General features: G+C 44.7%; 1 long non-coding RNA gene across 1 annotated transcript; it reads left to right on the top strand.

Moving 5' to 3' along the window:
- The first annotated feature begins 68,921 nt into the window (after positions 1-68,921).
- On the top strand, positions 68,922-137,695 carry LOC144769769 (uncharacterized). The gene is made up of 3 exons (XR_013598751.1): positions 68,922-69,009; positions 73,932-74,011; positions 137,657-137,695. It is a non-coding gene; the product is annotated as an uncharacterized LOC144769769 (long non-coding RNA).
- Positions 137,696-144,179: the final 6,484 nt, after the last annotated feature.

The raw sequence follows: 144,179 nt of genomic DNA, 5'->3' as shown, positions 1-144,179 counted from the left end.
CGACAGAGCTACTTTGTTAGCTAGAGGAGATGAGCTGTTGACTTCCCCTTTAGCTGTCACCTACCCAGCCGGACATTGGGCAGACTCAACATGCTCTACATGGGAACAACTTCGATGCTCATCCAATTTTCCTATCATGGCTGTCCTTCGATACCCACGACACGGAGCCACCATTTTGTTGTTTCTTGTCCTCTCCCTAGGTCCATTGGACGTTATCCTGCCGACCCTTAGACATTGCTCCTTAGCTGGACTGCCTTATCTCTTTCTCCCCCCTGACCCCCTGACCCCATCTCTCCTATCGCCTATCTCATCTCCCCCTCCCTCTAACTACTCCCTTGGATGTCTTATTTCTCCAATTTACTCAGTAGATAAGTAATATGCAATAATTTTTAGCCTAATCGTTGTGTATCAATGGAATCCTGAGTGAATTTACTATTTGCATAGTTACAACCCTAACTACTAGTAGATGTGGTAGTTCTTTGTACTTAATATCACTCTTTAGTGATTCTGAGCTTCTCCATTTGCATTTCTCCCCTGAGTGGCTCTACAACATATACATTTCCTTTTCTGCTATCTGTTTCTCTTCCTTGTGGGACTCTTCAACTCGCTGACTCACTCCCTTAGTTCTCCATAACCCCTGCCTTTCGTGGATCCTGTCTTTTTCTGGATCCTAGCCCCCTGTCCCTTGTTGCCCTTTGACTAAGCACTCCTTCTCCCCTTGTTGGGGAAATATTCATACTCTGGAGTCTCAGTGACCCCTCTCTGTGACCCCTCTGAGAGAGTCCACAGCGTCAAGGGAGCCACGCACAATTGAGGTATGGTATGGCGCCCCTCGCCAAAGCACTCCTTTTCCCCTTGTTGGGGAAGGATCGAGTAGGTAGCCCTTGGAGTGTCAGAGACCCCTCTGGGAGAGTCAACTTCGTAAAGGGGGCCTCACGCAGCAGAGATGTGGGAATGATACCACTTCCCCCCGGGATCACAGCTTACCGGACCTTGGACGCAGCTTTTATTCGTCAACCAGTTTATGCCCCCTTCACCCTCCCCCTCCTCCTTCATGCTCTGTCTCTCACCCTCCTCCACCCCTTTCCTTCTTTCTTTCTTTGTCTAGTTCCTCTGCTCCTATTCCCTCTCCCCTGATTCTCTCCCATTGCCTGCTAAGCTGCCTAGCCCTCTGTCCCTTGTGCCCTTTGACTAAGCACTCCTTCTCCCCTTGTAGGGGAAAGATCCACTATACATACTCTGGAGTCTTAGTGTTCCCTCTGAGAGAGTCCACAGCGCCAAGGGTGCCACTTTCACTTGAGGTATGGTATGGCGCCGCTTGCCAAAGCACTCCCTCTCCTCTTTTTGGGGAAGGATCCAGTAGATAGGCCTTGGAGTCTCAGAGACCCCCCTGAGAGAGTTCACTGGGTAAAGGGAGCCTCTTGCAACTGAGATGGGGGAATGATACAACTTTGCCTGGGATCACAGATTACTGGACTTTGGACGCAGCTATTACTTGTCTAACGGTTTGTGCCCCCATCACCCTCACCCTCCTCTTTCATGCTGAGGAAAATAATTTTTCGATCAACAATCATTTTTAATAGAACTCCATTGGTTTTTGCATTGCCATCTCGTGGCAAACACTTTCACAGAACCCACCTGGTCGTTTTTCCTGATGTACGAGGAAAATTCTATCAGCACAACAAAAATCCATTTTTGCAGGCCTGCATTTCTGCCCAGGAACTGTCACCCGCCCAACCCCCAGTTCTCTTCAGTTCATCAGAAAGCCACATGGCCCTCACCCCGAGTGAATGATTCATTTTTCTTCTCCTGCTCCCAGACTGATAAAACATCCTTGGCACAGTGATCAGGATATCTAGACAATGGTCTGACTGCTGGACTCTAATCAGGGCAAATGAACAAATGACTTGAAAGACCAGGCTTTGATCAGGCAATTGAACAATGACCTTAAAGAAAGAGCCCTGATCAAAGCAGAGTGGACAATGATCTGTGTACCAAGCCCTTGACCAGGTCACCAACTACAAGCATAGAGTGGACAATGCTCTGTGTACCAAGCCTTGACCAGGTCATCAACTACAAGCATCACCTTGATCAAGCTATCAACTACAAACACTGCCCTGATTAGACAATGGACTGACAGCCAAAAGAATGGTATGAGAAATGTATAAAAGGCTTGTAAGCTACAGAGTAAAGTAGCAGCCTCCTGGGTCTTGTCTTTGACTGGCTTTGGACTCTGTTCCACAGCCCGGGCTTTGAAATAAATCTGGGTTCCTCCTGCAGACGCAGGCTCCTGTGTCTCCTTTTACTACGTATGAAGGGTATGGAAGATTTAGGCGGTTCCCCCACCGCCGAGACCCTGTAAGTGGGTTAAAACGGTTCTTCAATGCTATGTCTCTCAGCCTCCCCCTCCTCTTTCCCTCCTTAGTTATCTGTTTACTTCCCCTGCTCCTACCCCCTCTCCCCTAATATCTCCTCTTGGCTGCTTTTTCCCTTACATATATGTACTTATTGTTTGTCTCGACCCAACATGTATCTATGTAGCTATGCTCTAAAACTGTGTAAACTTTGTAACGATTCAACCTTCAACGATGGTCTGATACTCATGTAACGTGCTCTGATACCCCCGGGTCTAGCCAGCGCTATATAAAACCTTTCAAATAAACAAATAAATAAACAGGGTTGACTTACCCATACCTTAGGCAGTCCTGTTGGTCATGGCACAAAGGCAGTGTGCCATGTCAACTTTGACATTTTTCACTGCACCAAGGTATGCAAGCTGCAGTGGCATGCCCTTGTTGAGGGGCACCCAGGGGACCTTCTTCAATCCCTGTGTCCTTGATACCAAGGGTACCATTTACTAGGGACTTACATGGGGACTGATGTTTTGCCAGTCATGGTATTGTTTTAGGGAAGGAGAACTGGCACCAGGGACCTGGTTGGCAGGAGCCCTGTGCACTTACAATCTAAACCACATCATTTTCCAGGCAAAAAGTGGGATGCTAATCATCTCAAAAGAGGCACTTTCTTACAGAGGGCCAGTGGCCTTTTAATAGTTTTTGGATCACAATGGGGCTAGGCAAAGCGCTATCTTTATTAAATCTTTACTGTCAATGCTTGAGTTGAGGAAAAATAAGTCTTGTCCTATTGAATTAGCTCTCCTGGATGCTGCCTGCTTCCTGATACCCACCTGAGTGAAAGTTTTTTTTTTAAACATTGTCTTCCCTGCAAGTCATATGGGTTCTTCACATGAGCACCAGCAACTTTTGAGATGATCAGTACTGGAATTCCGAGGCTACATAGCCTTTCCTGTTACAGTACAACAGGGCATGCTGGGATACATTATTGTACTGTGATATGTGTAGATCAGAGTGAATCTTTAGTCAAACTATGCAGTTTTGTGTTAGAGCTTGTTTACCAAATTAACTAGAATGTGTTCAGTACAGTTGGCCACAGCCATCAAATACCAAAGCTCTTTAGTCTTTATCCAGTTGTTACGAAGGATGACTTAATTAATTAATTTGTTTATTGTATAGTTAATAAAAAGAGTAACAATTTACGTAAAACGACATTCAGCAAACATTAGCTTAAAAACACGTTTTCATAAGATTTCCTTTCATTTCGTGAACTCAGCATAAGACGTATAAAAGCAATTCATAAATCAGTATTTACATATTTCACAGCATTAATAAGAGACGTCCATCTGTCTTTTAACCACAAGTCTGAAGGAACTGAAATGTCATTTTTTTTTTCTTTTCACCTTCATCCCAATTGAGAATATTTCGTTAAGGACTCGCTTGCTTTCAATAGTTTTTCGTGAGCTTGCAAAAACTTTATCAATCTACAATTCATTTGGGGGTCACTTGGATCCAGGCCTCCAATAATGGCAGCTCTACATGAACTTATTCTCCTGTCCAGGAAGACTTTCTTCAGAAAGGTGACACGCTCAGGTTGCAGCTTCTTGCAATGGCATATTAAATGAATTAAGTCTTCCTTTTCGTAACCACAGAGACGGCATTCTTTTAACTCAATATGCCTTCAAAATGGTTTGTCGGCTAAAGTTGGAAATTTGCCAAAACGCAATGCCATTAGTTGTTTTTTAATATAAATAGAGAACGTAGTGTCTAGGTAGGCCACCGGTTTAAGAGTTTGGTAGTTATTAATCACAGTCCAAGAATGGAAGCGATGGGAGAAAACACCATTATCTGTTAACAACGAATGAAGTTTTGCAGCTCTATTTAATGGCTGCTAAAATGATAAAAAAGGCAAATTTTTATTCCAAAGGTTAGAAGAACATGTTGCCTACAATGCACTGGTCAAAAATTTGTTGGCCTGCGATTTTGTTTGCGTTTCCAATTCCAGCCATAAGAATTTATTGAGGTTGTTTTCACTAGAGCTTTGCTTGATTCGATACCACACCTTTATATATGTATAAAGTCTGCCCAGTGATTCGTTCATTAAACCAAATTCTAATCGCATTTGTGCAGGTGAGGCAGAACTGGGAATTTGAAGAACTTTCTTATAAATTTTTGTTATTAAATTGTTAAAAATTTCCAAATCCTTTCCGTGCATGGCGGCGCTGGCATATGATAAGGTAGGCAGTGCTTTGCCTGAGATAATCGTCAGGAGTGGCCTCAGGGATGGCCCTTCCAGCTTCTTTGCCAGTGAGCTAAATGCAAATATTAAGGCCCCCGCTCTCTGTGACATGTAATTTTTCTGATCTTGTAGGGATATCTTGTCATCTATTTAGTATCTCAAGTACTTATAACAGGGTACTTTTTTCAGTTGTTTTCCTTCTAGCCAGATATTGTGTGGCTTGTTTTAGATGAGTTATGTTCCAACTTATTTATAGACAGGAAATCTGAAAGTACAGTTAGGAGCCTCGTCAAACCAACTTTAGTTAGGCTCAATAGCACAATATCATTTGCATAGGCAAGGTGAGAAAGTTTTAACTTGCCTAATTTCGGGGAATGTGAACTGGTACTATCAAGTTTTCCAGAGAGATCTGATATAAATAGATTAAATAGGTGCGGGGCCAGTACGCACCCCTGTTTTAAGCCAATAGTTGTATACACTTTTCTTGATATTCCAGCACCTTCCCCAAGTTTACTTGAGTCCAGGTATCTGTATAGAATAATAACAAACCCCTCAGTATCCTCTCTTTCAACTTTGCCCAGAGCAGATTCCGGTCCACGCTGTCAAAAGCAGCTTTTAAATCAATGAAACACAGATGCAAGTTCTGTTTCTCACGCTTACATTTTTCAGCTGCCATTGTAATTGATAAGATGTTTGTGATAGTTCCAATCCCTTTTCTAAAGCCTGTTTGATTAATTGGGATCAGATTACTTTCCCCAGACCAATTGACCAGATCTTCCAGAAGTAATGAAGCAAAATATTTAGCTTCTACATCCTGTAGGGCAATTAGCCTATAATTAGTAGGATTTGTTCTTTCTCCTCCTTTATAAATGGGGGTTATAATCGATCTTTGCCAGCTGTCAGGTACTTGATTGTTAATCTCTACATCAGCTTAAAGTTTCTCTAAATGTGAGCTCCAGTATTCAGAGGCATGTTTGTAGATCGCTTCTGGAATGCCGTTCGGACCTGGGGCCCCATCACTTTTACCTTTATTGATTGTGTTTGCTATGTCCTCTGCTGTATAGGCAACGTGATTTACTACTGGCATGGATGATTGGGTCAGGTCTGTTGATGGAGATTGACAGCTGCCTTCTTCTACTAATTTTAGTTTATTTGAAAGTTCAGATGTTAGTTGCTTCCGTTGAACGTTTAATGACTTCTGTTTACATTTTTGCAAAAGGAAGTTGACCCATTCCGCTTCCTGAACGTTTGACGTTAGGATATTTCGATGCCTTGTCAATTGATTTATTGTGTTCCAAAATTTATTTGAGTTTGGATGTCTAATGCTGAATATCAGTTTAGTCCAAAAGTTCTCTGTGTTCCCCTTTTTGAATTCCCAAATCTTCTTTTTGTATTGTTTTCTTTGTAGGAGAAATGTCTCCAATAATGATCCTTTTGTGTTATTTGATTGAAACTTCTTTTGTGTTCTTCTTAAGGCCCTTTTTAGATCTTGCACCTCTTTTGGGAAATCAGTAATTGGATAATATCTTTTGTCCTTCACCTTTGTTACTTTCATTTTCATCTTTAGTGTACCTAAGAAGAGAGACCAGGCTTGAATTTTATTCATAGGTTTGTTTCCCAATTCAGCCAAGATATCCTTTATTATTGAGAACCACTCAATTTTGTTTGTATTTGTCAAATAAATACGTTTTAAATTAGTCATATTTATTTGGCCCTCCAGTATATTAGATGATTGGAATCTTTCCACGCAGAAATTAAATTTCTTGTGTTGAAACGCGTGGTCACTCAAGGGGGTGTAGTCTATATAAAAACTGACTAGTAATGGCATTAGCAAAATACTTATAATTGTAAAATCGAGTATTGTTTGTACCCGAGGGCCGTAATACAGTTTTTTGGCGGACGGTCTTCCTCTGTCCTTCTGATAAGCACTCGCATGCCTTGATATTCAAGAACTGTCACTAATTGCTGGCTGAGTCGATCCTTACCAACCTTCACCCCAGCTTGAGATTGCTGTGGAACACACCAATGTGTATTATCTGCTGTCAAGATTTCGTCTTCTTCCGGCGTGAATATCAGGTTAGAATTAAAATCTCCAGTCACTATAATACACCATGAAGGCTCGGCACACAGTAGGGCTGTAATTATTTTGCTTAATAGGGCATTTTTTTCCTTTTTAACTCGGAACTTCGGTTGTGTGTAATAGTTAATCAAAATTATCGTTCTTTTATTGACTGTGTTTTGATCCGAGAATTTAATTAATTGTATACTAGGGTCAGGAGATTTCAGCTGTTCGGTTTGAATTTTTGATGCTGTTGATACGTTGACTGTCAGTCTGCCTATTGCACGACCATAGTGCTTACATTTTTCTGCTGCTACAATATAGTGGATGAAGCCTGCTATTGGTAGATCTTCTTGCGACCATGTTTCTTGCAGGGCAATTACGTCACAATTAGCCCAGTCCTTTAGAGGCAATGCCTCCTCTAACAGTTTCCTCGTCCCAGCTATGTTCCACGATAGCAAATGTATACCTTCTGATTCTGGAGGAGTTCGGAGGCCTATTCCTATAAAAGAAAGTTAGCTATTCCAGGACACTTATATATTTATTTTAAAAGTTTTATATAACGCTAGCTTGACCCGCAGGTATCCAAGCGCTTTACATACACACTGTAAAAACAGAAGGAAATTGCATTACATAGTAGGAAGGCAGTAAGGAAGCAAAGTAGGTATAAAAAATAAAATTAAAATAAAGACAATGCTTTTCAGGTTAACAGCCTCATTCAGTAAAAAAACATAAAGGGGCATTGGATATGAGACATCTTCGTCCATTGGTCGGTTCAAATGTTATTCACATTTTGCTTACAACCACCACAGCATACAACGTGGGGCGATGGGTCAGCCCACTTGCGGCATTGGGTGGCTCTTGTGCACTGCAAGTGACAGCACGTATCCTGTTCACATGTTTATATCTGGCTAAAATGAAATATACTTCAGTGCTGGAGCTAATGTGCCAATACTTTACTGTGCTGATTCTTTTTTTCTTCCTTTCATTCTTTTTCAGTTTTTTTAAAACAAAGTCCTTTAAACATGTTCTCAGGTTACAGTAATTCAAGGATAATAGTACTATTTCTTCATGCCAATAAGAGTGGTAATTTCCAGTAATGCGCACAGGAATTGAAAAAGGTTCCATTACCAGTTCTAAGAACTTGCACCTGGTAGGAAAAACCTGTACCGTTCTATATAAATGCTACCAATGCTTTAGTTTGCCTACGCTCACCTATCGGCTGTGCCAATTCTTGTTCAGCTTTTTTCCCAATTGCCACTCATTCAGGTAAAACGCGAGTTGCAATACATTCAAACCTTACACAAGAAAAATATTTGATGTGTTTTAATAACATACTTCAGAATTGTTAACAATAAAACGCTCACATTACAATGTAAACATCAATGCTTTCTCTGTCACCAGACATTTGAAATATTATTTAAGTTGTGCAATTATAGAACTGGGTTTTGGTAAATTATATTTACTAATCAAAACCCTCTGCAGAGCTGCTCCTCTCCCACTACTAAATGCAGCCTTTTCCATTTATTTAAAGCCAAGGTTGCAGCAGAAAAAGACCTGTCTTGTTCATTCATATTCCATTTCAAATAATTAATTGTATTCTAATTCTCATGTCAGCCTCCAGGTCTCTTTATTCTATGTTTACATCTTCTTAGCTGAGCATTGCTCTAAAACAGTCTATCAGCAATCTTCTTTTATATATGTCTTCTGATTTGCACCTTAAATAGAGTTAATCACTCCCTTTGTCCCCAGTTGTTGTTTTCCTTTATCGTCCTGCTATTGGTCGAGTGATTTGGTTGGCTCCTCATCTAATTCCTCCCTTGCTATTTGCTATATTTAGATTTGTTTGTGTGAGTGACATCGCGCTTCTTTGTCTCATAATGACATGAGGCTCATATATCTTGCGTAGCATCTCTTATTTGCCCTTTTTCATAACCGGTTGTTCAGGAGCTGTCAACAACTTCATGACTGTTATTTGTCCCCCCCCCCCCCCATCTCTGCCACCCCTGTAAGGCTACGCCCTGCAGCGGAATGCTTTAAAATGCACCATTAATGACCGGAAGGAATTCAAAACTTCCAGGAGACTGTTTAATTAGCGCTTTGACCCACTTTCAAAGACTGTTTTACAACAGAATATGAAAATAACTGTTATCTTGACCGATGTATGCATCTTCGCTGACAAAGTCTTAGAAAGGTCTTAGAAACTTCTCACTGCTCTGAATTGCCAACCTTTTTCATCCGGTTTTAGTCAAAATAGTAGTTTAAAGCTGGAGTTTTATTCTTTACATTTTATTCCTTTTCTCATTCGAACTGGTGGCAAGACTTTACTGTTGCACTTTTACAACAAGCCCTCTGTGCACTATATATTTAGCACGTTTAACACAGAGGGTTCAACCTCCACTTTAGAGATATGTGTAACCTATATGTCGAGGCTCAAACTGTCAGGGGCCAATCTGTTAGTTGTCCTTGTGAGGTCAAGTCATTAGGTAGGTTTATTCTGGTTCTGCTTTTGTTTTTGCCAAACACTCTTTTGTGTTCTACAATTGCATTTGTCATTTAAATTACCATAGAGCAGTTCAAAGATACGTAGGCCTTGCGTCATACAGGAAACATAACATAGTACAGTATAATTCATTGTATTACAATACAAAGAACATAATATGAGTACGAGCATAACATCTTACCCAAGTATATTACTGATAAAATATAAGACGTGCATGAACAGCAGCCACATACATGACTAGATAATTGGTACTGATATCGAAGAGCAAGCAATTGGTAGTCATTGGAGTTGCCTAAAGGAATATGCGAGAATTTTTCGTATAGCAATAAGGTATAATATTCTGTGTTTCTTTTACTAGAGCTAATTGAAGTAATTCGAGGGTAAAGTCTGAAATCATGTGCGGGCGTGGTATAAAGTGTAGCAAGGGGTAGCACCCAACCATGTCAAGAAACCAACCAAGCACTTGGTTTAAAATCCTATTGTTATGTGTGGCTCTCGGAGAGAGCCTTCATCATTTATTTCCATTTCTGAGTCTCATAACCCACTGCTATGACATTGTAACAGTAGAAAACATAATTGGTTGCCCACGGTTGTAATGCCATAAATGCCTTGCAGGCCAGGCTGATAGGTTTCCCTGAGAGCACATTAGTGCAGCAGTGCCTGTCTGCTTTGATTGAAAGCAGAAAGTACAACTGCAGGACCGAGAAAGAAGGCAGAGAAGGTGGTGGGGTTGGTCAAGGATAGCAGGTAGGCTTTTTTTGTTACGCTTTGGGGTAGGCTTACATAACAAAGGACATGTTATGTATGGCTCCCTAGTTACTCGGCCACTGCCTAAAACTTAAAAGCAAGGGGCAGATGAATTGGGTGCGGGGGGGGGCATAATTAACATAAAATTATAAATGTGTAAAAAGTGAATTAGGGGTATGTTTTTACACTTGGGGTTTTGAGTGAAGTTAAATAGACAACGAGAACAAAGTGGTGAAAAATGACCCAGTAATTCACTGTTACCCATCTATAATTCTACATAAACATGCAGATAATACAATACCTGCAATTATTTCCAATATAAAGCCTAAAAATGCTTTACAAGTTTTATTAAGAATATGTAACCTATGTAGTATAGTGCAGTTATAATATCTCGCCATTCTGGGTTCGTTTACAAAGTCATCAGCCTTGCGATTTATGATCCTTTTACCTCAAGGATCTCGATGGCACTATTGCACCATAATACGCGGCTGCTGTGTGGGGTTTTCCTACTCATTTAAATTCTTAGAGGCAGGTTATTTTGTGTTTTGAGGCTGGAATAAATAACAATAATACAATATTTAAATTCAATCTTTATAGTCAATAAACATTGAAAAGAAGTCAAGTAATCAGCAATAATAAAATGTTGATTTAAACAATGACTAAAGTCTATTACAAGACTTTCAACTTGAAGAAATCAGTTTATGTTTATAACAAACTCTAATATATACCATTCTTCAGTTGTACAGCATCAGCAAAAAGAGAAAACAAAGGAAAAATGCGTGGCAAAGCATGATGACTCGTGTGTGCATACGGCATGACACAGCCATCTTTTTATTTATTTTAATTTATTGTTCCAAGATGGTGGATATCAATCTTAGAGAGGTAAGTAAAACAAATCTTTTATTTGCGCAATTAATATGCTTTGAGAAAGCAGTGGCAGGGCAACAAATTTAACTGCGGGGTCCTTCAACTTTTAAAAATAAGTAAATATTTTTAGAAGACCACAACTGAAGGGGCAAAGAAGAAATAATGGCTGCAATGGGGCGAGAAGTCTACATGGGCGATGCATTGGTGTGCGTGAGGTTGCATCAGAGAAGCTTTGGGTGTGGGAGACTAATAAAAAATTATAAAGCAAAATCAACAAAATTGAACCATGGTGCTAGAATAAACGGGCTAGCTGGGAAGGAGAAAGAGAAAGCAACACGGAGGATGCTGAGGGAGGATATTTGAGGGCGGAAGCAGCACATGAGGAAGGATGCAAGAAAACTCACTCCCATGAACAGCTAAAAGAAAAAAATGTACTTCCCTGAATACCATCAGTGGCTGCACCAGTTGAGGGGTAAACACATGAAGAGGAAGGAAAGCCAGCCAATAAGAAGCAGGCAAAGGAGACTAGTAAAAAGCCAACCAATGGTAAACAAAGGGCTGTCCCAGAGCCAACTCTAAGTATCAGCAGTGTCCACAAGAGGTTTTCGATCATAGAGAGCTTAAAGATGTTAATGCATGCTGTATGTGACAGCGACATCGCCTCACTGATTAAATGGGAGGTTGAGAAAGGATCATCTTAGGCTGTGGTCCTCATTGATAGGCAGGGAACTGTTCAATATGTGCTCCTCATCTCATTGGTCAGCACGTGTTTGGTCTCAATGTCATTTCTGCCTTGCTATTTGCTCTGAATTGCATGATTCTCCTGCACTGCAAATAGCAGCTCACATTTATCTTGTTCTGGTTCTGGATCTCATGGGTTTGGCCTAAGCAGTCTGTTATCTTTCCCTCTTTGTTCACCAAAACCGGTGCTTCAGGAAAATTAATCATCCAGAAGCATCAGTGCACCCCTCCCCCACCCCATCTGCTGAGCCTAACCCCTGGGGCAAGTGCTTCAGAAAGCTGCGTTGCCATGGAGAAGTAATTTATGGCTGCCCTGGGCTCTATTGAATTAGTCTTTTGGACTGCTTTGTAGTCTGCTTAGAGAAGAATTTAAAGTAACTGTGCTATCTGAACTAACCTAATCAGTTGTAGCTGGAAACTTCGCAGCCAGTCACAAACATTAATCATTAACAAAATCAGACCAGGCTTTAAACCCTTTGCTGTATTTTACCTTCTGGTTTTCATTGCTATGCAGTACACTTCTCATTTAGATAGTTTAGTTTTACACACACTCCTGCATTGTGCGTTAAACGAAGGTAAGAAAACACACAATTTTTCACTCTCACTGAAAGTTAGTAACAAGGAGCCTTGCCTACACCATTGCTTTTATGGCCACTCTTCCTCTGGTTGAGTTAAATTCCCATGTCCTTACAGACGATACTCACATCTTTTTAAGGCTGATAGTCTGAAATTAGCATGTATACATTATTGTACCTTTACAAAAAAGAATTTAACTTCAAATAAATCACTATAATATGACCTCTCCGCAGCACTTTACATTAATCCATGGGATACCCAACAAGGAAGGTCATATTGACAGTACATTCAAACCTGTCACTCTCTAAAAAATCATACAAACTTCTAATCTGAGTCCAGAACGAAACCACATTCCTGCATAGGTATGTGCATAGCAAGCCATGGAGTTGTATTACACAAGATGAACATGATTAAGATTTCTTTTGATTTGTGCCACAGACTACTGCTGGTACTCTTTTTTTTATGTATGCACATGCACTCCTAGAATGTACTGTCTGTAGTCCCTCTCTCTCAAGCCTGCCCGCCCATTCGGTTTTGCAGCACACACATCCCCACCTTCTTCCTTTGTGTTGCTTACCCGCCCCCCAACTCCCTTGCTGTTTTAGGTCTCGCCTGACCCAGCGCATGCGCTGGCATAGCGAGACATTTAGTGAGGGCTCAAAAAATGCTACCATGGCCAGCCTACAGCTACAGTGCATGTGCACGGGCACGCGCTTAGGAGCCGAGGCGCCAAATGGTAAACCACGTCATACTCATTAAGCGCCCAAGATCACTTTCACCCGTGATCACTTTAGCAGCTCCCCTTTGATGTTCTCGTTCAAAGAACATCACACATCAAAGAACATGTTGTTGTGTTAAGGCTTTGCTGCGCCCGGTTGACTTACAATGTGCTTTCTCTTTCCACAAACACGATGTATGTGTTCCTTTATTTTGAGATGCTTTTAGTATTACTCTCACACAGACAACCACAACCACACACAACCACACACACAACCACAACCACACATACAAAACCACACACACAACCACACACACAACCACACGCACAACCACACACACAACCACACACACAACCACACACACACAACCACACACACACACAACCACACACACAACCACACACACAACCACACGCACAACCACACACACACAACCACACACACACAACCACAACTACAAATAGAACCATAACCACACACACAACAACACACAACCACACAACTGCACACACACAGCCACAGACACACACACACACAACAACCACACAACCACACACAACCCCACACAACCACATACACACACAACCACACACACAGCCACAAACACAACCACACACAACCACATCCACAAACACACACACACAATCACATTACCAACCACACACACACACAACCACACAACCACACACACAACCACACACATACAGCAACACACACCTAACCACACAACCACACACACAACCACATACACACAACCACACACACATACAACCACACATTCAACCATACACACAACTACACACAACACCACACACACCACACACACACAACCACATACAACCACACACACACAACCACAACCACACACAACCACACACACAACCACACCCAACCACATACACACACACAGCCACAAGCACACACACAACCACACACACACAATGATACACACAGCCACAAAAACAATACACACAACCACACCACGCCCACACACACAACCACACACACAACCACACACACACAACCACACACAGCCACAACCACACACAACCACACACAACCACACACACAACCACGCGCACAGCCACACACACACAACCACACACACACACAACCACACACACAACCACAACTACACACACAACCACACACACAACCACACACAAACCACACACACACACAACCACACACACAACCACACACACAACCACACAGACAGCCACACACAATCACATACACAACCACATAACCACACACACAACCACACACACACAAACACACGCACACAACCACACACAACCACACACACACACACACAACCATACACACAACCACACACAATCACAACCACACCCACAACTACACCCACAACCACACCCACAACCACACACACAACCACACACACAACCACACACACAACCACACACACACACAACCACACCCACAATCACACACACACACAACCACACACACAACCACAACCACAACCACACACACAACCACACATACAACAACACACAACCACACACAACTACACACACACACAGAACCACACCCACACCCACAACCACACACACACAACCACAAACACACACACAAGTACACACAACCACAATCACACACACAACTACAACCACATGCACAACAACAACCACACACACAACCACAACCACACACAACCACAACCACACATATAACCACACACACAACCACACAACTACACAACCACACACAACCACACCCACAACCACACACACAACCTCACACACACAACCACACACACAACCACACCCACACACACAACCACACCCACAATCACACACACACACAACCACACACACAACCACACACACAACCACAACCACAACCACACACACAACCACACATACAGCAACACACAACCACACACAACCACACACACACACAGAACCACACACACAAATCCACAACCACACACACCCACAACCACACACACACAACCACAAACACAACCACACTCAACCACAATCACACACACAACTACAACCACACGCACAACAACAACCACACACACAACCACAACCACACACAACCACAACCACACATATAACCACACACACAACCACACGCAAAACCACACAACTACACAACCACACACAACCACAAACACAACCACACACACAACCACACACACACAACCACACACATAACCACACACACACAGCCACACACACACAGCCACACACACAACCACACACACAACCACACACACAACTACGCACACAACCACACACAACCACACACACAACCACACACACACACACACAAAACCATACACACAACCACACACAATCACAACCACACCCACAACTACACCCACAACCACACACACAACCACACCCACAGCCACACACACAACCACACACACAACCACACACAACCACACCCACACACACAACCACACCCACAATCACACACACACACAACCACACACACAACCACAACCAAAACCACACACACAACCACACATACAACAACACACAACCACACACAACCACAGAACCACACACACACACCCACAACCACAAACATACACAACCACAAACACACACACAACCACACACAACCACACACAACCTAAATCACACACACAACTACAACCACATGCACAACAACAACCACACACACAACAACAACCCCACACAACCACAACCACACATATAACCACACACACACAACCACACACACACAACCACACAACTACACAACCACATACAACCACACCCACAACCACACACACAACCACACACACAACCACACACACAACCACACCCACACACACAACCACACCCACAGTCACACACACACACAACCACACACACAACCACAACCACACATATAGCAACACACAACCACACACAACCACACACACACACAGAACCACTCACACACCCCCACAACCACACACACACAACCACAAACACACACACAACCACACATAACCACAATCACACACACAACTACACACACACATAACCACAACCAACACACACAACCACACATACAACCACAGCCACACATACAACCACACCCACACGACCACACACACAACCACAAACAACCACATACACACAACCACACACACGACCACACACAACCACAGACACAACCACACACACAAACACACACACAACCACACACAGAACAACACACAGAACCACACAACCACACACACAACCCCACACACACACACACACACACAATCACACACAACCACAACCACACACACAACCACACATACAACCACACACAACCACACACACAACCACACACACACAACCACACACACAACAACACATTCACAAACACAACCACACACAACCACACACACACAACCACACACACACACAACCACACACAACCACACACACAACCACACACAACCACACACACACAACCATACACACAATCACACCCAGCCACACACACAACCACCCACACACACAATCACACACACACAACCACAGCCACACACCCACAACCACACACACCACACCCAACCACACATCCACACACACACCCACAACCACACCTGCACTCACAACCGCACCTACACCCACACACAACCACACACAACCACACACACAACCACACACACAACCACACACACAACCACACATACACACAACCACACTCACACACAACCACACACACAACCACACACACAACCACACACACACACACAAACACACACACAACCACACAGACACAAGCACACACACACAACCACACACAAACACAACCACACACACACACACACACAACCACACACAACCACACCAAGGATTGGCATAGCCAATAGGTCACGCCTTTGGGACCTTATAAGTGTTTAGCCGCGCAACAGTTGATGTAGTTGCACCAAGGATATTCGGCTGCATAAGTAAATACTTAGAAGGTCCCAAAAGTGAGGCTTATTGGCTATGCCAATGCTTGTTTTTAATGTTACAACCCAATAAATGCCTCTAATTAAAAAACGTGCCATTGTTCTTTCAAATGCGAGAGATAAATAGGTTGAACTGGCTAAATGTTTCTATATTTCATTGGTGTCTTTGGTTTTCTTTTATTTAGACTTCTAACGGTGTTGTTGTGCTGCAAAGGAAGCCAGCAGGGAACCACTTTTGCACAAACGTCTCTACAGCCGCCTCCCAGTGATTTTCTGGGACTAGATAATTGGTGTACATATGTTACTAGTATGAAGATGGCGACAAAGATATGTCTATAAAGCTTTTTTCTTGAGAACTGAGAGGTAGATAGTTAAGGACCTGAAAACTATCATCAGCTCCCTTAATGGGGCACTACACAAACACGGGCAAGTTTAAAACAAAGTCAGAATGAGGAACTGGGGCTATTTGTGCCCGAGTCAGTGCATCTAATAGCGAGACAGGGAGTGTGATCAGATATACAATTTCATACATGCCAATTGAACCGATTCAGGCGGGAGACTACCGATTTTTCAAGCCAAAAATGGCTTTATTTTAGCTGTCTACCGCCTGAAATTGCATTTTCTACAATAGAAGTCAATGGGGAATTTTCATTCTCCTGATTTTTTATTTTAAATCTCCCATGTCCCTGTCCTAAAATGTTGGCATGTATGCAATTGGCTTGTGATTTATTCAAACTGCATTATTTCTACATGTTCTATCAATGCTACAGCAGTATATGCATACAATTCTCTAGCACAAAAAGGTTACGTAGCACTGAGACATCTGTAACAAGGCACTACGTGCATGCTATGAAAGATACCTGCTGGTCACTACAGCTTCACAAGTGGGTGCTGCCTCTGTTTATGCAGACGCGCTTATTGGGCAGAAGATTCTGGATAAGTTCAGAGGCCTGTTCTCATAGAAGAGATTTCGCTGTTCAAGCACACTGTCTCTCAAGAATATACCTTTCAGGTTGGCAGCCTCAGTCAATAAAAATAAATGTATGAGATGTGTTGGATGATGAGACATCTTCATCCGTTGGTCGGTTCAACTGTCATTCACATTTTGCTTCCACCCACCATAGCATATAATGTGGGGCGATGGATCAGCACACTTCAGGCATTGGCTGGCTCTTTTGCACTGCGGTGACAGCACTTATCCTGTTCACATGTGTATATCTGCCTAAAATTAAATATACTTAAGTGCCAGAGCTAATGTGCCATCCTTTTATTCTTTTTCAGTTTTTAGTTGTTTAGCCATCCTTGCCCTTTAAACAATATCCTCGGATTACAGTAATTCACAGATAATAGTACTATTTCTTCATGACAATAAAAGTGATATTTTCCTGTTATGTGAACATGCATTAAAAAACGTTCCATTACCAGTTCTTAGTTCAATGCACCTGATAGGAAGAACATGGAATATTCTATTAAAATGATTGCATAAAAATTCTATCTAAATGCTACCATTGCACTAGCTTGCCAACGCTTACATATTGGCTTTGCCAATGCTTGTTACACATTTTTCGAATTGGCACTCCTTTCAGGTAAAACGTAAGCTGCAATGAATTCAAACCTTACACAAGAAAAATATTTGATATATTTTAAAAACATTCTTCATAATTTTTGCCAATAAAACGCTCACATTACAATGTAAATATCAATACATTCTCTGTCACCAGACATTTGAAATATTATTTAAATTGTACTGGGTTTTGGTAAATTATATTTACTAATCAAAAACCTCTTCTCTGTTGGTGCGATGCTGAAGTGTCCATTTCTTCTTAAGTTATCAGGATCCTGATTTCAGGGTCTGGGGAGCCACCTGAATACTAGATATTGGGGCATTCAAAGGGAGTAACAGGTAAGGACCAATAGATTCCTTACCTGGAGTGTCTACACCCATCATTATGCCACCTTCCTCTGGGAGGGGGCATAGCCTTAGCCCTGATTGGATAAGTCCCTTCATCTTCAAGATGGTGGGCACTGAAAAATGTGCCAAACATTGCCTCCAGCACCACAGGGGTGGAGTTGGCAAAGGGGGGAATACCTCCTACCTTATCTTGGTTTCCCCTCTGGTTCTCCCTCCAAACGTGGGGGTTTGAACCAAGGGTGGCCATCTTCTGCTAGCAGCAGAGGCTGGGGTGGCATTACAAAGGCGGCAAGGCCTTTAAAGTTTCGCTCTTGAGCACTGTGGTCATCCTGGGGGAGGAGGTGGGACATCTCTGCCCAGGATGAGCTTTGTTTCTGGCCTCAGAGAGCAGAGGTTCTCATCTCAGGGGTGCAGAAACATGTCAGGTGGTGGCAGGCTGCCTAAAGCCAGTCGGAGACCATACCAGGGTTGATAGGTTTTCTGGGGGCACCTCTGAGGTGCCCTCTGGGTACACATTTTAATAAATCCAACACTGGCATCATTGTGGGTTTATTAAGAGGATTTGTTTGGTACCAAACAATCCTGGTTCAGTGAAGTCATCATGGTGCCGGGGAACTTTATTTGGAGACTTTCCAGCCCATGTGCTCTCTATGGCTTCCTTGGCAGTTACAATATTTAAGAATAGACTTAGATATTGTGGGGGAAATCTGATCGTGTAGCTATGCTCACAGCTTAGATATAGTGCTCCATGCCTTAGGGCTTGTAAGGCATGATAGAGAATTGTATGCGTATGACTGCTCCCATAGTGGAAACTGACCAGACCACGCTCATTTCCCCCTCCCGCCACTCTCATCCGGCTCACCCATCAGGACATGGAACCTGTGAATCTTGCCAATGACGGTAGAGATTTACATTTTTTGGGCCGATGCCCGACAGAGCTACTTTGTTAGCTAGAGGAGATGAGCTGTTGACTTCCCCTTTAGCTGTCACCTACCCAGCCGGACATTGGGCAGACTCAACATGCTCTACATGGGAACAACTTCGATGCTCATCCAATTTTCCTATCATGGCTGTCCGTCGATACCCACGACACGGAGCCACCATTTTGTTGTTTCTTGTCCTCTCCCTAGGTCCATTGGACGTTATCCTGCCGACCCTTAGACATTGCTCCTTAGCTGGACTGCCTTATCTCTTTCTCCCCCCTGACCCCCTGACCCCATCTCTCCTATCGCCTATCTCATCTCCCCCTCCCTCTAACTACTCCCTTGGATGTCTTATTTCTCCAATTTACTCAGTAGATAAGTAATATGCAATCATTTTTAGCCTAATCGTTGTGTATCAATGGAATCCTGAGTGAATTTACTATTTGCATAGTTACAACTCTAACTACTAGTAGATGTGGTAGTTCTTTGTACTTAATATCACTCTTTAGTGATTCTGAGCTTCTCCATTTGCATTTCTCCCCTGAGTGGCTCTACAACATATACATTTCCTTTTCTGCTATCTGTTTCTCTTCCTTGTGGGACTCTTCAACTCGCTGACTCACTCCCTTAGTTCTCCATAACCCCTGCCTTTCGTGGATCCTGTCTTTTTCTGGATCGCTAATTTACCCTGGTATTGAATGTGTTTTCTTTCTGTAATTAATGTGACTATTTTCTTTTGCCGTTTGTTCCCCCTCTGTTGACTTGCCAGCTCCGACCCGCCTCCTAGCCCCCTGTCCCTTGTTGCCCTTTGACTAAGCACTCCTTCTCCCCTTGTTGGGGAAATATTCATACTCTGGAGTCTCAGTGACCCCTCTCTGTGACCCCTCTGAGAGAGTCCACAGCGTCAAGGGAGCCACGCACAATTGAGGTATGGTATGGCGCCCCTCGCCAAAGCACTCCTTTTCCCCTTGTTGGGGAAGGATCGAGTAGGTAGGCCTTGGAGTGTCAGAGACCCCTCTGGGAGAGTCAACTTTGTAAAGGGGGCCTCACGCAGCAGAGATGTGGGAATGATACCACTTCCCCCCGGGATCACAGCTTACCGGACCTTGGACGCGGCTTTTATTCGTCAACCAGTTTATGCCCCCTTCACCCTCCCCCTCCTCCTTCATGCTCTGTCTCTCACCCTCCTCCACCCCTTTCCTTCTTTCTTTCTTTGTCTACTTCCTCTGCTCCTATTCCCTCTCCCCTGATTCTCTCCCATTGCCTGCTAAGCTGCCTAGCCCTCTGTCCCTTGTGCCCTTTGACTAAGCACTCCTTCTCCCCTTGTAGGGGAAAGATCCAATATACATACTCTGGAGTCTTAGTGTTCCCTCTGAGAGAGTCCACAGCGCCAAGGCTGCCACTTTCACTTGAGGTATGGTATGGCGCCGCTTGCCAAAGCACTCCCTCTCCTCTTTTTGGGGAAGGATCCAGTAGATAGGCCTTGGAGTCTCAGAGACCCCCCTGAGAGAGTCCACTGGGTAAAGGGAGCCTCTTGCAACTGAGATGGGAGAATGATACAACTTTGCCTGGGATCACAGATTACTGGACTTTGGACGCAGCTATTACTTGTCTAACGGTTTGTGCCCCCATCACCCTCACCCTCCTCTTTCATGCTGAGGAAAATAATTTTTCGATCAACAATCATTTTTAATAGAACTCCATTGGTTTTTGCATTGCCATCTCGTGGCAAACACTTTCACAGAACCCACCTGGTCGTTTTTCCTGATGTACGAGGAAAATTCTATCAGCACAACAAAAATCCATTTTTGCAGGCCTGCATTTCTGCCCAGGAACTGTCACCCGCCCAACCCCCAGTTCTCTTCAGTTTATCAGAAAGCCACATGGCCCTCACCCCGAGTGAATGATTCATTTTTCTTCTCCTGCTCCCAGACTGATAAAACATCCTTGGCACAGTGATCAGGATATCTAGACAATGGTCTGACTGCTGGACTCTAATCAGGGCAAATGAACAAATGACTTGAAAGACCAGGCTTTGATCAGGCAATTGAACAATGACCTTAAAGAAAGAGCCCTGATCAAAGCAGAGTGGACAATGATCTGTGTACCAAGCCCTTGACCAGGTCACCAACTACAAGCATAGAGTGGACAATGCTCTGTGTACCAAGCCTTGACCAGGTCATCAACTACAAGCATCACCTTGATCAAGCTATCAACTACAAACACTGCCCTGATTAGACAATGGACTGACAGCCAAAAGAATGGTATGAGAAATGTATAAAAGGCTTGTAAGCTACAGAGTAAAGTAGCAGCCTCCTGGGTCTTGTCTTTGACTGGCTTTGGACTCTGTTCCACAGCCCGGGCTTTGAAATAAATCTGGGTTCCTCCTGCAGACGCAGGCTCCTGTGTCTCCTTTTACTACGTATGAAGGGTATGGAAGATTTAGGCGGTTCCCCCACCGCCGAGACCCTGTAAGTGGGTTAAAACGGTTCTTCAATGCTATGTCTCTCAGCCTCCCCCTCCTCTTTCCCTCCTTAGTTATCTGTTTACTTCCCCTGCTCCTACCCCCTCTCCCCTAATATCTCCTCTTGGCTGCTTTTTCCCTTACGTATATGTACTTATTGTTTGTCTCGACCCAACATGTATCTATGTAGCTATGCTCTAAAACTGTGTAAACTTTGTAACAATGTAACCTTCAACGATGGTCTGATACTCATCTTTTTCTGTTACATTGTTGATTCTCATGTAAAGCGCTCTGATACCCCCGGGTCTAGCCAGCGCTATATAAAACCTTTCAAATAAACAAATAAATAAACAGGGTTGACTTACCCATACCATAGGCAGTCCTGTTGGTCATGGCACAAAGGTAGTGTGCCATGTCAACTTTGACATTTTTCACTGCACCAAGGTATGCAAGCTGCAGTGGCATGCCCTTGGTGAGGGGCACCCAGGGGACCTTCTTCAATCCCTGTGTCCTTTATACCAAGGGTACCATTTACTAGGGACTTACATGGGGACTGATGTTTTGCCAGTCATGGTATTGTTTTAGGGAAGGAGAACTGGCACCAGGGACCTGGTTGGCAGGAGCCCTGTGCACTTACAATCTAAACCACATCATTTTCCAGGCAAAAAGTGGGATGCTAATCATCTCAAAAGAGGCACTTTCTTACAGAGGGCCAGTGGCCTTTTAATAGTTTTTGGATCACAATGGGGCTAGGCAAAGCGCTATCTTTATTAAATCTTTACTGTCAATGCTTGAGTTGAGGAAAAATAAGTCTTGTCCTATTGAATTAGCTCTCCTGGATGCTGCCTGCTTCCTGATACCCACCTGAGTGAAAGTTTTTTTTTTAAACATTGTCTTCCCTACAAGTCATATGGATTCTTTACATGAGCACCAGCAACTTCTGAGATGATCAGTACTGGAATTCCGAGGCTACATAGCCTTTCCTGTTACAGTACAACAGGGCATGCTGGGATACATTATTGTACTGTGATATGTGTAGATCAGAGTGAATCTTTAGTCAAACTATGCAGTTTTGTGTTAGAGCTTGTTTACCAAATTAACTAGAATGTGTTCAGTACAGTTGGCCACAGCCATCAAATACCAAAGCTCTTTAGTCTTTATCCAGTTGTTACGAAGGATGACTTAATTAATTAATTTGTTTATTGTATAGTTAATAAAAAGAGTAGCAATTTACGTAAAACGACATTCAGCAAACATTAGCTTAAAAACACGTTTTCATAAGATTTCCTTTCATTTCGTGAACTCAGCATAAGACGTATAAAAGCAATTCATAAATCAGTATTTACATATTTCACAGCATTAATAAGAGACGTCCATCTGTCTTTTAACCACAAGTCTGAAGGAACTGAAATGTCATTTTTTTTTTCTTTTCACCTTCATCCCAATTGAGAATATTTCGTTAAGGACTCGCTTGCTTTCAATAGTTTTTCGTGAGCTTGCAAAAACTTTATCAATCTACAATTCATTTGGGGGTCACTTGGATCCAGGCCTCCAATAATGGCAGCTCTACATGAACTTATTCTCCTGTCCAGGAAGACTTTCTTCAGAAAGGTGACACGCTCAGGTTGCAGCTTCTTGCAATGGCATATTAAATGAATTAAGTCTTCCTTTTCGTAACCACAGAGACGGCATTCTTTTAACTCAATATGCCTCCAAGATGGTTTGTCGGCTAAAGTTGGAAATTTGCCAAAACGCAATGCCATTAGTTGTTTTTTAATATAAATAGAGAACGTAGTGTCTAGGTAGGCCACCGGTTTAAGAGTTTGGTAGTTATTAATCACAGTCCAAGAATGGAAGCGATGGGAGAAAACACCATTATCTGTTAACAACGAATGAAGTTTTGCAGCTCTATTTAATGCCTGCTAAAATGATAAAAAAGGCAAATTTTTATTCCAAAGGTTAGAAGAACATGTTGCCTACAATGCACTGGTCAAAAATTTGTTGGCCTGCGATTTTGTTTGCGTTTCCAATTCCAGCCATAAGAATTTATTGAGGTTGTTTTCACTAGAGCTTTGCTTGATTCGATACCACACCTTTATATATGTATAAAGTCTGCCCAGTGATTCGTTCATTAAACCAAATTCTAATCGCATTTGTGCAGGTGAGGCAGAACTGGGAATTTTAAGAACTTTCTTATAAATTTTTGTTATTAAATTGTTAAAAATTTCCGAATCCTTTCCGTGCATGGCGGCGCTGGCATATGATAAGGTAGGCAGTGCTTTGCCTGAGATAATCGTCAGGAGTGGCCTCAGGGATGGCCCTTCCAGCTTCTTTGCCAGTGAGCTAAATGCAAATATTAAGGCCCCCGCTCTCTGTGACATGTAATTTTTCTGATCTTGTAGGGATATCTTGTCATCTATTTAGTATCCCAAGTACTTATAACAGGGTACTTTTTCCAGTTGTTTTCCTTCTAGCCAGATATTGTGTGGCTTGTTTTAGATGAGTTATGTTCCAACTTATTTATAGACAGGAAATCTGAAAGTACAGTTAGGAGCCTCGTCAAACCAACTTTAGTTAAGCTCAATAGCACAATATCATTTGCATAGGCGAGGTGAGAAAGTTTTAACTTGCCTAATTTCGGGGAATGTGAACTGGTACTATCAAGTTTTCCAGAGAGATCTGATATAAATAGATTAAATAGGTGCGGGGCCAGTACGCACCCCTGTTTTAAGCCAATAGTTGTATACACTTTTCTTGATATTCCAGCACCTTCCCCAAGTTTACTTGAGTCCAGGTATCTGTATAGAATAATAACAAACCCCTCAGTATCCTCTCTGGTATTTCCCATGCTTTCAACTTTGCCCAGAGCAGATTCCGGTCCACGCTGTCAAAAGCAGCTTTTAAATCAATGAAACACAGATGCAAGTTCTGTTTCTCACGCTTACATTTTTCAGCTGCCATTGTAATTGATAAGATGTTTGTGATAGTTCCAATCCCTTTTCTAAAGCCTGTTTGATTGATTGGGATCAGATTACTTTCCCCAGACCAATTGACCAGATCTTCCAGAAGTAATGAAGCAAAATATTTAGCTTCTACATCCCGTAGGGCAATTAGCCTATAATTAGTAGGATTTGTTCTTTCTCCTCCTTTATAAATGGGGGTTATAATCGATCCTTGCCAGCTGTCAGGTACTTGATTGTTAATCTCTACATCAGCTTAAAGTTTCTCTAAATGTGAGCTCCAGTATTCAGAGGCATGTTTGTAGATCGCTTCTGGAATGCCGTTCGGACCTGGGGCCCCATCACTTTTACCTTTATTGATTGTGTTTGCTATGTCCTCTGCTGTATAGGCAACGTGATTTACTACTGGCATGGATGATTGGGTCAGGTCTGTTGATGGAGATTGACAGCTGCCTTCTTCTACTAATTTTAGTTTATTTGAAAGTTCAGATGTTAGTTGCTTCCGTTGAACGTTTAATGACTTCTGTTTAAATTTTTGCAAAAGGAAGTTGACCCATTCCGCTTCCTGAACGTTTGACGTTAGGATATTTCGATGCCTTGTCAATTGATTTATTGTGTTCCAAAATTTATTTGAGTTTGGATGTCTAATGCTGAATATCAGTTTAGTCCAAAAGTTCTCTGTGTTCCCCTTTTTGAATTCCCAAATCTTCTTTTTGTATTGTTTTCTTTGTAGGAGAAATGTCTCCAATAATGATCCTTTTGTGTTATTTGATTGAAACTTCTTTTGTGTTCTTCTTAAGGCCCTTTTTAGATCTTGCACCTCTTTTGGGAAATCAGTAATTGGATAATATCTTTTGTCCTTCACCTTTGTTACTTTCATTTTCATCTTTAGTGTACCTAAGAAGAGAGACCAGGCTTGAATTTTATTCATAGGTTTGTTTCCCAATTCAGCCAAGATATCCTTTATTATTGAGAACCACTCAATTTTGTTTGTATTTGTCAAATAAATACGTTTTAAATTAGTCATATTTATTTGGCCCTCCAGTATATTAGATGATTGGAATCTTTCCACGCAGAAATTAAATTTCTTGTGTTGAAACGCGTGGTCACTCAAGGGGGTGTAGTCTATATAAAAACTGACTAGTAATGGCATTAGCAAAATACTTATAATTGTAAAATCGAGTATTGTTTGTACCCGAGGGCCGTAATACAGTTTTTTGGCGGACGGTCTTCCTCTGTCCTTCTGATAAGCACTTGCATGCCTTGATATTCAAGAACTGTCACTAATTGCTGGCTGAGTCGATCTTTACCAACCTTCACCCCAGCTTGAGATTGCTGTGGAACACACCAATGTGTATTATCTGCTGTCAAGATTTCGCCTTCTTCCGGCGTGAATATCAGGTTAGAATTAAAATCTCCAGTCACTATAATACACCATGAAGGCTCGGCACACAGTAGGGCTGTAATTATTTTGCTTAATAGGGCATTTTTTTCCTTTTTAACTCAGAACTTCGGTTGTGTGTAATAGTTAATCAAAATTATCGTTCTTTTATTGACTGTGTTTTGATCCGAGAATTTAATTAATTGTATACTAGGGTCAGGAGATTTCAGCTGTTCGGTTTTAATTTTTGATGCTGTTGCTACGTTGACTGTCAGTCTGCCTATTGCATGACCATAGTGCTTACATTTTTCTGCTGCTACAATATAGTGGATGAAGCCTGCTATTGGTAGATCTTCTTGCGACCATGTTTCTTGCAGGGCAATTACGTCACAATTAGCCCAGTCCTTTAGAGGCAATGCCCCCTCTAACAGTTTCCTCGTCCCAGCTATGTTCCACGATAGCAAATGTATACCTTCTGATTCTGGAGGAGTTCGGAGGCCTATTCCTATAAAAGAAAGTTAGCTATTCCAGGACACTTATATATTTATTTTAAAAGTTTTATATAACGCTAGCTTGACCCGCAGGTATCCAAGCGCTTTACATACACACTGTAAAAACAGAAGGAAATTGCATTACATAGTAGGAAGGCAGTAAGGAAGCAAAGTAGGTATAAAAAATAAAATTAAAATAAAGACAATGCTTTTCAGGTTAACAGCCTCATTCAGTAAAAAAACATAAAGGGGCATTGGATGATGAGACATCTTAGTCCATTGGTCGGTTCAAATGTTATTCACATTTTGCTTACAACCACCACAGCATACAACGTGGGGCGATGGGTCAGCCCACTTGCGGCATTGGGTGGCTCTTGTGCACTGCAAGTGACAGCACGTATCCTGTTCACATGTTTATATCTGGCTAAAATGAAATATACTTCAGTGCTGGAGCTAATGTGCCAATACTTTACTGTGCTGATTCTTTTTTCCTTCCTTTCATTCTTTTTCAGTTTTTTTAAAACAAAGTCCTTTAAACATGTTCTCAGGTTACAGTAATTCAAGGATAATAGTACTATTTCTTCATGCCAATAAGAGTGGTAATTTCCAGTAATGCGCACAGGAATTGAAAAAGGTTCCATTACCAGTTCTAAGAACTTGCACCTGGTAGGAAAAACCTGTACCGTTCTATATAAATGCTACCAATGCTTTAGTTTGCCTACGCTCAACTATCGGCTGTGCCAATTCTTGTTCAGCTTTTTTCCCAATTGCCACTCATTCAGGTAAAACGCGAGTTGCAATGCATTCAAACCTTACACAAGAAAAATATTTGATGTGTTTTAATAACATACTTCAGAATTGTTAACAATAAAACGCTCACATTACAATGTAAACATCAATGCTTTCTCTGTCACCAGACATTTGAAATATTATTTAAGTTGTGCAATTATAGAACTGGGTTTTGGTAAATTATATTTACTAATCAAAACCCTCTGCAGAGCTGCTCCTCTCCCACTACTAAATGCAGCCTTTTCCATTTATTTAAAGCCAAGGTTGCAGCAGAAAAAGACCTGTCTTGTTCATTCATGTTGGAAAGGCGGCCCCAGGGGAGACAGAAGGTGTCTGACTGTCCGCCCCGAGACCCACCTCTCCGTATGGAATAGGCCGAGCACCGTAGGGAGGCCTCCTTGGCGAGGCTCCTCTCCTACAATCGTAACAGCCGGGTAATCACACTACTTACAGATAGACACTACACAGGAAGGAGGTTCACAAGAATCTTTATATAAGTACTCAAAGCAAGTTCTTGGCAGGATAGCGGCAAGGATCGAGGGACCCGTAATGTCTTGATCTCGGGGGAAAAAGGGGGTAGCGGGACAGTCTCGGCACCCACTGGTGCTTGGATAGTTCAGGGGTTCAGGCCGCGACAGCGTCAGCAGGGCCTCAAAGGTAGTTCAGCTTGGTCAGGCCGCGACAGCGTCAGCAGGGCCTCAAAGGTATTTCAGCTTGGTCAGGCCGCGACAGCGTCAGCAGGGCCTCAAAGGTAGTTCAGCTTGGTCAGGCCGCGACAGCGTCAGCAGGGCCTCAAAGGTAGTTCAGCTTGGTCAGGCCTCGACAGCGTCAGCAGGGCTTCAAAGGTAGTTCAGCTTGGTCAGGCCGCGACAGCGTCAGCAGGGCCTCAAAGGTAGTTCAGCTTGGTCAGGCCGCGACAGCGTCAGCAGGGCCTCGACTCCAGATCCAACTCCCGTCCTGATCCAGGGCTGGCCCAGGTATAGGACTGGAGTCCTTTGATGTCCGGACCCTCGCGCCTGGGGGTCAGAGGGGCCGGGATGACGGTGTCCAGACACCCAGCAGGGGGGTGGAGCCAGCGCCCAGGTAAGCTGGAGGGCGATCGATACCAGGCGTCCGGGGACGGCTGGAGGGCCATCGAAACTTCCCGCCTTTCGGATCTGTCAAGTGGCCACTCGACCCCCTGGGAGGATCTTGGTGCCCCGATGTCGGGGCTTCGCTGGGGCCGGGGCCCGGGTGGCGGCGGCCACGTGCTCGGGACGTGATAGGCCCAAGATGGAGTCGGGCCAGAGATGGGGCCAGGCATGGTGGCTGGACCGGCGGCGTTGGCGAGCAGGGTCCGCCGGGGACTAGGGAGAGGGAGAGCCGTAGGTTGCCAGGGGGCGGCCCTTCTTGCGGTTTCGGAACTGTTCGTGTCAGGGGGGTCGACAGCAGCTTGACGGCGGCCCGATGATGTCCGGGGGCCGCCATGTGGGAGGGGTAGGCCCACGCCACGAGGCCGTGTCCAACACACGTCCCCTCCAGCTGAAGGTGGGGAGAGTCACCCATCGTCTTGGGGACTCTCTTCGTCGAGGCGGAAGAATCGGGACAGGCCATCAGCGTTGGCGTGGTCATTGCCAGGGCGATGCTCCACAGTGAAGTCCATCCCTTGGAGGGAGATGGACCATCGCAGCAGCTTCGGGTTTTCGCCACGCATGTGCATCAGCCACCGTAGGGGCCGGTGGTCTGTCTGCACCCGGAAGTGGGTGCCGAAGAGGTATGGCCTGAGTTTCTTGAGGGCCCACACGACGGCGAAGGCCTCTCTCTCGATGGTTCTCCATCGTTGTTCTCTGGTCAGCAGCCGCCTGCTGATGAAGGCGACTGGATGGTCAATTCCCTCGGGGTCCATCTGAGATAGGACCGCCCCGATGCCGTGTTCCGAGGCGTCGGTCTGGACTACAAACTCTCGGCTGTAGTCGGGGGCCTGGAGCACCGGGGCGGTACACATGGCTGTTTTCAAGGTCTCGAAGGCCACCTGACACGCGGGTGTCCACTGCACTTTCTGTGGCCGGTTCTTCGAGGTCAGTTCCGTGAGGGGCCCCACAATGCTCCCATAGTTCTTGATAAAACGCAGATAGTACCCCGTGAGCCCCAGGAAGGCTCGGACGGCGGTCTGGTTGGCCGGGGGTTCCCAGGCTAGGATGGCGTCGATCTTGGGTTGGAGGGGAGCCACTTGGCCGCTCCCCACTTGGTGTCCCAGATAGGTCACGGACCCTTGGCCTATCTGGCATTTGCTGGCCTTCACAGTTAGCCCGGCCCGGCGGAGGGCGGTCAGGACTTCCCAAAGGTGTTTCAGGTGCTCAGCCCAGTGGAGGCTGTAGACCACAATGTCGTCTAGGTAGGCGGCACTGAACTCTTCTAGCCCCGCCAGTACTTTGTTTACTAGTCTCTGGAAGGTGGCCGGGGCGTTTTTCATGCCGAAGGGCATCACCTTGAACTGGAAGTGGCCGTCGGGTGTGGAGAAGGCTGAGCGCTCCTGGGCGCTAGGGGTGAGGCCGATCTGCCAATACCCGGCGGTGAGGTCGAAGGTACTGAGGTACTTGGCGGCCCCCAGGCGGTCGATCAGTTCATCGGCCCGGGGGATGGGATGTGCATCGGTTCTCGTAACGGCATTCAGTCCCCGGTAGTCGACGCAAAACCGGAGTTCTGGCGGGGTGCCAGGGGCGGCGGCCTTGGGGACCAGGACCACTGGGCTGGCCCAGGGACTGTCGGAGGGTTCGACTACCCCCAGGGCCAGCATCTTGGTGACTTCCCTCTGGATGCAGGCCCGAACTCGGTCGGGGACCCGGTAGGCCCGGTGTCGTACTGGCTGACTGTCCCCGGTGTCGACATCGTGGACACACCATTGGGTAACCCCGGGGGTGAGGGAGAACAGATCTGTGAATTGGCCCAACAGTTCCTGACAGTCTCGACGCTGCGCGGGGGTCAGGTCGGGGGAGAGAGAGATCCCTTCGATGGAGCCGTCCTTCTCAGTGCACTTTAGGAGGTCGGGCAAGGGCTCGGAGTCGTCTTCGGTCCCATCGTCGGTAGCGAGTAGCAGGCTCAGTTCTGTACGGGCAAAATGAGGTTTGAGCCGGTTGGCGTGCAGAACCCGGAGGGGGTTCCGTGGAGACTCCATATCCACGAGGTAAGTGACGGGGCTCTTGCGCTCGATCACCTTGAAGGGCCCCGACCATTTGTCCTGGAGGGCACAGGGTTCGACCGGGGACATGACCCAGACCCGCTGGCCCGGCTCGAACTCGATGGAGGAGGAGTGCTGGTCGTACCAGCGTTTCATGTCTTCCTGACTGGCCTCCAGGTTGGCCTCTGCAAGGGCCCGGAACTTCCGAGTCTGGTTTCGGAGGGTCAGGAGGTATCGGTAGACATCCGGGGGTGCGCCTTGGACGGTAGTTTCCCAGCCCTCTTTGACCAGGCTGAGCGGACCTCGGACAGGGTGTCCGTACAGGAGTTCAAAGGGGCTGAACCCCAGGGATTTCTGTGGTACCTCCCGATAGGCAAACAGGAGGCAGGGCAGCAGGACGTCCCATCTGCGTCGTAGTGGCTCCTCTAGGCCCTGTATCATCCCCTTGAGGGTCCGGTTGAACCGCTCCACAAGTCCATTCCCTTGGGGATGATACGGGGTGGTGAACTTGTATGTGACCCCGCACTGTTGCCACAGGGACCGCATATATTTAGATATAAAGTTCGTGCCTCGATCGCTCACGACCTCCCGGGGGAATCCTACTCGGGAGAAGATCCCCATCAAGGCTCGCCCCACCACGGGAGCGGTGATGGTTCTGAGGGGGATGGCCTCAGGATAGCGGGTGGCGTTGTCCACTAGGACAAGTATGAAGCGGTGCCCTTGCGAGGTTTGAGGGTCCAGGGGCCCCACAATGTCTATTCCCACTCGCTCGAAGGGGGTGGTCACTCCTGGAAAAGGTGGGAGCGGGGCCTTCACCTTCCCCCCGCTCTTTCCGCTGGCTTGGCATGTCGGGCAGGAGCGGCAGTGGTTATGTACATCAGTGCGCATTTTGGGCCAGTAGAAATGGGTCACCAGGCGGCTGTAAGTTTTGCCCTGCCCCAGGTGCCCTGCGAGGGGCACATCGTGCGCCAGGTTCAAAAGAAAGTCTCTGAATCGCAGGGGAACCACTAGCACTCGGCTGGCCCCCAGCTCTGCAATTTTCTGTTCACTATATAGGAGGTCGTGGTCCCAGTAGACCCAGTGGGACCCTGAGGTGTCCCCGGTAGCTTGGGCAGTGGCCTGTTGGCGGGTCCCCTCGAGGGAAGGGCAGGTCTTCTGCTCCTGCCGAAACTGTTCTCGGGTGGGACCACCCTCTTGGCGCCATTGGGCGAGTTCGGGGATGTCGCTGAGCTCGTGGTGGTTTTCGGGCTCCGAGGGTCTGGTCTCGGAGTCGCATTCTTCATGGATGGCCGAGGGTGGTGGCTCGGGCCACTCCGGCTCTTCGGTCAGGGCGGCCTCGGTCGCTGCCGGGGCTCGGGCCGCCATAGATCGGGTTGTCGCACAGACCCACTCTGGTAGTCCCATCATTCCTAGGTGCTCTCTCCGCTCGACTTGGGCCCAGGGAGAGCTCTCGAGGTCGTTCCCAAGGAGGTAGTCCATGGGGGCGTCGTCCCGGACGGTCACCTTGAGAGTGCCCGACACTCCCCCCCCATTCGAAGGGAATTCGGGCCATCTGGCATAGAGTTTCGGAGTTGTCGGCGGCCCTCACGGGGCAGCGTACGTTCGGGATGATCTGTTCGGGGGTCACCAAGTGGCAGCGGACGGCGGTCACACTGGCTCCCGTGTCGCGGAGGGCTTCGGTCCGTCGTCCATTGATGTGGACCCACTGACGGTATTTTCGAGTGTTGCTCGGTAGCGGGGCCTGGGGGACCATGTCTCTATTGCCCAGGCAGGCTAGGGCCATGGCGGCCGGTTCATACTCGATTTGCTCTTCCTCGTAGACCTCTATGTCTTCTTCTCCCTCTCCTCCCAGAGCTGCAGCAGCGAACTGGCGGGTCGGAGGCCCAGTGGTGCCGGGACGCTGGTTCATGGGGCAGAGGGGGTCACTGGCATAGTGACCGGTCCGCTGGCATCTGTGGCAAGTAATGTTCGGGTGGGGGCCCGGCCGTGCTGGGGGGTCCCTCCTCAGTGACGGCGAGGTATTACTCGGGGGGGACCCGGGAGGGGGCCCCCGGCCCGAGGCTGGCGGGAAACTTCGGCTCTGGTTCTGTCCTCCTCCGCCTCCCCGCTGGCGGGGGTGCCCCCGGCCGCCCTGACCGGTTTCTCCTATCGGTGTTCGGGGGACCCGGGTGCTCACCCATCGGTCTGCCTCGACGGCGAGTTTCCGGGGCTCGGTTAGCTTGCTGTCGAGTAGATGCTGTCGGAGCTCGACAAAGCAGTTGTTGGAGAGGTGCTCCCAAACGATGAGGTTGAACAGCTGCTCGTAGGTGGACACTTTGCTGCCCTTTATCCATCCTTCCAGGGCCCTGCTATAAAAGTTCACGTACTCGACCCACGTGGTACCGGGTATTTTCTTGCAGTCTCTGAATCTCTGCCGGTACATCTCGGGGGTGAGGCCATACCGGACAAGCAGGGCGTCCTTCATGTGGTCTAGGAGGACATTACGTCGTCGGCCAGCTCCAGCAGGGTGTCTCTTCCTTCGCTGACGAATCTCCCCCATAAGCCGGCACCCCAGTCTGATCGCGGAATGCGGTGCGCGGTCATGGCAACTTCGTACGCCTTGAACCATTGCTGGATATCGTCATTTTTGTAGTACTCCTTGACGATATCCTTCGGGATGTGGACCTTTGGGTCGGCAGGCGGTGAGGGGTTCCGGGCTACCGTGGCGCCCGTTCATTCGAGGTTGGCTTTGATTTCGAGTTCTTTGAGGCCACGCTCGTGTTCGTATGCGAGTTTTTTTTCTTCCAATTCTCTTTGCCGCCGCCTCTCTTCCAGATCTCCCTCCAATCGCCGTTGTTCAAGGGCCATTTTTTTTTCTGCTAATTGGAGTTCTCCGTCCAGCCGGAGTCGGGCGAGCTCTAGTTCATGGAGCCGACTCCTCTCTCGCTCCCGGGCATCTTCATGGGAGAGGCCCGGGTCCCTGTTGGCGGTTCTTTCCTCTATGGGGGCTATGACGGTACTCCCGGGTACTTCATGGACAATGTCATCGTTCGGTTGGGGTGGGGTCTCTCTGGTCTCCACCCAGCAGCGCTTCTTTGAAATCGTCCTTTGTACTAAGTCCAGTGGTAGCGATACCCAAGTCTTTGCAAAATTGTTTAACTTCTTTATGGGTATACTCCTCTAACAGGTCTTTCTGGAATTCTGCGGTCGTTCCGGCTTCCTTAGTAGTCATCGTGGCTGTGGGTCTCTGTCAGTAGTGACGTGTTACTCGCTGTACGATTTGCGTGGGCTCGGATCCCGTCGCTTGCCACCAATGTTGGAAAGGCGGCCCCAGGGGAGACAGAAGGTGTCTGACTGTCCGCCCCGAGACCCACCTCTCCGTATGGAATAGGCCGAGCACCGTAGGGAGGCCTCCTTGGCGAGGCTCCTCTCCTACAATCGTAACAGCCGGGTAATCACACTACTTACAGATAGACACTACACAGGAAGGAGGTTCACAAAAATCTTTATATAAGTACTCAAAGCAAGTTCTTGGCAGGATAGCGGCAAGGATCGAGGGACCCGTAATGTCTTGATCTCGGGGGAAAAAGGGGGTAGCGGGACAGTCTCGGCACCCACTGGTGCTTGGATAGTTCAGGGGTTCAGGCCGCGACAGCGTCAGCAGGGCCTCAAAGGTAGTTCAGCTTGGACGGGCCGCGACAGCGTCAGCAGGGCCTCGAAGATAGTTCAGCTTGGTCAGGCCGCGACAGCGTCAGCAGGGCCTCGAAGGTAGTTCAGCTTGGTCAGGCCGCGACAGCGTCAGCAGGGCCTCAAAGGTAGTTCAGCTTGGTCAGGCCGCGACAGCGTCAGCAGGGCCTCAAAGGTAGTTCAGCTTGGTCAGGCCGCGACAGCGTCAGCAGGGCCTCAAAGGTAGTTCAGCTTGGTCAGGCCGCGACAGCGTCAGCAGGGCCTCAAAGGTAGTTCAGCTTGGTCAGGCCGCGACAGCGTCAGCAGGGCCTCAAAGGTAGTTCAGCTTGGTCAGGCCGCGACAGCGTCAGCAGGGCCTCGACTCCAGATCCAACTCCCGTCCTGATCCAGGGCTGGCCCAGATATAGGACTGGAGTCCTTTGATGTCCGGACCCTCGCGCCTGGGGGTCAGAGGGGCCGGGATGACGGTGTCCAGACACCCAGCAGGGGGGTGGAGCCAGCGCCCAGGGAAGCTGGAGGGCGATCGATACCAGGCGTCCGGGGACGGCTGGAGGGCCATCGAAACTTCCCGCCTTTCGGATCTGTCAAGTGGCCACTCGACCCCCTGGGAGGATCTTGGTGCCCCGATGTCGGGGCTTCGCTGGGGCCGGGGCCCGGGTGGCGGCGGCCACGTGCTCGGGACGTGATAGGCCCAAGATGGAGTCGGGCCAGAGATGGGGCCAGGCATGGTGGCTGGACCGGCGGCGTTGGCGAGCAGGGTCCGCCGGGGACTAGGGAGAGGGAGAGCCGTAGGTTGCCAGGGGGCGGCCCTTCTTGCGGTTTCGGAACTGTTCGTGTCAGGGGGGTCGACAGCAGCTTGACGGCGGCCCGATGTCGTCCGGGGGCCGCCATGTGGGAGGGGTAGGCCCACGCCACGAGGCCGTGTCCAACAATTCATATTCCATTTCAAATAATTAATTGTATTCTAATTCTCATGTCAGCCTCCAGGTCTCTTTATTCTATGTTTACCTCTTCTTAGCTGAGCATTGCTCTAAAACAGTCTATCAGCAATCTTCTTTTATATATGTCTTCTAATTTGCACCTTAAATAGAGTTAAACACTCCCTTTGTCCCCAGTTGTTGTTTTCCTTTATCGCTCCTGCTATTGGTCGAGTGATTTGGTTGGCTCCTCATCTAATTCCTCCCTTGCTATTTGCTATATTTAGATTTGTTTGTGTGAGTGACATCGCGCTTCTTTGTCTCATATTGACATGAGGCTCATATATCTTGCGTAGCATCTCTTATTTGCCCTTTTTCATAACCGGTTGTTCAGGAGCTGTCAACAACTTCATGACTGTTATTTGTCCCCCCCCCCCCATCTCTGCCACCCCTGTAAGGCTACGCCCTGCAGCGGAATGCTTTACAATGCACCATTAATGACCGGGAGGAATTCAAAACTTCCAGGAGACTGTTTAATTAGCGCTTTGACCCACTTTCAAAGACTGTTTTACAACAGAATATGAAAATAACTGTTATCTTGACCGATCTATGCATCTTCGCTGACAAGGTCTTAGAAAGGTCTTAGTTACTTCTCACTGCTCTGAATTGCCAACCTTTTTTCATCCGGTTTTAGTCAAAATAGTAGTTTAAAGCTGGAGTTTTACTCTTTACATTTTATTCCTTTTCTCATTCGAACTGGTGGCAAGACTTTACTGTTGCACTTTTACAACAAGCCCTCTGTGCACTATATATTTAGCACGTTTAACACAGAGGGTTCAACCTCCACTTTAGAGATATGTGTAACCTATATGTCGAGGCTCAAACTGTCAGGGGCCAATCTGTTAGTTGTCCTTGTGAGGTCAAGTCATTAGGTAGGTTTATTCTCTGGTTCTGCTTTTGTTTTTGCCAAACACTCTTTTGTGTTCTACAATTGCATTTGTCATTTAAATTACCATAGAGCAGTTCAAAGATACGTAGGCCTTGCGTCATACAGGAAACATAACATAGTACAGTATAATTCATTGTATTACAATACAAAGAACATAATATGAGTACGAGCATAACATCTTACCCAAGTATATTACTGATAAAATATAAGACGTGCATGAACAGCAGCCACATACATGACTAGATAATTGGTACTGATATCGAAGAGCAAGCAATTGGTAGTCATTGGAGTTGCCTAAAGGAATATGCGAGAATTTTTCGTATAGCAATAAGGTATAATATTCTGTGTTTCTTTTACTAGAGCTAATTGAAGTAGTTCGAGGGTAAAGTCTGAAATCATGTGCGGGCGTGGTATAAAGTGTAGCAAGGGGTAGCACTCAACCATGTCAAGAAACCAACCAAGCACTTGGTTTAAAATCCTATTGTTATGTGTGGCTCTCGGAGAGAGCCTTCATCATTTATTTCCATTTCTGAGTCTCATAACCCACTGCTATGACATTGCAACAGTAGAAAACATAATTGGTTGCCCACGGTTGTGATGCCATAAATGCCTTGCAGGCCAGGCTGATAGGTTTCCCTGAGAGCACATTAGTGCAGCAGTGCCTGTCTGCTTTGATTGAAAGCAGAAAGTACAACTGCAGGACCGAGAAAGAAGGCAGAGAAGGTGGTGGGGTTGGTCAAGGATAGCAGGTAGGCTTTTTTTGTTACGCTTTGGGGTAGGCTTACATAACAAAGGACATGTTATGTATGGCTCCCTTGTTACTCGGCCACTGCCTAAAACTTAAAGCAAGGGGCAGATGAATTGGGTGTGGGGGGGGGAGGGGCGTGGGGGGCATAATTAACATAAAATTATAGAGGTGTAAAAAATGAATTAGGGGTATGTTTTTACCCTTGGGATTTTGAGTGAAGTTAAATAGACAAAGAGAATAAAGCGGTGAAAAATGACCCCGTAATTCACTGTTACCCATCTATAATTCTACATAAACATGCAGATAATACAATACCTTCAATTATTTCCAATATAAAGCCTAAAAATGCTTTACAAGTTTTATTAAGAATATGTAACCTATGTAGTATAGTGCAGTTATAATATCTCGCCATTCTGGGTTCGTTTACAAAGTCATCAGCCTTGCGATTTATGATCCTTTTACCTCAAGGATCTCGATGGCACTATTGCACCATAATACGCGGCTGCTGTTTGGGGTTTTCCTACTCATTTAAATTCTTAGAGGCAGGTTATTTTGTGTTTTGAGGCTGGAATAAATAACAATAATACAATATTTAAATTCAATCTTTATAATCAATAAACATTGAAAATATGTTAAGTAATCAGCAATAACAAAATGTTGATTTAAACAATGACTAAAGTCTATCACAAGACTTTCAACTTGAAGAAATCAGTTTATGTTTATAACAAACTCTAATATATACCATTCTCAGTTGTACAGCATCAGCAAAAAGAGAAAACAAAGGAAAAAATGCGTGGCACAGCATGATGACTCACAATTGTGCATACGGCATGACGCAGCCATATTTTTATTTATTTTAATTTATTGTTCCAAGATGGTGGATATCAATCTTAGAAAGGTAAGTAAAACAAATATTTTATTTGCGCAATTAATATGCTTTGAGAAAGCAGTGGCCGGGCAGCAAATTTAACTGTGGGGTCCTTCAACTTTTTAAAAAAAGTAAATATTTTTAGAAGACCACAACTGAAGGGCCAAGGAAGAAATAGTAGCTGCAATGGGGCGAGCAGTCTACATGGGCGAGGCATTGGTGTGGGCGAGGTTGCACCAGAGAAGCTTTGGGTGTGGGAGACCAATAAAAAAATTATAAAGCAAAACAAAATAAAGTGAACCATGGTGCTAGAATAAACGGGCTAGCTGGGGAGGAGAAAGAGAAAGCAACACGCAGGATGCTGGGGGAGGATATTTGAGGGCGGAAGCAGCACATGAGGAAGGATGCAAGAAAACTCACTCCCATGAACAGCTAAAAGAAAAAAATGTACTTCCCTGAATATCATCAGTGGCGGCACCAGTTGAGGGGTAAACACACGAAGAGGAAGCAAAGCCAGCCAATAAGAAGCAAGCAAAGGAGACTGGTAAAAAGCCAACCAATGGTAAGCAACGGGTTGTCCCAGAGCCAACTCTAAGTATAAGTATTGTCCACAAGAGGTTTTCGATCATAGAGAGCTTAAAGATGTTAATGCATGCTGTATGTGACAGCGACATCGCCTCACTGATTAAATGGGAGGTTGAGAAAAGCTGATCTTAGGCTGTGGTCCTCATTGATAGGCAGTGGAACTGTTCAGTATGTGCTTCTCATCTTATTGGTCAGCACGTGTTTGGTCTCAATGTCATTTCTGCCTTGCTATTTGCTCTGAATTGCATGATTCTCCTGCACTGCAAATAGCAGCTCACATTTATCTTGTTCTGGTTCTGGATCACATGGGTTTGGCCTAAGCAGTCTGTTATCTTTCCCTCTTTGTTCACCAAAACCGGTGCTTCAGGAAAATTAATCATCTAGAAGGATCAGTGCACCCCTCCCCCACCCCATCTGCTGAGCCTAACCCCTGGGGCAAGTGCTTCAGAAAGCTGCGTTGCCATGGAGAAGTAATTTATGGCTGCCCTGGGCTCTATTGAATTAGTCTTTTGGACTGCTTTGTAGTCTGCTTAGAGAAGAATTTAAAGTAACTGTGCTATCTGAAATAACCTAATCAGTTGTAGCTGGAAACTTCGCAGCCAGTCACAAACATTAATCATTAACAACATCAGACCAGGCTTTTAACCCTTTGCTGTATTTTATTTTCATTGCTATGCAGTACACTTCTTATTTAGATAGTGTAGTTTTACACACACTCCTGCATTGTGCGTTAAACGAAGGTAATAAAACACACAATGTTTCACTCTCACTGAAAGTTTGTAACAAGGAGCCTTGCCTACACCATTGCTTTTATGGCCACTCTTTCTCTGGTTGTGTTAAATTCCCATGTCCTTACAGACAATAGTGACACAAAGAGGATGTACAAAGTTCCCCGGGAAGAGTGACGGAGAGGGGTGTGTGCTAGTCAGTGGGGGAATCCCCTAGTTGGAACTAGAACCCTCACACACCCAGCAAGCTAGGTGTCATGCTTCATCATATGGGTTCTGCTCCTCGTCAGACTGGCGCTGCAATGTCTGACGGGCTCCCGAAACCGGGGCTCTTTATCGGAGATCTTTTGTTCCCGCCATATGGTGCATGCGTGTGAGAGGGCGTGGGGAGTGTGGTCGTGACGTGAAAGAGAAACCAGAAAAGGTGAGTCAGTCCACAACCTAATTTTATTCTCGTGGTAGACTCCCTTGGTTAAAAAGGAGGGGGTGGTGTATGAGGGGAGGAAAAAATGCCCCGAAACTATTAGAGCAATTTTAACTACTACCCTCAATTATGGTCGACATGTTTCATGCCTGATGGCAATTCTTCAGGACCTTGGTAGAAAGTACCACACAGTGAAAATAGTTTAGTGAAAGGTAAAAACTTGCAATGTGGTATACAACCTTATTTGGTCAGTAATACCGGGGTGCAGGCCGATTGGTCCTGCTGCAGTATTGTTACCCCAGAAGATTCCCTGAGGTACCTCACAGTCTGCTCCCGTGGGACCGGCTGAGAAGGTATGGTACCTTCGGCGGCAACAGTCCTAGCCGATGAACCTACCCCACGAGCGGCGTCGGAAACTCGACGCAGAGCAGCTTACAGACAATACTCACATCCTTTTAAGGCTGATAGTCTGAAATAAGCATGTATACATTATTGTACCTTTACAAAAAAGAATTTCACATCACATAAATCACTGTAATATGACCTCTCTGCAGGACTTTGCATTAATCCATGGGATACCAAACAAGGAAGGTCATACTGACAGTACATTCTAACCTGTCACTCTCTAAAAATCATACAAACTTCTAAACTGAGTCCAGAACGAAACCACATTCCTGCATAGGTATGTGCATAGCCAGCCATGGAGCTGTATTACAGAAGATGAACATACCTAAGGTTTCTTTTGATTTGTGCAATTTTTTGGTTTTGCCTGCACAATACTTGCGCTGTGCTTGTGAAATCTCTTGTAAGTAAAAAAAAAAAAATTCATTAAAATGGGCTTAGAGCCTGCCCATTTCTTACCATTAGTTGGCTCCCACGCCACTAGGGTTTCCTTGCTTTCTATTGGTCAGTGCCACCTACTCTCCTCCAGCTTCCTCCTGGGCTATGACAGTTCAGTGCCAGCCATGGAGCCTAGACCAAGTACTGCTTTCTGTGTCCAGTGGCCTTCCACTGGCCACAGACTACTGCAGGTACTTTTTTTATTTATGCACATGCACTCCTAGAATGTACTGTCTGTAGTCCCTCTCCCTCAAGCCTGCCCGCCAATTCGGTTTTGTAGCACACACATCCTCACCTTCTTCCTTTGTGTTGCTTACCTGCCCCCCAACTCCCTTGTTGTTTTTAGGTCTTGCCTGACCCAGCGCATGCGCTGGAATGGCGAGACATTTAGTGAGGACTTAAAACATGCTACCATGGTTAGCTTGTCCAGCCTAGAGCTACAGTGCATGTGCACGGGCGCGTGCTTAGGAGCCGAGGCGCCAAATGGTAAACCACGTCATACTCATTACGCGCCCGAGATCACTTACGCCCGTGATCACTTTAGCAGCACCCCTTTGATGTTTTCGTTCAAAGAACATCACACATCAAAGAACATGTTGTTGTGTTAATGCATTGCTGCGCCCGTTTGACTTACAATGTGCTTTCTCTTTCCACAAACACGATGTATGTCTTCCTTTATTTTGAGATGCTTTTAGTATTACTCTCACACACACAACCACACACAGAACCACACACACAACCACACACACAACCACACGCACAACCACACACACAACCACACATATCACACACACACAACCACAACTACACATAGAACCACATACACACACACAACCACACACATACACACAACCACACAACTGCACACACACAGCCACAGACACACACACAAACAACCACACAACGACACACAACCCCACACAACCACATACACACACAACCACAACCACACACATAACCACACCCACAACCACACACACACGCACAACCACACACACAACCACACACACACCCACAACCACACACACATAAACCCACACACCCACACAACCACAACCACAAACACACAACCGCACCCAACCACACACACACACACACACACACACACACAGCCACAAGCACACACACAACCACACACACACAACCACAAACACAACACACACTACCACACCACACCCACACACACAACCACACACACAACCACACACAGCCACAACCACACACACAACCACACACACAACCACATGCACAACCACACACACAACCACACACACACACAACCACACACACAACCACACCCAAACCACACACACACAACCACACACACAACCACATACACAACCACACACAGAACCACACATACAACCACACACAACCACACACACAACCACATAACCATACACACAACCACACACACACAACCACACACATAACCACACACAACCACATGCACACAACCACACACACAACCACACACACAACCACACACACACAACCATACACACAACCACACACAACCACAACCACATCCACAACTACACCCACAACCACACATACAACAACACACAACCACACACAACCACACACAGAGAACCACACCCACACACCCACAGCCACACACACACAACCACACACACAACCACACACACACAACCACAATCACACACAACTACAACCACACGCACAACCACAACCACACACACAACCACAACCACACATATACCCACACACACACACAACCACACAACCACACTTAACCACACACAACCACAACCACACACACAACCACACATACAACCACAACCACACACACAACCACACACACACAACCACACACAAAGCCTCACACACAGCCACACACAACCACACACACACCCACACACACACAACCACACACACAACCATGCACACAACCACATGTACAACCACACACACAACCACACACACACATACACACAACCACACACACATACACACAACTACACACACAACCAAAACCACACACACAACCACACATACAACCAACCCCCCACCCACACACACAACCACACAACCATACACACACAACCAGAACCACACAGAGAACCACACACAACCACACACACAACCACACATACAACCACACACAACCATACACACAACCACACACACAACCACACACACACACAACCACAACCACAACCACACACAACCACACACACACACAACCACACACACACAACCACAGACACAACCACACACACAACCACACACAACCACACACCCAAAATTACACATAGAACCACACAACCACACTCACAACCACGCACACACACACAACCACACACAACCACACACACAACCACACATACAACCACATACAACCACACACAGAACCACACACACAACCACACACACACAACCACACACACAACCACACACACAACCAGACACACACAACCACAAACACAACCACACACAACCACACACAACCACACACACACAACCACACACACACACAACCACACACACACACACACACACAATCCGAGACACAACCACACACACAACCACACACAACCACACACAACCACACACACCCAACCATACTAATAACCAGACACACAACCACCAACACACACAACCACACACACACAACCACACACACAACCACACACACAACCACACACATACAACCAGACACACAACCACACACACACAACCACACACACACAACCATACACAAACACAACCACACACACACACACACACACACACAACCACACACACCACCAGACCAAGGATTGGCATAGCCATTAGGTCTCACCTTTGGGACCTTATAAGTGTTTAGCCATGCAACAGTTGATGTAGTTGCACCAAGGATATTCGGCTGCATAAGTAAATACTTAGAAGGTCCCAAAAGTGAGACCTATTGGCTATGCCAATGCTTGTTTTAAATGTTACAACCCAATAAATGCCTCTAATTAAAAAACATGCCATTGTTCTTTCAAATGCGAGAGATAAATAGGTCGTGCTGGCAAAATGTCTCTATATATCATTGGTGTCTTTGGTTTTCTTTTATGAAGACTTCTAACTGTGTTGTTGTGCTGCAAAGGAAGCCAGCAGGGAACCACTTTTGCACAAACGTCTCTACAGCGGCCTTCCAGTGATTTCCTGTGACTAAATAATTGGTGTTCATTTGTTACTAGTATGAAGATGCGACAAAGATATGTCTAATAAGCTTTTTCCTTGAGAACTGAGAGGTAGATAGTTAAGGATCTGAAAACTATCATCTGCTCCCTAATGGGGCACTACACAAACACGGGCAAGTTTAAAACAAAGTCAGAACGAGGAACTGGGGCTTTCTGTGACTGAGTCAGTGCATCTAATAGCGAGACAGGGAGTGCATAACTAAGTGAACACCTTCTTGTTGGCTTAGCGCACTCTGTAAATACAAATACATGCACCATCTGTATATTAAATGTGCGATTGGTAACTATCGCTGTATTACGTGTGCGATCACGTAATGAGCGCGAGGCACATTCTTGAGTGTAGGAGGACAATCCTGTTATTCTGTTTTTGGGTGTAATGTGTTGGTGGAGTTGATATTGCAATTTTAATATGTGTACCACAATGAACCACTGCTAACAAGGGATTTCTAAACTTGCCATAAAGTTGCACTTTGGTCAGTCTGACACCATTTCCTCAAAAAATGCACAGAGTTAGGAAGAAATACAAATTTAATTTTGGCCCACTAGACAGAGAAAAATGCTGTGTTTTTCTCTGAATACAGCATCAACACAGCCCATTAATTGTGATTAGAAAAGTGGACTGTTGGATATTGTGCTTTGTTTTTCCCATACAGATAAACAAAAGAAACTGACAAATATAACTCTGGGCCTGTAAAACAAATTAAAATGTTCTATTATATCAAAGAGACAGATTTTCCAAGGTGTGATCAGATATACAATTTCATACATGCCAATTGACCCGATTCAGGCGGGAGACAACCGATTTTTCAAGCCAAAAATGGCTTTATTTTAGCTGTCTCCTGCCTGAAATTGCATTTTTTCAATAGAAGTCAGTGGGGAATTTCCATTCTCCTGATTTTTTATTTTAAATCTCCCATTTCCCTGTCCTAAAATGTTGGCATGTATGCAATGTGCCTGTGATTTATTCAAACTGCATTATTTCTGCATGTTCTATCAATGCTACAGTAGTATATGCATACATTTCTCCAGCACAAAAAGGTTATGTAGCACTGAGACATCTGTAACTACGTGCATGCTATGAAAGATACCTGCTGGTCACTACAGCTTCACACCTGTGTGCTATCTCTGTTTATGCAGACGCGCTCATTGAGCAGAAGATTCTGGATAAGTTCAGAGGCCTGTTCTCATAGAAGAGATTCCGCTGTGCAGGCACATTGTCTCTCAAGAATATACCTTTCAGGTTGACAGCCTCATTCAATAAAAATCATAAATGTATGAGGTGTGTTGGATGATGAGACATCTTCATCCGTTGGTCGGTTCACCTGTCATTCACATTTTGCTTACCCACCATAGCATATAACGTGAGGCGTTGGATCAGCACACTTCAGGCATTGGCTGGCTCTTGTGCACTGCAGTGAAAGCACTTCTCCTGTTCACATGTGTATATCTGCCTAAAATTAAATATACTTCAGTGCCAGAGCTAATGTGCCAATACTTTACTATCCTGGTGCTTTTTTCCATCCTTTTATTCTTTTTCAGTTTTTAGTTTTTTAGCCATCCTTGCCCTTTAAACAATATCCTCGGATTACAGTAATTCACAGATAATAGTACTATTCGTCATGACAATAAAAGTGATATTTTCCTGTTATGTGAACAGGAATTAAAAAACGTCCCATTACCAGTTCTTAGTTCAATGCACCTGATAGGAAGAACATGCAATATTCTATTAAAATACTTGCATAAAAATTCTACATAAATGCTACCATTGCACCAGCTTGTCAACGCTTATATATTGGCTTTGCCAATGCTTATCACACATTTTTCGAATTGGCACTCCTTTCAGGTAAAACGCAAGCTGCAATGAATTCAAACCTTACACAAGAATTTTTTTTGATGTGTTTTAATAACATATTTTTGCCAATAAAACGCTCACATTACAATGTAAATATCAATACGTTCTCTGTCACCAGACATTTGAAATATTATTTAAATTGTGCTATTATAGAACTGGGTTTTGGTAAATTATATTTACTAAACAAAAACCTCTGCAGAGCTACTACTCTTCCACTACTAAAACATCCTTTTCCATTCTCTTAAAGCCAAGGTTGCAGCAGAAAAAGACCTGTCTTGTCCAATCATATTCCATTTGAAATATATAATTGTATTCTAATTCTCATGTCAGCCTCCAGGTCTCTTTATTCTATTTTTACCTCTTCTTAGCTGAGCATTGCTATAAAACAGTCTAACAGCAATCTTATTTTATATATGTCTTCTGCTTTGCACCTTTAATAGTGTTAAACACTTCCCTTTGTCCCCAAATGTTGTTTTCCTTTATCGCTCCTGCTATTGGTCGAGTGATTTGGTTGGCTCTTCATCTAATTCCTCCCTTACTATTTGCTAAATTTAGCTTTGTTTGTGTGATTGACATTGCGCTTCTTTGTCTCATATTGACATGCGGCTCATATATCTTGCAGACCATCTGTTGTTTGCCCTGACACATCTTTTATCCCTCCACTGTCCTTTTCAATCGAAATTAACAGACTAACATGTTCACTTCTCAAATTCCATATTAAACTATACTAATATACTACTCAAATAACTGAATAACATATCCACTACTCAAATCACTTCATATTTTTTTACTATACTAACTTTCAACAGTAGTTCTTTATCGGTTCCCGAGTGGCGCGCTACTCGCCAGTTAAGCGCATCAACACCCATCAGGGTCAACAAGTGCTATATGAATGCAAATCTTTCTTCCCCTTTTATCCATCCGATATCCTTCTCACTCCAGGTAACTGACTAATATTCACCACTGAAATTACTTCATATTTCACCATATTAATTCACCACTAATCCTTTGTAGGCTTCCTGAACAGCGTGCGTCAACAAGCGCTATATAAATACAAACCTTTGTCCTCCTCTATCCTTCTGCTATCATTCCAAATCCTAATAACTGACTAACCTATCCACCACTTAAAATCTACTTGCATGTTTCACTATACTAATTCAACACTAATCCTCTATGGGTCTCGGAGTAGCGTGCTACTCGCCGAAAAAGCGCTTTGACGCCTTGTCAGGGGTAGTAAGCGCTCTATAAATGCAATTACAATACAATACAATCTGTCAATTGCCCTTTATCAAAACTGTTTTTACAGGAGCTGTCAACAACTTCATGAATGTCATTTGCCGCCCCCTCCCCCATCCCGTAAATGCTTTGAAATGCACCATTAAAGACAGGGAGGAATTCAAGGCTTCCAAGGGACCGTTTAATTAGCTCTTTGGCCCACTTTCAAAGACTGTTTTACAAAAGAAAATAAATAAACCTCATATCATGACTTATCTATGCATCTTCGCTGATAATATCTTCGAAACTCCTCACTGCTCTGAATAGACAACATTTTCATGCAACCGGCTGGGGTATTAGTTAAAACAGTAGTTTAAAACTAGAGTTGCATTCTTTATATTTCGATTTTCTCCCTTTTCTTGTTCTAACTGGTTGCAAGACTTTACTGCTGCACTTTTACAAGAAGCCCTCTGTGCCCTATAGATTTAGCATGTTTAACACAGAGGGCTCAACCACCATTTTGGGGATATGTTTAACCTATAAGTCAAGGCTCAAACTGTCAAGGCCAAATCTGTTTGTTGTCCTTGTGAGGTCAAGCCATTAGATAAGTTTATTCTCTGGTTTGGCCTTTGTTTTTGTAAAGCACTTGGTTTAAAATCCTTATGTGTGGCTCTCGGGGAGGGCCTCCATCATATATTTCCGTTTCTGAGTCTCATAACCCACTGCTGTGACATTGCAACAGTTAATAACGTAACTGGTTAGCCACGGTTGTGATGTCATAAATTCCTTGCAGGCCTGGCTGATAGGTCTCCCTGAGAGCACATCAGTGCAGTGGTGCTTGTCTGCTTTGATTGAAAGCAGAACGTACAATTACAGGAGGGGAAGGAAGGCAGGGAAGGTGGTGGGGGTTGGTAAAGGATGGCAGGTAAGCTTTTTTTATTAACCTTTGGGGTAAGGATACATAACAGAGGCCATTTTAAGTATGGCTTTCACAGCCAGGAAAAGGTACTGCTCATACAAGGTCAACCGCTCAAAAACAAGCAACTGACTCGTAACCTGGAGACATCAACATCCCTAACCTCACCAACTTGAGCAAGAATCTCCTAGAATCTCCCACTAATATGAATAATTTGGTAAAGTTGACAGAACACTACGTCAATGCAATGACAAACATTCTCAACTCTGCAGCCCCGAAGCAACTCAAAAATATTCCTTGCAAACAATCCAAACCTTGGTTCAATGGTGCCTTTAATGATGTACAACACAATTTAAGGCTCTCTGAGAGATGTTGGAGAAAAACCCCTCCACCTCTAGTCTCAAACAGTTAAGGAAGAAGAGAAGCTCTTATAACAAACACATTTGCATTGCCAAATCAGATTCAGAGCTCAGCTTGATAACGCTAAAAACCGTCCCAAAAAACTGTTGATGTCTAATCCGACTCCTGCATTCAAAATGCAGGAGTCGGATTGCAAATACTTGATGAAAGGGTTTCAATGGTTTTGCATTTGACTCATGAGGGACATCTGGGGACGACCAGTGGAACTGCAGCTTGATGTATGAATAATTTCAATGTTTTGCATTTGACTCATGAGGGACATCTAGGGACGACCAGTAGAACTGCAGCTTGATGTAAGAATAATTTCAATGCTTTGCATTTGACTTGTGAGGGACATCTAGTAACAACTAGGTGAACTGCAGCTCTTTGTAGAATTATTTTGATATTGGATACTATAATATTCACTGCCACTGCTAATCTCGCCCCATAATGCTTTGCAGGGCCTTTGGTTGGGATTGTTTTTTTGCCAATAACTGTGCTTGGGGTGGTCCTAAAATGATGGGATCACCACTGAAGTTCAACAAAATGAGCTTTTTGTTTATGCTCTTTGTGTTCAAGGCATCTGCTTGGTGCTCCCCTAGGTTAGGGGGGACCCCAAAATCATCAGCTCTCTCATTATCTAATGTTTTCATTGTAAAAGTTCATTTTGTGAATGGGTTATATGCTGTTAAGCATGAAAAATTGCTTTTTCAAAGCATCTGAGAATATTGTTGATGTAGATGCTACACTACGTGATTAAGCACAGTTTGGTACTGTACTACGTGCAATTTGCAAAGTACGAATTAGTACAAACTTGTCATGCTCTGTCAGTGTAACATAGTTTTAAGCCCGGGGTTAATAGGAATGAATGGGGAGGTTTTCCTTTATTGTGAATCGCAATTTGAGATTCACAATTAAGGAATATGTAGGATTCGCAAAATTTATTGCAAATTCTACATACATAGCATTTTGCGATTCTCAAATAGCGATTCGCAAAAATCGCTATTTGAGAATCGCAAATGGAGATGTTGATACATATGGCCCTAAAGCTCTAAATAGAGCTCTCCAAAAAACTTGTCAATGGCTAACACATAACCATAGCAGGGCTTCCTAAAGCAAGGTTAGCTCCGCTCTGCCAGACTAATCACAGGCTCCGGAAAGCATGATCATATCACATCTGACTTAATTCAACTTAGCTGGCTTCCCATTGAAGCGAGGATCCCCTTCAAAATAGCTTGTCTGACACATAAAGCTATACACCACAATAGCCCCATTTACCTGGCAAAGAAACTCAAGCTCTCTGGTTTCAGTCGAAACTTAAGAAGCTCCAATACCTTATTCATGATGCACCCAAATTCAACAAAAAAAGAACTTACAATCGCAAAAAAAGAACTTACAATCGCAGAAACTCAAGCTCTCTGGTTTCAGTCGAAACTTAAGAAGCTCCAATACCTTACTCCTGATGCACCCAAATAAAAAAAAAAAAGAACTTACAATCGCACCTTCTCAGGGTTGCTCTAAGAATCTGGAATGCCCTACCGACGGAAATCAGAGCAAACCCCTCAACTGCTTCGTTCAAGAAACAAGGCAAATGGTAACTTTTAGAGGAACTTCAGCAACAATAGCGTCAATGTCATGTGATAATCACTTCCCTCGAGTGCTTGACACTCTTTTTTCTTTGTGTATTGAAATGTATCCCTGACAATCATTTTCTCTTTATGGTTTGAAATATATACTTGATTCAAAATATACTATGTCATTCTTGGGGCGTAGTACGCTGCTTAAACTGCACAGCCTCGTCTGGTAGGGCCATCACCTTGTTCCTCATATGATACTTTTCGGTACTTTTTTCTTTGTCCTCACGTCAACGCCAATTGTCCTCTTTGTACAGTGCTCTGATACCCGTCCTGGGTCTTGTTCGCGCTTTATAAAACTTTTCTAATAAATAATAAATAATAACTTCATCATTAATCAGCCACTGCCTGACACTTGAAAGCAGGGGGCAGATTATTTGAGGGGCGGCGTAATTAACATAAAATTATAGATGGGTAAAAAGTGAATTAGGGAGATGTTTTTACCCATGGGGTTCTGAGTGAAGTTAAACAGACGAGAGTGAAGCGGTGAAAAATATTCCCGTAGTTTACTGTTATCCATTTATAATTCTACATAATCATGCAGATTATACAATTTCTGCAATTATTTCCAAAATAAACCCTAAAAATGTTTTCCATGTTTTATGAAGAATATATAACCAATGTAGTATGACGCAATAATGATATCTAAGCATTCTGGATTCGTTTAGAAAGTCGTCAGCCTTATAGTTTATGATTCTATTAAGAAAGGATCCCAATGGCTCTATTTTAATACAGGGTTGTTTCTTGGGTTTTTTCTACTTATTTAAATACACATTGACAGGCTCTTTTGTGTTTTGAGGCAGAAAGAAATAACAATAAAGCAATATTTAAATTCATTTTTTATAGTAAAAGTGCATCAAAAAGAAGTGAAGTAATCAGCAATAATTAAAATATTTATTTAAACTATGACTAAAGTCAATCACAAGACTTCATGAAATCAGTTTATGTTCATAACAAAGTCTATTATATAACATTCTCAGCTGTACAGCATAGTCAAAAAGAGAAAACATGAAGACGCATATGTGTGGATAGGTCACAATGAATGCATGCCCATACGGCATGACACAGCCATCTTTTTGTTTATTTTAATTTATTGTTCTAAGATGGCAGACTTCAATCTAAGGGGGTCATTTTAATGGCGGAAGGGTCGCCGAGCCGGCGGTGGCAGTCCCACTGCCATATAAATGCCTATTTCCCCCCGCGACATTAGGATGGCGGGGGAATCATTCCACAAGTGTGGCGGGTGCAAAAACTCCGGCCACGCTTCCACCACAGGCAATCGTTATGATTGGCTGGCAGACCAGATAAGACCAGGGATATGGTGGCGGTGCCTAGCAGGCACCGCCCGCCCAATTACAGTGCCGGCGTCAGCCAGCCTTTCCATGCTGGTGGAACTGCAATGGAAAGGTTGGCAGAGGCTGGATTCGGGGGACCGTTGTGGGCCCTCTCTGTTTTGGGGGAGCCGGTTATGTGCTGAGGGGTACATTTTCATGCACAAGGTGGCATTTACCGTATGGTACCTGCCACGTTGTGCAGGGAAATGCACAACATGGCCATTTAACATTGCGGCGGGTGCTGCAGCCAGCAGCACCCGCCGCAATGTTAAATTGCTGGATGCGCCAGCCATGGTGGCGGTCATATCATAATTAGGGGTGCAGGACCACTCCCTTACAGGCGGGTGGTCCCGATCCCGCTACGATGCCATCGTAATCAGCCCCTAAGAGAGGTAAATCATTAAATGTGCCCTCAACATGTTTAAAAAATCAGTGGCCGGGCAGTAAATAATAGCTGCTGGGTCCTTCAAGTTTTTTTTAAGTATGTTTTTTGCAAGACTTTGACTGAAGGGGCAAGGGAGAAATGGTGGAGATGCAATGGCGCAAACAACTTAACAACAGGTAGGCATTGGTGTGGGAGAAGTTGCAACAAAGAAGTTTGGGTTAGGGCGAGACATATAAAAAAATTATAAAGCAACACCCAAAAAAGTGAATCTGTGTGCTGAAAGAAACTGGCGAGCTGGGGAGGAGAAAGAGAAAGCAACACGGAGCACGCTAGGAGAGGACCTTTGAGGGCGGAAGCAGCACACAAGGAAGGATGCAAGAAAACACGTTCACTCCCATGAATAGCTGAAAGAAAAAAAGTACTTCTCTTAATACCAGCAGTGACTGCAACATTTTGTCCGCAATCAATCATTAGTAGACAGCTAAAAGCTGTCAATCGGTGCTATATGTGACAGCGACACCCGCCTCACTATTGAAATGGGAGGTTGAGAAAGGCTGATCTTAGGCTGTGGTCCTCATTGATAGGCAGTGGAACTGTTCAATATGTGCTCCTCATCTTATTGGTCAACACGTGTTTGGTCTCAATGTCATTTCTGCCTTGCTGTTTGCTCTGGATTACATGATTCTCCTGCACTGCGAATAGCAGCTCACATTTATCTTGTTCTGGATCTCATGGGTTTGGCCTAAGCAGTCTGTTATCTTCCCCTCTTTGTTCACCAAAAACCGGTGCTTCAGGAAAATTAATCATCTAGAAGGATCAGTGCACCCCTCCCCCACCCCATCTGCTGAGCCTAACTCCTGGGGCAAGTGCTTCAGAAAGCTGCGTTGCCATGGAGAAGTAATTTATGGCTGCCGTGGGCTCTATTGAATTAGTCTTTTGGACTCCTTTGTAGAGAAGAATTTAAAGTTACTGTGCTATCTGAACTAACCTAATCTATTGTAGATGGAAACTTCGCAGCCAGTCATAAACATTAATCATTAACAACATCAGACTAGGCTTTTTCCAATCACAGCAGTTAACCCTTTGCTGTATGCTACCTTCTGGTTTCGTTGGTATGCAGTACACTTCTCATTTAGAAAGTGTCATTTTACACACACTCCTGCATTGTGCGTTAAACAAATGTAAGTAAACATAACATTTTTCACTCACTCTGGTGTGTTTTTTTTAACAAGGAGCCTTGCCTACACCCTTGCTTTTATGGCCACTCTTCCTTTAGTCGAGTTAAAGTGCCATGTCATTACAGAAGATGCTCACATTCTTTTAAGGCTGAAAACCGCCTGTATACAATATTATACGTTTACAACAAGAATTACTCTTCACATAAATCACCGTAATAAGGCATTCCTACAGTACTTTGCACTAATGCATGGGATACCCCACAAAGAGGGACATGCTTACAGGATATTTTACTCTGTCACTTTCTAGAAATCATACAAACTCCTAAACTGGTTAGGAGTCCAGAACTAGACCACATTTCTGCCTAGGCGTGTGCATGGCCAGCCCTGGCGTTTTACTGCACAAGGCGCAATATAGCTAAGTCCACATCTCATCACACTTCCCCACACAAAGCAATCGACAGGGTGTTTATTTAATATATACACTACTTCCGACACCCGACAGACAAAGCAATCAGCAGGGTGTTTACTTAACATATACCCTGCTTCCTTAAGTAGGGCTGCTAGCAATAACATAACATCGGTCTGAAGGCACCCCTACTAATCTGGCAGGCAAGGGTAAAGCCCCAAAACTATCCATCATTCATGTTATTTGAGGGCGTGGCCTAGTGACGGGACTGCTGATTTTAGCAGCTGGGGACGTAGATTTGAATACCTACCTCCATGCTGTTAACCATAATGGTGGTGTTCTAGGCAAATCACATAACCTCCCTTAGTCTAAATATTTTAACTATAACAAAGTTGTGTAGATAAAAGATGTAAATCCCCTCGTGATGTATACCCAACCATTGCTATAGCCCATTAACCTCATAATGGACAATGTTCTTTTTCCCCAAACGTGTGAAATGCTATATGAGATGTGTGTTCATTTGTTTTATTTTTTGTTAGTGCTCAGGTGCAGCTTCCTGACTGCTTGAGTCCTAGATGAAAGAAAAACAGGCCATTTAAGAAATGCAAAGGGCCAAAGCTCTCTCAGGTGCCATGTTTAAGTCAAGAAATATTAGATCCAAGCGCTGTGAAAACATTTGAAAACAAACAGAAAGTGACCATTTAAAACCAAAAGCTTTGTCATGAACTGTTGCCTTTATTCAGAACAGAGCCAAGTGCCTGTTTTCAGTATGCCCTTGAAGTGTCCAAAATGTATACATTTAACCCGCTATTTCTCTAAATTAGAACATGATTTTTCAGACGACACAGCTCGGAACAGTGGTTGCCTGTTTCCTTTTCAGAGTTTGGTTGCCAGAAGCATCTTGTAATAACGCTGAGAAATATGGGATACATGTTTCTCGTTTACAGACCTGAGAAGCAGACGCCTCCAGAAGGAATCAGTCGAGTTTAGATGAAATTATTTCCTTGGATGAAACCTTTTTAGGCCACGTGATCTCCTGTCTCTAAAGGAATATGGACGTGCAGGTATACACCCATGATCACTGCTAAAAGCTAATTTGGGCCAGAGACCTCTTTTTAGCATGCGCATTAATGATGTCTATCGACTCATGGGCAAGCTATACACCTGGGATGTATGACGTTACAACGCATACTTTTACCACGCATACCTTTACAACGCGGTTTTTACATCGCAAACCTTTACAACGCATAGCGCTTAGAGGTGCTGGATAGTGGTAAGTATAATTTTCTATTCTAATTCCAGTCCCCGTGGACACTAGGGAAGGTGTTGGATAGAAAATTAAACGTATTCCCTATCCTAGAGCGCCCCCCAGCGCAATGCGTTGTAATGGTTTGCGTTGTAATGCCTGCTTTGTAAGGGTAGTGCGTGGTAAAAGTTTTGTTGTAAACGTTGTTTACCATACACCTGTGCTTCTCTTTGAGGTCTGCAACTGATCAGAGAGTTGCACAATTGCCTTGAATAACATGCACGAAAACCAGAAGGTTATTTAGAAAACATCTAAGTGAACTAAAGAAGAGGGGAAAAGCAAAGGGAATTTACCTCAGAGCCAATTAGTCTCTGCATGTCCACTTTAGTTTACTTCACTGGTACTTAGGTTTCCCTGGGCAAGGAAGTTCTTAAGCATATGTTACCTTATGTTATGTATTGATAAATCACAGTAAATTGCCTAAAGTGTGATGTGTCCTAATGATTAGAAAGGAAGACATGGGACAACGAAGCACAGCAGAACTGTGGGTTAAAATCAACCAACTGCTGAAAGAGAAGGGCTTGGAGTTTCTTCTTAAATGATACTCTGTAAGGGATGAATTTCAGAGAAAGGGAACAAGCATTCTGGAGCTGAGCAGTAAGAAATGGAAAAGAGGGGCAACCCATATCGGTTTTCTTGATACGAGGGACCAAAACAAGTTTAGTCGAGAAGGATCTGAGATTGTGTGAGGGGATGTAAAATCTTTAATTTAAAGCACTGGTTGATAGGCAGCCAATGAAAATCTCAAAGGTGGGATGAGATGGAGGATGCAGTAGATTTATTCAAGAAGAAGCCAGCTGTGGAATTGTAAATGACTTGAAGAAGGTATGCAAGATAGTCAGGAAGTTTCAAATAGATAGAAATGGCATAATTGAGGCGAGAAGTGGTAAAACAAGTCCTGGATGATTAAGCTGCAAAGAGAATGAGAGATCAGGATCAAAGATGACTCCCTGGTTGTTAGCAGAAACAACTGGGTACAGGAGGAAGACCAGGCAGGAGGCTGGGGACAAACAGAAGAACTTCTGTCTTTTCTCCGTTCTTCATCCCGGCAGTGACTGCGCACATGCAAGGGCAGTAGAGAACCAGATCAGGGTTGTTGGACTGGGAAATGATGATCTGGTACCATACGAATAGATATCATGTCAGTTTAAAAGATTGAAGGGCTTGGCTGGAAGGAATTTATGCACAAAACAACAGAGCTAAAAGGAGGTAGAATGATAAATTTGATTCTATTTGACCGAAAACAATTATCCATTTAAGTGCTTGTTTACAGATACCATGCTTGACAAGAGTGATCAAGATTGAATGGAAATCAGTGTACAATGTGGCTAAGAGAACAGTACACAGCTGGCAGAATATCTTTGATCTAGAAGATTATCAGCTGAAAAATAACTGTGAGTAGTCATCCAGGCAGTTGTCCTCTTAAGTATCGAGAGAGTTGCTTGCTGACAGCTCTTTCGAGGATATTTGCAGTGAATGAAAGACAGGAAAAAGGACAGCAATTACTGAAGTAAGTATGGTCAGCTGAAGCTTTAAGGAGAGAGATCAACTTAGGTTGCTTCCAGATGTCTGAAGCAGAGCAGGAGATAATGGATGATGACAGAGGTCCTTGGAGGCCAGATCAAGCTCCTCAAAGGCTAGATCCTCAATATTAGGGACACACTGGACCAGAGGGGAGTCTAATTTGGTTGTCTTCAAAATAGAATAGATCTCATCAGTGGACAGGGTGTGCAATTCACAGAGCAAGCCCTTGTTAAGCAGAGGAACTTCATTATGGATAGTAATAATGACGCCTAGGAAAGGTTGGGAAGGGAAATGAGCCTGAATATAGGAGACTTTACTAAAGACAAAGGAGAAGAGGACCTGACAAATCTCCTGAGAGGGTGTGATGAATGTATCACATACACGAGGAGAGAGCGCAACATGGCTGACAGGCTGCTGCCGAGCGAACACCATTCAATAGAGGGAGCTGTATTGCTCAAGATGGTCATGGCCGTACATCACTACAAGACACCTACAATGAAATATGGCTGGACAGGCCAAAAAAAGTAGCAAGTTGGGCCCACGCAATTTAGTCTGCCACTCAGTTTGTAGAATTGAAGTCAGCACTGCATAATTTTACGATTTTCTCACCTCAGAGTGTTAACTATTTAAGCAAATGATCTTTGCAGATTGCACATGGGTACACACACTTTTGTATTTACAGCGATATCTAATTTTTTTAAGAACATATTACGGTCTATAGACATGCATCAGCTATTAAAATCAACAGCAATACGTTGATGGTGTTTTTAATTTTTTTTAAATACAGTACCATGATGCCAACCCTCCATCTTCGGGGTCCGGTTACTGAGGGATTCGCTGAGATTCCGAGTGGGTGCCTGGCGTCGCCGGCGTAAGTTGCATCTTCTGCCATTCAGATAAGTAAACCGTGCTGGATTGCACTATGGATTCTAACCACGCTGTTCCTCCCTTTCTCTCCCCCTACCCAGGGTGTGCCATTTGTGTCACCACCCCCCTACCGAAACCCACGGTGTGTAAACTTTTCACATCTAATGTGAGATATGGTTTTGTATATATTGTAAATATGTTTTTAATGACTTCATGTATGTGTGTGTGGGGACTCAACACGACGCAATGGCTCACGTTTTTTTAATAATTACCATATACCCCACCAGATACGATAGAACGCTAAACGCCCTTGAGGCGTGCAGGTGCCATAGCGCCATTACCAAGCCACCGGTCAAGTAAAACAAATTGACTGTACATTTCTAAGTGCATGGTTTCTTTGGGCGATTGTACTAGCCTGAAGTATATATGCACTTTGTTTTTGAGCATTTGACCATGATTACTAGCAGGAACAGGCACAGGAGCATGATATTTAGGCAACATACAGCCGTGCACTTTATCTAAGCACACAAGCATGACTTCCTGTAACAAACAAACGACGCAAAGGTGAATTTTAAACATTTATTTTCTTTCTTCTTTTTGTGTTTGTCATTGTTTGTTTGTCTTCCGTTCATAAGGTGCAACCTGGTTTCTCTGGAATAAGATTAAGCCTCCACACATTTTTCTTTTGGTTGCATTTTGTTCACACATACTGTTGAATTTTTCACTTTCACGTCCTCATGTCAGGGTGGGCCTTAGCGTGCCCATACCGCCGAGGTTTAGTCCACTCTTCTTTTGGTCCTGATGAATGCCAAGTAAATTTTACCACGTGGGCAGAAACATGTCAACCCCACTTAATGGGAAACAGTTGAACAATTTAATTAGCTCTCGTTCCCACACTTAGGGCCTCATTAGGATGGCGGTGAATCCGCATCCTCTGGGCCGGCGGAAGCCACCGCCGGCCCGGAGGATGCGGAATCACCGCCGTGGCCACATCAAACACCCACCGCCAGATTAGGATGGCGGTGGGAATGTGGTGGGACCAGCGGCGGACGGCAGGTCCGTCCGCCGCTGATCCGCGGGTTTTGCCGGGCCATTTGGTGGCGGTGTCTGCAAGACACCGTCAGCCAAATTAGGAAGCATGAGTAAACATGCTTTTCCGCGGCGGTTTTTCCGCCGTGGAAAAGCATGTGGACCTTTGCTTCTGGGGGGCCCTTGCGGGCCCCCAGGGTAAAGGGGGTTGGGGGTGCACATGGGGGGTACCTATGGTACCCCCCTTCATTTGCATGCACAAAGCGGCAGGCACCGCACGGTGCCTGCTGCTTTGTGCATGTAAATGTGAAACATGCTTTTTTAACCTTGCGGCGGGTGCTGCTTCAAGCAGCACCCGCCGCAAGGTTAAAGATCCAGGATGTGACCGCCAGGGTGGCGGTCACATCCTAATTTGCATGGAGGGACCGCCGCTGCCCATGCGGACGGTCCCTCTTCCACGGGGATGGCGGACGGACGCAGGTCCGTCCGCCATCCTAATGAGGCCCATAGTGTGTCTGATTGGCCATTTAATAAATCTTGTTTTTGGACACAATTAAGGCATTTTTAAAACACAATGCTACACCAGCACTTATCACTACAAAAATTCCAGCTCCTCAGTGACTCTGGCGTTGCAGCACACTGGGGAGGAACTCGACCTCTCCCGGTGGGGCCCGATGATGAAGCATGTCACCAACCAGGTTGGTGAATGAGGGCCTTCTAAAAGAATCTAAAAGATTCTTCATGCTCGCTCTCTCTTTCTTCTGAGAAGCTACTCTCTTTTGTTGTTTATACTATTGTGACTGGGGGACCAAGAGTGTTCCTTTGCAACTATCCCTCACTCTCTTGTTGTTACCTACCTACTGCCATTATTCTTCACAACTGGGCCTCTACACTCTCAAACACTTTCAGGAGTGGCATACCACTAATTCTTGCTTTCTGGCCTAACAGGTACTTATCTTTCATTACTTGGTTACAATATACAATAGGTGCACAACACATATCTAATGTTTTGATTATCCATTGCAGATATCCCTACACTGTAACTTTGCTGATGAGACCCCTGGCCTTTACCCAGTTGAGGGTCCTAACGTCGACTACCATCAACAAACAAATTTTAATTGATCTATTGCAAAGAAACACTCAAGAATCCTCACTTGTGACATTTCTGGTGCCCTCTAGTGGTTCTTTGTGGTTGTCTTGCACTGTGGACACATTGCATGCATGTTCTTTGTTGTTTTTAGAGAACAGTACTTACTTGAATTTTGTAGACAAAAAAATCTCTTCTGAGCAAATGTGTGGGTCGAATGTTGCATAACTTCTATATGCATTGAATGCATACAGTGACTTTACTGTCTATCCAAAGGTACTACTTAATGATACCATTGTGAATCATTCTTTTCTTTTAGATTTGTCTCTCGCACAGATTCTCAAATGTTTAAGGGATATTTTTGTTGAACACAAATAATACAACCCCTGTTAACTATGGCACAAACAGAAAGCATTTTGTAAGAGAAATGTGTGTTACGTTGAAGCAATACCTACAATTTAGACGTCAACAAAACAACATATCATTATTCCCAAAACCAAAAATAAACAAAATTCTAATGAGCAAAAAAAATATCAGAATCGTTAAAATCAGATAAAAGTAACCAGAGACATAAGGTTTTAAAGTTAATGCAAAAAGTGCACAGAAAAAGTTAAGTACCATTGACAAGCAGTTTGTAGTTGATGGGTACCTCGGCACAATTTCAGGCTGACCAGGCTAGAGCAAAGGTTATATGCACTAGGTGGGTCACCGTTGTCAAAGTTTTTATCTTAGGACTTCTAAAATGAAACTCAAAATTGTTCAGCAGGACAAGATTCAAGGCTGAGGCCACCAAAGGTCCCTCAACGTCAGATATGTCATTGTTGAGGTCTTGCTGAAGCTGTTACTTTTGACACCATCAGAGCCAAGCAAGACAGAGTTGAATTTCATAGCCACAGAGTTCGCTTTGATGCAGGGATGGATTTGCTACCTTGACCCGGTACAAGGTTTATCTGGTTACTTAGTCACTTTTTTGGTTTTGCAAATCCTTAAAGCTGGGAGCTGTAAACATGCCTACACTAGGCCAGATACCTTTTCTGCGAGGTCTTGCTGAACCCATTTTCTGAACAGCAAAATGCTACAAGTGAGACATACTTAGTTTTCTTACCCACCTTGAGTGCAGCATTCCTAAACGCGCATCATCATAATTTCCCAGCCCTCCAGAGGTCGAAATATATCTAAATGAAGAACTTCATAGCTTTAGTGAAAGAAAATCTTGATTTTATTAAATACTCAGAGATTACTACTATTGCTTCTTTCCTGGCTTTTATTTTAGGACAGCCAAGATAAACATTCTGCATTACTCATGAAACCTAGAGAAAAGAATTACAATACGGTATCATAATGCTTGCAGACAATCAGCTACAAGATACCCTATAAATCTCTTGACTGGGATCAACAAGTCCGCTTTTCTTGCAGGTGAGGAAAAGTGTTCGTCTGATTGGCATCATTTGTACTGGGACTCCATTATTTTTTCATTGCCATCTCGTGTCAAACACTTCCACACGACCCATCTGGTCATTTCTGTTGATGCCTGTGGAAATTCTAACTGACACGACAAAAAACATCTTGCAGCCTGCATTTCTTCCCAGGAACTGTCACACACCCAACTCCCCCTGTTCTTCGCAGTTCAACTAAAAGTCACAAGACACTCACACACTGAGTAAATAATTTGTTTTCCATCTCCTGCTACCAGCCTGGTAAACATCCTTGACACCGTGATCAGGTTATCTGAACAATGGTCTGACTGCTGGACCTTGATCAGGGTGATTAAACAATGACTTGAAAGACCGAGCTTTGATCAGGGCAATTAAACAATGACCTGAAAAGACTGAGCCTTGATCAAAGCCGAGTGAACAATGATTTGTGTACCAAGCCTTGACCAGGTCACCATCTACAAACGTCGGCTCGATCTGGTTATCAACTGCAAGCACTGCCCTGATTAAACGATGAACTAACAGCCAACAGGCTGGGATGAAAAAGTATAAGGCTTGTAAGCTACAGAATGAAGTAGCAGCCTCCTCCGTCTAGTCTCTGACTAGCTTGGGACTCTGTTCCATAGCCCGAGCTAGTGAATAAATCTGGGTTCCTCCTGCAGACGAAGGCTCCTGTGTCTCCTTTTACTAATAATGGAAGGTATGGGAAGACTTGGGCGGTTCCCCCGCCGCCGAGACCCAGTAAGTGGGTTAATCCAGTTCTTCAAATGGTGCCTGAACAGGGACTCCATGAGCACGAAGGTCAGGCCCGGTGGATGTGAGGGGGTGCACGGAGAGACTCCGACGGAGGTATCCTACTTGAGGGACTCTTGCAATCCGGTAAGCCCGCTGTTCTTCCCCACCCGGTCTGGGCCACTAGACCGCGTTCTCGCTGGAGTTCCCCAGCAAATAATTTCTGGAGCAGGACACAGCCCTACGTCTGCAGAAGAGAACTACCCTGTAAGGTAAGGGTGGACTGATCACTCACCAAGTCTGTCTGTATGATTCTGTTATAGACTTTCGTAAAACCAAGCTGTTATTGACTTTTGCCGAAGCCAAGCAAGCAAGGTGAATTTTAAAGACCCGCTGGTGTCTGTTCTGTATGATTCTGCTGTTATTGACTTTTGCAAAAGCCAAGCAAGCGAGGTGAGTTTTAAAACCCGCTGGTGTCTGTTATCTGTTTTTTTAAGCATGCCAGTCATTAGTAAGTTCAAGAAATGATGTTGTTGTATGTGTACACAGGACTCCCAGCTGGAGGCGGCTTGTCCGCTTCCTCCAGAAGTGACCCCTGGCCACACGATGTATGTTAAACATGGCCCTTCTGCCATAATGTTTTCCTCCTTCTGGGTAAAATATACAAAGCAAAGTGATGCGGAATTACTGTGGCCACTTTATGGGTCCTTTTATTCCCAAGTTCTCACCAACTTAAAGGAACAATTATGAAAAGAAAAACGCGCTCGTCTATGTTTGAATGTGTCCGATTTTGGAGGAAAGAGATAGAGCAGAGAGCTAGAAAGCAGAATGGTCAAGAAAGAAAACAGGAACGTATGTCAATGGCCGACCACGCCAGAGAAAATTTACAAAATCAAATGACAAAGTCAGTAGAAATAGCCGAGAGGGAGCATGGGGCCCGGGTACAAAAATTTTATTCAGCTCGTGAGGAGAAAGGAAAGGGCCATATGGAAGGGGGAGAAGAAGGTGATTCTTTGCTTGATACTATGCTAGAAAGCCCTCCTGCCTATGCCCCAATGTACCCTGCCCTGACGCCTCACACCCCGCATGTCCCCCCGCCACAGCCCACTCCTGCCCCCGCTGCCCCTCTTACTGTTCTCCCTGTCACACCATCTCTCCTGACTCTTCCTAAGACACAGACCACGCCCGCTAACTCTGTCCTTGCTGCAGGAATGACAACAAGTCTACATCCGCCCAACCCCTGCAGCTTTACCCCTACACGCCCTTTTCCTGCTTCCCTGTGGTCTACAGTTAAGCAGGATTTATATAAATTGTTGAATTCCCCCTGACTGGCCTCCTGCATTCAGCTTTTCGTCCCTTCGAGAAAATGACCTACATAGGCAACAGTGTGAATGTTGGATAAATAACGGGAATATTTATGCCTTTAAAGAAATATGGTCCACCTTTTACCAGTGGACGATTATGGAACAGACCACCTGGGCTGAATACATGTGTACCCTGGTCATGCAAAGATTTGAGAATGCACTTATGCAGATCCCCACCGTATTAATGGGACTTAGGTCGCAAATAAAAAGAGGCGATGTTCAGGGAGAGAGGATGTTTGGCGCTATGTTGTTTTCCAACACCCCTCTAGAAACAGCTATGCCAATGAGAGAGGCGGCCCCTGTCTTTGTTAACGCACTTACAGATGCCCAAAATAATGTTCGAGGGGCTGTTGAGGCAAACTGGCGCAGACTTTGGTTTCATGATCGTTGGAAAAGTTCAGAAGTAATGCAGTTAAAAGGACAATTACCAGATCCCCGGAAGAATCTGGCTGCCTTAATTACGTCAGATTACATACTGACCATGAAGCGGCGTTGGGAGGTAAATGGGCTGACCTGGAGGCTACAGAAGAAGCAAGCGCATGAGGGACTAAACCAGAAGCTGCCATCCTGACTTTGCCCGATAAAATAATGAAAACACTTTTGCCGGAAACTGTCATTAGCTGGGATACAGCCCTCTTAACGAATAACGATGGTCCCTTCTGATGCCACGCACTTTTCTGTCATAGACCTGAAGAATGCTTTTTTCAGCATTCCTATACATCCTGACTGCAGACATTTTTTTGGTTTTTCCCTTGGTGGGCGGATTGTTAGATTCTGCCGCGCCCCTCAAGGTTTCACCGAGAGCCCCAGTATCTATAGTCAAGCCCTAAAAAGTCAACTAGATTCCTTGGAACTCCCTGATAATTCCCCACTATTACAATATGTAGATGACCTCCTCATTGCTGCAAATTCTGCCCCAGCATGTAAAGAATCTACTCTCTGTTTTTTACACCACCTTGCCCTCCATAATCACAAAGTCTCTTTGAAAAAGCTTCAGTTTTGTCAAGAGAAGTGACCTATTTAGGTCATCTCCGCTCGAAAGAGGGAAGGCAGCTCACCGCTGATCGTGTAGCCATTATTAATGCTATGAGGGCTCCACGAACACAGAAGCAGGTGCGAGCCTTCGTAGGTCTAACATCATACTATAGACAGTGGATTTCCAATTTATCAGCCATGGTCAAACCTCTCCTTGCCCTCACCACCAAAGACATATCAGACAGCTCCTTTCCATGGACTAGAGAGCATGAACAGGCCTTCCAAGATTTAAAAAAGTCCCTGTGTACTGCTCCAGTCCTCGGTACTCCTGATTATAACAAACCATTTTTTCTTCTTGTACATGAGACAGATGGCTATGCATGCGCTGTCTTGACCCAGATGTTCGGAGGTCACCATCGCCCATGTGCCTATTTTTCAGCCACCTTAGATCCTAGTGGTGGTCAGTACATTAAGCCGATGGGTGGAGGCCTACCCCGTCAAAGACTGCACCGCTATCACTACCGCCAAAGTACTCTGAGAGTAGTGCTGGTGTGTCAGACTGAGGTAAGCCATAAGGGCCCTTGGCACCTGCTACCAGTGAAGCAACCACCAATCACAGACAGCCACTAGAGGTCCCTGGCTTAGCACAAGGGCCGCCGTCCAAAACACCCGACTCCAGAAACAAGATGTCAACCTCCGACATAGTAAATGCTTCATGGTCACCGTGGTGACGCTGTTTGTCTCTCTCATCCTGTCTATCCTCGGTTGGCTGTTACTAATCTACCATCCTGTTACCTCACCAACTCCTACCCCAACTCCTGCAGAACACCAGTATTACACATTACCAGCCCACAAATTACCCCGCCATGCCGATTTCTTCAACAACACCTTCATCCAAAAGTTGCATCGTCACCAGCTGATCATGAACACTTCCAACTGCTGGGTGTGTGGACTGATGCCGCATTCCATGATACACCCTGTCCCATTCTTTCCCTACCCCTTTTCCATCTCTGGGTCTTGTCCTGCATGGTGGATGTTGATGCAGGAGGCCAACAGTGTCAATGGTACTACCAATTCTGCCCTTGGAACATTTCGAGATGACTTCTGATGGAACAGATCCGGCCAGGCCAATGCTCCTTTTTGCCCGACCAGCTCATCCACAATGCTACTACCACCAGATGAACTCGGTGAGATGGTAGTATTCACCTCGACTAATCAACAAACATTTTTCAGATTCCGCACAAGAAGAATACTGCCTGATGAACGAGACACTGTGAATGTTATAAATGTGCAAGGCTGTGTCTGCATTCATGGCCTAGGGACTAAGAAAGTTGGTACCAGTACGTGCGATATCACAAAAACTTTAAACTCTACATCTCCTCCGAAGCTGGTGGCATCCCCCAACACCCATTTCATCTGTGGCACTGCCGCCTACACTTGGCTCCCCTGTAACTGGTCTGATACCTGCTATCTAGCCTTCCTCCTTCCACCAACGTATTCTACCCATGGAGGTTACCACCTTTCAATGAGTGGCGCTCTGCGGCGCTCATGTAGGGGCGTCATATCAGCAGAGGAAAGAGCAGGCCAGGAAACCGGGGACTTCTTTAAGGGTTTCCTTCCTTTCTGGGACTCCATGGCCAACAGTCGGGCTGTACGAGGACTGACCAGGGTCCTTGAAGCCACCATCACAGTAACAGCTGGTGCCATCTCCAACATCACAGCAGAGCTACAGGCGGACCACCTCATAACTCTTCAGAACAGGATGGTCCTAGATGTCATCCTTGCTGATCGTGGGGGTGTGTGTAAATTGATCGGTTCCAGCTGCTGCGTGTACATCCCAGACAACGCACCAACAGTGTACGATGCCATCCAACGTCTGCATCGCCTTTCTTCCGAAATTCATCTGGATGAAGGCAACTGATCCCTCACAGGCTGGATCTGGGGCCTCCTTTCCCAGTGGGGGTGGAAAATCCTTATCTTCCTTGCCTTGGGAGTAACTGTCCTTGTCTCCTGCTGTTTGTGCTTTCAGTGTCTGCCAGTGCTCTATACAATGTGTGTCTAGACCGTCAAGCCTCCACCCTCTAACATTCACAACACCAATATGATGATGATGCTCCAACAAGAAACTGATGGCCTTATGAACATTGACATTTCTTAAAGTATTTGCCACTCAATGGCAAAAGGAGGGTCTGAGGAAAGTGTTCTTCTGATCGGCATCATTTGTACCGGGAGTCCATTGTTTTTTTTATTGCCATCTCATGTCAAACACTTCCACACGACCCACCTGGTCATTTCTGCTGATGCCTGAGCAAATTCTAATTGACACGACAAACACCATCGTGCAGCCTGCATTTCTGCCCAGGAACTTTCACACACCCAACCCCCCTGTTCTTTGCAGTTCAACTAAAAGTCACAAGACACTCACACACTGAGTAAATCATTTGTTTTCCATCACCTGCTCCCAACCTGGTAAACATCCTTGACACCGTGATCAGGACAATGGTCTGACTGCTGGACCTTGATCAGGGTGATTAAACAATGACTTGAAAGACCGGGCTTTGATCAGGGCAATTGAACAATGACCTGTAAAGACTGAGCCTTGATCAAAGCCTGAGTGAACAATGATTTGTGTACCAAGCCTTGACCAGGTCACCATCTACAAACGTCGTCTGGATCTGGTTATCAACTGCAAACACTGCCTTGATTAAACGATGAACTAACAGCCAACAGACTGGGATGAAAAAGTATAAAAGGCTTGTAAGCTACACAGTGAAGTAGCAGCCTCCTCTGTCTTGTCTTTGACTTGCTTGGGACTCTGTTCCATAGCCCGGGCTATGGAATAAATCTGGGTTCCTCCAGCAGACAAAGGCTCCTGTGTCTCCTTTTACTAAGTATGGAAGGTATGGAAGACTTGGGCGGTTTCCCCGCCGCCGAGACCCAGTAAGTGGGTTATTCCAGTTCTTCACGGGAGCAGATCAAAAGTTTTGAAAACAGAGGAACAGTAAGTAGAATATTTGTAAAAGCCATCAGAAACAAAGAAGTATTTAGCAAGTTGCACGTGCTACCTGTGCGAAAAGGTAAGTCACACAGTTAGAGAAATCTTCAGATCAGAATTAATTTGATCTTGTATGAAGCGACAGTTGGCACTAGGGGCATTACTCTAATGAAAATCCATTTTAAGTTTAATGGGTCGTGGAGCCAGTAGGCGCTACAGTGATACAAGTGAGGGTTAAATTCTCATGTGCGGAGGGATATTTGCCTCTATATCTTTATTAAAATGTATTTCACTAAAGCTAAGAACATCTCCATTTTATTGCAAGACTAGAGGCTTATATTATGCTTGTTAAACCATAGCCTCAACAGAAATAGCTTTATACAAGCAACGGGGTTAACCCTGTGTCCCTCAGAACCTGGGTAATATATAGTTTAAACAATAGTGGTTCTGTCAGGTTTTAGCCACATGTAAATTGTCCAAACAGTTTCCTTTATACACTTCTCCTGATAGAACCAACAAAAACCCTCTAGAATTCTGTAACAAATCTCTTAGAAAGAAAAATTATATAATAAATCTAAATACTGATTTGTAGTGTCTTTATCATGTTTTTATAAATCAATGCGTCATTTCTATACATTTATCTACAATAACTGTCAGTATATCAAATACAATGCAAAAACAAGTGACAATCATAAATAATGGACTTGTGAGCAACAAAATTAGTTCAAATTTCATACAAGAAAATATACATTTATATACAAATTATTTCATAAAACCAACAACTAATACAATCTTGGGACTCTTTAATTTCTTTCCAATTTGTTGGAGGCTCCAAGTTTATATGGCCTGGGAATAATGTCGACGTTCGACCCTGAACGCGCCAATCTTTTCAGTCGCTGTGGGTCTTTATCAAGACAATAATATGCGCAACACGACAGTCCTCTCAACCAGGTGCATAAGTCACATGGGAGTGAAGGATGTTCGTTTTAATCCTCTCACGTAGGTGCTTAATCACGTAGAGATGGGGATTAATCGTATAGTCGTGACTCTTGCAAACTTCAGTCCGCTAATGGGAAAAGCTTTTCCCATTAGCGGACTGAAGTTTGCAAGAGTCACGACTTCACTCACATGTGACTTATGCACCTGGTTGAGAGGACTGTCGTGTTGCGCATATTATGCAACTGTAAAAAGAGGGAAGTTGAGGTATTAATCAAGATGCAAATAGATCCATTGAAAAGAGTCTAAATGTAGAAACAAGCTTTCTGAAAACTGTAGGATGATGACGCCAAATGCTTACATCTCAAAGATTCATGGAGCACCATTCTGCTTTTATATGTAGATTGCCTGGAAGGTACTCAGTTTGTACTGACATTTTGTTTTAAGGCAGAACTTTCTTTTAAAAAGAAACTTTTGGTTAGTTCTGCTCATGGTCTTGACTTTGTTCTCTCTAAATGGATGATGTTGGCGATGATAATAGTGTCAATAAAACTCTCACCTGAACTCCGTTTAGTTCCTTTCGTGATGTTGCTTGTTCCCTACTCCCCTGAGAATCAGTTGAAACCAGCGAGATAATGAATGACTCACTGTTTCCAAATGAACCACAAGGGAAGGAGGGAATGGGATGAGAGAAAAAGAGACAAACACCGTCGGGCGCCAGGGGTACTTCTTGTGGATGCCTCTCAGGGAATTGGGAATTGGGATACTTGTCTTGACCAAGATTGTGGTACCCTAGGAGAAACAATAAAATACTAATAACTTTCCAGTCTTTTGAATGCACAATTATTTCAACCCTAAGTATTCAATAGTTAACATACCATACTAACTGACCAGGGCTCCTGCTTTTCTTTTAATGTATTCATGGAGAGCTTTCCCACATTATTCTTTGGTCTGACTTTTCTAGAATAAACACATATTAAGCTTATTCAATATTACATCACAATATACTTATTATTCACAACTATCATGTGCAAGAAATAATTTTCTGTACCATTGAATATACTTGTCTAAGGCTCCAAAAGGGGTTCTGAAATGATAATAAACAACAACACAAGAAAATAAAGCAATATGGTTTGCTTAGCTATTCACAGACTCAGTAAAATAACATTTGGCTTAACTTAGCCTTTCTTGAGTTTTTTCTATTTGATTCTTATTCCAGAGATTTCCACAATACTGTCTTGCAGTTTCCTCTGCTCAGTCTTAAAGGAATTCCAAAGTCATTAATAAGCAAGCAAGCGCTTGAACAAGTTCTGTGGAAAGAAGGCACTCGAGCGTCAAGAGAAATCAAGTTGAGAAGAGTGCCCTCAAGCATAAATAATTGTTCGGAGGAATGCACTCGAGCGTCTAAATATAGTTTTCTTGAAACGCTCGTGAATTTAACAAAGTCTTTGCCAAGTTTGATTTGTTGAAAATAATAACGCGATGTTTAGCTTACCGGTACAAGTTGGTTTAGCTATTGTCAAATGAAAGCTCACGATTTGTTGCCTGGTAACGATGTGTTGATATTTTCTTTTCTCTCCACAGGAAGTGGAAAGAAGAAGCCTCCGGCGGAAGTCCAGCGGAGAAGGAGGATGCCTGGAAATCAGCAGGAAAGCGCCGGGCGAGCGAGGATGCCAGCCGGATGCCTGATGCTGAATGGATCCGAAGGGGACACGGAATCAGGTAAGAGTCGCATCAGAAGAAGAGAAGCACTGAAAGGATGATGGGCGGGTTTTAAATAGGCTCCTATCACATTCTTGGCACATGTTTAATCATGCATACAAATTGGCGGTTGGAAACATTTAGATAACATGTGTTATTTAGTTAACAAAGTATCTTTTACCAGGTGATATATTTGTTTCACATCTCTTGAAAAGGAAATTAGTCACATGATGATCTTTTCATGACAAATAGTGAAGAGGCCTCGGAATGTATGCCTGTATTGAAGAGGCCAGTAGACCTACAATCCGTGCGAGGAGTCTGAGAGATACAGTAGCCATTGTTAAAATCTGCCAAATCTCTTTTTTTATTATTGAGATTTTTTCTTGGGGAAGCTGAAGAATCGATTTCCCAGAGGCAATATGAAAACCATTTATTTTGAAAGAATTAAAACAGATTAGAATCTATTAGAAAAGCAAAATTCTAAAGACGATTGAGGAAGCTTGATAGTTGAGACAATGGTAGATCTCTATCCAGAGTCTGAGAGATACAGTAGCCATTGTTAAAATCTGCCAAATCTCTTTTTTTATTATTGATATTTTTTCTTGGGGAAGCTGAAGAATCGATTTCCCAGAGGCTATATGAAAACCAAAAAAACTCCCATTTGTTTTGAAAGAATTAAAACAGATTAGAATCTATTAGAAAAGCAAAATTCTAAAGACGATTGCGGAAGCTTGAAAGTTGAGACAATGGTAGATCGCTATCCAGAGCTAGAAGAAGAAAAGTGTCCATGTAAGCAATAAGCCTCATACCCTGTTCTCTTAAGTGAGTAATGAGGGGGCTTACGTTGTTGGTGAAGCGCCAGGGTGCTGAAGAGAGAAGAAATTGTTTGGTTTAGGTGCTGGATACCTGCAGCGAAGATTGGCCTTATATCGCCCAGCCCGCTCACTGCGGTCCGAATCTCTCTTTAATGCTGTGGTCCCGCGTGTGAGGAAGGCCCGCACTGGGGGGCGCTCCCTCAGCTTCAAGGCCCCCCAGCTGTGGAACTCGCTTCCGCTGGCGCTTCGCAGCACCTCCAATCTGCTTCAGTTCAGGAAGAGCCTGAAGACTTGGCTTTTTAATCTCTAGGCTTTTTCTGGTGGGTTTTTCTCTTTTTTTCTTTGTATTTGTTATTCCTTGTTGTGTTATTCTACATCGAGCTGCCTGTGGAAAGCGCCGGGACACTCTTTTAGAGTAGCCGTGCGCTATATAAACTTAATATAACATAACATAACATAACAAACAGGAGGCTCCTCCCTAAATGGTGATGTTAGTGATGATGATAGTGAAGAGGCTTCATAAAGATCGCCTGTATTGAAGAGGCTAGTAGAACTACAATCCGTGTGAGGATGCTGAGAGATAGAGTGGACATCACTAAAATTTGACTTATCTCTTTTTTTATTAGAGAGATTTTCTCTTGGGAAACTGAAGAACTGATTTCTTTGAGTCAATCAGATAATAAAAAAACTCCAATTTGTTTTGAAAGAATTAAAAGAGCTGACTCTATTTATTAGAAAAACAAAATTCTGAAGGAAATTGAGGAAGCATGTTAGTTGAGATAATATTACATCCCTGCCCTGAGCTTGAAGAAGAAAATCGTCCGTGTGAGATATGAGCCTCGCCCTGTTTAGCCTTAAATGGGTAATGAGGGGTGTCATGTCTTTGGTTTACTACCAGGGCGGTGAAGAGAGGGTACATGGGAGGATTTTGAACCAGAAATATGTGTTTCCTCACTGAAATTGCAGGAATTGTCTGTTAGAAATGTGATCTGGGTTGAAAGATATTCATCTCGGAGATCTAAGTGGAGCATTCAGCCCTTCTCCAATAGGGAGTCTCTGAGATGAATGACTGTCTCTATCTAGAAATGGTGGTATACCAAAAAACATGTTGAAAGACCTGGGGTTGGTAACTGAAGAGACCATGGGATCCTCTGTTCCAATAAACACAGTGTCTGAATCTTCGCAAATTCAATCCTGCAATATACATCATCTATTGTCCTGAGATATACAGATCTAAGCAGCCTGAAATGGTGAAGTAATTGTAAATGTGTTGATGACCGGGATAATTAGTTCGTTTGCAAGAGCCTCAAGCCACAGAACTGACCTCTCTTTGCAGCCCTAAGTGTAATAGCACTCTTATTGTGCTTATGCTTTTGTTATTGAAGAAAGGATGAAAAGCTAGGCTCTCACTTAAGCCAAATGTGTAGAATCAGCCAGTTTGACATAATAAGGGGTGGAGTCCACAAAACTGAAAACAATATTTTTTACCATTTCCTTCATTAGCCTAATGTATGGGGAACAGTTCACTAAAATATAATGTCGGCCAGCTATAAGTGAGGATAGCGTAGCACATGAGTTTTATTTGAATGGCAATAAAAACTGTTCAAAGCACATGTCTGAAATTTTGGTTTGGTATCTTTGCTTCTAAAATGTTTCTGATTGAAAGCAATGAAGTAGAAGTCCTTCACATCTGAGAAATCTCCTTCCTCCCAATGGTTTCACTTGCCAACAACATGCACCAAAGCTGTTCCCGTGGGTTAGAATGTACTCCGGAATGTATAGTGATTCAACCCAAGGCCACTACCTAGTGTAGGCAGATCCACAGCAATCAAAGACTACAAGTGTAATGGGCAACTAAGAAATAAGTAGTTTTATATGGTGGATGAGAGTGACCCATCATCAGTAGTAGTCCTAGGCGCATAAGAAGACCTGCCAGATGGCTATGGTGCGATAAAGTACTAACAGAAATTTAGAAATTCACTCCTAAAATAACACTGGAAAAGGACAGAACACCTGCAAAAATAAGACTTTGGCTAAGGCTGGCCTCGAAAGTCCTGAGTGATGTCCTACGACTGAGGCCAACTGCAGACGGAAGATGTGTTAGAAAATCCTGAATCAAGTGACGGTGTTCAGCATTTGCATAAATATATGAACGCATATGCATATTGGAAAGCAAGCAAACATGTCTTCCAAACCACTTGCGGGGGATGCGGGGGCCTGTGTTACGTCACTGTTCCAAACACAGCATACCCCGCTGTGCGGGTGGCCCCCAGGCTTCAGGGGGCCCCTTCAGCACAATAGTCAGTCCTGAGAGCTCTGGATTCAATCCAGAAAGGGGGCACCTTCATGCACCTTGCAGGGGGCCCCCTCAACTTTCGTTATGCAAGTGGTTTGGAAGACATGTTTGCCTGCCTTCCAATATGCACAATGTGTGTGCATGTGCAAACATGCAAAATATGTATTATGTAGCACTGCTGGTTTGCCAGACCAAGGCAACAGCATATTATGAGAGGGGGAACTATGTGGTGAATTGTTTCTAAGAAAAGTTGTGGTTTAGAGATTCTGAGAGGCTGAAACGCGTCGACACAGTTTGTTGAAAGCACCAATACAAACACAAAAACTTTTTGACCGAGATGATGAAATAAGAATTTTTAAGGAGTGCTAGATGGATAGAGGTTAAAAACTGTTAACCTTGAACACTCTTTTTTGTGATTGTTTTGTTTTGGTAATCAGAAAAGAAGGAATGTTTTTTTGATTAATTGTAGATAAACATCCTTTTGTTAAATAAGTTGGGCAAATGAACCTTTAGTTTGTTTCTAAGAAAATTTTATATATGTGTTGGTTTTGTATATATGTATAAATTGTGTATATTTTTGTGAAATGGGAGATAACAGTACTTATGGAGAAATATGGTTTAAATTAAAAGAAATAGTTAAACCTTATACATGGGCTTTATTTGTTTTGGCTGCCCAGTTGGAGAAATTCTATTGTTTAAAATTGTTCCTAATTAAGTTGTGGTGAAAATGACTAACCCAAGAATGGATAATTAAAGGTATCTATTCTCCTAATCAGTTAGGTATATAACTATTCCGTAGGCTTTGTTTTTTCTTTTCATTGTGTAAAGAGGCTGAAACGCGCCGACACAGTTTGTTGAAGGCACCAATACAAACACAAAATCTTTTTGACCAAGATGATGAAATAAGAATTTTTAAGGAGTGCTAGATGGATAGAGGTTAAAAACTGTTAACCTTGAACACTCTTTTTTGTGAATGTTTTGTTTTGGTGATCAGAAAAGAAGGAATGTTTTTTTGATTAATTGTAGATAAAAATCCTTTTGTAAAATAAGTTGGGCAAAATAACCTTTAGTTTGGTTCTAAGAAAATTTTATATATGTGTAAATGTATACATCTTGTTGGTTTTGTATATATGTATAAATTGTGTATATTTTTGTTAAATGTGAGATACCAGTACTTATGGAGAAATATGGTTTAAATTACAAGAAATAGTTAAACCTTATACATGGGCTTTATTAGTTTTGGCTGCCCAGTTGGAGAAACTCTATTGTTTAAAATTGTTCCTAATTAAGTTGTGGTGAAAATGACTAAGCCAAGAATGGATAATTAAAGGTATCTATTCTCATAATCAGTTAGGTATATAACTATTCCGTAGGCTTTGTTTTTTCTTTTCATTCCTTCAGCACAGTAGTCAGTCCTGAGAGCTCTGGATTCAATCCGGAAAGGGGGCCCCTTCATGCACCTTGCAGGGGGGCCCCCTCAACTTTCGTTATGCAAGTGGTTTGGAAGACATGTTTGCCTGCCTTCCAATATGCACAATGTGTGTGCATGTGCAAACATGCAAAATATGTATTATGTAGCACTGCTGCTTTGCCAGACCAAGGCAACAGCATATTATGAGAGGGGGAACTATGTGGTGAATTGTTTCTAAGAAAAGTTGTGGTTTAGAGATTCTGAGAAAAGATAACTTACAGTTCAGAAAAAGTCCCTTCTGCTTCTGGAATGATAAAGAGGTTTCAACATGTTTGTATAAGTAGCTCAGTTTATGAAGTGAGCATAAATACTGTACAGCAGTGGCAAGTGTTGTTGAAAATGTTTTCTCCTCTCTTTATAGGTGGTCCTTCACCTTTGCCTGGTTACTAACTGCATGCCCTGGTAATTGTTAGCAGTTAGTGATTGTGGAATCAACAGAAGGTAAGAGCCTGTTTGTTAAACCTAATAATTGCTAATCCAAGAACCACAGCCACTTCTTTCAGGTGCTTTTCTGCCTTCATTAACTTTTAGATTTTTCTGATGGGAACACCCTTTATTTAGAATATCTAGTTCTGATGTTGAGAGAATTTAAGATGGTGGAAAGTCTGTCCGCTAGAACACATTTGTGCACTGGGCACATCATACCTGCAGAAAGTGAGATGGCTTCCTGTCTGGTTTCAAGTCCAGTACAAATGGAACTTTTTTATTTGTGCCTCTGAAAAACCCGCAAACCACCAACAGTCACGTCTTGAAGGTTTCAAAATCAACTTAAATAATTGCATAATGTGCACTGGATGAGAAAACCTTCTCAAGTGAAGCTGCATGGCATTTTGTATTCCAAGCAAAATCAACAACAAATATCTTTGAAAATGTTATTATTATTATTATTATTATTAATATTATTATCATCATTATTATTATTATTATCAAGATTATTACTTGCTTTTTATATTTCATACGCTCCTACAGTTTAGGCATGAAAATAGCAGGTTGTGCTATTACGCAAACTAATAGTATTTTCCTCAAATCTATATCAAAAGTTACATTTTATAATTCACATTGCATTTTGTGCTCACCCAATTGTCCATAAAATATATATCCATCTTGTTCCTTTGGCTGTTTTTGGTACATGTTTGCATCTATTTTTTCTTACTTCGGGGACATGGGCTATGTGGGGATATGTGCTTTTCACCCCACATTATTAATTCATCTGGGTGCACCATCCATCCTACACCTTTTATCCACCATCATTTCAGTAGCTCTAATAACAGCTTGCCTTTTTTTGGACCTGTGTGGAGTTTCTTTCTTCAGTTCATACTTTTCAACAGGTGATCTTGATCAATGTGAGTCTTATCTATTATCAATTAAAGGACTAGCACTGAGCAATATCACAATTTGCAAATACAAAAGTGAATCTACTAGTTTCCAACAAAATCAATGGCAGAACCATCAAAACCCTGAGCAACAATATCGGGAGGACATAAACCCTCAATCGATCTTTTATAATCAAATTTGTCATTGAAGTAGCACTCTGTCACAGTAGTCCAGGGAGACCCAGAATCTGCCATAAGTTCAAGATCTACATTCAAAAATCCAACTACAGATTTAGGTGAATTTAATGTTTCACCTTCAATAGCACTTATATTCACCAATGAAACAACAATCCCTCTTTCTAGTTGCGAATCACCACAAGATGAATGTTCATATTTAGTACATGAAACTTCACTAGGTTGATCAGATCTTACACACGAAACCTCATTGTTCTTTTTATTAGTATTTTTATTCCTATCAAAGAAATTCTTCTTATCATCCCTACAAGCCTTAGAAAAATGTCCTACTCTTCTACACTTGTTACATTCTTTACCTATTGCAGGACAAAATTTAAAAAGGCTACATGGTTATTACTTCTGCACCTATAGCATATTATATTTTTCCCAGCAAATTTGCCTGACTGAAAATGTTTTGCAGAGGTTTTCATGGCACACACTTCATCGCATATTTTATCAGATTTTCACCTTTGGTATTGACCTCTTGTATGGTCTTCATCCACTTGTCAGGTTGCTCAAATGCGTTTGCAGTGGATATGGTATCATGCAAATTAGAATTACCTAACATCCATAATTGTTCCTGTGTTTTTTTACTCCTATCATTCATAATGATTTGATCTTTGAACATTTAATCTGTTATGGCCCCCAAATTACATGAAACCACGAGAGTTCTTAGTGCAGTTAAGAAATCATCAAAAGATTATGTTTCCCTTTGTGCTCTAGTGTAAAACTTATATCTATTGAGAGCTATACTAGTTGTAGGTTTAAATCTGGTCTCAATGCATAACATTGCCTCGTCAAATACTCCTAGATCCCCCTGAACAATAGAAAGTGTTATAAAAACAGCTTGTCCCTCAGATCCCAAGCAGTGAAGAAAAATATTCTTCTTCCTTTCATTACCCATCCTCTCTCCATCGATGGCTTTCAAATATTTTAAAAACTCTTCTTTCCATCTACTTCAGGGTATAGGAGGACCACCTTTAGAATGAAGGAATTTAGTTGGGGGATCAAATTGCATAATGTACAGTAAATTACAAACCTATGAGAAGATAACTGTAATGTGGTTAAAATGTAGCAGGTAACTCAAAATGTTAAAATACAAATGAACATATTTCATTAAAATACCATAATATGTAACTTATAAAGAAAACATGGGTTCGAAATGAGTTACAATGCATATATGAAGCACTACACATTTAGGTGACACACCATACAAAAAACGTGTAAAATTACTAAAATGCTCTTCCTGTCTCTAAATATGCAATCCAAAAGAGCTGTGCACATCAGTGTGATGTGCGGGATAAAAGTACCGTGTGAAGCCTTGGTTTACAATACCACAAGTTTGAGTGTTGCTCTCCAAATGTTAAAACGAATGCTTGGAGATTTACGATGTCGGTGTTTGAAATGTTGACACTGATCCAACGTTTGTAGCAGAGATGGAAACACCGATACACTAGTCTGAACGCTATGTTCAAAACTGTAACTTTGGTACTCCCAATGGACGTCACGTTCTATTCAAGTGTCTACGTAAATATGTAGACATGTCGAACAGAACGCAAGCACAACAACAGGATCGAAGAAGCTTGGAACCTCGCGTTGGTCAAAGAATGGCGAAGATGCTTCAGGTTTCCATAGTTGCAGAACAGGTAGGCACTCGTCAAGGAGTTAAAAGTTGAAAGATGCTATATCTTCAAAATCACCAAAATGTAAAAAATGTGTAGAAAATCGACACAACCACATAGAAAGGCGAAATCTTCGATGCTGGACACACACAATAGTCGTGTCTTAGGCTCCAATGTATTTTAAAGCAAATTTCAAAGTCGAAATATTGAAAATAAAAGAATAATTCAAAAAACTGGATGTACCGCGCTTGTGCCTAAAAATAGTAGCAGGTACAGAACCCTCGTCGCCAATATAAAGTTCCAGGGGAAAAATAAGGCCAAAATCCAAGGTTACAAAGAAGGACTTTAATAGAACAAGGCACAGTACTTCCAGTTCAAAATCTCCAGGCAGAATACCAAGATAACAGTAAGGAATAACAGTTCTATTTAGAATGTATTAACCGAGCAGCAGGTGCTACAATTAAAAGTATACAAGGCATTTAAAGGGAAAGATAGAAAGGAATGCATGAATTAAAAGGGAAAGGTACAAAGGGGATATATAGAAATACCAATGCAACAGTAAGTGAGTGATGGGAAGGTACACATGATTGGGCTTGGGCAAGGGCAGCCAAAGACATATCTATTGGTGACCTCTATGTGGTAGTAATAGCGTGTGTCACGTTACATAGGAAAGGTTGAAAGAACTTCTAGGTGCGTATGCAAACTAAGGTGAAATACTGTAGAGAGAAACAATAGGTGGAAATCCCTCGGAGAGTGTGGGCTTGATGGTCACCCATGTGATCATGATATGATAACACTTAGTATGTCTTTGGTGGAACTATAGAAAATAGGGGCTGGCTCCTACGACTAATAAGAGAGCCCTCCCTCATCCCCCAATGTATGGGTGGTGTAAGGTGGTTGATGCCAACGACTGCAAGCAACAGATCTACAGATCGTGGAGCAGATCATGAATGTCATATTGCATACCTCCAAAGTATTTTTGCTCCATTACACTTCCTCTTCTGAAGATGACAGGCGGCCATCCTTGTCCCCTTGGCGGCAAAGCCTGCACACTCTTCTGCAAGACGAGCGTGATGACTGAAAATGCCAGCTACCCTTCGCCAGTCTGTCAAGATGGTACATGTCAGTTCCAGAGTATGATCCTGAGAGGAAGGTGAGGGAAGGCCTAATATCTCTCGGACCTCTAGGTGGTTTTGAACTGCAAAGCATTTCTCTTTGTATGTAAATAGGAGCTGGAAGGGGTATCCCCATTGATAGGGATTGTTTTCTTTTTGCAGATGCTGAGTAATGCTTCTAAAGTCTTTCTGGATAGCAAAGGTGCAGGCCAAAACATCCTTTAACAGGAGGATCAATCAATCAATCAAGCATTTGTAGAGCGCATTACTCACCTGCGAGGGTCTCAAGGAGCTGGGGGGGCTGCTAATGTTCAAACAACCAGGTCTTGAGAAGACTCCAGAAAGTCAACAGGTCCTGGGTCTGTCACAGGTGGATGGGGAGGGTGTTCCAAGTCTGGACATCGAGGTGGGAGAAAGATCTGCCGTCGGTAGTCCTTCGGTGGATGCGTGGGACTGTGGCAAGAGCGAGGATACAAAATCATCTGGAAGTACCGCCCAAACCACCCCAGAGGCGGCATCGCCATCGCCCACAAGGCCAACCTCCGCCAGACCTACGGACCTTATGGAACACCTTCACTTCAAGATACAGATCAACCCGACCACCACCTAATGAGGCACCCTCATCTACCGACCTCCCGGACCCCGCGCACCCTTCCCAGACTCCATCACTGACATAATCACACTGAATGCCATCACCTCCACCGACTACATATTACTGGGAGACCTTAACTTCCACCTCAAAACCGTCAAGACCCCCAACTCCATCTCCCTCCTGGAAAACATCCACATCATCGCACTCAACCAGATCATACCAGAACCAATGCACTCAGCAGGACACACCCTCAACCCTATCTTCACAGCAGGAAACCTGATCTCCTTTAGCCACACCTCCCAACTCCCATGGACGGAGTGCTGCGTCTACTTCACCTACAAAGCGAACACCCCTGCAGTAGCCCACCCCAGCTCCAAAACAGGAATTAGAACAGGATCTTTGAAGAGCAGATCACCACCACCCTCAGCGGGTCTGCACCCACTGCCTCAGACAACGACTCAATCACCGCCGCCCGAGGTCTACACAAATGGATCAGAGACTGCGCCAACACTGTCGCCCCCCCTAAAGAAATTCTCCAATCCTCATGCCAAGAGGGCCAGCTGGTTCTTAACTGAACTCCAGGAATCCAGACGAACCTGCAAACGTCTCGAAAAACTATGAGGATCTCAAAAACCCCAGCGAACCTCGACAACTATAAAACAGCCACCACTGCTCACCACAAACTTATCAGACACTCAATGAAGAAAGCACTCCTGGACAGAATCCCAGGGCACGTACACAACAGCATGGAACTCTTCAGCATCACCAAAGAGTTCTCCCAACCCAACAGCCAGTCCATCGACATCCCATCTTCCCAGGACCTCTGTGACAAACTCAGCGCCTTCTTGCACCACAAAATCCAGACCATCTATGACAACTTCAGCAACAACAACCTACATAAGGTACCCACACACACCATGTCCTGCACTGCATAGCCAACGATGGACAGCTGGACCGCCCTCAGCATTGAAGACACCCTAAAGGCGATGAGGACCACCCACTCCGGGGTCCCCATGGACCCCTGCCCCCACCACATCTACCACAGAGCTGCAGACATCATCGCCCCGAGATACAAAGAATCATCAACCGATCCTTCGAGACCGCCTCCTTCCCCGATGACTGGAAACACGCCAAGATCAACCCTCTCCTAAAGAAACCATCGGCGGAACCCACCAACCTCAGGAACTACAGACCGATCTCGCTACTTCCCTATCCGGCGAAAGTAATTGAAAAAGCTGCCAACAGCCAACTTCATTGACAAGAACAACATCCTCGACTCCTCCCAATCAGGCTTCATGATGAACCACAGCACAGAGCCCGCCCTCCTCGACAGAGGTGAGACTGGCTCTCATTCACCTGGACCTCTCTGCAGCCTTCAACACAGTCTCACACCGTACCCTAGCCCACAGACTCCACAATGCAGGAATCCGACAAAACCCTCGACTGGACATATCAATGCCTGGGGCAACACCTGGTGGCCCCCAGCCCCCTGGGACCCACCCCCACCTGCGGACCACGCACACAATCTCGGAATCATCCTAGACTCCGAACTCAAAATGGTCCCCCTCGAACACATGAAAACCGTCACCCATGCTCTCATCAGCAGCAGACTGGACTACAGCAACGCACTCTATGCCGGGATCAAAAAGAACTTTACCCACAAACTCCAGAACATCCAGAACGCCGCCGCCAGACTAGTCCTTAACCTACTGCCATTGCCACATCAACCAACACCTGCAGGCACTATACTGGCTCCCTGTCGAGAAGAGAATCACCTTCAAGCTTCTCACCATTGCCCACAAAGCCCTCCACAACACCGGCCCGCCTACATGAACTACTGCCTCTCATTTCATTGACCTACTCTCTCTCTCTCATTGACTGACTCTCTCACTGACTGACTCTTACTCTCGTTCACTGACTGACTGACTCTAACTCTCTGACTCACTAACTCTCTCACTGGCTGACTCTCTCACTGACTAACTGACTGACTCTCTCACTGACTGACTCACTGACTGACTGAATGTCACTCTCTCTCTCTCACTGACTGACTGCCTCTCTCTCTCACTTACTGACTGACTCACTGATCAACTCTCTCACTGACTGACTCACTGACTGACTGACTCTCTCACTGACTAACTGATTGACTCTCAATCTCTCTCTCACTGACTGACTAACTGATTCACTCACTCTCTCGCTCACTGACTGACTGACTGTCTCTCACACTGACTGACTCTCTCAATCTCTCTCTCACTGACTAACTGCCTCTCTATCTCTCACTGACTAACTGCCTCTCTATCTCTCACTGACTAACTGATTGACTCTCAATCTCTCTCTCACTGACTGACTAACTGATTCACTCACTCTCTCACTGACTGACTGACTCACTCTCTCTCTCTCTCACTCACTGACTGACTCTCTCATTCTCTCTCTCACTGACTAACTGCCTCTCTATCTCTCACTGACTAACTGCCTCTCTATCTCTCACTGGCTGTCTGATTGACTCTCTCACTGACTGACTCAAATGCCTGACTGACTCTCTCACTCCCTCTGACTGTCTCTCTCACTGACTGACTTACTCTCTCACTGACTGACTCTCACTGACTGACTCACTGACTGACTGACTCTGACTGACTCTCTGACTGACTGACTCTCTCACTGACTAACTGATTGACTCTCAATCTCTCTCTCTCTCACTGACTGACTAACTGATTCACTCACTATCTCGCTCACTGACTGACTGACTGTCTCTCACACTGACTGACTCTCTCAATCTCTCTCTCACTGACTGACTCTCTCACTCTCTGACTGACTGACTCTGACTGACTCTCTGACTGACTGACTCTCTCACTCTCTCACTGACTGACAGACTCTCTCACTGACTGACTGACAAACTGACAGACTCTCTCACTGACTGACTGACTCTCTCTCACTGACTGACTGATTGACTGACTCTCTCTTTCTCAATGACTGACTCTCTCAATCTCTCTCACTGACTGATTCTCTCACTAACTGACTGACTCTCAATCTCTCTCTCTCACTGACTGACTGATTGACTCTCACTGACTCTCTCTCTCACTGACTCACTGTCTATCTCTCTATGACTGACTCTCTTACTGACCTACTGACTCTGACTGTCTCACTGACTAACTCAACTCTTTCTCTCACTGGCTGGCTGACTGACTCTCTCACTGACTGACTCTCTCACTGACTCTTTCTCTCACTAGCTGGCTGACTGACTCTCTCACTCTTTCTCTCACTGGCTGACGGACTCTCTCGCTGACTAACTCTGTCACTGACTGACTGACTCTCTCACTCTCTCACTGACTGACTGACTCACTCTCTCTCTCTCACTCACTGACTGACTCTCTCATTCTCTCTCTCACTGACTAACTGCCTCTCTATCTCTCACTGACTAACTGCCTCTCTATCTCTCACTGGCTGTCTGATTGACTCTCTCACTGACTGACTCAAATGCCTGACTGACTCTCTCCCTCCCTCTGACTGTCTCTCTCACTGACTGACTTACTCTCTCACTGACTGACTCTCACTGACTGACTCACTGACTGACTGACTCTCTCACTCTCTCTCACTGGCTGACTCTCTCACTGACTAACTGACTGATTCTCTCATTGACTGACTCTCTCACTCTCACTGACTGACTGACTGACTCTCTCACTCTCTCATGACTGACTGACTCTCACTCCCTCTCTCACTCACTGACTGACTGCCTCTCTCTCTCACTGATGACTGACTCTCTCACTGACTCACTCACTGACTGACTCTCTCACCGACCGACTGACTGATTCTCAATCTCGGTCTCATTGACTGACTGACTGATTCTCTCACTCTCTCTCTCACTGACGGACTGACTCTCTCTCACTGACTGACTCTCAATCTCTCTCTCAGTGACTGACTCTCTCACACTCTCACTGAATGACTGACTCTCTCACTGACTGACTGACTCTCTCGCTCTCTCTCTCTCTCACTGACTGACTGACTCATTCTCTCTCTCACTGACTGAATGACTCTCTCATTCTCTCCCTCACTAACTAACTGACTCTCTCTCTCACGGGCTGACTGACTGACTCTCTCACTGACTGACTCAATGACTGACTGACTCTCTCTCACTGACTGACTCTCTAAATCTTTATTTTACTAACTGACTGACTCTGACTGACTCTCTGACTGAATGACTCTCTCACTGACTAACTCTCTCACTGACTGACTCTTTCTCTTACTCACCCACTGACCGACTGACTCTCTCAATCTCTCTCTCTCACTGACTGACTCTCACACTGACTGACTCTGACTAACTCTCTGACTGACTGACTCTCTCACTGACTGACTGACTCTCTCACTGACTGACTCACTGACTGACTGACTCTCCCACTCTCTCTCTCTCACTGACTGACTGACTCTCTCTCACTGACTGACTGACTCTCTCAATCTCTCTTTCACTGACTGACTGACTCTCTTACTGACTGACTGACTCTCACTTTCTCTCAACTGACTGACTATCTCACTGACTGATTAACTCTCTCACTGACTGACTCTCTCTCTCACTCACCCACTGACTGACTGGCTGACTCTCTCACTCTCTCTCACTGACTCTCACTCTCTTTCACTGACTGACTCTCTCACTGACTGAATCTCTCACTCTAAATGCCTGACTGACTCTCACTGACTGACTGACTCTCTAATCACTCTCTCACTAACTGACTGACTCTCACTGACTCTCTAACTGACTGACTCCTCGCTCTCTCTCTCTCACTGACTGAATGACTCTCTCATTCTCTCCCTCACTAACTAACTGACTCTCTCTCTCACGGGCTGACTGACTGCCTCTCTCACTGACTGACTCAATGACTGACTGACTCTCTCTCACTGACTGACTCTCTAAATCTTTATTTCACTGACTGACTGACTCTCTTACTGACTGACTGACTCTCACTGACTCTCTGACTGAATGACTCTCTCACTCTCTCTCACTGACTGACTCTCTCACTGACTAACTCTCTCACTGACTGACTCTTTCTCTTACTCACCCACTGACCGACTGACTCTCTCAATCTCTCTCTCTCACTGACTGACTCTCACACTGACTGACTCTGACTAACTCTCTGACTGACTGACTCTCTCACTGACTGACTGACTCTCTCACTGACTGACTCACTGACTGACTGACTCTCCCACTCTCTCTCTCTCACTGACTGACTGACTCTCTCTCACTGACTGACTCTCTCAATCTCTCTTTCACTGACTGACTGACTCTCTTACTGACTGACTGACTCTCACTTGCTCTCAACTGACTGACTATTTCACTGACTGATTAACTCTCTCACTGACTGACTCTCTCACTCACCCACTGACTGACTGACTCTCTCACTCTCTCTCACTGACTCTCACTCTCTTTCACTGACTGACTCTCACTGACTGACTGACTCTCTAATCACTCTCTCACTAACTGACTGACTCTCACTGACTCTCTAACTGACTAACTGACTCCTCGCTCTCTCTCTCTCACTGACTGACTGACTCTCTCATTCTCTCTTTCTCTGACTAACTGACTCTCTCTCTCACTGGCTGACTGACTCTCACTGACTGACTCAATGACTGACTGACTCTCCCACTCTCTCTCTCTCACTGACTGACTGACTCTCTCTCACTGACTGACTCTCCCAATCTCTCTGTCACTGACTGACTGACTCTCACTGACTCTCACTGACTCTCTGACTGACTGACTCTCTCACTCTCTCTCAACTGACTGAGTCGCTCACTGACTGATAAACTCTCTCACTGACTGACTCTCTCTCTCACTGACTGACTGACTCTCACTGACTGACTCTCTCAATCTCTCTTTCACTAACTGACTGACTGACTGACTCTCACTGACTCTCTGACTGACTGACTCTCTCACTGACTGACTCTCTCTCTCACTCACCCACTGACTGACTGACTCTCTCACTCTCTCTCTCATAACTGACTGACTCTCTCAATCTCTCTCTCTCTGACTGACTCTTTCACTGACTGACTGACTCTCACTCTCCCTCTCACTGTCTGACTGACAGACTGACTCTCCCACTGACTGACTAACTGACTCTTTCACTCACTCTCTCACTGACTAACTTACTCTCTATTTGATTGACTGACTGACTGACTGACTAACTAACTGACTCTCTCACACTGTCTCTCTCACTGACTGACTCTCTTACTGACTGAATGACTCTCTCACTGACTGACTCTCACTGACTGACTGATTCTCTAATGTCTCTCTCACTGACTGACTGACTGACTAACTCTCTCTCACTCTCTCACTAACTGACTGACTCTCACTGACTCTCTAACTGACTAACTAACTGACTCTCTCACTGACTGACTGACTCCCTCACTCTCTCTCTCACTGACTGACTGACTCTCTCCCTCTCACTGGCTGACTGACTGACTCTTCCACTGACTGACTCAATGACTGACTGACTCTCACTCTCTCTCTCTCTCTCTCTCTCTCTCTCTCTCTCTCTCACACTGACTGACTGACTCTCTCATTCTCTCTTTCACTGACTGACTGAATCTCTCACTCTCTCTCTCTAACTGACTCTCTCACTGACTAACTCTCTCACTAACTGACTCTCTCTCTCTCACTGACTGATTGACTCTCTCATTCTCTCTCTCACTGACTAACTGCCTCCCTCTCTCTCACTGGCTGTCTGATTGACTCTCTCACTGACTGACTCAATGACTGACTGACTCTCTCACTCCCTCTGACTGACTCTCTCACTGACTGACTTACTCTCTCACTGACTGACTCTCACTGACTGACTCACTGACTGACTGACTCTCTGACTCTCTCACTGGCTGACTCTCTCAATGACTAACTGACTGACTCTCTCACTGACTGACTCTCTCACTCTCACTGACTGACTCTCTCACTCTCTCACTGGCTGACTGACTCTCACTCCCTCTCTCTCTCAATGACTGACTGACTCTCTCACTGACTGACTCTCTCACTGACTCACTCACTGACTGACTCTCTCACTGACCGACTGGCTGATTCTCAATCTCGCTCTCATTGACTGACTGACTGATTCACTCCCTCTCTCTCCCTCTCACTGATTGACTGATTATCTCTCTCACTGACTGACTCTCTCAATCTCTCTCTCAGTGACTGGCTCTCTCACTCTCTCGCTGACTGACTCTGACTGACTCTCTGACTGACTGACTCTCTCACTCTCTCACTGACTAATTGACTCTCTTACTGACTGACTGACTGACTGACTGACTGACTCGCTCGCTCTCTCTCTCATTGACTGACTGACTCTCTCTCTCTCTCACTGACTGAATGACTCTCTCATTCTCTCTCTCCCTCACTAACTAACTGACTCTCTCTCTCACTGGGTGACTGACTGACTCTCTTACTGACTGACTCAATGACTGACTGACTCTCTCTGACTGACTGACTCTCACACTCTCTCTCTCACTGACTGACTCTCTAAATCTTTATTTCACTGACTGACTGACTCTCTTACTGACTGACTGACTCTCTCACTCTCTCTGACTGACTGACTCTCTCACTGACTAACTCTCTCACTGACTGACTCTCTCTCTCACTCACCCACTGACTGACTCTCTCAATCTCTCTCTCACTGACTGACTCTCACACTGACTGACTGACTCTCTCACTGACTGACTGACTCTCTCATTCTCTCCCTCACTGACTCTCTCTCTCACTCACCCACTGACTGACTGACTCTCACTCTCTCTCTCATGACTGACTGACTCTCTCAATCTCTCTCTCTGTGACTGACTCTTTCACTGACTGACTGACTCTTACTCTCTCTCTCACTGACTGACTGATGGACTGACTCTCTCACTGACTGACTGACTGACTGACTCTTTCACTCACTCTCTCACTGACTAACTTACTCTCATTTATTGACTGACTGACTGACTAACTAACTGAATCTCTCACACTGTCTCTCTCACTGACTGACTCTCTTACTGACTGAGTGACTCTCTCACTGACTGACTGACGGACTCTCACTCTCTCTCCCACTGACTGACTCTCACTCTTTTTCTCTTTCACTGACTGACTCTCTCTCTCTCTCTCTCACTGACTGACTCTCTCACTCTCTCTCACTGACTCTCACTCTCTTTCACTGACCGACTCTCTCACTGACTGACTCTCTCACTCTCACTGACTGACTGACTCTCACTGACTGACTGACTTTCTAATCTCTTTCTCTCACGGACTGACTGACTGACTAACTCTCTCTCACTCTCTCACTAACTGACTGACTCTCACTGACTCTCTAACTTACTAACTAACTGACTCTCTCACTGACTGACTGACTCCCTCACTCTCTCTTTCACTGACTAATTGCCTCTCTCCCTCTCACTGGCTGACTAACGGACTCTTTCAAGGACTGACTCAATGACTGAGGGACTCTCACTCACTCTCTCTCACTGACTGACTGACTCTCTCCCACTGATTTACTCTCTCAATTTCTCTTTCACTGACAGACTTACTCTCTTACTGACTGACTGATTCTCACTGACTCTCTGACTGACTGAATCTCTCACTCTTCCTCTCTCTCTCTGACTGACTCTCTCACTGACTAACTCTCTCACTGACTGACTCTTTCTCTCACTCACTGACTGACTGACTCTCTCAATCTCTCTTTTTGTGACTGACTCTATATCTCACTGACTCTCTGACTGACTGACTGACTCTCTGACTGACTGACTCTCTTACTGACTCACCGACTCTCTGACTGACTGACTCTCTCACTCTCTCTCACTGACTGACTCTCTCACTGACTAACTCTTTCACTGACTGACACTCTCTCTCACTTACCCACTGACTGACTGACTCTCTCAATCTCTCTCTCACTGACTGACTCTCTCACTGACTGACTCTGACTGACTCTCTCACTCTCTCACTGACTGACTGAGTTTCTCTCTCTCTCACTGACTGACTGACTGACTCTCTCATTCTCTCCCTCACTGACTAACTGACTCTCTCTTTCTTTCTCTCTTTCTCTCTCTCTCTCTCACTGGCTGACTGACTGACTCTCTCACTGACTGACTCGATGACTGACTGACTCTCTCACTCTCACAGACTGACTGACTCTCTCACTGACTGACTCTCTCAATCTCTCTTTCACTGACTCTCTTACTGACTGACTGACTCTCTGACTGACTGACTCTCTCACTCTCTCACAACTGACTGACTCTCTCACTGACTGATTACCTCTCTCACTGACTGACTCTCTCTCTTACTCACCCACTGACTGACTGACTCTCTCACTCTCTCTCTCACGACTGACTGACTTTCTCAATCTCTCTCTCTGACTGACTCTCTGACTGACTCTCAATCTCTCTTTTTGTGACTGACTCTTTCACTGACTGACTGACTCTCACTGACTCTCTCACTCTATATCTCACTGACTCTCTGACTGACTGACTGACTCTCTGACTGACTGATTCTCTTACTGACTCACCGACTCTCTGACTGACTGACTCTCTCATTCTCTCTCACTGACTGACTCTCTCACTGACAAACTAACTCACTGACTGACTCTCTCTCTCTCTCTCGCTCACTGACTGACTCTCTCACTGACTGACTCTGACTGACTCTCTCACTCTCTCACTGACTGACTTATTCTCTCTCTCTCTCACTGACTGACTGATTCTCTCATTCTCTCCCTCACTGTCTAATTGACTCTCTCTCTCTCTCTCTCTCTCTCTCTCTCACTGGCTGACTGACCTACTCCCTCACTGACTGACTCAATGATTGACTGACTCTCTCACTCTCTCTCTCTCTCACTGACTGACTCTCTCTCACTGACTGACTCTCTCAATCTCTCTTTCACTGACTGACTGACTCTCTTACTGACTGACTGACTCTCACTGACTCTCTGACTGACTGACTCCCTCACTCTTTCACTGACTGACTCTCTCTCTCTTTCTCACTTACTGACTCTCTCACTCTCACTGACTGACTCTCTCACTACCTGACTCTCTCTCACTGACTCTCACTCTCTTTCACTGACCGACTCTCTCACTGACTGACTCCCTCACTCTCACCGACTGACTGACTCTCACTGACTGTCTGACTCTCTAATCTCTCTCTCACTGATTGACTGACTGACTAACTCTCTATCTCACTCTCACTAACTGACTGACTCTCACTGACTCTCTAACTGACTAACTAACTAACTGACTCTCTCACTGACTGACTGATTCCCTCACTCTCTCTCTGACTCTGTGACTGACTGACTGACTCTCTCATTCTCTCTTTAACTGACTAACTGCCTCTCTCTCTCTTACTGGCTGACTGACGGACTCTTTCACTGACTGACTCAATGACTGACTGACTCTCACTCTCTCTCTCTCCCACTGACTGACTCTCTCAATTTCTCTTTCACTGACAGACTGACTCTCTTACTGACTGACTGATTCTCACTGACTCTCTGACTGACTGACTCTCTCTCTCTCTCTGACTGACTCTCTCACTGACTAACTCTCTGACTGACTGTCTCTCTCACTCACTCACTCACTGACTGACTGACTCTCTCACTCTCTCTCTCACGGACTGACTCTCTCAATCTCTCTCTTTGTGACTGAGTCTTTCACTGACTGGCTGAGTCTCACTGACTCTCACTCTCTCACTCTCTCTCTCACTGACTTGTGGTAAATAAAATATTACCCTGGCATAATTTCTAGGCATTAACAATTAGCATGTATCAAATGAGAGGCAGAGGGTCCGTGGTGTCCAAGTTAAAAGGGCTTTATTCCAATAACTTGAGTTAAGGGAGAATCTGTTCCATCACCTCTAAGGTTCAGGAAGGGTCTTCTAACATTATTTACAGAGAACAACACATATATACATTTTTCCTTGTACATAGGGAGGAGCGCTCCAGGCAGAGCATGAAAGAAAGAGATAAGAGCATGTGGGCGTGCATGAGGGTGTACACTTGATGAGTCACAGGTGGGTGATAGGTGGGTGGCTACATAGAGGAGGGGTTACATGGCAGGCTGGAACTTTGCCCTACTTGTGCACGCAATTTGAGCATGACGTGCAATTGACGTGTAACTGGGAGGAGAGCTGACTTTCAGTCTAGTAGAGAGATCTTTAGTGTCAAGGCGACCAGCACGTCTGGTACTAACTGATATCTTAAGTCAGGGGATGTATTATCTGAAGCAAAGGTTGCTCATCGCTAAGAATCAGAAGAAGCATATATTTCTTCGTTCATTGCGTGGGGGCTGTGAGCTTTCTATGGATGCAAGCACTGTGATTTACTTCAATGGAGACAGAGAGGCTAGGCCCTATCTTCCGCGGACGGGTTCTGTTTACCTTCCTCACTGGGCAGGAATGTGACTCTGTACAGCAGGCAGATAACTGTTATTCATAATACTATCTTGGCAACCCTTGCTGGGTCTCTTTCGGCTGAGCTAGAAGTATGCAAGGTCAGAGATACGTAACTGCAGCTTTCAGTGTGTCAGGAGTCATGAAAACCCTAATTCAGAAAGTGGCTCAGACTGAACCACAAAAAGGGTTCATTACGATATTTATTTAAAAGTGCTCAATGCAAATACATGGACCTTCATGTTAGCTTAACGTTTGGGAAACTTGATGGCAGGCACCTTAATGCAGGACGTGATTGCAGAGGCCTTGTGATTCAGGCCACTGAGAGAAATATGCATGGGTGACATGCACATACATGTAACATAGGGTACACGTAGGGGGCATCTTGGTCAGGCAAAATTTCATTTTCCACAGACTCTCTGACTGACTGACTGACTCTCTCACTGACTAACTCTCTCACTGACTGACTCTCTCAATCTCTCTCTCTCATTGACTGACTCTCTCACTGACTGACTCTGAATGACTCTCTGACTGACTGACTCTCTCACTGACTGACTCACTGACTCTCTCACTCTCTCACTGACTGACTGAGTCACTCTCTCTCTCACTGACTGACTGACTCTCTCATTCTCTCCCTCAATACTAACTGTCTCTCTCTCTCTCTCTCCCTCTCACTGGCTGACTGACTGACTCTCTCACTGACTGACTCTGAATGACTCTCTCACTCTCTCACTGACTGACTTATTCTCTCTCTCTCTCACTGACTGACTGATTCTCTCATTCTCTCCCTCACTGTCTAATTGACTCTCTCTCTCTCTCTCTCTCTCTCTCTCTCTCTCTCTCTCTCTCTCTCTCTCTCTCTCTCTCTCTCACTCTCTCTCACTCTCACTGGCTGACTGACTGACTCCCTCACTGACTGACTCAATGATTGACTGACTCTCTCACTCTCTCTCTCTCACTGACTGACTCTCTCTCACTGACTGACTCTGAATCTCTCTTTCACTGACTGACTGACTCTCTTACTGACTGACTGACTCTCACTGACTCTCTGACTGACTGACTCTCTCACTCTTTCACTGACTGACTCTCTCTCTCTTTCTCACTTACTGACTCTCTCACTCTCACTGACTGACTCTCTCACTACCTGACTCTCTCTCACTGACTCTCACTCTCTTTCACTGACCGACTCTCTCACTGACTGACTCCCTCACTCTCACCGACTGATTGACTCTCACTGACTGTCTGACTCTCTAATCTCTCTCTCACTGACTGACTGACTGACTAACTCTCTCTCTCACTCTCACTAACTGACTGACTCTCACTGACTCTCTAACTGACTAACTAACTGACTCTCTCACTGACTGACTGATTCCCTCACTCTCTCTCTGACTCTGTGACTGACTGACTGACTCTCTCATTCTCTCTTTCACTGACTAACTGCCTCTCTCTCTCTCACTGGCTGACTGACGGCCTCTTTCACTGACTGACTCAATGACTGACTGACTCTCCCTCTCTCTCTCTCTCTCTCTGACTTAATGACTCTCTCCCACTGACTGACTCTCTCAATTTCCCCTCCACAGACCGTTACAACAGCAAAAAACCTCGGTGTAACTTTCGACTCGGATCTTTCCTTCGACCAGCACGCAAAGATTGTCGCCGGCAGTTGCTTCGGCATAATTAAATCGCTCAGAAAGTTTTTCGACTTTCTCCCTCTCGAGGCCAGAAAAACAGTTACAGTGGCCCTCATAATTTCGCGCCTTGATTACTGTAACGGCCTATTGGCAGGGACAAAAAAGTCCACACAAACCAAACTTCAAAGCATCCTTCATACGGCTGCCAGACTGGTCCTGAAACTACCCCGCAAATCCTCTGCCTCTGCAGCCCTAAAAACCCTGCACTGGCTCCCCCTCCATAAAAGAATTATTTTCAAAATACTAACCATAGCCTTTCGAGCATTCAATAAAACTGGTCCAAAATATCTAACCAGACGCTTCCCCCACTACATACCGAGCCGTGCCCTCCGCTCTGCCCAAGACCATCTCATGTCTCCCGCCAGCTACAACTTAAAAACTAAAGGTGGTAAAACGTTATACTCCCTGGCCATCAAAGCCTGGAACTGTATGCCCAAACATTTGAGACAACAGGTCCTTGAGAAACCCTTCGGGAAACTCCTTAAGACTTGGATCTTTAACCTCCCCGATGACTGGACTAAAGCTGCCATCTAGCCCTCCCGCCGCCAACAACGACTAGGCCACTTGGATTTGTTTTAGCGCCATGATGCTCCCTCTGGAGCCACCGCTGCGCTATATAAATACCCCCTCACATTCACATTCACATTCTCTTTCACTGACAGACTGACTCTCTTACTGACTGACTGATTCTCACTGACTCTCTGACTGACTGACTCTCTCTCTCTCTCTCTCTCTCTCTCTCTCTCTCTCTGACTGACTCTCTCACTGACTAACTCTCTCACTGACTGACTCTCTCGCTCACTCACTCACTGACTGACTCTCTCACTCTCTCTCACGGACTGACTCTCTCAATCTCTCTCTTTGTGACTGAGTCTTTCACTGACTGGCTGAGTCTCACTGACTCTCACTCTCTCACTCTCTCTCTCACTGACTCTCTGACTGACTGACTGACTCTCTCACTGACTAACTCTCTCACTGACTGACTCTCTCAATCTCTCTCTCTCATTGACTGACTCTCTCACTGACTGACTCTGACTGACTCTCTGACTGACTGACTCACTGACTCTCTCACTCTCCCACTGACTGACTGAGTCACTCTCTCTTTCACTGACTCACTGACTCTCTCCTTCTCTCCCTCAATACTAACTGTCTCTCTCTCTCTCTCTCTCTCTCACTCTCTCTCTCTCTCTCTCTCTCTCACTGGCTGACTGACTGACTCTCTCACTGACTGACTCAATGACTGACTGACTCTCTCACTCTCTCTCTCTCACTGACTGACTGACTCTCTCTCACTGACTGACTCTCTCAATCTCTCTTTCACTGACTGACTGACTCTCTTACTGACTGACTGACTCTCACTGACTCTCTGACTGACTGACTCTCTCACTCTCTCTCAACTGACTGACTGACTCGCTCACTCTCTCTCTCATGACTGACTGACTTTCTCAGTCTCTCTCTCTCTGACTGACTTTCACTGACTGACTGACTCTCACTCTCTCTCTCACTGACTGACTGATGGACTGACTCTCTCACTGACTGACTGACTCTTTCACTCACTCTCTCACTGACTAACTTACTCTCTCATTGATTGACTAACTAACTGACTCACTCACACTGTCTCTCTCACTGACTGACTCTTACTGACTGAGTGACTCTCTCACTGACTGACTGACGGACTCCCACTCTCTCTCCCACTGACTGACTCTCACTCTCTCATTGTCTGACTCTTTTTCCCTTTCACTGACTGACTCTCTCTCTCTCTCTCTCTCTCTCTCTCACTGACTGACTTTCTCACTGACTGACTGACTCTCACTGACTGACTGACTCTCTAATCTCTCTCTCACTGACTGCCTGACTGACTAACTCTCTCTCTCACTGACTGACTGACTCCCTCACTCTCTCTCTCACTGACTGACTGACTCTCTCCCTCTCACTGGCTGACTGACTCTCTAATCTCTCTCTCACTGACTGCCTGACTGACTAACTCTCTCTCTCACTGACTGACTGACTCCCTCACTCTCTCTCTCACTGACTGACTGACTCTCTCCCTCTCACTGGCTGACTGACTGACTCTTCCACTGACTGACTCAATGACTGACTGACTCTCACTCTCTCTCTCTCTCTCTCTCTCTCTCTCTCTCTCTCTCTCTCTCTCTCTCTCTCTCTCACTGACTGACTGACTGACTCTCTCCCACTGACTGACTCTCTCAATTTCTCTTTCTCTGACAGACTGACTCTCTTTCTTACTGACTGCCTGATTCCCACTGACTCTCTGACTGACTGACTCTCTCTCTCTCTCTCTCTCTCTCTCTCTCTCTCTCTCTCTCTCTCTCCGACTGACTCTCTCACTGACTGACTCTCTCACTACCTGACTCTCTCTCACTGACTCTCACTCTCTTTCACTGACCGACTCTCTCACTGACTGACTCCCTCACTCCCACCGACTGACTGACTCTCACTGACTGTCTGACTCTCTAATCTCTCTCTCACTGATTGACTGACTGACTAACTCTCTCTCTCACTCTCACTAACTGACTGACTCTCTAACTGACTAACTAACTAACTGACTCTCTCACTGACTGACTGATTCCCTCACTCTCTCTCTGACTCTGTGACTGACTGACTGACTCTCTCATTCTCTCTTTCACTGACTAACTGCCTCTCTCTCTCTCACTGGCTGACTGACGGCCTCTTTTACTGACTGACTCAATGACTGACTGACTCTCACTCTCTCTCTCTCTCTCTCTCTGACTTAATGACTCTCTCCCACTGACTGACTCTCTCAATTTCCCCTCCACAGACCGTTACAACAGCAAAAAACCTCGGTGTAACTTTCGACTCGGATCTTTCCTTCGACCAGCACGCAAAGATTGTCGCCGGCAGTTGCTTCGGCATAATTAAATCACTCAGAAAGTTTTTCGACTTTCTCCCTCTCGAGGCCAGAAAAACAGTTACAGTGGCCCTCATAATTTCGCGCCTTGATTACTGTAACGGCCTATTGGCAGGGACAAAAAAGTCCACACAAACCAAACTTCAAAGCATCCTTCATACGGCTGCCAGACTGGTCCTGAAACTACCCCGCAAATCCTCTGCCTCTGCAGCCCTAAAAACCCTGCACTGGCTCCCCCTCCATAAAAGAATTCTTTTCAAAATACTAACCATAGCCTTTCGAGCATTCAATAAAACTGGTCCAAAATATCTAACCAGACGCTTCCCCCACTACATACCGAGCCGTGCCCTCCGCTCTGCCCAAGACAATCTCATGTCTCCCGCCAGCTACAACTTAAAAACTAAAGGTGGTAAAACGTTATACTCCCTGGCCATCAAAGCCTGGAACAGTATGCCCAAACATTTGAGACAACAGGTCCTTGAGAAACTCTTCGGGAAACTCCTTAAGACTTGGATCTTTAACCTCCCCGATGACTGGACTAAAGCTGCCATCTAGCCCTCCCGCCGCCAACAACGACTAGGCCACCTGGATTTGTTTTAGGGCCATGATGCTCCCTCCGGAGCGACCGCTGCGCTATATAAATACCCCCTCACATTCACATTCACATTCTCTTTCACTGACAGACTGACTCTCTTACTGACTGACTGATTCTCACTGACTCTCTGACTGACTGACTCTCTCTCTCTCTCTCTCTCTCTCTCTCTCTGACTGACTCTCTCACTGACTAACTCTCTCACTGACTGACTCTCTCGCTCACTCACTCACTGACTGACTGACTCTCACTCTCTCTCTCACGGACTGACTCTCTCAATCTCTCTCTTTGTGACTGAGTCTTTCACTGACTGGCTGAGTCTCACTGACTCTCACTCTCTCACTCTCTCTCTCACTGACTCTCTGACTGACTGACTGACTCTCTCACTGACTAACTCTCTCACTGACTGACTCTCTCAATCTCTCTCTCTCATTGACTGACTCTCTCACTGACTGACTCTGACTGACTCTTTGACTGACTGACTCACTGACTCTCTCACTCTCCCACTGACTGACTGAGTCACTCTCTCTCTCACTGACTGACTGACTCTCTCATTCTCTCCCTCAATACTAACTGTCTCTCTCTCTCTCTCTCTCTCTCTCTCTCTCTCTCACTCTCACTCTCTCTCTCTCTCTCTCTCTCTCACTGGCTGACTGACTGACTCTCTCACTGACTGACTCAATGACTGACTGACTCTCTCACTCTCTCTCTCTCACTGACTGACTGACTCTCTCTCACTGACTGACTCTCTCAATCTCTCTTTCACTGACTGACTGACTCTCACTGACTCTCTGACTGACTGACTCTCTCACTCTCTCTCAACTGACTGACTGACTCTCTCACTCTCTCTCTCATGACTGACTGACTTTCTCAGTCTCTCTCTCTCTGACTGACTTTCACTGACTGACTGACTCTTTCACTCACTCTCTCACTGACTAACTTACTCTCTCATTGATTGACTAACTAACTGACTCACTCACACTGTCTCTCTCACTGACTGACTCTCTTACTGACTGAGTGACTCTCTCACTGACTGACTGACGGACTCCCACTCTCTCTCCCACTGACTGACTCTCACTCTCTCATTGTCTGACTCTTTTTCCCTTTCACTGACTGACTCTCTCTCTCTCTCTCTCTCTCTCTCTCTCTCTCTCTCTCTCTCTCTCTCTCTCTCTCTCTCTCTCTCTCTCTCTCTCTCTCTCTCTCTCTCTCTCTCTCTCTCTCTCTCTCACTGACTGACTCTCTCTCTCTCACTGACTGACTCTCTCACTCTCACTGACTGACTCTCTCACTCTCTCTCACTGACTCTCACTCTCTCTCACTGACTGACTTTCTCACTGACTGACTGACTCTCACTGACTGACTGACTCTCTAATCTCTCTCTCACTGACTGCCTGACTGACTAACTCTCTCTCTCACTGACTGACTGACTCCCTCACTCTCTCTCTCACTGACTGACTGACTCTCTCCCTCTCACTGGCTGACTGACTGACTCTTCCACTGACTGACTCAATGACTGACTGACTCTCACTCTCTCTCTCTCTCTCTCTCACTGACTGACTGACTCTCTCCCACTGACTGACTCTCTCAATTTCTCTTTCTCTGACAGACTGACTCTCTTTCTTACTGACTGCCTGATTCCCAGTGACTCTCTGACTGACTGACTCACTCTCTCTCTCTCTCTCTCTCTCTCTCTCTCTCTCTCTCTCTCTCTCTCTCTCTCTCTCTCTCTCTCTCTCTCTCTCTCTCTCTCTCTCTGACTGACTCTCTGACTGACTGACTCTCTCACTGACTGACTCTCTCTCACTCACTCACTGACTGACTGACTCTCTCACTCTCTCTCTCTCACTGACTGACTCTCTCTCTTTGTGACTGATTCTTTCACTGACTGACTGACTCTCTCTGACTCTCTCACGCTCTCACTCTCTCTCTCACTGACTGTCTGACTGACTGACTGACTCTCTGACTGACTGACTCTCTTACTGACTGACTGACTCTCACTGGCTCTCTGACTGACTGACTCTCTCACTCTCTCTCACTGACTGACTCTCTCACTGACTCACTCTCTCACTGGCTGACTCTCTCTCTCTCACACTCACCCACTGACTGACTCTCTCAACCTGTCTCTCTCACTGGCTGACTCTGACTGACTCTCTCACTGACTGACTCTCTCACTGATTGACTGGCTCTCTCACTCTCTCTCTCACTGACTGACTGACTCTCTCACTGTCTCTCTCAGTGACTGACTGACTGACTAACTCTCTCACTCTTTCACTAACTGACTGACTCTCTAACTGACTAACTAACTAACCAACTAACTGACTCTCTCACTGACTATTATAAAGTACTATTCACCCACCTTCACCCTCCTGTTATTTATGCCCCCCCCTATAACAAAAGAAGCATAACAAGCAACCATTGGGACAGGCAGATAGATGTTGCCAACATTGAAAGGACAACAAAAATCAACACATTTATTGTTAATACTTTTTTAATATGGTTGTTCAGTTGTACATAATGCTTTCTTGGTCATATATGAGGTAACAAAAATGCTTCTGACACTTCTTTATTATAACTTTTCAGCATGCTGCAGACTTCTGTACTAATACAAAAACAACCCAGATCCTTGTGACTGGGGGTGAATGTTCGCATTGTCCAGCATTCCGTCCATCAATTGTTTCTTTTGCATATGTTGCCTTAAGTGGGAAGGGTATGCCCAGACGTGAGTCCCGTGCTCACTACACCACTGAATTCAAGCTAGCCTGGCTGATAAAGGGTGATGCCCTGTATCCTGTCCCAGAATGCTTGTTTCTGGTCCAGGGAGGACCTGGTTTGGCAGTTTGGGCTGGACTGTTCCCACAAGGAACAGGGTCAAGACTGATTTGCATATGGCTGGGTCCAAACTGGGGTGGTGTGGTGAGCAAAAGAATGATGGATTAAACCCAGATCCTGGTGACTGGGGTTGAATGTTTGCATTGTCCAGCATTCCATCCATCAATTGTTTCTTTGGCATATGTCACCCTAAGTGGGAAGGGTATGCCCAGACGTGGATCTCGTGCTCAATACACCACTGGATTAAAGCTCGCCTGGCTGATGAAGGTTGATGCCCTGAAACCAGTCCCAGGATGCTTTTTTCCGGTCCAGGGAGGACCTGGCTAGGCAGTTCGGGCTGGACTGTTCCCACAAGGAACAGGGTCAAGACTGATTTGCATATGGCTGGGTCCAAACTGGTGTGGTATGATGAGCAAAAGAATGATGGATTAAACCCAGATCCTTGTGACTGGGGGTGAATGTTTGCATTGTCCAGCATTCCGTCTGCATTCCGTCTGCAGGCAACAATCACGGGGGCTCCGCTGGCCGAAATCATCATCAGCTGCAGAAATGCACAGACGGCAGACATAGATTTCCAACAAGCCCGAAATATGCTGCGGAATGTCGAGACTTTTGAAATCTGCAGGCGGACGCAGCTATTATGGTATCTAACAGCGGTAAAATTCACTTCCATGCAGTGCGCCCCGACTCCGGAGCTTGACCCAAAATTGCGGCTCGATACGAGTATAGGAAAGCGGCGGCGTAATTAGATCGGACCCAGTACCATCTACATAGTGGACGGAGGAGACATCCGCAGTACGAATAGCACTGCACAACCCACTTGTTTTGGCCAGAAGCAGGAAATCCTATCCGGTCTGATTTTTGGGGAAGGAGGTGAGATGTGGTGCATGTAAATGCGTTTTCTGAATGAGTCAATAGATTGCACACTGTGTGGGGCGCGTCCCTCCACTGCAAGGCATAGCTCTACAATTACCGTCAAGAGGGATCGCCTTGATGACACTGTTTGTGCATGATATCTTTAACACGCAGCATGATCCGTGACTGGAATCCCATCTAAAATAGCGACACAGTGAGTTTTGTTAAGCAGCGTAGGAGGACAAAACGGCACCTTGTTCTCCCGCAGCTCAGTTTACGCATTCAGGTGAGGGGGGAGAAGTCCTACAGAAATAAACGTCACCGGTGCGGGTAGCCTGACTCCAACATGGCGCCCGCTTTGGACAATAAAAACCGACAACTCCAGCTACAACACAGGGCACCCGATATCCTGCTGCCTGAGGTTTTGTACTGACAGCATCTGGTGTTAAGGAGACATTTTGAGCAGGCATGAGTAGGAATGGACCGCCATGAGGACCTATGCATTGTCGAGAGGGAGGGCCCTTGCCTGACCCTGAAATGGAACTGACCTGACTCAACTCGAGGGAGGGCATCTACATTCCTAGAGTGTCCCTACTGAAACGCGCCTGACTTCAATATGGCGCCTGCCGCCGATCTACACCAGGGAGCTAAGTTACACCACAAGGGATGCCCTGTGTCTGTTTCCTTGGCTTAAAGGCAGCAATAATAGACTGTAACAGTAATCATGGGTTCCAGACCTACTGGGATGAACCCGATCAGCCTGAGGATTAAGCAAGAAGAACTTTTCCTGACCACACGATGGCCACCACTGTTGACCTCACCACAATGTACTTCTACTCCTGGACTATCAAACATTTGTTCATCGACAAGACCTTGATCTTAGCCCTCATCCTACCTGGATCCTGCACACCCTTCATGACATTTACCGTGTAATTCTGTCCCTCGATTGCTGAGACCTTGCTACCTGACCGATGCCCGGTGGAGCCTCCTCAATAGCTATAGGGGAGATGGGCTGTGGTTTCCCTCCTCCGTCGTCACCTACCCAGCCAGACATTGGGCAGACCTTCCTTCGTCTCTCATGTCGTCATCTCCCTCCTTCCCCCTACACCCTCCCCTCTTACCCCTATCCGACCTGGAACCTGCACACCCTTCAGGACATTAACCCTGTGAACTTTCCCTCGACCGCGGAGACCTTGCTATCTGACTGATGACCGGTGGAGCTACCCCAATAGCTATAGGGGAGATGGGCTGTGAATTCCCTCCTCGGCCGTCACCTACCCAGCCGGACATTGGGCAGACGTTCCTTCATCTCTCCTGCTGTTAACTCCCTCCTTCCCCCTTCCCCCTATCCTCCCTATTTATCCTTCCTCCATACTCCTTAAATGTGTTTTCGTATATACTGCCTGTACCTGCCTAAAATAACGGCTGCAACAAACCCTCCTGCGTCTCTCCTGACCTTATCTCCCTCCTCCCCCTACCCCCTACCCCTCCCCACTATACTCTTCTCCACTTTCCTGCTACCGACCTTTGCCCACACCTTTCCTAGCCCTTAGTCCCCACCATGTTTATCTGTGAACTTTCCCTCGTCAATTGAGATCTAGCTATTTTGTCTGATGCCCGATGGAGTTACCTGGTTTAGTTATAGAGGAGACAGGTCGGGGATTCCCTCCTTGGACGTCACCTACCCAGTCAGTCTTTAGACAGACTTCCTTTCGTCTCTCCTGTCGTCTCTTCCCGCATCCTCCCTCTATTTATGTCTCTCCTCTCTCAATTTATTGAGACTGAACTATTTTGTTTGATGCCGGATGGAGCTACCTGCTTTAGCTATAGAGGAGATGGGCCGTGGATTCCCTCCTACGTTGTCACCTACCCAGTTGGTTTTTAGATAGGCTTCCTTTCGTCTCTCCTTGTTGTCTCTTCCCTTATCCTCTCTTCCCTTATCCTCTCTTCCCACCTCCCCTGCCCCTTCCACTACTTTTCTCACTCCTTTCTCTACTCTCCTAATGTATTGCCTATTTGATGTATTGTGTAATTGTTGATCTTTTTCTGTTACATTGTTGACTCTCATGTAAAGCACTCTGATATCTTCGGGTCTAGCCAGTGCTGTATAAAACTCTTTAAATAAATAAAGAAAGAAATAGTTTATTTTGCATATGTCGCCCTAAGTGGGAAGGGTATGCCCAGACGTGGGTCCCGTGCTCACTACACCACTGGATTCAAGCTAGCCTGTCTGATGAAGGGTGATGCCCTGAAACCGGTCCCAGGATGCTTTTTTCCGGTCTCAGGAGGACCTGGCTTGGCAGTTCGGGCTGGACTGTTCCCACAAGGAACAGGGTCAAGACTGATTTGCATATGGCTGAGCTGTGGTGAGCAAAATAATGATGGATTAAACCCAGATCCTTATGACTGGGGGTGAATGTTTGCATTGTCCAGCATTCCGTCCATCAATTGTTGCTTTAGCAGACTTCTGTACAGCACAGCTTTAAGACATAGGCAAAGTCAATATCTCTGGCTAAACACTTATAAGGTTCCAAAGGCAAGACCTATTGGCTATGCCAATGCTTATTACTTTTAATGTCAGTACTCCATGGAATGTATGTGTTATTCTCTCTGTCTCTTGTGTGTGTGCTTTGTTTTACACTTTCTATTTTTTGTTTTATTTTTAGCATCACAGGCGAGCATGTTGGTAATTGCTCTCCCCCACCCTATCAACTCGTTCCCCCTCACATTCCCACACACCTCCACTTGCCTGTTTCCCTCCACATTTCCCTACATTCTCTTTAGTTGTTAAATACTTTTTTCTAAGATTGCTGCCAGGCCACTGACTTCTTTTCTCTTCCTGCTCCATCACATGTATTGTGTTATTTGACTTACTGCTCAAAAACGGCCATTGCCCAACTTCAAATAGTAAATTAAATTCAGAAACAAAAAGTCAAAAAGAGTGGTGATCAGTGACTACGCCTGCACACCTGCACATACATCATGATGCATACATATGCACTGGCATCTGGGAATGCTTTTTGTTTGAGAAAATACATTGCACAATGGTTGCCCGTGGGTGCACATCTGACATGATCCACTAGCAGCCATCACTGAGCAAGCTCAGTCAAAAAGTATCCTAAAATTCTGTCCAGTGCTTATGCATTGCCACACACTGGTGGCCATTTTCATTTTTTTAACAATGCTTGTCAAGCATGGCAAAGCAAGTTGCCTAATACTCTCATTGTAAAGGTGCAAACTATTTGCATTGCCCATGCTTTTTCTTTAAGATATCTCAGTGAATATGTAAAGTAAATAATCACATTTTCGGAGTATCAGTGTAAGTTATTTCCATACTACTAAATGTACTAGTATTGGAAATATATTGATATAAAAAATGTGCTATACTATGTTTATGCACATAAAAAGTGAAGTGTTAAAATTATTATGTGCACGTTCAATATGAAAGTGAGGAATATCTTCAAACATTAAATAATAATTTGAGTAAACATACGCAAAGGTGCACCACAGCTGTTCGTACCTCGGATCTCGGTGGAGGCGAATGCTGTGTGGATGTTCACAGGTCGATGTATCACGATCGACCTGCTGGTATTTCAGTGCCCACATATAAGTTCTTGTGGTTCTCATATTTTGTATGGCCGAAAAACATTAGAAACCGAAACAGATTATCCTGATAGATCAGAAATTCTTCTTCTTCACGAAGCAGAGCTGAAATACATTCTTATTGCGTCCGCATCATCAACATCTTCTACTTCCAACTACTAACATATAAAAAAAGAAGACTTAGCCCAGGCCTTTCACAAATATACGTACACATTCTTTTGTGGTTATTGCCTTTTGGAAAGGCGCCATACGGATTTCCAACTTTGAAGATACCAATTGGAAGGATCAATTCTCAATTCAAAAGCCCTGAAGAAGTCCCATAGGGACGAAACGCGTCGGCTGTTTGGTGCTTACGTTGAAAAATAAAGATTGAAAATACAAGAAAGACATTATCTTCGCATGTTTTATTAACAAAAAATTGTGATCAGAACAATTCTGTGGTGCACCTTTGCGTATGTTTACTTGTACTTCGTTCCTTAGGGAAAAGGCACAGTAACGGTGGGTGCCATAGAGTGTGCACACAAATCCCGATTGTAATTTAAGGGATAGTTACATTTGTTCAGGGGGGGACAGGAGATCAGGTGCTGCCAGTAGAAAGGGTCCATCGTTATGGTTCAGCTCTTCTCATTAAATAATAATTTAGTAAAGAAGCCTGCCGAGGCTTCGGTCTTTAAGAATAGCATAGGGTGTAAAATGATTTGTGTTTTAAATCTTATATAGAAACATTAGATTTGGTCATGTCACAAGGTCACTTGCGTAGCGGAATGTGAGGAGTTACTTAATTATTTGCTTGATAATTTGTAGAGACAGTGCAATATGTTGAAGATTAACTCTTTCACTAATATAGTGGGTGACCATTTTATGGTGCTTGGAATGTATAAGTAGAAAACTAAGGGATTAGGAGATAGGGGAAAATTGAAATGTGAACATTCCATTGAAAGAATAACCCAAAATAAATATAAAATATTTAAATCCTCCCAAAAAGGGTGTAGGGACACAATGCACTTGATCACTGCAGAAAGTGACAAAGACATGTAAACTGCTTGACTTTGTTTATGGCTAATTCACCATGATTATCTGGGAGTTGATGCGCGGATTCTCAAAAATTTGGAAGGAGTTACTGCATTTCATTACACTAGTAATCTAGTTACAAAGGATTAGTTCAGCTGTGGTCCGTGCAGGAAACAGCGGTGGGGCAGAGTGGGGGCCCCACCATTGTTACCGGCACGGACCATGGCTGGATAAGTTGCTAAACGTTCTGCCAAAGCAATATGATCCCATAGATCATTATGTCCCAATTAAAGAGACCAATAATAAATTCATATACACCAAGGCAATGTATTTTGAATGCAGTCAATCAAAGTTTACCTTGTATATAAATCATTCCCCTCACCAAGTATGATTATTTCCGAGTGGGTTGACCTCGTTAAACATTTTAGTTACTAGATTGATACACGTTACCTTTAGATGGTTATTGAGATTGAACATTGATTAAGTGTGAATACTGTTGTCCCTTTGCTTCAAGTTATAGGGCCAGAAGTATCAACATTACATTTTGCGAGTCTATAATAGCGAATTTTACCGATTCTCTATTATAGACTCGCAAAATGCAATGTATGTAGGAATCTGTGATTTTTTTTGCTATTCCTACGCATTCCTTAATTGTGACTCGCAAATTGCGAGTCGCAATTAAGAAATGGCTTCTCATTCATTTCTATGGGCCAAGAGCCCCATAGGAATGAATAGGAATTGCGTGCCCAAATTGCAAGTACCCAACCGGTACTGGCAAATTGCGCACGCAATTTCAAGGGTGCAAGGGTTCCAAAAGGACACCCTGTTGCACCCTTGAAATGTGCATGTGGTTTAAGGCAAGCAAAAAGTGCTTTTTATTCTAGGAAATCGCAAATTACCACCAACTTAAAGTTGGTGGTAATTTGCGAGTCCTTAAAGAAATATCGCAATTTGTGATGCCTTTAGGGAATCGCAAATTGCGAATCTCTAAATGCATGCGCAAAATAGGGAATTGCAATTTTTGCGATTCCTTATTTTGTGATTAGGTTTTTGCTTACCTACATTGCACACAACTCAATTACGATTGCAAACACTGAAATTCTGTGAATTTCAGCGTTTGAGATCGCAATTTAGCTTGATATATCTATATGCTTAAGTCATCTGGTGGCTGCGGTATAGTGCAGAGGTTTAGGCAAACTCACAAATTTCTTTACCCACAACTGAAATTGGTGCTGGTAATATGTGATATACCATCATCTGAATAGGATCATGAATCCAAGTATCAGCAATATGTTCTGAATCGGGGTTGAGATGAATAAAAAGTGAAGTCTGAGGTCATCAAGGCCTACTGAGCAGGATAGCTCTGTAAGTTGAAAGCTCTCTACGGAGAAATGCAGTGATCTTCAGATCACAAGTCTGAATCTAGGTAAGGCTATCTCAACCTTCAATCCTTCTGAGACTGGTAAAATGAATTACCTTTAAATTGGGTGATAGTAACACCAGTTATTTACAGCTCTTAGGTACAACAAAGCTGTGATTTGATCACTATTGAATCCCGGAATGCAAATTAAATTGCTGCATAAAAAACGTTTTTATTATATTAATAAATCTACTTGAAAGAGGAACACAGGTATGGTTCAGGGTATGTTTTTTTAAATGGAAGAGTGGCCTACCAAGCGAGACATTAATGTTTGAGTGATGTTAATAAGTCTCACTGAGCCTGTCACTGCATTCCTCCTGCCACTTTGCTGCACCCTGGAAGTGGACTCCATTCCTCAGCGTGCCTCGCGTCTGAAAGCTGCAGGCAACCCCAGAACGCGTCGGGAGTCGCATAAAGTGTGCTCTGGGCTCCTGCGGCGCGGGACACGCGTGGGCCTGCCCTGGCCACGCCCGTCAGAGCACATAAGAGGCTGGGCTGGGCCACTTTATTTCATCCCTGCATCGAACAGCAAGATGGGTAAGCGCGAAGAACCCTGCAGTCATGATCTAGGGAAAGTAAAGGAAAAAGTACCAAGGAACTCATCCTCTATTATCTCATAACTAACATCTGCAGTTGGGGCACTAATCCAAGAGATCCGCTGGGCCGGAGAACGAGACTTTGGGTCAGAGTATTTCCCTAGCTATACCCATACAGTTTGTAATCTCTAGTCCCTAGATAACCCTGGTATACAAGATGTTACCCAGGAGGGTCTTTTACACTTGGGGTGGGAGACACAGCCCACCGGGGGCGAGGCTATGGTAATGGTGGCTCCCCCGCAGAAGGAGTTGTGTAGGGGACCCCACCAAATAAAAAACAGAAAAGAAGAACTACCAAATCTGCTCCAGTCCCAGCAGATCTGTTGCAAGCCTCGGTAAAAGTTTAGATCGCAGTCTTGACCCACTCATTCACTCATCTGTTAAACAAGCCCTGGAGGACTTATGGAACACATGCCTGGAACAAGCTCTCGCATTTAAGGACATCTCTGATATCTGTAAATCTTTGATAAATGGGGTATTGGGGAAGTTAGAGTCTTCAAGGAGCCAAATCCTGGCTATGAATGACAAAAGTAGGATGAACAACAGAAGTGTTACAGTGGCTCTGCATGCCCAGTTCACGGGGAGTTGTGTAGTGGGCAAGCAACATGAATATATCCCGGATGCAAATAAACATTTTGCAGATGCGGGAAAGATCTTTGAGACCAGGGTGGACTACAAGAGAAGAAATAGCTGTAGACCCAATCTGCCACCAGAGGCCACCCCCCCTAGTTGCAGTTCTCTTAGGAGTGCCGCCACTTAAAGAGGACGGTTTGGAATCCACCAAGGAACTTCAAAGCAAAACTAAGTTCTGGTGCAAACAGCACTCTACAAATGGGGCGCAGGCCTCTGCCCATATAATAATGGCTAGACAAGTTGGCTGGGTAGGTCAGAGGTCCAATCAAGTAGAAGGTGATTGTATTGTTATTAACTTTGACCAGATAGGAATAGCGGGAACGCTTCTTCAGGGAGGAACTAATGTGGGCCAGGAGGTATAAGGGCTTGTTTTTTTTATCCTCCTTTAGAGGGCAGTCAGTTACCTTGATGGAGACTGCGGGGGAATTCTATATTAACAAAAAGGATGGCAGGCTTGCCACCAGGGTTAAACCTTAAAGATGACCAGTGTCATAATCTGACCCTATATAGATGCCCAACTCCTCCCATAACGTTATTTAAACCCCCTGGGGAGGAGGCAATGGAGAGTGGTTTAGTGTGTTCAAATAGTTTTCTTCCATTAAGCAAACTAGATGAAACTGATTGACCTAAGCCCCTCATTTTACCGGGAAGGGAGGGTGGTTCAGGGGCCCCTGGGTCGATTCAGGAAGCAAACTTGAATTGTGGGATTCTAAGTTGGAACATAGCAGGTCTTACAATGAAAAGTGCTGAACCCAGGTGGCTTGATCTTCTTAAAGTTCACACTATAGCGGGTTTACAAGAGACACAGGATAGGAAAATTAATTTTTGGATGAACGGGTATAACTCCTACCATTAGCCAGCATGGCCCTCGGTCTCGGGTAGAGCAAAGGGGGGCCTTTTCATTTTAATATCACTTTATTTAACATTTTACCAATTATACCGACAATTACATGTCGAAAGCAGTTCCTGAATAACTTGTCTTGCATGAACAACCATGCGATACAGTGTACAGTGTGATACACTGGAGAAGTGTGGCTCACCGATTAGAGCGGCAGACCTTGAGGCAGAGGTTCAATTCCCGACGTGGCAGGGTCTTGGGCTCAATGTCCACGGACTCGATAATTCTCGCCTAGGTGCCTACTCTAATTATGGGTCCCACTCTGCAACTCTGGGCAATAGCTTGCTTAATCTCCACAATGGCCCCGAAAGCGCTAGGATGCCTGGCCTCACCTTGGAGGTGCCCAGTAAGGGGGCATCTCACAGGGAAAGCCAGGAAGGGTTCCACAGCGGTATACAGTGTGGCTCACTGGTTAGAGCAGGCAGACCCTGAAGCAGAGGTCAGACCCGGGACCAGGGTTCAATTCCCGACGCGGCAGGGTCTTGAGCTCAAATGTCCATGGACTCGATAATTCTCGCTTCGGTGCCTGACCTAATCATGGGTTCACACTCTGCAACTCTGGGCATTAAGCTTGCTTAATCTCCACAACGGCCCCCCTGCGGCGGGATGCCTGGCTTTCACCTTGGGGATGCCCTGTAGGGGCTATCTCACAGGGAAAAGCCAGGACGGGTTCCCAAGGCAAGCGCGGAGATACCCCTTCGGGGGTCGATTCAGGCACTATATAAGAAACATAATAATAATAATAATACAGCGCCAAGATACCTTTCAGGTGATAGTGCACTTTACAAGTATACACACACACATACACACACACACACATCCAACCACCCGGCCATGGCGTTATTACGCTTTTCTGACCTTACCCTACACATTTTATGCTAGACACTCCTATACAAGCCATCACCCCAGAACAGTCAACCATACATCCCAAATAAATATAAAAATTTTATACAGATTGACAGCTAACAATTCAACCCACCCCAGTGGGCACTAAGCCGTTAGGGGTATCAATATAGGTAGTAGACTGCAAGGTTTGTAAATATAATTTAGTGGATCCCAAATATCCTTTGGGCAAGACCTATGTGAGACTAGCAAGCCATGCGACCGTTGTAGGGTGGGATCTATTGCCCCACCTCAGCGCTATCTCCCTTTTGGCTAAAAGCTGAGCAAGTGCTAAGAATTTTCATAATTTGGGGGGCATATTGGGCACATTCCCCAAGAGGGAAAGTTCGGGAGAGGGTTCAATGTCTAGCGAGATTGTTTGGGAGAGTAGCGCTAAAACAGCCACCCAAAACTCCACAATCTTGGGACAAGTCGATGTCAGATGGGGAAAATCCGCCTGGGGACTACCACATTTTCGAAAATTATGGGGCCGGGATGGGTCAATGGAGTGGAGTTTATCTGGAGTCATATAAGCCCGCCAGAGGAATTTAAAATGGAGAAGTTTGTGTCTGCTGTTGAGCGAGACTTTACGCATTTGCGTGCAGCAAAAGGACCACTGGTCATCAAGAATAGGATGCCCCAAATCTCGTTCCCATGCCTCTCGAACCTTAGTGTCATGGCATGGGGCCAAGGCCCTGCTCGCCTTGTACAATCTGGAAATCAATTTATGTCCATCAGAGTTGGCTCTCAACAGGGACAGTGGTTTGAAATATGGGGGTTCCAGCGGGTATTTCGATATTTTTGCAGGCAGGGAGCAACGAACCTTGCTGAAGACGAACCTGTCCATAAAGGAAAAAGTTGCACCTCGATCCCCATCCGGGTTGTCAAACATATGACCATTGAGAAACAAATCTCCAAACTTTACCATGGCTTGGGGGCGGAGCACACAAATCACTAGTTTCTCTTCAGTTACACCAAGCGATGTATTACCTGCCAAGCGGAGATTGCGCCATGCCGAGCTCATAGTGGAAACCATCTGAATATCTTTAGGGTCGCGGAGGAACCCCATGGGTAAAAGCGTGTGAATTAGAGTAGGATGTACCAGGTCAGACTCAGGCCTACTGTATGGGATTTCGGCATCTGGGTGGTACCATGAGTGTGTGAAGCTACTCTGAGCTACCAGGTAATACATTGGGAAATCTGGGGTGCCCAGACCACCCCTTTCATATGGCAATGTTATGGTTTCACACCTTATTCTGGCGTGTCTCCCCCGCATGCAAACCTAATGAGATGAGACCTAAGTGTTTTGAAAAAACTATCCGGGGGGGGAATGGGAGTGTTGTGGAACAGGTAGAGAAACTTCTGAGGTACCACCATCTTCATGAGGGCAATTCTTCCGGACATCGATAGAGGGATTCACCTGTGTTTCCAGGTTATGCATAGCGATTCCATAGTTCAACCGCACCATTTGGTCTGTATCGATGTGAACCTGTAAACCCAAATATCTGACCGAGTCATGGCACCATTTTAATGGGAATTCCCATTCCCATTCCGTGGTGGCAGTCATTAACGTAAATAACTCAGATTTGTTCCAATTAATGCCTAAGCCCGAGAAGCTTCCAAAGCGGAGTACCTCCCTGATGAGGAGGTTCTAAATTCTCTTGCAGACGACAAACATATAGCACAATATCGTCTGCGTAAAGCGAGATAAGGAGAGGTCCCGTCTTAAACTGCAGCCCTCTGTGTAGATGTTTCTCCTGTAAGTGCCGAAACCAAGGCGTCGAAAGCTAAGATAAAAAGTAAAGGAGATAGTGGGCAACCCTGTCTAGTACCGCGAGTCAGCGAGAGTGGGGCAGTGAGCGTTACGTTCAGGCGGAGTCTAGCTGTGGGCTGCGCATAAAGCAGTGTAGTGTGGTCTACGAAGCCCTTGGGTATGCCCAGTTTCCTCATCACGGCCCATATGAAAGGCCATTCTAAGAAATCAAAAGCCTTTTTGGTGTCCAGCAGGACTGATGCAGCTTGAAGCTCTGGTGTCATGCGATGAAAAACCGCAAACAGAGTACGCAAGTTTAATGCCATGGACCTATGTGGAACAAAGCCAGACTGCACCGGGGATATGATGCGATCTAAAAGCAGGGCAATCATTTTGGCAAGGATCTTATAGTCCAAATTCAAAAGTGAAAGAGGCCAGTAAGAGCTGCAATCCAACGGGTCCTTGCCAGGCTTAGGTAATAAGACAATAACCGCCTCAGGGAGCGTGGGAGGTAACAATTTATTGTCCAGGGCTTCAATATAAACCTCAAGGAGATGCAGTGCCAGTACATCTTTATAGTGTTTGTAAAACATACCTGTGAAGCCGCCAGACCCGGAGCAGTAGTGCCATTGATGGCATCTACGGCGCTCACTATCTCTTCCTTAGAAAAAAGTTCCGCATGGAACTGTTGCATATAGTCTTCCAACCACACCGTAGCACTCTCATCTAGATAAGATCTACAGTCTTCGTCAGTATACCCAGTACGGGTAGTATATAAAGTTGTATAGTACCGATGAAATTCATCCCTGATTTCTGCAGTGTCAGTATGAATATGCCCATCCTCAGAGCGAATTGTTGCCACGTAGGCTTTCCCCACACATGGCCGCAGTAGCTGCACCAATGTGCATCCCGGCCTGTCTCCCTCGCCATAGCACCTAGCAGTGGCGTATTTCTACAGAAAATTGGTTTCACTCTCAGCCGCCTCCCAAGCGTTTTGCTTGTCCAGCAGGACCTGGACGATGAAGTAGTTCATCATCCAAGGCCCGTAGCCAGACCTCAATGCTAGCGATGGTTCCCCTCAGTGATTCAAGTACTGCAGCATGCTTGGCAATGCATTCCCCTCTGATGTACGCCTTGAATGCCTCCCACACAGTTGCCCAAGTACTGACAGAGGCAACATTTAGGTCAAAGTACATAGTTATGGATTTCCGAATTTCTGCCAAAAAGGCAGCATCACTTAATGTCTTTCCCGGGAACCTCCACTGCCTCTCGCAGCCTTCCGGTCTGGGGAAACAAAGCTGCATGACAACGGGTGAGTGATCAGAAAATGTTCTAGGCAAGTGAATCATGGACCGCAACCAGGGGAACATTGTGCGAGAGAGCAGCCAGAAATCCAAAACTGTCCATGTGTCGTGGGGAGCAGAGTAGTGTATATTCACCTCTTTGTTAGGGATTCGCATACGCCAAATATCTACTAGGCCGAGTGAGTCACATATGTCACCGAGTATTTTACGGGCTTGCGGTTTTGTGGCTGGAGAAACTGCTGTGCTATCAAGAGTAGGTTGTAAAAGTAGAACAATCCCCTCCTGAGCAAATGTAGTCAGTGCCTAATGGGAGAAGTAGGGCGTGTAGAGAGTGAAAGAAATTCAGGTCATCGAAATTCGTGGTGTAAATGCACATCAATGCAATGTGAAATTAGATGAGCTTCCCAGTAACCAATGTGAAACGCCCAGCTGTGTCAGTGTATGTATTATATAGCTGAAAGGGAAGATGTTTATGAATAAGTATTGCAGTTCCCCTGGAATATGTGCTGTAGTTAGACATTGTGGGGGAACTAGGGGACAAATGCATTTCTTGTACAAAAGCGATATCTGTCTTGTGACGTTGCATGTAGTGCAACACGTGTCTCATCTTCCTGGTATTGTTCAATCCTTGTACATTCCAGGTAAGGAAATAGATGTCAGAAAAAGTAGGGATTCTAACCGCCATGGTCACAGGTGTACAGGATAGTCAACGCACATAGAAGCAACAACATTAGCATTTGGAACAGCAAAATTAGTAGCTGGTAACAGGAACAAATGATGGTATGAAATCTCAAAAGCTCCCACCCATCCCCACATCCTAGGGGAAACTCCACAACCCCAAGATAGTATGAATAGACTTGTGGTAAATAGTCATGAACATCATAAACGAGTGCAAATGGACAGGGGGAGAGGCAGCGCCTTGCCATATCCTCGGAACTATGACACATGAATATTAATGTGCATAAAAAACAAACCCCAAAGAATCAACATAGAAATGAGTGGGATCAAAAGACACAGCAAAGAGGACCCACTGAACTCTATACTTATCGATACCCAGCATTGACAAGGTCCATCAACTCGTGGGGAACAGTACAATGCTGGAGCTGGTGTTAGGCAGAAAAGCCGGTGAGGGTGTCTTCCTAGATGGCCCAGTATTAGCATGGGTTTTGAAAAATTCTTGGGCCTCAGCTGGGCTTTAAAAAATTCTGGGCTTCTCATCAACGTCTACCTTCAGATGAGCGGGGTACAGCATACCATACCGTAGGCCGGCCTTGCGTAGTGTAGCCTTGGCTTGCGAAAATTTACAGCGGGCCTCCGGGACCATAGCAATAAAATCCGGATAGAGGGAGGAGCCCTGCCATTCCAACGAGCCACGCTCTCATGCCTACCTCAATGTGGGGTCCCTGTCCTTAAAGTTGAGGATCCGTGCCATTATGGTGCGAGGCGGGAGACCAGGATTGGGCTGTGGGCCCAGGGTTCTGTGTGCCCGTTCAACTACAAAAGTAGAAGAAAAGTACGCTCGCCCAAATAATTCCACCAGGAGGCCCTCAACAAATCCATCTAGGCGGCCAATATTCGTGGACTCAGGCACACCCAAGATACGAATGTTGTTACGCCTTCCCCTGACTTCAAGGTCCTCATTCTTAATGGCAACAGTCTTCAACAGACCCTCCATCCGCTCCAGACACTGGGTAGCTTGAGCCACGCGGTCCTCTAATGCCGCTATCCTACCCTCGGCGGTGTCTAGCCTCTGCTCGTGCTGATCCAATCTGGCAACCATTTTCACATGACGTTTGTTGAGTGCGTCAAAGTGGGTGTCGAGGGCACGAAAGCCCGCCTTCAGTTTGGCCATAAGTGCCTCATTGCCTTTTTCCTGCTGCTCCTGTGGTGTAGTGGCTTGGTCACCTCTCTCAGCCATCGTGCCAGTCGCAGATTCAGTGCTACCACCTAGCTTTTCAAAGGGTAATTTCCGTTGCTGCTGGTCTTTCTTGCCCCTGGCCTAGGGACGCAGCCACCAGATGACATTGCACACCACCATTGGATCGATTCTGAGCCAACCATTACACAATTATCAGCAGTGAACCATGCAATTCTCAGTGCACACAGTTCAGTTCTCATGTATGGCCGGAAGATCAGTTACCAAACAAACACGCCGCAGCAGAGGTCCTAACAGTCTAAATCAACTGCCACTCATATATAATGCCACCTTCAAGTGCTCCACTCTGTTGGGGCTAGAGCCTTACCAGAATCAGGTCTACAATGTGGGTGCCCGGAGCATCTGCCGGGCCTCCACGTTCTGTGCACTATGTCTACGCTTCTGAGTAGATGCAGGGCAAAAGCAACAGCCCACCCAGATCTCTGAGCAGCACGAGCAATATGGAGGCATGAACTGTGCCACGGGGCGAGAGGCACAAGCAAATGTGCAGTCCAAAATCTAGGCCACAGGGTAGGAATAGCTATGCAGTGCTTCCAACGAAGCAAACAGCCCACGATGATCCGTGGCGCCACGGCGGGAGTGCCTAGCGCATCCCAAGCGCACTCTCTGCCACCAACTGGCCAGCGGGGTGCGAGCACGCCTGACGAGGGGAGGCTCTGCTGCACAACACCTTCGCCTCCAGGCAGGGGCAGTGTGAATACCTCAGTCAGCTCAAGTCTGGTAGCAGCCTGGGCAATGGAGAGGCACGGGTCTCAACGCAGCGTGGAGATCAGTAAACGTGTGAAGCCCTCAGCAAAGGTTGCGGGGTTGGTAGGGTACGTGGTGCATGCTAGCTCACCTCCACGCAGCCCACGGTAGACTGGAGTGTCTCGCAGTGGTGGACAGGTCAGGTCAGCACAATGCTTCCCCCGCATACGTCCAGCTGCAGCTACAACAACAATGGCGCCAGTGCACAGTGATCAGGGCAGGCTTCATCCACTCAGTGCGGCCTGGCCTTGAGCAGGAATCCAGGTCGCGGCTAAGAGCAGTACAAAAGGGGTGGGGCAGTGCACAGGCCTCGGAGCGCACTGCACAGAAGAGCAGGTTCCTGGGCATTAAATCACCGACCAGAGGCATCGTTCTGCATCAGAAGAGCAGCGGGAGCGGTGACTTGCTAAGATCCCTCCGTAGAGCAATGCTCCAGCATAGGAAGGTCGCAGGTTCCGGAGATAATAGTGGAGCTCCGATTCTACGCGGCCATTTTGGCCCGCTGTCTGGCCACGCCCCCTAATATCATTAAAGTTGATAGGAACTCAATGTATTGTGGACACAGGTTCCAGTAATTGTTTAGCTGTAGAAATTACTACTGCCAATTCAATGAAATTGTTAATAGTTAATTTTTATAATTCATTCGAGTCTAAATTTCCAAATGAACATTTATGCACTTTAAAATTATTCTTAGAGGACTATAGACTTAAGCAAACACCTTTTTATTCTACTATCATTTTGGGAGATTTTAATATTCATTTATGTATGAAGGATTGTCATGCTGTAGACCATTTAGGACCAGAGGATTTCCATAGTTGTCCCTTTGAGCACACTCTGCAAGGAGAAGGTCTGGAGGATATTCTGGCAGCAGTTGATCTTTTCCAGCCTAATACAAATATCACAGAGGAGAAGATCACTACCTTTAAGGCAAGAGGGCAGGATTCAATAATTGATTATATAGTTATGTCCCCTGTATTGCTTTCTAAAGTGGTTTATTACAGTGCTCAATGGTCTTATTATGGTGATCACAAGCCCGTCGTACTTGAGTTAGGTGGGGCAATTGGAGTAAAAGGTAAACATGGGCACCCCTCCGCTCATACATGCCTAAAGACCTCTGATCAGGAGACGTACGCTAAAATGGACGAAAGTAATTCCAGAGCTTTTCCTTCAAGACCTAATACAAAATGCAGAGAGGGTTTCAACATTTGTCTTAGCCCTATAAATGAGGGGGCTGAGGTTGTACCGGCATTTGAAGACATCTGTCCTCAGGTGGCGACTGACCTAACATTACCTAGTAGAAGACACACTGAAGTGGGTGAGAAATGGTTTGATAATAACTGCTCATAAGCACACCAAATCCTTATGTTTGCCCTGAAACAGGTGCCTAGAGATCGCTCTTACATAGCCCAGTTGAGGCAGTCTTATAAATGTGCGATGAACCGCCTAAGAAATGAAATTACAGAAAATGCAAGGATAGTTCCAGATTCTGGGCCATAGTTCATAAACCATTTTTTATAGGACTTAATAATATACTGTTACAATGTAATATCACGGAGGATCAGTGGTATTACCATGTAAACTCTATTTATGGGGGTTGGACCGGTGTAACACAGTATTGGCATTTACAGAAGATGAGGTGGAGACAGCAATTATTCAAATGACTAGTAACAAAGGCCCCCGGCCCGGATTGTATCCTGGCTGACCTGTAGAAACTGAATCTGTCCCTTTGGGCTAAAATTATAAGTAAAGTTTTAAATGTGGCTAGTAAGCATGGATTTCCGCCATCCTGGTCTCTCTCCACCATAATCCCAGTTTTCAAAAAGGGTTAGAGAGGTGATCCAGGCTGCTATAGACCCATTTCTTTTATTCAATCAGTGGTTAAAGTTCTAGGCAGAGTGATTTGAAGTAAACTCTCGGACTGGCTAGATGACATGGGTATATTAACAGATTTTCAATATGGTTTTAGAAAAGGAAGAAGCACATTAGACCAGTGTTTAAACCTGCACCTATTGGCTGAAAAATATACAGTGGCCAAAACAGGTGCATTACGGTAGGCCTTTATGGATCTATCCTCAGATTTTGATCTAATAAATAGATCAAAGCTATGGGCAATACTGATAGGAATGGGGATGGATCGCCACCTAGTATATTTTTTAGCAGCCCCCTATAAGCACATTTATGCCAGGGTCAGAGTCAGCCAAGATGGCAAATGCACAAAGCATTTTAAAATAGATAGAGGCGTACGTCAGGGCTGTATTTTAGATCCTTTATATAAATAATTTAGGCATCTCCCTAAGCACTGCTAGTTTAGATATCCCATGTGTAGGAGATAGGGTTATCCCTGCACTCCTATATGCTGATAATGCGGTTGTGCTGGCCCTCACAGTGGTAGGGCTGCAGAGGCTTCTAGATTCTTTTGATTCCTTTATGCAATCTTTGGACCTAATTGTTACTAAAACTAAATTGCATACGATGACAATGGGGCAGAAGCCAAAAAAGCTTAAATCTTTTTATTGTGAGGGGGTTCACAAGGGTTTCCTCTTTCTCTTACCTGGGAGTCTTATTTGATGAGAGGGGCTCGTGGGTTCCTCAGCAAAAAGCTAAAAAATATGCGATGTCAAGATCCATAGCAGCCATCCAAGGATTTGCATCATGACTTGGAGTGAAGCCCCTTGAACCCTTGCTCAATATCTATAGATCTAAATGAATTGGTATTGCAAGGTATGGGTCTGCAATTTGGGGGTATAAATCGGCAGTGGGGCTTCAGATAGCCGAAAATAACATTTTAAGATATCGTCTGTCCGTTCCCCAATCTTCCCCTACCTATGTTATGCACCAAGAACTGGGCACATGCTTCGTTGCTGACCTGATGGGTCTGGGCCCTGTGGTATGCTGGTTAACAATCTGGATTAACCCAGAATTGGCATTGAATAGAGAAGTTGCAACGGACTGTGTGGCCATGGAGAATGCAAGTACAATTCAATGGCTACATCATGCAGTGACTGTGTGCTTCTTTACAGTTTAAATATGTATTATATATATGCCAAGGTGTATTGAAGAATGAGTGGGTGTATAAGTGTCTGGATGGAGGATTTAGTAGGTGCGTGAATGACTGTTTACGTGAGTGAATACATGTGTCTTACTGAATGCATGGGTTAGTTACTAAACTGTCTGTTTTTGTTTAAGCTGCTGCATGGGTTGGTCAGTAGCTGCATGAGTGTCTATATGGGTTATCAATTAGTTGCCAGAGTGTTTGTATGGGTGCATTAGTGTGTATGTGGGTGGGTGGGAGATGTTTGACTCTGTGCATAGATTTTGAGTGGTTGTGTCACTGGGTATATGGGTTTAAGAGTGCATGTGGAAACAGCTATAGGGGTGGGTGAGTGTGTGTATGGGTGTGTTGGTGAGCAAATGGATGTCTCAGTGGTACATGTCCAAGTAACTACATATGTAAAAGGCAGTGTATGTGAGACTTGACGTATATAATGACTATACCTGAGAGTCAGTGATTGTGAGAGTGGCTGTATGGATGAGTATGTACTTGTATCAGTGATTGTATAAGAGAGTAAGTACGCGTTTGTTTCTGTTTGAATAAGTGATTTGGTATGTGTATAACTGTGTAGGTCAGTAAATGGAAGTGTGATTCATTTTTTGCATGACAGACTAGGTATGTGAGTAACTCTGGATGAGTGGTGGTGTGTGAGTGTCTGTATTGGTGTATGAGCACATATCACAGTGTTGTATTGATGAGTGACTGCATGTATGAGTGATTGTATGGGTAAATGAGTGGATATTTGTGTAGACCTAGGAATCAGTGAGTGCATATGTCGTAACTGGTATTGGTGTGTTGATGGTTTCGAAAATGTTAGTCTGTATTTTACAGTGGGTGTATCAAAGGTTATATTAGAGTGTGAGGAGGTGCATTAGATTTTCACGTGGATGATGTCATCAGTTATGTAATTTGAGATGTCATCAGGGATGTCACTGACCGTGTCATGAATGATGTAATATGTGAGGTCATCAGCTGTGCTTTGCGGGGGCACGAGTTATAGTTAACTGAACTAACTATAATGGCGGAATTTCTCTGGTTTTGTACAAGTGAAATGTCCAACTAACTATAACGTCAATGAAACCTATGTTTTTTTCAGTGAATTTCAAAGGTTTTTTAAATGCTAATTTCTAACTATAACATACCAGTCGCATTTCCAGAGTGATGGAGAAAGGTGAGCTTGGCCTGAGAAACACCTCTTAGCAATCCCACTATGTGGGTTTTACTGGAGGTAACAGGAGTAGTAGTTTGCCCCCAACGTCAACCTTTGGGGCCAACAAACCCTTTTATTACCACCAGTAAGTCCCACACTGCAGGATTTCTAACTTTGTATCTCAGGCCCTCCCCCTCCCTTCACCACTGTGCAAACATGCCCTCTAGCACGTTGTAAGTTGGGGGATTAAGTCCCCTTGAATCCTGAGGATCCCTGGCGGCCAACTAGCCCACCAGGTACCTTCAGTAAGCGCCACAGAGCTGCTTTACAGAGAGGTGGTCCAAGACCACGCCCCTTTTTGAGCTTGGACGCAAGTAGTCTCTACACATGTATTCCCCAAGATCTAGGCATTGATGCATGTAGATACTTCCTTAGGGGTAGATCACTTTCTTTCCTCCTCTACATGGAAATGTTCTTAGAAATGGTTCAGATTAGTCTTAAAAACAACTTCTTCCTGTTCAATAAACAGTTGTACAGGCAAACCCAGGGGCATCCATCTGTTATGACCTTTCCCTCCCGAGGCGGAAGCCGGGAGGTCTCTCTCTTTCCTTGCACTTTTAATATTGTGTGTTCGAATTTTTAACGCTGTGCCTGTTGTGCTTTGCGCTTGATTAATAAGCGCCAGAGTTCAGAGACTTCCTAGCGCTCCTTGGCGCTTCGCTGCTCTTTCACCCCTCCTCGACCTTCAGACCGACCTCGGCCGAGCATTGACGCCGAGGGCTGGGATCTGACTTTGGCGGCCATATTGGGTGTAGGCCAGGCCGTCCATGCGCTCTAGCAGCGCTATAAATAGTACGTACTCCCCTCCGCGCAGCGGACGCGTACAGCGGACGCGCCGGACCTGCGCCGGAGTCGTGCCGGAGTCGTGCCAGAGTCGTGCCAGAGTCGTGCCAGAGTCGTGCCAGAGTCGTGCCAGAGTCGTGCCAGAGTCGTGCCAGAGTCGTGCCCGAGTCGTGCCCGAGTCCTGCCCGAGTCCTGCCCGTCTGCGCCCGTCTGCGCCCGTCTGCGCCCGTCTGCGCCCGTCAGCGTCCCGGCGGCATACGGCGTGGCTGACTGGCTCGCTCATTATTTACGTCTGCCTAGCGCGACTATGATACGTTATTCGTCCCTGGAGCTTCGCTCATTTCAAAAGCTTTCTTGCGCCTGTCATGCGGTATTCCCTGGGCGCTATAGGGGCAAGCGCAAATGTCCAGGTTGTAGCTGGCATCTCGCCGGTGTCCCGCCTCCGACATCCTGCAGGGAGGTAGGGAATGTTAAGCATCTCTGCTTACTTCTCAACACCAGATCTGTTCACAGACATGCCCAGGAAATCTTTGATCTCCTGGCTACCGAGAAACCTGTATGCCTGATGCTGACAGAGACATGGTTAGGTGAGTCATCACACCCTGATATTGTTACTGCGATCCCCCCTGAATATACCATCTTCAGGCAAGACAGGGTGATGGGCAGAGGGGGGGTGTGGCTCTCGTGGTGCAAAAAGCCTTCACGTGTTCTATCATCCACAAGGAGGCCATCACGGGCGCTGAATCCCTGGCTTTCTCCATATCCCTGTCACCCCAACAATCTTTTAAGGGGCTCGTAGTCTATAGGCCCCCTGGCCCAGCAGGATTTTTCTTTGAGGAGCTTCAGTCGATAATTTCGACACTGACCGTAAGAGCGGAGCACTGTGTACTGGCCGGAGATTTCAATTTCCATATGGAAGACAGCTCTGACCCGGATACATCTAAAATGATTGATATCACGGCTCCTTTAGGCCTGTTCCCCTATCTCTCTGGACCAACTCACGATAAAGGCCACACTCTGGATCAGGTTTTTTCTACCTTCCCGGTGGAAGTGACAGCAGTGTTGCCCGTATTATGGTCCGACCATCGGCTAGCCTACTTCTATATACTAGGCATAAAGAAACCAGTAATTACTACTATGAGACATCAGGGAACAGCTTCAAGGGCGTATCATCGGGTGACCCCGGAGAGATTGGCCCAGGCCTTACAGGACCATCCCGTCTCCTTTACTGGGGATCTGGATAAAGATCTTGAAACCCTGCAGATGTGGTTTACAGAGAGGTTGAATGACTTGGCCCCTATGACTCCCCCCGTTCCACTCTGAAACGGATCTTGGCCCCCTGGTTCACCGAAGTGCTGGCACACTCCCGTAGGCAGTGTAAAGTTGCCGAAAGGGCGTGGCGGTCTCAGTACGAGGTTGAGGTGAGGCTCACCTATAGATCTATGGTCAAAGCCTACCATCGGGAAATTCTCCAGGAGACAAAATGCTATTTTGCTAGGAGAATCGAGGATGCAGCTAACTCCTGTAAGGAGATTTTCTCGATTGTTAGGGAATTTACGACCCAGCGCCCGAACTCAGCTCAGGCCGCCCCCTCTGAGACATGGGCTGCCACCCTTGCTAACTTTTTCACTACTAAAATCAGGTTGATACAGGACTCCTTTCCCACGAGGCAGGTTGATGTTTATCCGAGCCTCCCGGATGGGTCAGTCCATCCTATTATAGCAGGCCCAGTCTTGGCTGTCTTTCCGTCACTGTTGATACCTTCTTTGCTGACACTCATGACGAATCTCAAATCTGGCTCACCCCTTGATCCCTGCCCGGCCAAATTCCTAGCTAAAATGGCAGCTATTGTCAATCCTCTGGCCAACCCACTTTTGAACCTTTCCCTGAGTCAGGGGGTAATTTCGCAGACAAGGAAGCAGGCTATGGTCATCCCCCTTCTTAAGAAACCGAGCCTTGCCCCGGAAGTCCCTGCCAATTATAGGCCCATCTCGCTTCTTCCTGCGCTGGCTAAGATCTTGGAGAAGCATGTACATGGTGTGCTCTCCAATTTTTTGGAGTCTCACGAGCTATTGCATGCCTCTCAATCTGGCTTCCGCCCCAATTTAAGCACCGAGACGGCGCTGTTAGAGGTTTCGGAGGCCATTAAGGAGGCGCTGGATTCTGGAGGCAAAGCTATGTTGGTCATGCTTGATTTGTCGGCGGCCTTCGACACCATCCCCCATGAGGGTCTCCTCGCAAGACTCCATGAAATCGGTCTGAGGGGAACGGTGTTCAGTTGGTTTCGTTCATTTCTAGCCGACCGCCGACAAACGGTCTGGGCCTCGCCTGGCTCCGCCGAGATGTCGCCACTGGGAGTCGGAGTCCCTCAGGGCTCCGTGTTGAGCCCGACTCTATTTAACATCTTTATGACCCCTTTGGCGACACTGGTGGAATCCTTCGGGACCCAGATCGTATCCTATGCCGATGATACCCAGCTTCTCTTCACCTGCCGGAAGGGAGAAGATTTCGATGGAGAGAGTATTCGGGAGTGCCTTGGGGCTGTTTTCAAATGGTTCCAGCTAAACAGCCTCAAGTGCAACTCAGATAAATCTGAGATACTCTTCTTCGGATGTCCATCTGATCCGGATTGGCATGGGTGGTGGCCCGCCGACATGTTCCCCCCAGCTCATTCGTCCCAGTCAGCCAAGAACTTGGGAGTTAAAATCGATAACGGGCTGACGCTTAAATCCCAGGTTCTGGCTCTTACAGGAACTTGCTTTGGCATCCTCAGGATGCTTCGGAAGTTCTTCCCTTTGCTCTCTGAGGAGCACAGGAGGACGACAGTTCAGGCCTTAATCGGCTCAAGATTGGACTACTCGAACATCCTATATTTGGGCCTGCCGGAGTACCTCCTGCAACGCCTGCAGGTGGCCCAGAATACGGCCGCTCGTGCCATCTTCGGCCTCCATAGGCGGGCCAGGGCTTCTAGCCTATTGCAGTCGCTCCATTGGCTACCTATCCGGAAGCGGATAGCTTTCAAGGCCATGACATTGGCCCACAAGGCTTTATATGCCTCGGGAGCTCAATATCTACAAAGGAGGCTCTCCTTTTACCATCCGGCACGATCCTTGAGATCGGAGTCACTCTTCCTGGCTGTGGTGCCCCGAGTAAAAAAAGCCCGCATCGGTGGGCGCTCGTTCAGGCTGCTAGCTCCGCAGCTGTGGAACTCCCTACCTTTGACCCTGCGCTCTACGTCTAACTTGCTGGCATTCAGGAAGGGCCTTAAGACATGGCTCTTTGCCCGTTAGGGTTTTCCTGGTTTAGTTTCTGTACTTCATGAGCTTTCCTTCTCAACTCTTATTGTTATGTTTTTGTCTGTTTCCTTCAGGTCATGGAATATAAAGCGCCGGGACACTCCTTTGGAGTAGCCGCGCGCTATAAAAGAACTATTTAACATAACATAACATAACATAACATAACATAACAGTGATTGGAACTTGCTTCGCCCCCAGCTTTGCAGGACTTTACCTCGGCTGGTGGGAGAAGCAAGTGGTGAGCAACATCGGACAGTTTAATGACCACGTCGTCCTCTGGATTAGGTACATTGATGACATCTTCTGTATCTGGGACGGAATAGAGTTCCAGGCACAGGAATTCATGATTTTACTTAATGACAACTCAATGAATTTACAGTTCGCAAGTCAGACCAGTAACACTACTATCGAGTTACTTGATTTGAAATTAGAGATCAAAGAGAACAAAATAATGAGTCAGCTATTTTGCAAAGCTACAGCAGGAAATAGTTGCTACATGCAGACAGCAATCGCCCCAGCATTTTGATCCGCAGCATTCCTTTTGGCGAGTTATTAACATCCAAAAGAAATTTCAGCACAGAAGAGGGTTTTCTTAAAGAGGAGAACATAATGACCCAGAGAGAACCATCAAACAGGCAATAGTCAAAGCTGACAAACTAAAATGCAATGATCTGTTAATTCCTAAAATCAAAAAGAAAAAAGAGGAAGAACCAATTAGATTCATCACTACCTACCATAGTCAAGCATGGGAGATAAAGAAAGGTTTGAAGAAATTTTGGTAAGTTTTGAAGACTGATAATAATTTGAGTGAACACATTAGGGAAAACCCATCTTTAATGTTCAGAAGAGCCAAATCACTGTAAGACTCTTTAAGTAGCATTCTGGTTAATCAGGTTAAAAAGACCAAAGAGGCTCAGGGTTTTTACACTTGCAATCAATGCAAAGCCTGTAAATACAGTGAAAGCTGTAAATCACTTAAAATCTGCACTGACTAACCCCCACATAGAATCATGCAACACTTGACATGCAATACGGAATTTGTAGTTTTTGCGTTAAAATGTCCCTGTGATAAATTCTATATAGGGAGGACCATCCTCAAGGCCAAAAAGAGAGTTTTTGTGCAAGAAAGAAAAATGACAAACAGTATCCAATTGTTCATCATTTTAAAACTTGTCACAATCAGAATGTCTGCTTAAGTTCTATGTCCTAGACAAAATACCTATAACCTTGCCCGTGAGAAAGGAGTGCTGTAACTCCGAAACGCTACAGGATTTGTGTTGCCTACTTTCAATAAACATGTCTGTTTTTAGTGGCCACGGCACCGGTGTCTTCTTGTTGGGTCACAACAATGACTGACTGTATTATCCGAAGAGTGTGAATATAGAGGGCTTGCTACCCGGCCGTATTGACCACAGTATCAAGTGGCTTGGGCTTGAGCAAAACTATGTGGTGGATATATATATTTTATTTACTTATCCCCTGTTCTTAAATTGCAACGCCACTTACTCGCACTATAATTGTGGTTGTCACCGCGTTTTGCGGGTCCCGGTTCCTGTGGGCTGGTTGTGGGAGCAACAGCGCTTCAGTGGCGGCCATATTGGGTGAGGGGTGCGGGCTGCACGTTCTAGTGGCTCAGGCGACGACCTTCTCTTAAGGGAGGTAACCAGGGGGCCTCGGTCTTGACACTCTTGGCTCCGCTGACTCTACGAGCGGACGCGAGACCTACCTGAGCGCTACATGGCGCCTAGCTGAGCTGACGCGCGCTTTAATAACAATTTAGCGGCGTCCTTTTAAAAATCCTCTTTGATATTTTTTTTACATTTTTATTTACTTATCCCCTGTTCTTAAATTGCAACGCCACTTACTCGCACCATAATTGTGGTTGTCACCGCGTTTTGCGGGTCCCGGTTCCTGTGGGCTGGTTGTGGGAGCAACAGCGCTTCAGTGGCGGCCATATTGGGTGAGGGGTGCGGGCTGCACGTTCTAGTGGCTCAGGCGACGACCTCCTCTTAAGGGAGTCATGCTTACGCGCAGCGGTCACGCGCAGCGGATACGCCGGATCACCGCCGGAGTCACGCCAGAGTCCAGCCCGTCTGTGCCCGTCAGCGTCCCGGAGGCGAACGGGGCGGCGGGTTGGGCTCTGCCACGGGGCGCTCTTGCTTCTGGGCCCCCCTTGCTCCGATATACATCGTGTGAGCTACGCTCACTACGTCCCTTACAATCTTCTCTGGGCGACTGCTGTACTGTCTTCCCCGGTCGCTATAGGGGTAAGTCTCGCTGTCCTGGATGTGGATGGCGCCCTAGCTGTGCTATGTCTTTGCTTCCCAACAAAAAGATCGACCATGCTGGGTATCCTTGCATGCTGCTCAACACTAGATCTGTGGGCAGACATGCGCAGGACATTTACGATCTCCTAGATATGGAAAAGCCTCTTTGTCTCATGTTAACTGAGACGTGGCTTGGGGAATTTTCAAATCCCGATGTGGCTTTTGCTATTCCATCTGATTATAATGTTTTTAGGAAGGACAGACTCAAGGGTAGGGGTGGGGGAGTGGCATTGGTGGTGAAGAAATGCGTGGCTTGTTCCATTGAGCCTGTAGATGACATCCGCGGCTCTGAGTCCCTTGCCTTTTCCATCACCTTGGCACCTCACCAATCCTTTAAAGGTCTATTAGTTTATAGACCACCCGGTCCATCTGGAACCTTCTTAGAAGATTTTGAGTCTGTCCTATCAGGATTGGTCCTGAAAACAGAACATTGTATTGTTGCTGGAGATTTTAACTTCCGCATGGATGAGCCATCAGACCCGGACACCATTAAATTTCTGGAGGCTACTGCCCCCTTGGGCCTGATCCCGTATCTTCGGGGACCAACACACGACAAGGGACATACCCTTGATCAGGTCTTTTCGACATCTCCTCTGGAGGTGAAGGAGATTATTCCGGTGCTCTGGTCAGACCACAGGTTAGCCAAATTTTTGGTTAAAGGCACAGTGAGACTAGCTAATGCCGCATCCCAGCAACAGGGCCGGGCCCTTAGGGCTTACCATTGTGTGACTCCAGCTATGCTGGCTCAGGCCGCTTTGGATCACCCGTGCCCCCTCTCAGGAGATCTGGAGAAGGACCTTGAGTCTCTGCAGGCTTGGCCTTTGGACAGGCTAAATGATTTTGCCCCAGTGATGGCCCCCCGCTTGACACCGAAACGGGTTTCGGCCCCTTGGTTCACCGCGGCATTGTCGACCGCTCGGCAGTCTTGTAAGGCGGCGGAAAGAGCTTGGCGCTCTCAATATGATCCTGAGGCAAGACTGACCTATAAGACAGTGGTTAAGGCCTATCAGCGGGACATTCGCCTGGGAAAAAAAGCCTATCTTGCTGGGAGAATAGAAGCCGCCTCCAACTCTTGTAAGGAGATTTTCTCCATAGTCAGAGAATTTACAGCCTCTCGCCCCAACGCACCCCGAGGCATGCCCTCCAAGTCCTGGGCTTCGGATCTTGCCAACTTTTTCACCAGCAAGATTAAGCTTATCCAGGACTCTCTTCATCTGGCGGCGCCCGTAGGGTCGATTAACCTCGAGGACGACTCGCTCCTCGCGGTCCCATCTGGCCCGATGTTGGCAGTTTTTCCCCCTATTTCAGCCCCTGCCTCCTTAGTGCTTATGGGCAATCTTAAATCTGGGTCGCCCCTGGACCCCTGCCCGGCCAAATTTCTAGCAAAAATGGCGGAAGCTATAAACCCGTTGGCCAACCCACTCTTGAACCTCTCGCTGAGCCAGGGTTTGGTTCCGCAAGCATGGAAGCAGGCAATGGTTATCCCCTTGCTGAAGAAGCCTGGTCTTGATCCTGAGGCACCGGTCAATTATAGACCGATTTCTCTTTTGCCAGCCTTCATGAAAATCCTGGAGAAGCACATACATACGGTGCTCTCCAATTTCCTGGAAATGCATGAGATTCTGCACGCCACTCAATCTGGCTTCCGCCCAAACCTCAGTACAGAGACAGCGCTCCTGGAGGTGTCGGAAGACATTAAAGGGGTATTAGACTCTGGGGGCAAGGCCATGCTGGTCATGTTGGACTTGTCGGCGGCCTTTGACACCGTTCCCCATGAGGGCCTTCTCGCTAGACTCTATGAGATTGGCCTTAGGGGGACGGTGCTCAGCTGGTTTTCATCCTTTCTAGCGGACCGCCGACAAACGGTCTGGGCCTCCCCGGACTCGGACGTGATGCCGCCACTGGGAGTCGGGGTCCCGCAGGGCTCTATATTGAGCCCGACCCTCTTTAACATCTTTATGACCCCTCTGGCGGCATTGGCGGAGTCTTTCGGGGCCCGGATCGTGTCCTATGCCGACGACACACAGCTCCTCTTCTCTTGTAAGAGGGGAGGAGATTTTAATGGAGAGAGTATCCGGGATTGCCTTGAGGCTGTCTTCAGATGGTTTCATCTGAGCGGCCTCAAGTGCAACTCAGAGAAGTCTGAGGTACTCTTCTTCGGGTGTGCGTCGGATCCTGACTGGCAAGCCTGGTGGCCCATCAACATGTTTCCACCATCCTGTCCATCTTTAGTAGCTAAGAACTTAGGGGTCAAGATGGACAAGGGTCTGACGTTGAGATCTCAGATCCTTGGGGTGACGGGCACCTGTTTTGGCCTCTTGAAGATGCTGAGGAAGTTTTTACCCCTTTTGTCTGAAGAACATAGGAAGCTGACCGTGCAGGCTTTGATCGGGTCTAGGCTGGATTATGCCAATGTCCTTTACCTGGGCCTGCCAGAGTATTTGCTGCAGCGGCTCCAGGTTGTGCAGAATGCTGCAGCGAGAGCCATTTATGGCCTAAATAGGCGAGCCAGTGCGGCGGGTCTTTTGCAGACCTTACATTGGCTACCTATCCGCAAGCGGGTTGCCTTTAAAGCATTAACCTTGGCCTATAAAGCCCTCCATGCTGTGGGTGCGAAGTATCTCCAAAGGAGACTTGCCTTATATCACCCGGCCCGCTCTCTCAGATCAGAATCGCTGTTCTTGGCGACGGTCCCGCGTGTAAAAAGAGCCCGTATCGGAGGCCGCTCCTTTGGACTGCTAGCGCCACAGCTGTGGAACTCCCTGCCGCTGACACTCCGGGGAGCCACTAGCCTACTTGCTTTTAGGAAAGGTTTAAAAACCTGGTTGTTTGCCCTTTAGGTTTTCTTTTCTTTTTCTTTTTTCTTTTATTGTGTCTTCCACTCTGTTTTTATTACTGTGTTGTGTTATTTCATCGTAGGTCTCATTATTAAAGCGCCGGGACACTCTTTTTGAGTAGCCGTGCGCTATATAAAAACAAATATAACATAACATAACATAACATAACATAACATATATATATATATATATATATATATATGTATGTATATATATATATATATATATATATATATATATATATATATATATATATATATATATATATATATATATATATATATATATATATATTCGCCCAACTGACCGGATGTCTATTGCGTGAGCAGAAGAGATCTATTACAAAACGGGTCATTCCTGCTTTGAGAATTTATGACACTAAAATAAACGCCGCCATACTCTATGGGGCCGAGTTATGGGGATTTATGGATCTTTCTAGTCTTTATAGAATCCAGTGCAAATTCCTTAGGAACCTGGTAGGGTTACCACAATCTACCCCATCGATACCCCTTTGCCATGATATGGGTTGCCCACCAATCACGGACATGGCTAGATTCAGAGTGGTGGCCACTTGGAGGCGCTTGTGGACATCCGAGGATCTCACACTTTTTGCTAAGGAGTTAGCAGAAGTAAGGTCAATGGGGGGTTCTGAACGAATCCCATGGCTTCGTTCGGTGAAAAAGAGCCTGTATGACATGGGCTTAATACATTTGTGGGTCTCCCCAGGTACCAATATTTTTCCATCCAAAAAAGAGTTCAAAGAACTATTTTGGGCTTCAACCCGTCTCTCCTTGGCAACTGTTTCTAGTTCTGGGAGTCTAACGGGAAGATTTCTAAGCTTTAAGCTGGATCCCTCCCGTGAGATTTACTGGGACACCATTACTAGACCTTTGGATAGGAAACTCTATCATCAGTTTAGAGTGGGTGCCTTACCTTTGAATTCATTTACATCATCCTGGGGTAAAACTTCTTCCAGCTCTTGTAGCTGGTGCCCAGATCATAAAGAAACAGAGGGTCATCTATTGTTTGCTTGTCCACAGTATTCAGAACCCCGTTCAATATGGCTAAAACCCCTGTTCAAACGCCTTTCTTGCAGAAAGTCTTCCGAGGCAATCTGGATCTTGAAAACTAATACCTCGGAAACTTTTGTGATATGCTTGGCCAAATTTTTAGGCTGGGCATGGGCAATTAGGGCTAGAAGAAATTTATCTTTATTCTAATTGTCTCATTCAAGATCTTATCTTTTGAAAATGTGCTAAATTTGCATTTTTAGCTCCAGGTTTATATATGTCTTGCAAAACTAACAAAGTTTAATAATTAGTTTTAACTGTGACTTCATTGTAAAATTAATAACATGTTTATTCATTTTCTATATATCTTATTGTATAGTGGTTGATTTGTTTTGTAATGTTTTGATCTTGTCTTTTATGATTTTATTATCGAAATAAAGACACTAAAAACCTGAACCTGATATATATATATTCACTAAAAAACCATAGGTTTCACACATGTTATAGTTAGATGGACATTTCACTCATACAAAACCATTGAAATTCCCCTGTTATAGTTAGTTTAGCTAACTAAAACTCGCGCACCCGCAATGCACTGCTGATGATGTCACATATTACATCACTCATGACATGGCCAGTGAAAAACACAAATTTTGCACACTGCACTTGCACTTTATTCTCGATTTTATCTTTTATTCCACTTAAACACCTTTAAACATTGGTTTACTCGGAAATATGATTAACAATTGATTTATTGTTCAATGGGTTTTATTCTAATTTTATATACCTATTGTTGTGATGTGGTTTAAAGAAATCTTCCATGTCTATGAGCATCTCTGTACTACACATTTCTGACATCACTCATCTCTGTATATAAACCAATGTAATCGGTTTCACTGTGTCATGTGATCAAGGCCCAAGGCGGGGCCGAAACGCGTCAAGATGTCCATGCACTGAATTAAAGAAAGAAGCACTTATACTGTGGTCCGTGTCCGTGTTTTCAAAGACCAGGATTGGGTTGACGTTTGGATACGGAAACTTCTTGATATATATATATATATATATATATATATATATATATATATATATATATATATATATATATATATATATATATATATTCACTGAAAAAAACCATAGGTTTCACACATGTTATAGTTGGATGGACATTTCACTCATACAAAACCATTGAAATTCCCCTGTTATAGTTAGTTTAGCTAACTATAACTCGCGCACCCGCAATGCACTGCTGATGATGTCACATATTACATCACTCATGACATGGCCAGTGACATCACTCATGACATCACTCATGACATCCTCCAGTGAATGTGTGTCTTTCTGAAAAGAAATATTTTTTTAACGTATATCTAAAGGTCGATGGAAGGTAAATAAGGTAAATAAGTGTCTAAATGGATGTTTTTTTTCTAAAATTGACAGTATAACTGACTTATTAAGTGTATCTTAGTGAATACATGTATTAATGAGTAATGTTTAAATATTTAAATATCTGTATCAGTGTCTCACTTTGTGTATAAGTGGCTGCAATGGTTGGTGAGTAGCTACATAAGTGTGTATATGGGTTATTAGTTTGTTTTTTGAGTATCAGTGTGAGTGTCTTTATGGTTCGGTTGGGAATATTACTTAGCGCATAGATGCATGAATGAGTGACTCACTGTTTGTATGTGTTTTGAAGACAGCATATGTGCAGGACTGCATGGGTGGATGAGTGTGTGTATGGGTGTGTTAGTGAGTGAATGACTGTCTCAATAGCATCTTTATGAGTAACTACATTTGTTTTAAACTAGTATATGTGAGTATTGATGTATATAAGTGAGTATATGTGAGAGTGAGAGTTTAAAAGAGTTCCTGTATAAATAAGTATGTGTTTCTATATGTGATTGTTTAAGAGAGTAAGTATGTGCACGTTTCTGTAGAAGTTAGTGTAGTGGTGTGTGTGTGTATAGCTGTATCTGCAAGTAGATGTTTGATAGTTTATTTGCATTTGTGAGTATGTGTGTGAGTAACTTTATGGATGAGTATTGCTGTGTAACAGGATGTATAGTTGTATGAGTACATATGAGTGAGTACATGTATGAGTGACTATATAGAACTATTGGTGAATGAGTGGATGTGTATGTAGATGTTGGAATTACTGAATAGGTTGTTGTAACTGGTATTGGTATCTCCATTTTTTTGAAAATGTTAGTTTCTATTTTTGAATTTGTGTATCAAAGGTAATATTAGGGTGAGAGGAGATCTGCCACTCTTTCACAAGGATGATGTCATCAGTGGTGTCATTTGAGATGTCTTCAGTGATATCATGAGTGATGTCACTGGCCATGTCATGAGTGATATGTGACGTCATCAGCAGTGCATTGCGGGCCCGCAAGTTATAGTTAGATAAACTAACTATAACGGGGGAATTTCAATGGTTTTGTATGAGTGAAATGTCCAGCTAACTATAACATGTATGAAACCTATGTTTTTTTCTGTGAATTTGCAAGGTTTTTTAAATGCTAATTCCTAACTATAACGTTTGTAAAACCTATGGTAATTTTTAAATGGATTAATTTTTGTATTTCTTTCTTATTATACTAATTTCCTAAATTATTCTTATAAATATTTATATGTATTTTATTTTTTAAGTTATATTTCATATTCTTAATGTAAAATAATAACAAAAGTAAATTGAAAAATCTTTTTTTTATTAATTATTTTTTTTTCAATATATTAAAATTAAATTCTATTTAATTCCTTTTTCATTATTTTTTTGGGGGATAATCGTACCGTACGCGTATGGTAATCGCACCATACTTTGTACGGCCAATCGTACTCTGTGCGTACCCGCGCATACGTTACGAATACGCTTTGGCGTCATGTATGGCGCCCCGTACGCGAAAGGCGCAAAAGTTTTTAATTGTTTAAGTATTTAATGTACATACTAAGAGAAGACATTATCTAGATAATTATGAAAATAGTTTTTTAAAACTTTTAATAAGTGTATATTACTTTTAAAAGTAATTACGCAAATCGCAGCGGGAGTCATACGTCCTCGCATTGTAAGAGCACCGTAAGCACACCGTAAGCGTACGCAAAGCCATGTGCCGTTTTTGTCCCATGGTGCACCGCATTTTAAATATGGCACATCCATGGTGGTGGTGTCACGGTGCACAATAACTGGCATATTCCTGGGGATATGCCAGTTATTGTATATGTGCCCATTAGTGTTTTAATGTAGTGAATGGATTACTACATACCGATGAATGATTCACTACAAAACTAAAACAGCAGTGACAGTGTTTGGTGGAAGTGTAAAGATACAGACTGGGCAATTGAAAGTTTAAAAGCCAAGTTTACAGGTGCATAGAAAAGGGCATTTATTATTTATTAATCTTCCCAACGCCTCAAGCGCCAGCACACCTTTCCGAGGATAGGTTTACGATTTACAAATGCTGGCATTTTTTAAATTAAGAAGCATAATAATAACACATATTAATCCTTTTTTTTTCTTCTAATGATAACGATATTTCTTTTTTATGTCTTCTATTTAGATGTTCTTAATCATGAAAATGCAAAGAACACAGTTTACCGAGTAACATTTTTTAAACTCTCCAACGTATGTAGATAATAATACCTTATACGTGTTACGATCGAAATCGAAACCTTTACAGCTTCATAGTTTGTAAATTTTCCGAACACGTGCAGAAGAGAAACAGTTCAAACGTGAGCACGTGTAAACTGCAAAACGTGACATCTACATAGGCGGACCCACAGCTTCTTTCCGTAGACTACTAAACAACCAAAAACTATATAAACCACACCTACTGTGCAATTAGTTTCGTTTTCGTGAGTTATTTCTGAGTCGCCAATCTATGTTGCAGGTTCTGTTTTCTAGCATCGGATTCTCTTTTTGCGTCAACAAACATATTCCGGAGTTGTAAGTTGTTTCAATAGGGCATAGTCATAGTACTTAGTTATAATTTGGGGCTATTTATCAATATTTAAACATTTATATCTAGAAAAAAATGTTATTGCATGTTTTTCGCTTTTTCTCTGTAACGTCAGCAGATTGTTTTCAGAAACAGATAGATTATAACAAACATTGCTCCTTTTCTGGCTCCTTTTACCTTATATATAGTGACTTTTTATATTATAATATTGACACTGTACTTCGCTTGAGAGGTGTTGGTGACCCGTCGATGCAAAACCCTAAACATTACAATCAATGTCACCATCTTTCACTTGTTTACGTGTTTTCCCCTAGAGATCACATACGGTTAATATGTATATTATAACACTAACAGTCTTGGTGATCTTAGTGGAGTTCACGATCCGTCGTCACAAAGAGTAACGATAAGTAAGCAACGTTACCGGCTTGCGGTTTTCAATCTATTTTCCCCTTGTGATCATGTGCTGTGAGAATATATACATATTATTATTCTCACCGTCATGATCTCAGAGGAGTTTATGACCCGTCACCACGAAGATCAAACTTTTTCACCTCCCGCAGAAAAGAAGTTCAGTAAATAATTACCGCTCAAAAGTATTTCATTATGGATGTTCTGTTAAATACATAACTTTATTTTCCTTTTCTTTTTACTGTAACAATGGTTTCAATCGTAATATTATATTAGATTGTCCTATTGCTACAGAAAAGGAATAGGAGATTTTTCAGCGCCATCTATAATATATCTTTCAAATATTAAAAAGTACTTGATCAGATATTTTACGATACAGCAGAACACAAAAATATAGCTATTATGCATACTTTGTTACTATAAATATTTAATAAACCCTACATTCCTGAATGTTATTTTCTAATTTCTAGTCTTATTTGCGGTTCCTATTCACCTTCTCCCTAAAGAATATATAGGACCTGTACTTTATATTATGAGAGTACCATCCTATATATTCTTTAGTGAGTATGTGATTTATCAGTGGAACAGTCTGCAACATCTAAGCACTACGACAGCACGTTCTTGAATTGTACAGAATACAAATTTGAAAAATAATAATGCATGCATTTCTATGTAATATGAAATAATTGTATTTAACAGTTGTTTACTTGTTCTCTTGATCTGAGATAATGTAGTGCGGGAGTGTTTGTTGTAGCACTTCTATTCTACTATATCTAAAAGTAGCTGATGCCCTCTTACATCATCAAGAATGTGGGGCAACACTTTTCCAAACTGTAGCACAAAAAACATGTATATAGCCACACTTAATTGATATTTTATGAAATTCCATTTTTAATTGTCACCCCTTTCATATATACAGCAACAGTTTCTGAAGAATGTTTATTTGTATTTGCGTAATAAAAACTGTTTCAAACCTAGACTGAATTTTTTGCTGCGCAACCAGACCACCCCATCAGGAAAGTAAACACCACATTATAAGTAAATAGTACTCCTAAGAAGTATGTCACCTACAAACTTGAATAAAAAAAAAACAGCGCAAGACACTGTAATTTTTTCACCGTAATTTATACATCACACGACAATTATATAAATGGCCCTTGAAACATATTAAAAAAATTGTTTCCCTCATAATCCCTCTCCACCACCTTATGGGCACTGTACAGAGTTAAGTCTTCCTAACATGCCCTCTACTACTTTCTTTCCCCATACTCTTTTGGAAAATGCATCAAAATATCACTGACAACAGTGTACCGTTCCCACCCAATAAGGAGCAAACTTGTGCTCGGAACACTTTAGCCAATAAAATGTCCATGTAGTTCCACAGACGAGCAAAGAAGGACTGCCAAACCTTCTACTTTTAATACTTCACAGCCAATGAACATTAAGCTTCGTAAAGTCCCGCTTCGAGCACGTTACCCTAATACTCCCCGAACAGGAAGGAATCTCTAACAAAGCTTTTCCACTGACTTCTTGTACGACTAACGGTTCCTATGAAAAAAATATAAATCTCCAGCACAGTAACTATTTCAATTAGCAACATATTGTGGTGAACTTCTAACCTCTGTGCTCACGCAAGTGTTGCATGAACTGTTACTATGGTAACAGACAGAAAGGTACTGGCTGTACAAAAACCGTTATATTTACCCTGGATCAGGAAAGCAAAGTAAAACAAAACACTGTACTACATTTACAAACCTCTTGCGCCACTTGCGGGTCCACGGCCCCCCCAAAAAAATTAAAAGAGTCTGCACCTCAAACCCAGGGAACAACGACCCCCCGGAGATTTCTGTATTGTGTGACACGGGCTCGGTGGCCCTCCGCCTGGTGCCCTCGAGAGCCCTGGAGACCTCCATGCCCAGAGCCGGTTCCTGCAGTGTCCCGGGGTTCCTACCCCCGGGATACTCCTGTTTGCTATGAAAAGTCTTGCGGCTCCCGCCCTCCCATAGCAAACTTAGTTTGAACTTTGAAAGACACAACATAGTGATCTGTTCTCACTTTCAAAATCCAAACATGCAACTTAGCATCTCCCCATGTGTAAAAGCAATGCCGGTGTTCTATAGAGGAGTGTACCCCTTTGACCTGTGTGCCCTTTTCATTCAGCGCATGTGTATTAATGGTGCGCATGCACACAATACGCCTCACCACGCCCACCATCAGTCCATGTACCCCTAATGTTTTTCATTTCATTTGCGCATGCTCTATTGGAACATAACAGTCATGAGGAGTCGGCGGGACCGTGAGGGCATTGTACGCTCCGTCTTTTTTGTAGATAGTCACGTGTGTAGTGACGTATGTACTGGATGACTGTGGTGTGGGTGTATACCAGCCTTGAGGGAGTGTGTGTGCCGATGTGACAACTAAACCTGGAACTAAGAAATCACTACAATGGAAATCTGGGCCATGTACTGTTGGAGGACCACGGTCAAGTACAGAGATTAAATACTCAAATATAACGTTGGCGACCGTGGGAGGAACCGGTTACCGCCAATGACTAGGGCAGTGTGTGGTAGGCAAATCCGTCACAAAATAGGCTACATACATGGTGACTGTATCGTAACGTCACATAGAAAAAAAAGAAAGCCAATCAAAATTAGCATGAAGAACATAGACGTAAGTAGACAACAGCCAATCAAATTTTTTTCAATATCTGCGGAAGGAAAGTGGTTGGTCGCTAATATGTTTCCTTATAATCCTTCACAACCAATCAAAAACAGGTGTAAAAAGTTTTTGTTTTTAACATACGAGTTAATCAAATATTTTGGCATGTACACGAACTGAGAGGGAATTATTAAAGATGACTTGCTTTTGCAAGACCCCAAAAGGCTTGTTCCAAAAAAAGCAAGCACTTCACTGACAGAGCCCATTTAATGATTATCCAGGCTCTCAACTTAAACACGTCACAAATCATCTATCATCACTTTGTCTTCTTTTTTAGTGGATTGTACTATGAAGTAGAGTGCGTGACCCTATGCCCAGAGCCTTCGAAGGTTCTAGAGACGGCCACGACCAGCTCCTGCAGTGTCCCGGAGCCGCACGGCCCCTCTCCCAACATTTAAAAGCCCCGGGGGAGATGGTAAATTAATACTGAATACGTTAGTACACGCCACTCTTACGCTACCAGGAAAACACAACAACAGTATAAGGCTTAGTTTTCCATTGTAGTGATTTCTTAGTTGCAGGTCTAGTTAACAGATCAACACACACACTCCCTCATGCCTGGTATACACCCACAGCACACCCATTCAGCTTATCCGTCACTACACACGTGACCCTATGTACAAAAAAGACGGAGCGCACGTGTTGTACGCCATTTTAGAGTTGTTCCCAAAGTACCGAACAAGGGGGCCCACTACTACATACGTGGCCTCTTTGGTCACTGAGTTAGTGGTGACCGAAGCACTGAGTGGATGAAGAACCTGCGATGATGATGAATGTTTGTCGTTAGCCATACAGATATCAAGACTCAGCACCCTGTATGAGACTTCTTTGTTCTAGATCGGGACTACATCATGCAGAAGGTGTCTTATCCACGAAAAGGTGAGCAGTGAGGCTTGAGTACGCATCGGAGAGAGTCAGGGTTGTAGCAGACTAGATACAGAAACGTGACTTAGTATTTAAGACGAACGCACTCCTATATAGTGTATTAATTTACAAGTATCAAAAACAAAACAAGTATATGGAGGGTCAAGGGGAATATTTAATGACCTGTCTGCTCATACCCCAAACTACGATATGTACCACACAACAGAGCTGACCAGGTCTGGAAAAAGTGTGTGCCTATACTAGCGAAGGTGCAAGAGATGCATGCATGCATGAACACATGATGTTGAGAGTCACATGCTAGATGAATCCCATCAGACCACCCGTTATGGTGGAATTTGCGTCATGTGGGATATCACTGATCACTCCAAAAAACCAAACCGACCATGTAGTGTCGATATGGATAAGGATGTCAGAAGACTAGCCGTGATATTCAACATGGAGTGATGTTTTACTAAAGTGCAGTGCTTAAATAATAATAGTGAAATAAAATTGACTACCAGGGTGTTGTAAAGTATTCAAAACACATTCCTTGTGCCAAGAGTTAAAAACACGCAGAGTAATAAGATTACCCTATGGCGGAGTATGAATCGGTCGACATGTTTCAGCCCAAGGGGCATTACCCCGGCTTTCTTCAGGACCATGACTAGAAAATGCTACTGCAAACATGGTTGAAAATGTTACATCAACACAAAACAATGTACTAATAAATAGGTACATATCTACCAGGAACTATCACATTTGGATGTCCACTGGAAAGGAAGTAGAACATCTTCTTCCTAAAAAAACACCAGAGTTTGTTTTACAACAACACCATCGATCAATAATACAAACATATAAATACACATAAGCTGCACAGGCTGTACACACTAGCATGAATGAATTACATTCAGCGTGATATGAAAAGCTTTATAGCTCAAACATTATGAGGCATTTCCTCATAGTGCTACTCACCCAGCCTTGTGTGGGTGAAGACCTCACCTCACCCGGCAACCACTCGGGAGTATGAGGCCCCGCTCTATAGTGTACATATGGTAGATATGTACCTATTTATTAGTACATTGTTTTGTGTTGATGTAACATTTTCAACCATGTTTGCAGTAGCATTTTCTAGTCATGGTCCTGAAGAAAGCCGGGGTAATGCCCCTTGGGCTGAAACATGTCGACCGATTCATACTCCGCCATAGGGTAATCTTATTACTCTGCGTGTTTTTAACTCTTGGCACAAGGAATGTGTTTTGAATACTTTACAACACCCTGGTAGTCAATTTTATTTCACTATTATTATTTAAGCACTGCACTTTAGTAAAACATCACTCCATGTTGAATATCACGGCTAGTCTTCTGACATCCTTATCCATATCGACACTACATGGTCGGTTTGGTTTTTTGGAGTGATCAGTGATATCCCACATGACGCAAATTCCACCATAACGGGTGGTCTGATGGGATTCATCTAGCATGTGACTCTCAACATCATGTGTTCATGCATGCATGCATCTCTTGCACCTTCGCTAGTATAGGCACACACTTTAATTTACAAGTATGCATTTTTTTCCCAATAGCAGGAACGTTTTTATAATCGCTGTAATGTCTGGAATATTACCAATACAAACAGTTCGTAGAAATGTGAAAAGGAATGTGTATAAATGCGTTGTGTTATCTAACTCCAAATTAATATGGTAATAATTACCAATCATAGCATCTTTCTTTTAATATCTTTTAGATGTAGAGCTTCACGATAGATTATGTAACAAGGACGACGGCAATGGCAGAAGGTGAGCAAAGAAGCTTGTTTCCGAAAGAATGACAAGTTATCTGTGAAAGGAGAGAATGTGCAGTATGCAGCAGGCGCACAAAACACACATTGGGCTAACGGGGCTTCAGCTAGGATGAGATAGCTTCCAGGGCCCACACACAGTCGCACCCGAGTACTTCACAGCCCCTGCAGCTCCACTCTTCTTTTTCCTTGAAGTTAAGCACCCCCCGAATTTTTTTCTAACCCCCCCGATATTTTTGACTGTGGTCACACCTCTGGCTTCAGGCCTCCCCCGTCGTGTGTGTCTCTACCACGTTTTAATGTCCTTTTTTCTCTCTCTTTCTTACTCTCTCACATTGTTTCTCTTTCTTTTTTAAAGTTTTGGACGCTGCTATCTCCAGCCTGCTATATACAACCTTATCTGAGTTGAAGTGATGAACTCTCTTGATTACACTGAAGGCTTCTTCGACACGTAGAGCACCCTCTTTCAATCATGCCAATAGCACTAGGTGAGCAAAGAATTTTGTTTCCAAAACAACAACAAATTATTTGTGAAGAGAGACTGGGTACTGTGCAGCAACTTCACTGTGTAGAAATGTATAATTACCTCCAAGCAGTGACAACAGATATGTTACAACAGTCTGAGAAACAGATCTACAAGCTTATTGTGCCACTTTTGTGTCACTTTTAACATGGGAACCGTGGCGCAAGCAGCTTGTAAATCTGCATCTGACTTTTCAAGAAAAAATCTCAACTCCAGACTCTGCGAGACAGTTTTAATGTTGTTTTCTCTCTCTCTCTTTCTCTCTCTCACTCTCTGTGACATCATTTCTCTTTCTCTTTTAAAGTTATAGACACTGCTGTCTACTTTGACGTGTAGAAGCAGAGTTGTATTGAAGTTGTGAACTCCGGTGGCCGCAGTGTTTGGCCGCAGTGTTTATACAAGGTAAGCACAGCGGCCTAGATATACAATGCCTCCATTGCAATGCATTAGAAATAAGTCGGCGTATTTACAATCCCGTTGTGCCACTTTTGTGTCAGTAATGCAGTAGGCACTTCCATATAGACACCATTTGAACGTGGGACTATAACAGAAGTGAAATGTACTAGGCACACTGCACACATAAAATCGTAGTGTTACCTTCACTTGTAATGCTTCACCTTATTTAGTCACATCCACATAACTTTAAACTCTTTTTTTCTGTTTTGTTTTGCAGATTACCTACCCAACGTCTTTTGGAGTCCACATCACAATTTGTTTATAATACTGATTTATTAAAGTTATTTTTCTAGTTGTTTATTACATTGTCTTTAAGTTACGTTTACAGTTATTGTTGTTTTAATAAAAGTTAAGAAAAAAAACAAAAATATTTATAATTTGAAATACAATAGTAAGATATTTGACAGTAGGGTTCAAAAGTACTGGCTGTACAATAAGTTATATTTTCTCTGGATGGACTACATAGAAAGGAAATCAAAGTAAAACAATGTGTACCACATTTACAAACCTCTTGCGACATTTTCGCGTGCAAACCCACCCCCTCCAAAATTAACTATGTGGGCCTCAATGATGCCCCTCAAACCACGAAAAAGACCATCCCCCCCAGAGATTTCTATATAGTGTGAGGGAGGCAGCGTGGCCCACCGCCTGATGCCCTCGAGTCCGCCACACCCCGACCCGGTTCCTGCAGTGTCCTGGGGAAAAACAGCCATTAGAACACGGCATAACCACGAGTGATCATCACTACAAATTCATTAGCATGCAAATGGCTTTACGACGCATGCCTTTACCATGCATGCTTTTACAACTAGTATACATTTACCACGCATGATAAAGCCATAAGTGTGATAATGGCTTTGTGGAGACGTACACTGGCTGTGGCGTACGTGCTTTAAATTAGTTTTTAGGTATGCGTGTGACCAAGTCTGATAACATCAGAGGCCAAGGACAAACACCGTGGTGTTTGTGGCAGGAAATCTCATCGATCACAGAGAAGATAGGCGGAGGGTAAAATGAAAGTAACAGGTATAATAAAAATAACGGAGGGAAACTACTAAAATGGCGGTGGAGTATGTAATCAACGTTTGGCGCCTCGGCAATACGTTTCAAATAAATATAGATAGAATATAATTATTAATATATTACAAAAGTATAGCAGTGGATGAAACACACGGCCCGGGAAAAGAAAGCAGCAAATTTAATACCTGAAATGAGGAGAGGTTTCCTTGGCAAACTTGAAGAAAAAGAATGAAACGTGGGCTTGGAAACGAGGCTGCACATGCGTAGAGAGGACAACTGGTGCACAAAAAAACCCGGAAAGTTTTACATACTATCATAGAAATATAGGCACCCTGAGACACTGTAAGAGCCGGCCCTGGGAGGTGGGTGGTCCCCAGGGCCATCAAGGGCTCCAGGAGGGGGCCCTGCGACCCCCTCCCAACATTAAAAAGCCCCGGGGAATGCAGGTCCCCGGGGCTGGAAGGTCATTTTACATATTACTGCCCCAGGAAGGTGGCGGTCCCCGGGACGTGTATGGGGGAGATCGGAGGGGGAGCTGAAAACATTCTTTAAAAAAAAAAATATTTTTAAAAAAAGCCCTGAGGGGGTGCCGGTCCCGAAGGCTGCGGGGAGGGGAGGGGCCGTGAGCCTCTCCCACATACTTCAAAATAAAACCCCGGGGGATGGCTTTCCCCGGGTCTCGGGAGGCACTACAAGCCCCCGTTATGGAAAAAAACTGCCCCCGGGATTTGCCCCCCACCCCGGGGGCTAATTAAGAATAAAACTGACTTCTAGTTTTTTTACTTTTCCACTGCGTACGCGTACGAAACACATACCCCGCGATTTCTTATTAAAAAAAATTGGGACCTAAAGATCCATGTGGGACCCCCTGAGCAGGCCTAGAGGGTCAGGATGTTTCTACCCTGCCCCCTTTCATTATTTTTCAACTTTGTTTTACTGTTTTCTTGTGACTCGGTTCTACCGACGCTCAAGATGGCTGCCAACACTTCCTGGTTTGGAGTGTTGACAGACAGTTGACATCCAATCAGCATGCAGCTCGTGCTCGTAATTGAACGGATTTCCGTACGCGAGCAGTACTTCGTCTATAGATATCACTATGAGTTTACTTTTGATTTTCTCAGGAACTACTGAACGGATTTACACCATTTAACAAAAAGCACAATCTGTGAAACGAACTCTACCTCTCTGCCAAATTTGGTGTATTTCCGTTCAGCCGTTCGGGCTGTAGCCCTGGCAAAGGTCCCTATGGAAAATTGCATGGGGAAAACATGTTTTCGGACCCCCCTTTTTTCTCGACCCCCAGTAGACGACTCACCCCCAAACTTTCAGGGAAGGAGGAGCGGAGCGGAGCAGGCAATTTTCTTGGAGAAATTCGCAAAGATTCGTCCACCAGCGCCAAAGTTATTCCAAATAGAATGATGCGGATTTCCTATGGAAAGTAGGTCCTAACTATAACTACCTACTGGCAACAGTAGGTTATATATATATATGTAAGTATGTATATTACCTACTGGCGATCGCCAGTAGGTAATTATAGTTAGGACCTATTTTCCATAGGAAATCCGCAACATTCAATTTGGAATAACTTTGGCGCCTGGTTGACGAATCTTCTGTTCAAAACTGGTGGGACGCTCTGGTCCGCTCCTATCCTGAAAGTCTCGGGTAATTTGTCAAGCGGGGGCCGAGAAAAAAGGGGGGTCCCAAAACGTGTTTTTCCCATGCAATTTCCCTTAGGAACCTTTAGTTGCAGCTACAGACAGAACTGCTCAACAAAATTACACCAAATTTGGCAGAAAGGTAGACCTTGGTTCAGAGTCATGCCTTTTGCTTAAATGGTGTAAATCCGTTCAGTAGTTCCTGAGAAAATCACAATTAAAATCATATATATATCTATGGCCGCGCAGGATCCGCGCACCCTGCCGAGCACAAGCTGTATGCTAATTGGCTGTCAACAGTTCAAACCAGGAAGTGTTGGCAGCCATCTTGTGCCTCAGTTCTACAGAGGCACAATAAAGCAGAAAAAAACAGCAAAAACGCAAAATGGGGGCAGGGTAGAAACATCCTGACCCCCTAGGCCTGCTTGGGGGTCCCACAAGGACCACCAGAGCAAAAAAGAAACATTTTTAAAAAAATCAGCAAAATCCATGCATGGTGTGCGGATCCTGATGATAAAAAAAATTATGCTAATTAGCCCCTGGGGCTTGTTGAAAAAAAAGTTTGGGGGGCCAATCCCCCTAACACTGCCCCAGGGACCGCCACCCTAGGGCAAAGGATGAATAATTGCGGGGGGCACACGGCCCCCCACAGCCCCAGGGACTGACAACCCTCGGGGCTCGACTTAATTAACATTGCGGGGGGAACACTGCCCACCCCCCAGCCCCAGGGACCGCCACCCCCCAGGGCTTTCAGAAATCAATGGCGGGGGGGGGGGGCTCATGCCCCAGACATGCTCCGGGGATCGCCACCACTCCGGAGGCTCTAAACATTTAAATTGGGGGGTCCGTGATGGACCCCCCAGCCAGGGGACCACCACCCCTTGGGGCTTTGAAAATGTGAGGAGGGGGGCCGCGCGGCCCCCCTCCTGGAGCCATTGATGGCCATTGATGGTCCTGGGGACCGCCACCAACTAGGGCCAGCTCCTGCAGTGTCCCGAGGTGCCCACCCCCGGACACTGCTGTGACAAGCGGGAGCCTCGCAACTCCCACCCTGTCATTGCAAATGGCTTTGCTTCATTGAAGCGAGAGCAGGCAAACCTGCTCTCGCTTCAATGAAGCAAAGCAGATTGCTTTTCCACATGGGAAGCAGCATGTTAGCTGCTCCCCATGTGGAAAAGTAATGGCGGCTCCCGCAGGAGGCGGGGAGGCGGCTGGGACTGTGGGGGGATTAGGGACCCCCCACGGTCCACAACTAAGAGGGCGAGCCCCGGGGGATGGGGTCCCCGGGGCTACAAGTGGCCCGGGAGGGGGAGGAACGCGGTCCCCCTTCCCAAAACTTAAAAGAAATAGTGGGTCCGGCCCCGGGGGATGGGTCCCCGGGGCCATAAGTGGCTCGGGAGGGGGGCCACGCGGCCCCCCTCCCCAACAGTTAAAAAAAAAAAAAAAAAAGTGAATCTATAGGTAAGTATTTAGATGTGTGTGTAGATGTAGGAATCACTGAGTGGGTTTTTAGAAACGTATATTTTTTGTGCCAATGATTTCAAATATGGTACTCCCATATTTTATAATGAGTGTTGAAAGCTTATACTAGTGTATGGTGAGATGTATCAGATTGTCACGTGGATGATGTCATCAGTGATGCCATCAATGATGTCATTTGAGATGTCATCAGTGATGTCACTGACCATGTCATGAATGATGTAATATGTGACATCATCAGCAGTGGATTGCGGGCGCACAAGTTATAGTTAGTACAACTAACTATAACTGAGGAATTTCAATGGTTTTGTCCAGCTAACTATAACCCCCCTAAAACCTATGTTTTGTTCAGTGAATATATACATATATATATATTTCCCATCATTGTGAGTTTCTTCTTGCGGTTGCGCACTCAGTTTGGTTAACTCATTTCTTTCTCTTATCTAAAAATAATATTAGCGCACTTGGTGTAGCCATTCAAATATATGCATTACATTTCTAGCTCTATTACCTCGCCCCAAGCTTTAAGCTTGAAGCTAGATATCAAGTTGGCAGCTCCCGGGCTCGAGATGCTCCGTCCAAAGAGCCAAGTTCCTTTGGAGTTGCCGAATGGAGATGCGAGCACCCACTACGTATATGCCTCAGGCTCTGAGGAGAATTCACCAGGGCCAAAAACTCATGTTGCAAGTTCATTCATAAGGTTTTATTTGCTGTCCACTTAGATATTTCAGCCCACCTCCAACCTTTAGGAAAACAAGCCTTATTGTCATACTGGGGTTTTTGTATTACATAACTGTAGTTGTTTTAAATACAGGCATTGTGTTTCCATACTATGTCCCTCATTTCCTTGCTGTTTTATTTACTTCTTTTTGGTTCACTTCATAAATTGATGATACTGGCTGAGCAAATCTAGAATGAGGAAGACTTGGATGTGAATGAGGAGGACTTTAGAATTATTTAAGGCAGTTTATTAATTGTTAAAGATGTTGGCAATAGTTTCAAGGATATTATCTTGGCCCAAACTCTTCCTGCTGGTAGTAGCAGCCATTTTAGTCCCAGTGTGCAATTTGATGAGTCATGATTTTTATGTGGTTAATTTCCCTGTCAAACCTTCCAACAAGCTCAGGCAAAACAAGGTAAGTGGATGTACCTTGGGTTTTAATTGCCACGGCTTCTGAGGTCACCAGATCATAAATGAGAATGATCCATCCTTTGATGAATGTGGCGACATGCCTAACAAGCATTTACAATGCAACGGTTTTGCCTTTGACAAAGTTAGAGCTACTGGCATTGTAAATGACAACATTTTTATTTATGTGTTGCTTTTGAAAACAGA

The sequence above is a fragment of the Lissotriton helveticus genome, chromosome 1_1 (assembly GCF_964261635.1).
Source record: "Lissotriton helveticus chromosome 1_1, aLisHel1.1, whole genome shotgun sequence".
NCBI lineage: Eukaryota > Metazoa > Chordata > Amphibia > Caudata > Salamandridae > Lissotriton > Lissotriton helveticus.
The sequence above is the reverse complement of the archived record's forward strand: the minus strand, read 5'-3'. Positions and strand labels throughout refer to the sequence as shown.